General features: G+C 41.9%; 2 protein-coding genes across 2 annotated transcripts; both read right to left on the reverse strand.

The window, feature by feature from the left end:
* Positions 1-9,858: 9,858 nt before the first annotated feature.
* On the reverse strand, positions 9,859-85,158 carry PIGG (phosphatidylinositol glycan anchor biosynthesis class G (EMM blood group)). The gene is made up of 13 exons (XM_088537520.1): positions 84,999-85,158; positions 83,080-83,285; positions 81,119-81,328; positions 79,491-79,679; positions 77,882-78,023; positions 75,714-75,926; positions 68,116-68,333; positions 64,688-64,969; positions 56,024-56,481; positions 49,695-49,886; positions 44,247-44,556; positions 34,686-34,849; positions 9,859-10,088 (listed from the first exon to the last, which is right to left on the reverse strand). The coding sequence occupies exons 1-13, from the start codon at positions 85,156-85,158 to the stop codon at positions 9,863-9,865; spliced, it is 2,970 nt and encodes a 989-aa protein (XP_088393646.1). The 3' UTR covers positions 9,859-9,862.
* A 17,660-nt stretch (positions 85,159-102,818) lies between these two features.
* On the reverse strand, positions 102,819-121,539 carry LOC148591471 (cyclin-G-associated kinase-like; the record flags this gene model as incomplete). The annotated part of the gene is made up of 9 exons (XM_088537519.1): positions 102,819-103,879; positions 105,360-105,536; positions 107,348-107,496; positions 107,902-108,114; positions 111,304-111,423; positions 111,774-111,911; positions 117,968-118,132; positions 120,131-120,607; positions 121,381-121,539. Coding segments are annotated over 9 exons (1,700 nt in total), but the record flags the coding sequence as incomplete, so codon positions are not given.
* Between the last annotated feature and the right edge of the window lie 1,732 nt (positions 121,540-123,271).

The raw sequence follows: 123,271 nt of genomic DNA on the forward strand, positions 1-123,271 counted from the left end.
ACCTCGCAGGTATGGGGTATGCCATCTGTGCTCAACACTTCAACATAAATATTTGAAAAATAAAACCTTACAAGCCAGCACTCTTCTCCTGGAAAAAGAGCAGCACAGAGGCCAATTGCAGAAGTCAGGAGCTCGCTCTCTGTCATTTCAGTTATGAATCCTCATCCTTTGGCACCCCTGAAGTCTCTCCCAGCAACATCTTGAGAAGTCTGCACTTTCTCCCATCAGTGCCTCCCCCGTTGACTTCTTGCTTTGGCTCGCTGCTAGATTACGCACAGGAGGGCCTGCCATCCTGAAGGGCACTTGCCACAGTGCACATCTTCTGAAAGGTGCTATTAGCAGGACACATACCCACTGTTAAGTGTGTGCTGAGGTTCCTTCAGGTTTTTGCCCTTGGGCTGAACAGATCCTTGCTGATTCAAGATCATTAGGGAAAACTTTTTGGCTCTTCTTCACAAACTTGGCACAAGATGATGAAATGCTTGGTCCTGAAATCAGGAAGGCTGTCGATAGTTGCAATGAGACATTGAAATGCCATCAACGGGCACACGAGAGGAGTCATTACTGCTTACAAGAGATGATGCGGATATTCACAAGCCAGGATGCGAGTACTGAGCCCTATCTCAAATGGCATCAACCTAAAGGAAGAAACTCCCAGCCAGTTCCAAATACATCCGAGTGATCCTCCTGAAAGCAAGGCATCCTCCTTCATTCACAAACAATAGGAATAACTTTCCTTCAGATGTTACCTTTGGGGAGCATGAAACTCAGGGAATTGAGAGACATCAAATGTTCATGTACAAAGACATAGTTCTGTGTACTCTTAACTGCAGACATGCTCTGGATGGAATTTCTGTGGGTTTACAGCCTCCCTGTCCCTTCCTTGCTTTTCTGCCTCCACTGCAGCAAGACAAAAGGATGTGAACGCCTCTCTGCTGGTGGCGGGGGATCATGAGAAGATCCTGTGAAGTGGGATTATGAAGCTAAAGACAAATAAGCACAGGAAAACCCTTCTGCTTATCAAATCTCATAGCCCTAAGCTTGTAAACTAGGAGGCTGTTCATGAGGAGTCATGCAGAACAAATGTTCTTTAAAATGGAGAGGGATCATGCTCAGTTAAAAGGAGACAGCTTGAAGTGGCAACCCTTGTGGATGCTACTGCTCTTCAGACTGGTGTCCTTCATTTTGCCCAGGCTGCCTTTCCAAATCCCCTTCTTGTCTTGGTAGTTCCACCCAAGCTTTCGACCAGAGTGAAGCTAATCACAAGAAATTCTCTGCACATACCTTGAAAAGTCATTTCTGCTGTTTTCCTGCCACTTGCTAAAAAGCTGAAGAGTCATTAGTTCCCCTGATCCTGGATTTGCACATTTGCACCTTAGGCTTCATTGCATTTTTCTCTGTGCATTTGGGCTTCTTGATATCTTTATGCTCCAGCTGGCACCCTCCATCTGATCCCAAACACCTCTTTCCATTGCTCCTTGAAGAGCCCTCTTCTTATTTCCATCAGAAACTCGCTAGTTTCTGTGAAGTATTGCTCAGGGATGCGATGGCTTGTGCTTCTTCTGGATTGCTCTTGAATGCAGACCCTGGCCTTGTTCACGAGAGTAGCAGGGTGCTGAATTTATCCCCTGAGAGGACTTTCTCCGCACGCTTAAGCATTTGCAGGATTGGGATCTTTGGTTCTGAGGCCCTTGAGTCAGAGAATGCATCATTCTCCTTGCACGATCAACAGCACTTAAGGCAATTACACTCGGAAAATAATACTCAATATGCATATGCCCACATAAAAGCAGCATGACACTGACATTTCAAATGCAGAATTAAACTGATTTGGTCTTTATTTTCTAAGAGTACTTAAGACATTTCAAACAATACAGCATCAGGCAAGCAAAAGACTTCAAGGATGGGAGCTGGAAATTATCTGCAAGTCTCCTTGGCTGCATGAGCAAAGCTCTCCCGGTTTCACTGGGAATGGAGCAAGGCCATCAAAAACTATTATTAAAAAGCCCATTGCAGGCAAACAGTATCTTTAGGGTAGTTTTTTGGCTGGCACATATACATAAAGATTTATATATATATATATGTATATATAAAAGAAAGTAAGGAAATATGATTGGTGTAAGGAAAGGTATTCGGCAATCTTGGTTATTCATTCAACAACTGGTGAAGCACTACCAGCGAAGACACGCTTGCTCTGCACTCAGCTAAGGCATTTTTCAAACCATCACATGCAGAAATGCGAGCTAATTATAAGCCTTGCATCAAAGAGGAAAACTGCCCAATCTCTGTGCTTTTGTTTCAGCTAATCTACGTTCACTGCACTCTTCATGCAAATGAGCACACTCATTGCAAATGGCGCAAAATTACTTCGCTAATCATCTAGTATTTTATCATCAGAATTTCAGGCTTTAAATAGCTTGTTTGTGTGGTACCTGTTTGCTAGCCACACTCCTTTCCAATATATCATTGCATTGGCTCTGCCAAACTCAACCTTAGGAAAGGGAAGGATTGAGCACAAGGAAAACTGACTCTTCTTTAGTTGTGTATCTATTTGTGCCAATCTGCATTCCTTAAAGAACTGTGCAACCATGCATCCTTGTGTATCCACTCTCACTCAAAATCACTGCAGGCTGCCAAGCTAAAGGCTGGGGCAAACTGGAGGAATTTCTAGGATGATGCTTCAAAGGGCACTTGAGACAAGTTGTCCCAAGACTAGGAGAAAAATCAAAGCTTCATTTCTACATCCATGCTTTGCCCAAAGCGTGTCTGCATGAACTCAAAAGCAGCAGCTTTTAAGCTGATTGCAGGCTAGACAAGTCTGGCTTGCCTGGTTTCTAAGAGGGATGTGTCCTGAGATCCTTGTCGACACTTCTGAGACTTGCTTTGAGGAACTCATGTTATCCTTTAGACTTGTGCTTTTCTCCAGGCCTGGTTGAAAAAGGTCAGCAGTGTTAGCCAGATCACATTTCATAGAATGATAAAATCCAGTCATAGAATCATTATGGTTGGAAAAGACCTTCAAGATCATTGAGTCCAACCGTAAACCCTTAGACTTACTTTGTTTCTTTATGCCCGGCCACCCAAAACCACAGAAGCCCCAATAAAAACCCTTCTCTAAACACACTGAAAGCCAACTATCATGAGCTTACCAGCAAGTGACCCATCGCTCCCACTTAGAGAACACTGCCTTCCTTTCACATTCTTCCCTAGGGTTTCCATAAAATGAGTCCATTTGGGCTCACCTGGAGATGCTGCGTGTGGGGCAAGGGCAGAACGGGGCTTTCAGCAGTGTCCCCAGCCTTGCCCACCCAGCAGAAACCACCGCAGCACAGGCAAATTCCTCCTTGGTACCTTCATCTCTTATTATTTTCTTTCTTCCGCGTACTTCTACTCCGCTTTCCCTGATGTGCTCTTCTGCAAGTGTGGCAAGGAGACCGATGTCCCCAGAAGACCTCCCCAGCCTCCTCTCCACACACCAGGCTATGAGCCAGGCACTCCTGAAGACTCCATGGGGCACCTCAAAATCTGCTCCAAGAAGCAGCTACAACACAGAGAGCAAATGCAGTCACTTAAGTCTCTTTTTAATCATTTCTCAACCCTAAAAGCAGCTCCCATTGTGCACAAGCTTTGTCCCCAAGCCTCCCTTTACTCCCATGCCTTACATTTCTTGCCAATCAGCCACCTCTGAGAATCCAAAGCCCACATGTGGAAACGCTGGAGCTGAGGCAGGGCTTGAGCCAGCAAACCTGTTTGGTTTTGGCCCTTTCCAAGGCAATTTTTAGGGAGTAAGATGTTGATTTACAAGTCCCTAGGTATGTTCCAGCTCACTCTTAAGATAACAACAGCCGCATACAAAAAGGGTGGGCTTCAAACTATGGCCCAAACTTGAGCTGTGCTTGGAGCTAATACCATATCAAGATGGGCTCCCTGTGCCCTGTCGATGGGGACGACAGTAGTTTTAGTGTCCTGTGCGGGACAGATGGCTGCTGAAGAAACAAGGGTGCTTTCCAAGGCCACCCAAGTGGTTTAGCAAATGTTACGGGGCACAAGGACTTTTGGGACGAGCCTTTGCACCCTCAGGCACAACCCTGGCATTAACATTGGCTGGACCAGTTCTCAGTCTAAAACCAGAAAACCAGCTCCAGAAAACAAGTCATCTGTATGTGCTGTGCCCAACCCATTCGACACAGGCCCACAGAAATCAAGGAGAAAAGCCAAGGTGTTCATAGCAAGTTCAGGCTTGAAAGGCAAGCCGTGCATTTTGGGGAATCATCTGCTTCGTAACAGTAAAAGCAGTGGGGAAATAGGACCCTTCATAATCAGATCTGGGAATCCTGAAGCACCAGGGACACTGCGGGAAGCCTGGTAAAGGAAGATGGTCCACAACTTTCCTGCCCTCCAGCAACTATTACTTCTGGTTTCTGGTATATAAAAATATGGCTACATAAAACAAAGTCAAAAGAGAGCTCGGGAATATGAAATGCTGCTTTCCATCTATCAACTCTTTTTTTTTTTCTTTTTTTAAATAAAACAATGTGACACAGATAGTTTATTTCCTGTTGGCTACATTTTTCATTTTGTCATGAAACCAGTGGCAGAGATTTTTGACTTCAGGAAATGGCCCGTAAAACAGCCACTTAAAACGAATGGCAGAGTTCACATTAAACATTACAAAACCATGAAATCCTAGAAAAAAATTAGTCTGGGAGAGGCTGCTGGAGCTCACTGGCTCTTTGTCTGCCTGGACAAGGGCACTCCTCACATTATAATCCTTTGATTTATGAATAATTGGGATCAACACGGAGGTGTGGAGTTGGTCAGGTGAACAAAGCCACTTTGAGGAGTCCCAGTCCCCACCATTGACCCTGGAGGGAAGGAAAGCCACCGGGATGGGTTAACTGTTCCCTCCTGAAAGGCCCCGCAGACTAAGACGGAAGGTTCCTCCTTACGGGGTGCAGGGGAAAGAGCTTGTGGGGACTGTGCAAAACTTATTGCAGGAATTGCAGGATGCTTTTAACGGGAACAAGGGGACATGTGAGACTTCCTGTTGGAGGTCTAGGGGAAGGATTGAGGAAGAATCAAGGTGGATTGGGAAGGAACAAGCATGCTAAAATAGAGTGAAGAGGATTAAAGGGGGCAGCCGAGTGCAAACAAGTTGCTAAACATTATGCTTCCCTGATGGAGGCCTGCACTTGAACGTATTAAATCCTACTTCTTTCTAACTATGGTGAACAACAAAGAACTCCAAGGTGGACCAGCCGGTGACACAGGCACAAGGTCTCTGTGCCAGCAGCTGGAGCAGGTCTGGAAACACCGGTCCTCCTACGCGCCGGTGACGAAGCAGAGGAGAGCCCAGGTACCCAGCCCCGCTGTGCTCGCTCTGCCAGCCCAGGTCACGGGCTCCCGAGGTGTTTGGGCTGTGCAAGGACTCGTCTGCCTTGCTGCCCAGCGGGACCCTCTGCCCCAGTCGCAGCAGGGCTACGCATCACCCACGCAGAAGCTCCAGGAGGTGCCACCAGCCCTTCCCTCCATGCTGACGAGGCGGCTCCAAAGGGTGGCCCTACCTCCCGCTGCGATCCCCCTTTGGGATCAGCCCTGGGTTTGTAGTCCATGCCCTCTATGGCTTCACCTAGCTTGTTAAGAAAGATGTTGGGCAGCTGTGGGGCAAGCGTTGCCCCACGAGTCACACAACTGCTCACTGGGCAACCATGGCACATCACAGCACTGCGGGCAAAACTCGGAGCCCAGGGGTCCAGCCCGTTTTCTGCCAGCCCTCTGGCGTGTTGACCCATAGCTCACCCCATCAGCTCTAAGCAGACCGCATCGAAGGCCCTGATAAATCTGAGGAGTGCGACATGCACCGCGCTCTCCTCGCTCATCTTCTCCTGTGAGGAGTCAGGCACCAGGTGCTCTGAGCAATCCCTCCTGCAGACCCTTCCTGGGCTGGGAAAGGGTCTCCTGGAAGAGCCACTGAAGCTCTCACTGAGGCTGAGTTGACTTGCAAGTCTTTCTTTGCTCAGACTTCATCACACAGGATTTTTAGGGCTGTTGTGGGTTAGGTGAAAGGCGATGGGTAGCAGTGAGCTGCGCTAATCAGTGGTGATCCGGCAAATCTGCAGTAGTTTGAGGTGGCCACAACCAGCTGAACCTGGCTCTGTCACTGGGTATAAAAAACAACTCTGAGTCAAAACGGGATGGGGGCTTTTTATGTTCTTCTGGATACGATATGAACACCCTTAAATTTCAGAGAAGAAAGGGGACACTACCATGGAAATTAACTGAAATCAAAACAGTTTTGCCATGCATGTGTCACTGACTGTTAGGGCCCCTAGACTAAGAGGGTCTATAGCTACAGGTCCAGTATTCTACAAAATTCCCAACAGATACGCCAGTAAATAAATGAGGAGAGCTAAGGAATAAAAGATCTTGTGAACATCGCCAAGAAATCCTGCAGTAAGACGATACACCCCCGGAGCAAGCGCCAACCTTTCCGCCTGTGCGTGGTAGCCCCTCTCGTTGGAGGAGCCCCATCACGTCCATCCCGTACCAGAGCCAGGGAGGAGGCATCAGGAACTGCCTGAGGAACCATGCGGATCCCATGGCGTCCATTCCATACCAGAGCGAGGGAGGAGGCGTCAGGAACTGCCTCAGGAACCGCGCGGATCCCATGGCGTCCATCCCGTACCAGAGCCAGGGAGGAGGCATCAGGAACTGCCCGAGGAACCGCGCAGATCCCATGGTGTCCATCCCATGCCAGAGCGAGGGAGGAGGCATCAGGAACTGCTTGAGGAACCGCGCGGATCCCATGGCGTCCATCCCGTACCAGAGCGAGGGAGGAGGCGTCAGAAACTGCTTGAGGAACCGCGCGGATCCCATGGCGTCCATCCCGTACCAGAGCCAGGGAGGAGGCGTCAGGAACTGCCTGAGGAACCGCGCGGATCCCATCGCGTCCATCCCGTACCAGAGCCAGGGAGGAGGCATCAGGAACTGCCTGAGGAACCGCGCGGATCCCATCGCGTCCATCCCGTACCAGAGCGAGGGAGGAGGCGTCAGGAACTGCCCGAGGAACCGCGCGGATCCCATGGCATCCATTCCATACCAGAGCGAGGGAGGAGGCGTCAGGAACTGCCCGAGGAACCGCGCGGATCCCATGGTGTCCATCCCGTACCAGAGCCAGGGAGGAGGCATCAGGAACTGCCCGAGGAACCGCGCGGATCCCATGGTGTCCATCCCGTACCAGAGCGAGGGAGGAGGCGTCAGGAACTGCCCGAGGAACCGCGCAGATCCCATGGTGTCCATCCTGTACCAGAGCCAGGGAGGAGGCATCAGGAACTGCCCGAGGAACCGCGCGGATCCCATGGCGTCCATCCCGTACCAGAGCCAGGGAGGAGGCATCAGGAACTGCCTGAGGAACCGCGCGGATCCCATCGCGTCCATCCCGTACCAGAGCCAGGGAGGAGGCGTCAGGAACTGCCTGAGGAACCGCGCGGATCCCATGGCGTCCATCCCGTACCAGAGCCAGGGAGGAGGCGTCAGGAACTGCCCGAGGAACCACGCGGATCCCATGGTGTCCATCCCGTACCAGAGCGAGGGAGGAGGCGTCAGGAACTGCCCGAGGAACCACGCGGATCCCATCGCGTCCATCCCGTGCTAGGGATGGAGGCGTCAGGAACTGCCTGAGGAACCGCGCGGAGAGGACGGCCACAATGCCCACACTGTTGCCAGGCAACACATAGCTAGGAAAACAGGGATAACGGCAGAAAGGTCACACGTGCGCACCCACAAAGACAAAACACCCTAAATATTCAGCGTTTGGCAGTGGAAAAAAAAACCAATTTATTAGAAAAATACTTGATTTTCAAATACTTTTAACAGGTCACAGTGAACAACGTCCAAGATCCAGTAGTCTTTTCTCCAGCTGAACAGTCTTACATGATCAGAATACCGAAAATTCTGTGGTTACACAATTCCCCCCAAAAATCGTTATTAGTGATTAATATGGCCCATTATTAATGCGGCTGCTGTTGATTAAAAAAGAGGGCTGTTTTCTGAAACTAGCTGTGTCTGAAATATGAGATAAAAAGATCATCAGCAATCCTAATACATGTGTTATTAGCTATATAAGCTTTTTGTTTTCAGAATCACAGCAAGAAAATGCACTCCTCTTCCGATACACTTTTCACACATTTAGAATGAATCCTAATTGCTGTGAACTTGGATAAACATAAGAAAAAAAAACCTACTTATACTCAAAGCAGTCATTAACATGTATTTTCCTGAGAGTAGGACAGAAGAATGGCACTGTCATGAATTAGTTATGCCACATTTCCAAGAGGGACTGAGAGGAAGCTGATATAAACACACATTTGATTCTGCTGGTAAGAATCAAGAATTAAGTTGCTTCCCTGCTCAAGGCTCTTAACCTTCCACTCTAGCACGGAAAACATGATTGAATGCTTAGTGCAGCGGCCAAAAACCTGTTTTAACATTTATATTTAATAATAAAAAGAAACACAACATTTTAGTGTTGAACAGACTCCACAGAAGATTCATTACTCCGTTAGCCCATGACTTTTCTTATCCAGTGTCTGAGGTGCAGAAGTGCAGACAGAAATCCATCACAGTTCATGATCGCACTCATCTCAGAAAGGAATTCTGCCTTTAAATAAATACGCTGCCCACACTAAACAAATGGAAACATCTCTTACATGGGATGTTTGTACAGTAATTTGATAATAGGTTCAATAAACACACTATAAACAAAAAGAAAATGAAAGCTAAAGAATATAAGATCCTAAAAGCATCATCAACAATTCTGCCTGTTTTTACATTCCTATAGGCTAGGAAGAAAGAAAAGTATTTTATTACGTGAAAGATTCTGTTCAGTACCCATGAGGCATTGGTATGTGTTTTTATTAGTCTACATTTTAAAATTCAAATTTCCTTTACATAATTCCAGATATTTTAATTAAATTAAAAATATTGAGCAGGATAGACTTTTGGCAGTTTTGGATGATCACATTACCACCAGACTTGTTTTGTCCCATTCTTATTGCTTTTAACTAGTGTCTTCTCCCCACAAACATGTAAGTTGCTTTATTATATAGATGCATCGAACAAATAATTTCTAGCAGAACTAGCTGATTAAAACGGGCAGTTTCTTAGTTTCTTCTTAATGTTTCTATGCTACAAAAAAAATCAAGTTTAGAAACACATACAACTTATTCTACTAATTAAGCTTTACATAAGGATACTAAAAAAGCTATTCCCTTCTCTTTCTGAACTGTTTCGGAAGGATTTTTTTTAATGTATTTAGTGAACTTTTAATCTTCCACTTTGTAAGTAAAGAAAAATCGAAAGGGAAAAATGAATATGAAAAAGACAGCTTTCAAGAATGTCTGAATATGAGAAGCAGAGTGTTCACCCCTTTTCCTAGGACAGTATTTTTCTTTGACACTCAAGGCTGTTCCTCTCTACCCAAAGTAATCTTTATTCATCAAAAATAGTAATTATTTGCAATCTCTCTACGTAACTTTTTATAGATACAACTCTGTATTTGGTATGCTGTGAAATTCACTGTCATGTAATATTGTGACTCAGTCGTTCAGTGAATGCTGTATCGCCTGCTTGGAATAGAAGTTACTCATAAAAACCAGCTTATTCCGATTCAGCATGTTCAAGCGAAGTGAGCGTAACACAAGACAAGTCCCCCTACCCTACGGCCTATTGCCTACAACAAACAAGGTCACGCTTCGAGCTCTACGGGGCAGTTTACAACCATTACTTCCCTCTTCCCACCGCAGTGATGCACCGCACGCCGCGACGCAGACCGCGCGCAGCAGGTTCAGGTCCAGGTTCAGGTTCAGTCCTGCGCTCTGCGAGACCGGTTCTGATCCATGGCGGTGAAGAACCAGCAGACAGCGGCCGTGATGAACACGTGCACCCCCTCGTAGAGCAGTTTTGGGGAGAAGACGCTCCATATGAACAGGTGGTGGCGCAGGCTGGTGACCAGAATGATGTAGACGGCGACTGGGACCGAGCGTACCAGAGCGTAGCAGAAGCAGCCGTGACCCATTGCTGCCGAATTCCTGGTAACGAAGACAGAGGAGCTCATTCGCAGCCCAGCACAGTAAAGACATCATAATTTCTCCACTTTTTAGCATATTTCACAACACACAGAATTTTCACAGACCTCCACCTTAAGAAAAACCTCTTCTGGTGCAATGATGTAATTTTACAAAGCTTTCCCTTACCACATCCATATATCTTAAAATGTAAGATCATCACATATTTGCATAGCAATTGCCACTGCAATAGCAGCAGCGAGTAGTTCACCTCAAACTCCGAGGGCTGTGTGTTTCAGCATGTTTTGTTCCAATCATTAAAGCCTACATTAAGCCATTTCAAGAAGGTTCCATCTGTTTTTAGCCTTGCAGGGCCTCTCCGCTGCGACCGGATGGTCGCAGGCAGGGCAGATTTCCCTGCACCTTCACAAAGCTGTTTAGCCCGTTTAAAGGATGGTCAGGTGGGGTCTGCTCTCCTTATGAAGGCACAGAACTTGCCAAGGAACACTGCTGTCCAAAAGCAAAGGTACCGGTTAAAGCAACACAGGAATGGTGTTACTAATAAACTTTGCAAAGCGACCTTAACACAGTCCTCCCTGAGATCACCATACTAAGTTTACATGAGCAATCCATCACATTCCAGTCACAGAAACACACGACTAGCCTAGCTGGGGCTAAGTACTGCAGGAAGTATTGCTGGGTATTGCAAGAAATGCCTTCCCTGTCTGTAACCCACTTGGGTCCAAATCTTTCAGTTTTCAGGTATTCAAGTGGCAATGGAAATGAAAGGGGTCTCTGCACTGTGTTGTTTGCCCTCCTCGGAGGTGCCAATTGCTTCACAACGATGCCAGGTTGGCATGTGCACCTTCACCCCGCACCAAACCAGCAGCAACTTCAGTTACATCAAATTCCAACTCCTGCTTGGGCATACAAGAGACACGAGCAAAGCCAACTCACTGGAATGATACACACGTGTTTTCCTCTTCCATTCAAAGTATTTTCCATCATTAATACCCCAAAGAACCCCAAAGAAGGTATCAGCAGAAAGTGCAAGTGAGTTACGCTGAAATCCTGACCTGAGAGTCCGTGCTGTTCCTCCCCATTTTTAATCTTGATTTTGTTCCAAATAATACAAAATTTAAGATGACTGGCACCTCTATGAGATGTAAATTAGTCACTTATGACTAAGTAAGCTGCAGAATGTGACATTACACATAAACCACTACATTTATTATTCTTCAAATCCAAATAGTTATGACCAAGTCCTGTTTTCCAGTGGAGCCAAGAGCAAAATTTGCAAGGGCTTTAGCGGGAGGAAGAACAACAGAGTCATGGAGGGAGAGCTGAAGAACAAACAGCCGGTGCGAATGTCTGCAAAACAAACACGCTCATTCACAGAACACCATTTCCCTAGCTGCTCTGCCACGAAAAATGTGCCCCGAGAGGGAACTGGAGGTTCCTCCCCTCTCCTGCTTAACCATCGCAGCCCGCTGAGCTCGTGTAGCTTTATGTTCAATAAGTGATTTTCTTGACTTAAGCAAACTGCACTGCACTCAGTCTTAGCTGTATTCAAGCTGATATGCCTAAAAACAGTGTTTGTAGAAGGTATGAGATACAACTGAAAAAAAAAAACCCATAAAGGAAATGGCTGTTGAGTGAGCGATTTTTTAAGGCTTTTCCTAAAATACAATGCTGTTGAGCGATCAGCTAGATGAAGGCTATCAATCACTGGACATCTATCACAGTTACTAAGCACAGTGCAATTTTCAACAGAAACTTAAAGGAGAGTAATGAAAGAGTTTATGAAGTTATGCATTCAACTCTTTCAGGAGCTGCGCTTTCTTAATTTAATTTTAATTCCATGTCTCTTTCTTAAGTTCTTGTTTGCCTAAGAATACTTGTAGTACCTTATGGAGTGAAAACTCTTCTAACTCAAGATTAACAGTTTTAAGATGTTTCAAAAAGCTGTTTCCCTAATTATGCAGAAAATGGTTGGAAGATTATTTGGAGTGGAATCCATGTCTAATTACACATAATTAGGTAGGCATTTCATACCAGAACTACAGTATACTGAAAACTAATTTTATTATTACAGCTAAAATTCTGTAATTTTGCATCATGATTACTAGCAAACAGTCCTCAAGCCAGTAAGTGGTACAATTCCTGCTGTATTCTGATACAGTAACCATAATTAACTATTTTCTACTTGTACGATACTTCTGCTTCAAAAAGGTCCCAGCACTCACTTTGTCTCTCAAAAACTGCCACCCACCTGCAGAGGAAAACCTGGGCAGCTTCACGGTATTATGCAGCAGTGCAGTACAACAGAAGGCAAGAGAAGTACACTGTATCCAAACTAAACTGCTTTGGGGGTTTAATAGCATGATAATTCAGTGTATTTCAGAGACAGTGTAACAGTTCACTTCCCTCTTGTTGCAGAAACAGAGCTGGAATGGGTGAGCAAAAGCAATTAAAGCTACTCTGTTATCCTGGTGCTAAGGCAACATCCTAGTCCTAAATCCCATCCAAAACATCCTGCTGTAACTACCCCATCCTAAACAGTCCCTGCAGCAATGAAGTCCTGTTTCTATTTGAAGAAGAGCAGAATCAAAGGGATGCCACTGTACACAGTGCTTGAATGCTGTAACAAAGCCAGTGCCTTACGCAGGCCCCAGCTCCTGTAACGCAGGAGTGAAAGGAGAACCAGCCTCCAACGGTGAGATCGCCGAGTAAGTCAACCTCCGTGGGCTCTGAGGAACCAAAATGTGCTGAAGATGTCAAGATACACGCCAACGGTGCTTCACTTCCGTGCTGAAGATATCAAGATAAACGCCAACGGTGCTTCCCTTCCATGCTGAAGACTGCCAGATCCAGAAAGGTCAAGGGCTTCAGAGACTTCTGAGGCAAAGAAAACGCAGATCCATCTCACTGAACAGTCCCTGTTCAGAGGGAGGCCAGAGCACAGAGTCTAAAGCACAATCTAAAGTACGAAGCTTTGAAGGAAAAAACTCATTTCAACTGAGTATTTGGAAGAAAAGGATGGCCAAGGAACTGTACTATCAGTGCGTCTGCTGCTGCTTTGGATCCCCTAAATCTTAACTGCCAACGTTTTGTCATCAGTCTTCCACATCTCAATGCCTACCTCTAACATGCTAGCAAAAAGGGTTACACACCTACAATCCAAGGTCTATAAAATGAAGAGACTACATTCACAAAAAACATGAAAGCAAAATCACTCTTTTCTTGTGAAAGTCTACGTCCCATTTATACAGAATATTTGGCAGATGGTAGCATGAGTTTCTCATTCTAAAAACAAGCAAAAAAAAAAAAAATTCCAGAGACAGCCCTAGAGACATTTCCAAAAGGAATTTAAAGAATTCACCATTTGACATTGCTGTAACCCTTGATCCCCCAAATCAAATGGACATTTTAGAAAAAGGCATATATATGAGTGAGGAACAGCCCAGGGTCATCATTTTTGTGGAGCCTGAGGGAAGGGAAGGCAGAGGTGTTATCTGGAGGGTTTCACTGTGAACTCTGCTGAAAGCCTTCAATGAAAGTTAATCACTCTGACATTTCTGCTCTTCAGGCTGGTGCTGAATATCACTGTCCAGATTAGCATTAATATAGTAAAAAATGTTTACTCAAATATGCAAATGTAGTAACCCTAAGAAGAGATAAATTTCTTCCTACTCTTCTGTAATTTCAGTTTGCAAGATCTCCCTGTTTAGTGTTCTCTGAATAAATAGTTGCCATTTTGTTAATCAACTATGTATATATTAATAAAAGGTTGCAATCAGAAACAAACCCCTGCAGCACTCCAAATGTCTGCGACATTATAGAGTACTAGTAATCTACAAGAAATTCCTCAAATCTAATCCAAAATCAAATTAGTTTAGCAAGCAAGGATGGATTTGCTATGTCTTTCCCACATGTCTTACTCCATCCTACTATAATTCTTATAGTGCTATTTTAGACAGTAGCTTGCAATCTCGCACTGTGATGAAAAAAGACTTGATATTTTTAGCAGATCCAAAGGAGCCAAGAGTCCTTTGGAAATTTACATGATCAATCCTGGAAGAGACTATCAGTCATCACGGTCTTTTTCAATTATTCCTGCATTAATTCTACAGGGCCACAACTTTTAAGAGCACATCCTCACAAACAGGCCCTTGTCAAAAGGGCCACGGTCAGCAAGCTACAAGGGGATAGCCAGCCTAGTCTGCAACCATGTAAAATAAGGAACTTGGAGACCACTGCTAATTTTCATCTATGTTTCTTTTGTCAGTAAGAAAGTTGGAGAGGCTAAAATTATCCCAGAAAGGCCAATTTCTGAGTTAAAAAGTTACAGTGGATTGCATTATGTCCTGAAGAACAGCATGTTCTCATAAAGTCTTAGCTCTGAAAGGGTAATAAGCCCTGAAATGTCAATTCTTTTAATTTCAGCATCAAGGGGTGGAAAGATTTGGATCACCTGGATGGTTTTGTCTGTTTTTGCTGTGAGCATAATCAGTTGCTCTGGGAAGTTCCTGTCAAGGGAATGAAGAATCAGGCATCCAGAAAAGGTAGATGCTTCTCATTGACCTCCACCATTAATCACTGCTCAGAACAAAGCTCTGTGTGGAATAGCTAAGCCATGGGGCACATATCAGTTAGGTTTCAGATCTTGTTTTCCTTTCTTCATTCAAGTTTAGCCCTGGGAAGCAACCTGCTGTTCCGGAGGACTCCCAAGAGCCCGCCTGGTAAGATTTATGTCAGATGGCAACTATGCTGTCACCTCCAAGAGAGTCTGAGCAGGAGCTCTGAACGGCTACTGCATCATGTAAGGAGGGCAGGAACCAGCTGCACCTGTAGTCAAGGCTCAAAATTCATTTTAAAATCCTAGCAAATCTTAAAGTCTGCCCACTGGATCCAATTCTTCCCCTCTACATGCTGATTTACCCAAGCACTAGCCCTCTGCCAGTTAACTTTCAAAGATTTAAAGCTCTCTGCTTCTCAGATCCACTGAACCTGTCAACACTTTCCCTTACAGGAAAGACAAAGCACTGCACAACCTCAAAAATCTATGTCTATTTCAGGTTTGCAGGTTAAGAGATAGTTAAACTGCACTTCACGTTAGGATGTAAACTCTAGGTTCCCTCCCCGTCAAGGAGCTTGAACATGAGCTGAAGCTTCTTTAACTTCTTCTGTAACGAAGTGATCGGCAAACATGGAAACATCTTAGAATGCAGGTACAATAATAATCTTAGTAAGTCAACAAGAGGCAGCAAATCATCTAATAACAAGAGTCCAGAAAGGCTGTCTTGATTACAAGATCCTCACTCAAAAAGTGAGATTTCGGACATGTGCACTGAGATGCACTGAAGTGCATCCTTTTTGATGGGTACCTTTACCTCACAGAATCAGTTGGCTGCATTTAAGCCACAGGGGCTACGGATGAGTCCCAACCTTTGCTCAAAACCAGGATTTGCATTAAATCTTGAGTGCTTTTCTTGTTATGTTTTACCTCACATACAACCTTGGGAAATGGGAATACTGCTAAGTATGCAGTGACTGTATCTGTTACTTCTTATGCCTTCAGTATGCAAAATTTTATATATGAGTATATACAAAAGCTATCACTGTCACAAACCTTTCCATAAAGCTGCTTTCATCTTAACCTTTAGCAAACGTTATTCCCTGCAGCTCCAAGAAAGCCAACAAAGTTACACCAGGCTAGCTGGCCCAGACACCCAAAGCAATGGGTATAACCAAATCACTACAATTCCTAACAAGCAAAAGACAAATTATAATTATTTCACCCAGCATTAGGCACTTTTCTGCAAGTCTCCTTCCAAAATCCAGTTAATGTTTCTAAAGACTTTCCGCATAAGAAAGCCTGAAGCATTTTATATCAGCATCACACATGCAGGCAATAGGAAGGAAACTTTTAGCTTGATTTTCTATTAAGATGCAACTGCAGGCTTTCCCACCCCCTTTGAAAACAAAAAGCTCTTTTTCATCATCTTAGCTAAAGGAGTAAAAAAAAATTACATCCAAAGATTGTTCTGTACAGGCAGACTTTGAAGAGATGCAAATTGGTACACAGTTATCTAATTAAATCCAGTTTAGAATTCAGTTCAGAACATATGAGTCTAACAGGACTAAACAGTGTCACAAGGCACTTCTACAGCAAGGAGACACAATATTTAAGTAATGTTCATTCCCATGGACTGAGGGTGCAATCAGTTCCCCTTTGTGTTTTTCCATTACAATAACCACTTCTAGTCTTGTGACTTAGCTAAAGTAACAGCTCTCCTCAAATTACTCTTACCACCCAATACAAGGAGCATGACTGAAAAGAATTTGTGCATTTCAAGAAATAGTGTGAGAAAATAAGACTGAAAAATCCTGGATAACAGCAGAGGGACAGTGTCCCATCATACAGCCTTATCCACAGCTACCGGACTCAAGAAGTCAGCTACGTTGGGCAAAGCCCGGAGAAGGACAGAAATCTAAGGATGAAAAACAAAAACAAACAAACAAAAAAACCCTGCAAGGCAGAGCTCAAATAATTCTGTTCTAATGCAGGTCAGAACTTCTCATCCTTTTGAGGGCTTGCATGATTCCCGCTACCCAAAAGCTGCAGATCAAACCAGAAGAACAACTCACCTCGACCAGCTCTACCAGAGCAAAAAGCAGGGAAAGAGGAAAGCAGGGCTTGAGCTGTGCTAGGCAGACAGTGCCTGAGGCAGACCAGCCTCAGCTCCACAAGAATGAGGGGATTTTTTTAAGGTGTAGAGCACAGTCCGCGTGCAAGTTCTTGGATCTTGCCAGACTAACAGTAACAGCTGTGCACAAAGTCCAGTGTATATTCCACATGGCTTGTGTGAATAAAAATTCAAAACATATTATTTCTATTGTAGTTCTCCCATTTACCATCATTCAAAAGCAACTTCAGCCTTTTGAAATAGTCTCAAAATCCACTGTCAAATCACACTTGAAGAGATTACTTCTTCTGAAGGATATTACTTCAAAAAAACATAATCTGATCTCAAGTTCTGAAGCCTCAAAAGATTCTTGCGGAGTTTTGGTTGCTCGTACCCTATGTCCTGGACAAGCAAAATCACATCGGCTGCAAGACACTGGACCATAAGGAAACAGGGCCAGGTATATTCACCTGTCACATAAATGTTCCAATAGAATTTGGCATGAAAAGCAGGTAACAGCCCAAGTCCTTCTGCTTGCTCTATTGTTTCACCTAATAGCGTAAACAGATCACATTTTCTGGAAGAAAATCACTACACGGGGTAGACAATCAGAAGCCAATCAGAAGACACAGCAGTGTTTTCCATGAGGACGATTTCACATTCCACCATGCCTAGCAATAACCATCTGACGTGGAAATAGCTTTAAAATCTCCACCTGAACATGAGGATAGGCTGTGGTCTGAATTCTTGTCATGTTTTTCAGAACATCAGCAATTCCTTAACAATTCAGGGACACAGCAAGATAAGGCTATTAACAGCACACAGCTCAGTCTGACATCTAATAACATTTCTGTAAGAAAAAGGTATGTAAGCAAAAATCCATGTCTCTGTTTCTAGAGGTGTCCTTCTAAATGACCATGTTCCAACCTGAGCAGTAATAAACACCATTGAAAATCTACTTACAACTTGTAAGGCAGGAAAAGAAGTTGCTGCTATGCTTCAATTTGAAGATTTCTGTTTCAGAATTATGTTGAAGAAATATCAAAAGTACTGAAGCCAAAGAGGAAAAAATTTCCTGAGTAGATTGTGCATGTTGCGTGCAGCGCTTCAGAACACCACTTTCAATTTTCTTCACGTGTTTATCTTTGGTGCATTGTGCAGCGGATCCCTCTCCATGGACTCATTATTCCTTCTGGAGAAATGCGATGCACGTCTGGGACTAGACGGGGCTTATTTGGTGCAAGCGATAAATTTCTCTAGCAAGTTTATAGGACTGTTGGAATTACATCTAATTTACATGAAGTTAAATAATTAGGAGCACCTATATTCATCTTTAGCATAAAGCCTGTAGAGCCATTTTTGAAGGAGAGGAGAAGAGGAGGAGAGGAGGAATAAATAAAGAAAGCTAATGACCTAGAGAGAGAGGGAAGGAGTCAGGGCTAGAGAGAGACAACAAGTGGGCAGGGAGAAAAAGAGTGACTGGATGAAAGAGAGAGAGAGGGAAATGGCAGGGGAAAGAGAGAGATACCAGGCTAAAGAGAGAGGGAGAAAAGGACAGAGAAAGAGGAATAGGGAAGAGAGATCTGGCAGAGAAACAGCAAGAGAGAGGTGAGATAGCAAGGAAGCAGAAGAGTGTGGGCTGAAAAAAGGAAAGACATAAAGGAAATAGCAAGTGTACAAGGGAAGGAGTGAGCAAAAGTGAAGGAGAGAGATGGAGGTAGGTAAGGAGAGCACATGTGTGGGACAGGGAAAATGCACACACTAGAAAGAGTCTATTGAAGGGAAAGAGCAAGGAGAGAGAAGGAAAGAGACAGAGGGAGATAGAGTACAGCATGGAAAGAGTGAGCATGAGAGACTGAGTACACAAGAGGCAAAGAGAGTGAACACTGTGAGAGTGAACAGGAATGAGCATGCAAGTGAAGGACAGCACAAGAAGTAAAGAAACAGCTCACGTATGGTGGGACACAAGGAGGAGGAGAGCATGTAAGGAGGAGAAAGCAGGCATGCAGGAAAACGAAGGCACAAGGGCAAGAGAGATCAATGGGAGAAAGACTGCAAGGGAAAAATGAGTATGCAAGAGGGGAAGAGTGAGCATAACAGGGAGGTGGAGAAAGTGCAAGGGAAGAAAAGAGAACCCAAGCAAAAGAAAGAGTAAAAGTGGGGGAGAAGAATGAGGAGCAGGAAAGAGTGAGACTGATACTGGAACGGAGAATGAGGGGCAGAAAAGTGGGGGGAACAGAACAAGAGAGAGAGACAGAGGGAAAGAACAACAGGGAAATGGATCAAGAATGCAAAGGAAAGAGAAGACGAAGAGAAGATCTCCTTCCTCTAGAAGAGGAGGAGATGAGAGGACAGTGAGCAAAAGGGAAAGAGAAAAAGGAAAAAGGATGAGAGACAAAGAGTGAGAGTGAGAAACAGTGAGAGAGGAACAAAGGGAGCAAGGTGGACAGAAAGGGATACAAAGGGAGAGGCAAACAGAGGGAGAAGGAAGCTTGTTTTCTTTGAGCTAAGAGGTGAGTAAGAAAGCAAACAAGAGAAGGGGAGATAGAGAGCTAGTGACAGAGTAGGAGAGGCAGGAGGGAACGAGAGGCAAGGGGTGAACAAGAGAGACCGCGTGGAAGGAAGACAGCAAGAGGAAAAGCAATTGAGAGGGAGAAGAGCAAGAGCAGAAAGACAAGCAAAGAGGAAAAGAGCAAGTGAGAAGGAAAGAAGGGAAGGATGAGAGACAGCAAGCAATGGGAAAAGGGAGTGAGCAAAGGGGAAAGAAAGCTAGTATGGCGGAGAACAGCGTGAGAGGGGATGAAAGGCATAAGACAGAAGAAGAGCACAGGGCAAGTGAGAGGGAAAGAGAGGTAGATGGAAAGAGAATCACAGAATGACAGAAGGGTTGAGCTAGGAAGGGACCTCTGGAGACCCCGCCACCTACTACAGCAAGTCAGCTCTGCAGGCTGCCCAGGACCCTCTCCGGACGGCTGCTGAGTATCTCCAAGAATGGAGGCTCTACAGCCTCTCTGGACAACTTGTTCCACTGTTCCATCACCTTCACAGCAAAAAAGTTCTTATTTAGGTTCAGACAGACCTTCCTGTGTTTCAGTTTGTGTCCAGTGCCTCTTGTCCTGTCACCGGGTACCACTGAAAAGAGCCTGTCTCTGTCTTGTCTACACCATCCCTTCCAATACTGACACATACTGACTCCAAGGCTTCTCTTCTCCCAGCTGAGCAGTGCCAGCTCTCTCGTCCTCTCCTGATACGACAGATGTTCTGGTCCCTTAATTGCCACTGCAGCCCTTCACTGGACTGGCTCCAGTCTGTTCATGTCTCGCTTGTGCTGGGAAGCCCAGATGTAGCCTCACTAAGCTGAGCAGACTGGAAGAATCAACCTTCCTCAGGCTGATGGCAACGATATTTCTGGTGCAGACCATGATGCTGTTCGACTCCTTGGCTGTAAGGGTGCTTTGCTGGTTCATGGTCATCTTGTTGTCTGCCAGACCACCCAAGGCCTTTCCTGATGAGCTGTTTTCCAGCAGGTCAGTCCCCAGCCAGTGCTTGTGCCCAGGGTTACTCTTTCCTGGGTGCAGGACTTTGCATTTCCCTTCACCGAACTTCATGAGGTTCCTCTCTGGTCTCCTGATCCTTCTGAACGGCAACACAATCTTCTGGTGCATCAACACTCCTCCCAGCTCTGTCACCTGCAAACTTACAGTATATTGTATCGCATCACACAGGTCACTGATGAAGATGTTAAACAGGGCTGAACACAGTATCGACCCCTGTGTACCCTGCTAGTCACTGGCCTCCAAACGGATTCTGTGCCACTGACCACAACCTTCTGAGCTTTGTCGTTTAGTCAGGTTTCAGCGCACCTCGCTGCTCCTCTAACCCATGGTTCCTCAGCTTGCCTAGGAGGAGGTTAGGAAGCAGTGTTGAGAACCTTGAAGTTCAGGTAGACAACAATCTACTGCTCTCCCCTTATCCACCCAGCCTGTCATTCCATCGTAGAAGACTACCAGGTTGGTTAAGCATGACTTCCTCTTCATGAATGCAGGCTGACTCCTGATCACCGTGATAGGACTAGAAATGGTATCCGGGATTAGCTGCTCCAACACCTTCCCAGGGACTGAGGAGAGACTGGCCAGCCTGTGGTTCCCTGGGACCTCCTTCTTGCCCTATTAAACCACGAGGAAAAGAGAGCATTTGTGAAAGGGAGGCATACAGAAAGAGAGCAAGAAAGGTGGGAAAAGGCTATGAATAAAGAGAGCAAAAGGGTAAAGGAATGAATGAGAGGTAAAGAAAGGTAGAGGAAAAGAGAGAAAGTGAGATGGAGAGAGTGTGCACCAGATACAGCAAAGAGAGGGAACAAAACAAGGAGTGAATGTGCTGGTAGGAGAGGCACTGGGAAACAGAGCAAGTGAAAGGGAAAGAGCAAGAAAGTGGGAAGGAAAGCTAAGAAGGAAAAGAGATAGAGGCAAAGACAGGCAGAGGAGCAGACAGAGAAAAGGAAAGGAACATACAAGAAAAGGGATGGAGAGAGTAGAGAGAAATAGAGATAGAGAGCAAACAAGAAACAGGCAGAGGGAAGGAGAGACAGAGAGAAAGGGAGTGAGAAGAACAGACTAGAGAGAGAGAGCTGGGGGAGCAGGATTAGAAGCAGGAAAAAGACCAAAAGTGAGAGAGAAAAAAAGTGGGAAACAGAGACAGGCAGAAAGTAGATGAATAGGAAAAGAGAGCGAGAGGAAATGCAAATGAAACAGTGGAAAAAAGTGAGAAAAATAAAGTGAGCAAGATAGAGATGGAAAGAGTTATTGAGAGGAAGAGAGAGTGTATGGCAGGACAGTAGAACCACAGGAAAGAAAGCAAGCAGGAAGAAAAGCAAGAGGAAAATAAAGTGAAAACACAGAAAGCAAGAGGGAAGGAGATGTACAGGGAAAAAGAGTAAGATGGAAATATCAACAGAAGGAAATACAACAAGCAAAGGAAAGAGACGGGCAAAGCAAGGCAGAAGGAAGCATGTGAGAGGAAAAGCAAAGGAGTAAAGACGAGAAGCATGCAGGAGAGAAAGTGATAGGGGATGGGCACATGAGTATGCACAGGCTGGGGAGCATGCAGGAGAAATGGGAAAGTGCTCTAAAGACATGGGGAAAGTGCAAGAAGAGAGGAGAGCACATGCGCACTAGAGAGGAAAGGGCAATGTGCAAGACAGGGAAACTGCAGGACACGGAAAACTGCAAGACATGGAGACAGAGAGAGAGGAAAAGTGTGTACACAGGAGAGGGGAAGTGCATGATTGAGAGACAGGATGTTTTAGATAGTTAAAAAAGAAGGAAGGAGCAAGGTCAGAGTGGTGGGAAAGCATATCCTCACATGAGGAAAGGAATGGGACGTACTAGGCATCACAGATATGATGCGACACAGATAAAGACAGTGTTACAAAGAGGGAAAGTCAATACAAGCAAAAGAGGTACAGCAAGAGAGAGAGGGAATAAACCAGAGAGGAAGCTGAAGAGCATGTGAGGGAGGGCAGGTTTAACACAAAGAGAGGGAAAGTGTGACACAAGAGAAAGGGAAACGATCAGATGTAAGAGATGGAGAGGCAAAGAGTGTGCAGGGGAAACTGTGCAAGAGAAAGGGAAACTGTGCAAGACAGTGCGGGACATCATCTGAGACAGAGAGAGAGGGAGAGAAATAAATGGATGCCAGAGAGGGGAAAAGTGCAGGAAGAAAAGCCTGGGGCAGCGAGTACCAACAAGACAGGGAAGGAGCATGCAAGAGAAAAGGAAACTACTTAGGAGAGAGAGTGAGGAAGCTTGAAAAAGAAATGGAAACAGCACAAAAAAAGTGGGAGGGTGAGGGAAAACACAAATGAGAGAAATAGGAAAGCATGTGTGGGAGAGGGGAAAGCATGAGAGAAAAAGCAATAGCATGAGCAAGGGACATAGGGAAATCACTAGACAGGGCAAAGTTCCTGACAGGATAAAAGTCCATGTAAGAGTGTGAAATCTCACACCCAAGAAAGATAAAATTCTAGAATGCAGGAAGGAAGGAAAAAGCAAGAGAGCAAAAAGAAAAGAGGGAGAGAGAGGGAAAGCTCATGACAGAGTGCCTGAGAGTGTGAGAAAGCATACAGAAGAGCAAGGAGAAAAGGTTAGAGTGAAAGAGTGGGAGAGAGAGAGAGAAAACACCTGAGGAAATTGCAAGAGAGAGAAATGTGTGTGAGAGAGAGAGGGAGAGACTGCAGGAGAGGAAGAGGGAAAGCATGCAACAGCAAGACAGAAAGCATGAGAAAATACATGCTACAGGGGAAAGAGAAGGAGAGAAAGTGTATGAAAGAAAGCACACAAAAATAGGAAGCACATGAGAGAGGGAAAGAAGACGGGAGAGAGAAAAGCACACAAGGGAAGGCACGAGCCAGTAGGAGCAAAAGCACTCCAGAGAGAGCAAGGAGGGAAGGAAAGTGTGCATGAGAGAAAAGGCAGGCACAGAGAAGAGGAAAAGCAAAAAGAGAAGGGGAGCACACTCTCAAAAGAGGGAAAATACATGTGAGAGAAAGGTAAAGCCTGACAGAAAGCCCAAGAGAGGGAAAAAGCATGCAAAAGAGAGAGAAGTACCTATAAGAGCCAAAAAGCTCTTAAGAGCACATGCAAATGTGAGAGAAAGCATGACTGTAGGACAGCATGAACATGAGAGACAGAAAAAGTCTAAAACAGAGAGAGGAAAAGTGTGCAAGAAACAGAGAAAACTACAGTGCCAGAAAAAGACAGCAGGAGGAAAAGACTGAGAAGAGAGAGAAGAGTGAGAAGAGCGAGAAGCAGCACGAAAGGGAGAAACCACATGTATGTAGAGCAAAACTACATGAGAGAGGACCACAAAAGAGAGAGGGGAAAAGCAAGTAAAAGAGAAAAAGAGGAGAGAAAGAAATGGCTATGGGGGAGCAGAAAGTGTGCAAGAAAGCACATAAGAGACAACATCTACGAAAGTTCACACGAAAGACAAAAAGGGAAATTCAGGAGATCAAAAAGAGAGACTGAGCAAGACATAAAAGTGAAAGACAGCATGAAACAGCAAAGGAAACAGAATGGGAGGGAGAAGGAAAATGTGCAAGACAACAAAAATGCATGTGAGATCATTCAATACCAAGGGAAAACACATGCGAGAGAAAAGGGGGGCTCATAAAGACATTTAAGAAAGAGGCAAAGAACCAGCAAGCAGAAAGAGAGGGAGAATGAGCAAGAAGTGATAGGGAAAGACTGAGAGAACAAGAAAAAGCATGATAGTGGAGGAAGTGCATAACAGAGCAAGAGAGGCAGGAAAAGCTACCACCACCAAGCGGGAAACTGCAGAAGGCAGAGAAGGAAAACAAACATTACTGAAAAAGGAGAAGCATGCAGGAGATGCACACGAGGCATCACAGAAAGCACAAAGAAAGGCCAAGAGAGAAAGAACAGGAGGAGGAGGAGCTCACGAGATAGTGTGAAAGGAAGATGAAGGGCTCTGGAGGGAAGCACACGGGGAAGCATGAGCAAGCAGGAGGGAAAGCAGAGGAGAGAACATGAGGGCGTCGGAAGGCACGTGAGAGAGCACACACGGTGCAAGAACGACGGGGAGAGACGTGAAGACAGTGAGAGAGGAGAGGAGCAGATACAAAGGAACAGAAAGCTCACATGGGAGAGAAAGGGAGGGAAAGAAACGAGAAATAGAAGGAACATGTGATAGAGAGGGAGAGAACAAAACAGGAGGAAAACAGAGAAACAGAAAGTGACAGAGTGACAGAAAGGGAACAGGCAAGAGAGAACGCGCATGACAGAGGGAAAGCAGGAGGGAGAGAAGGAAAGCACGTGACAGACAAGAAAAGCAATCTAAAGACAGAAAGCATGTGTGAGATGGAAGAAAATGCTTGCAAAGCGAGGGAAAGTGCACCAATGGAGGAACCACAGAGGGAAAGCTCGAGGAGAGGGAAAGGGCGCATACGGGAGAGACGAGAGATGGATGCAAGGGAGAAAGCGCAAGCAAGAGGAAAAGCATAAAAGAGAGGAGAAAATGGTGAAAGAAAGAGCACCTGAAAGGGAAAGTGTGTGTGACAGATGGAAAACACAGGCAAGACAGAGAAAATGCCTGGGAATACACACACAGAGAAGGAAAGTGCCATGACAGAGAAAGAGAAAAGGGGAAAAAAATACCAGAAAGGGAAAGCATGCATGTGACAAAAGGGGCAGCATTTAATGAAGGGAAAGTGTGAGGAAAACACATGGCAGTGTGAAAACATGAGTGCAAGAAAGCAAGGGCCGGAGAGTTTCAAGAAAGGCAAAGAGCAGAAGAGCAAGAGGCAATGAGTAAGGCAATGCGCTGGAGAGTGTGCCAGAGTGAGATGGAAAAATCCACCCTGTGGTGGGAAATGCAAGACAGAGATAAGGAAAATATCTGAAAAAGATAGCAGAGGCATGCAGAAGGTGCAGGTGAGTGTAAGAGACAAAAAACATGCAAGAGAAGGCACAAGATAGAGAGCATGGAAGAGAGGATAGTTCAAGGGAAAGAAATGGAGGAGGAGAGGGAGAAGTGAAAACTGAGAACAGAAATGAGGCAAATGTAAACTGCAGGACAGGGAAAGCACGTGAGAGGGACAAAAAGCATGAGCGAGATGCAATGAGCGCACAGGAGAGGGGAAAAGTGAGAGAGAGAGGAAGAGAACACAGATGAGACGTCTTCCCAGCTTTGTCATCAGCAGCAGGAAACAGGAAAAAAAGGCTCATATGGAAAGAGAGAGAGAAAGGATCAAGAGGTGAGAGAAAAAGAGGGAGAAGAAGAGAGAAATGGGGAGAATAAGTCAGCAGGGGTGTGAAAGGGGAAGAGGGAGAAGGAAAGTTTGAGACAGCAGATGGAAAGGAGTGTTAAAGAAATGCAACAGGCACTGCAAGAGAGGCAGAAAGGGCAAGAGAAAAAGTGGAGGAAAGAACCAGGAAACTCGTAAAATTAGGAGAGATGGAAACACCAGTAAGCATGACTAGAAAAAATCAAGGAAGAGGGAAGAGGAAAACTGCATTACAGAAAGAGAAGCATCTGCAAGAGAATAAGTGCGCAAGAGAGAGAAAGAGAGAGGGAGGAAAAATACATGCATAACAGTGGAGTGGCTCCAGAGAGTCAAGAAAGAGAAAAGGAACAAGAGAGAGGAAAGAGAGTAAGAGAGAATGAGCTGGAACGCACGTGCAAGAGACGCAAAACACGTCAGCCCCACAGAAGGGGAGAACACATGGTGCAAAGAAGGAAAACACACGAGAAGTGTGCACAAGAAGCTGAGACTAAGCATATGAGAAAGTGTAGGAGAGGGGAAAAAAAAAGCCCAAGATGTAAGAAGGAGCATGCAAGAGGACAGGGAGAGGGAGGCAGAAACCATGAGCAAGGAGGAGGAAAGTAGGAAAGTCATGTTAAGGGAGAGATGGAAAGCATATGACAAAGACAAAAAGTACACAACAGGACACAAAAGACTGGGAGAGAGAGGCAGAGACAGAAAGAGCACAGATGGCACACAGAAAGTCCACACAGGGAAAATGGAAACATGAGAGAGGAAAAGTGTGTGACAGAGAGGGAAAGAACTGAAGGGAAAGGGAGAAAAATAAAGACAAACCAGTCAGCAGGAGAGTTATCAAAAGCCCCAGAGGAAAGAGAAAGTGTAAGACAGCAAGTGGGAAGGAGTGCAAGAGAAAGGGCAAGAGAGTGCATGAAAGATAGAGAGGGAAGCTGAAAGAGAGAATATCAGGAGAGAAGAAAAAGAGGAAGCAAATGAGAGAGAGCAAACTCATCGCAGCAAAGAAGTAAAGGTGCATGCAGGAGAGAAAGTGTAAGAAAGTAAGAGGAAAAGCAAATGAGAAACAGAAAAGGGTGAGAGAAAGAGCATGAGAAAAGGAAAGTGCATGCAAGAGAGGGAAAAAACATGCTAAGTGAGACAAAAAAATGCCTGGGAGAGAGAAACAGTGTGAAAAATGGGAAAGCGCATGGGAGAAAGGAAAAAGGCATGTTGGAGAGAAAACATGAAAAAGGGAAAATATCTGCAGGCAAAACAAGGGTGCAAGATAAAATATGTAAGAGAGGGAGAGAGGGAGAAAATTAACACTGAAAAGAAGGTCTTAAGAGATTCAACAAAGAGGGAGAGCATAACAGAGAAGCAAAGAAAGAATGAGCAAGTGAACAAAAGGGAAAGTGCTTGAGAGACAGGAAAAATCTCCATCTTGAGAGGAAAATACCCTAAAGAGAAGAAGAACATGCGTGAGACACATTATAAGGATGTTCAAGATGTGTGAGAGAGGAGAAATGTGCAAGAGAAGACATGAGCGAGCCCAGGACAGAAAGGAGGAGCATGGAAAAGGGCGACAGCTGAGGCAGAGGCAGGAACATCAGGCACAGACGAGGAGAACTGCAGGGGAGGCAGAGGGAAAGTGTGCAGGAGAGATGAAAAGTGCCCAAGGGAAGGAGTGCACAAAGCAGGGGAGGAGCAAGAGACAGGGAAAGGGCAAAGATGACAGGCAGAAAGCCCACATGCGAGAGAGAGAAAGGAAACATGAAAGAGAGCGTTTGATACAGTGAGATGGAAAGAACATGAGAGAAAAGGACAGAGAGAAACCAAGGGGAATAAATGCAGTTGGAAATGAGAAAAAGGGAAAGCGCAAGACAGCGAGTGGGAAGGAGCATTAGGGGTAAAGGGCACATGAAAGAAGGAGCATACAGAAAAGAGGGAGAAGGACCAAGAGATCAGAGAAGATGGAAAGAGCAAGGATGTCTGAGACAGCAGGAAGGCGCATGCAAGAGCCAGAGAGTTCAAAAGAGGGAGAGTGCTGGAGGGAAGCTGCACGACAGCAAAGAAGAGGAGAGAAAGCTCAAGAAACAGGGAAAGAGTGAGCAGGGAAGGGACAAGACACAAGAACGGGAAAAAGCATGCAATAGAGAGGCAAGGAGTGAGACATGGCAGGGACAGGTGAGAGAGGGGAAGCACAAGCGGCTAAGAGGAAAAGAGCACAACAGAGGGAAGTGTGCAAGACGGGACAAGTGTGTGAGATCAAGAGGGAAAAGCAAAGGAAAAGAGAATGGCAAACTGCACAAGACAGAAAGCATGTCAGAAAGGTAAAACCTGCAAAGCAACGTAGAGGTAAAGCATGCATGTGAGAGAGACAGAGAATGCATGTGGAAGGAAAAGACAGAGGGAGGAAGAGAAAGAAGTAGAGAGAGAGAATGCATGAGCAAGTCAGAGGGAAAGCACATGGGAGAAAGAAAGCACATGCTGAACTAGGAGAGACTACTGCTGAGAGACTACGAATGTGAAAGAGTGCAACAGAAAGGAGAAATACACGAGAGATACGGGAAATGCATGTACAGGGTGGACAGAGAAGCTGTGTGAAATGGCAAGAGAGAAATCATGAGAGAGAAGGAGGAGGAACACACAAGAGCGGGACAGTTCACACAAGAGGGAAGCTCTAAAACTGGTGAGCGGGAAGAACAGGAAAAAGAGAAACAACAGGAGGGAGAAGGCATGAGGAAGTAGGAAGGAAAGCATGCAAGAGAGACAGAAAATGCACACAAGAGAGAAGGATCAAGTGAGACAGGAAAAGAGCTCCCGCGACAGACAAAAAGAGCAAGGGAAACATGCGAAGGAGAAAGGGACAGCATGTGAGACATATGGAGAGTATGTGAGATAGAGGCACGTGAGACAAAGAGGGAAAGGATGGGAGAGGAAAGAGAGGGAAAATGGGTGGCAGGGAAGCACGACAGCAAAAGAATGATGGAAAGCATCAAAAGGAGAGAGACAGTGCAGGACACTGGAAAATAGCATGAGAGAGAAAAAGCTCAGCAAGAGAGAGGGAAAGGGCATGGGAGAAGGAGGGAAAACAGGAGAGATGAAAAGTGCAAGAAGGAAAATAGATGCAAGAAAGAGGGGGAAGGTTTGAGAGATCAAGAGAGAGAGACCAACAGAGAGGACATGAGATGGCATAAAAGGATAAGCACGAGGCAAAGAGCCTGAGACAGAAAAGGGCAAAAAACACAGAAAACATGCAACAGTGAGGGGAAACCAACATGACCAGGGGCAAAAGGGGACAGAGAGGAAAAGAAGAAGGGCTGGGCTGAAGAAGGATAGCACACAGAACAAACCACAGGAGAGGCAGGAAAGCAGAAGTGAAAAAGTTATAGAGGGAAACATGCAAGACCGGGAGCATAGGAAAGCATGGGAGGGCAGGAAAGTCAAACAGAAAGCAGGGAAAATGCGAGAGGAAAAGTGCATGAGAGAGAAAGTGCAAATGAGAGAAAGGGACGGCACATACAAAACGACGGGAAAGCATGCAAGAGGAAGAGGCAAAGTGTGCAAAAGCAGGAGAGAAAGCATACGCATGGAAGAGCAAGAGAAAGGAAGAGAAAGAGGGGAAGCACAGGAGAAAGCAAACAAAAGAGGAAAAGTACAAAAGATTTGGAGAAGGGGAAAGCACAAGAGAGGGAGAGAGAGGGAAATCCCACAAGTAGAATTGAGGGAGAGAGGAAAAGTACTTACATGACAGGAAGTGCAGGGGAAATAGAGGCTTCTACACAGGAGGGATACAAGCAAGGAGGAGGGAAAGATCACATGCAAGGGAGAGAGGTAAGCAGAGAGGGAAGAGGAGTACACAGAAAGAAGAGAGAGAAACAGAGAGGGAAGTGCATAAAAGAGAGGGAAATCCCAAATGTGGAAGAGAGGAACATGGAAAGAACAGGAGAAAGACACAGAAAATGTGAGAGATATAGGGGACAGTCTGCTAGGCTGAAGAAATGCAAGTCACAGGGAGGGAGGAAAGACAGAGGAAAAGCACAAACGAGAAAGAGAGAAAAAGCACCAGAGAGAGGGGAAGTGTGTGCAGGCAAAAGCAGATGCGAAGGAGCGGGACAGCACAAACAAGGGCAAGAGAGGAAAAGGGCGACTGGGGAGAGAAAGCAAGAGACAGAAAGGGCACTCGGGAGACAGAAAGCCTATTATGGAGCGGCAACGCATGCAAGAGATAACGCAGGACAGCACAGGATAGGGAAATGGAGCGGGACAGCACAAAAAAGGAGGAGGAGGGGCGGTGCATGAGAGAATCAGCACAGAAAATAGCACCGGCTGGGGGGATACAGAGGGGGAAAGAGCGTGTGATGCAGAGGGAAGGTGCGAGAGGTGGGATGTGTGAGACAAAGAAAAGGGCCTTCTTTATGGCACAAGCAGCTGCTGGTTAGCAGAAGAACTTATGGCTGTCTATATGTAAGGATAACTTTTGAAGCAAATAAGTAATAGATGGCTGTCTGAAACTGGGTTATCATTTCAGCGTGGAGTGCTCCAAGGACACCACTTCAGCAAACTAACCCAAAGCTGAGCACAGATATATGCTTTACCTTAGAAGAGGTCACTGCCAACCCATTACCAGCCCTATTAATCGTGTATTAACATTTTCCAATTCCTCAGGCCTGGAACACTCAGGCAGACGAGCGGAGGCTGCTCGCTGGGGCTGTTAGTGACCCAGCTTCTCTTGCTGAAGGCAGGATTAGGAGAAGTGTTATCACCAGCACAACAGTGACAAGCTCCGGTGCGCGTGCGCAGCTGGATCTCGAGGCGGGCAGTGCTCATGGTACAGATTCATTTCATTACAATAAAAAGCGTGGCTGGAAGTTCACTCACAGAGGATATAATTTAGCCTCTTCTTAAAAAGTCCTTCAGAGCCTCTCTCTGTTCTTCTAGAGTACAGATCTTGCCTAAATCAACAGTATTATTTGAATAAACACTGGTTTATTTATCAGCAGGCCCGAAATTTCTGCCTGAAGAAGTCCAGCCTAGCATCATAGCTGTTTGCTCTGTTTATTGATCCAATAAGCCTATGTGTATATTATGTTTAATAAACTACTTTATGTAAGCAACATTTGGCAAATCTACCTGCCCATAATGCCAAAAAAAGGCACTGTCTCAGGACAGAGAGGTTCCAGACAAGAGCAGAAGTCAAATACTGCAGCTTTTTTACAGTAATCTAGCACCGAGCAACTGCACCCTCAGTAGAATACGCAGCAGCTCAAAGCTCTGCAGATACAAGGAAAGCTGTGAGGCTGTTTGGCCACTAAGCCACGTGCTATTGAACATACTGCTATGGGTTAAAGGGACATCAAAAAAGCAAAAGGAAGAAAGCAGCAAAACTCTAATAACATAGGAATAGTGTCAGAAACCAAAAATATAACCCCAAAACTCTTTACATTCAGTTTAAGACCGCCCACAAAGCGAAGAACACCTACTAACTAGAAAACATGCCTTCCCTACTTACTTGAAGTGTTTCCTTTTTAAGCTATCAGTTTTATCAGTGGTAATCTTGTAGCAGTGGCACTACACAGCACCAACCAGACCATTTAAAGCTGCCTGGACTACTCGGGCAAAGCCTTTGGGCGGTAGCAAGCACAGCGGAGCCTGAGTTCCTGATTAGGGCTGTCACTTGAAAACAAACTTTATGATAGATACGCCAACTCTGCCAAAAAAGGCAAGCTTTAAGTTCCAGATCTCCTTCAGTGCTTACCTCTATCTCTGTAAAGCAAAGATAATCCATATTTATAAATTCTGTGCTCACAACTTCTCCCAACACTTTACAAAGACCTCAGGAGGTGTCAAAATGAATTTAATATTCTGCCAGCTTGTAGCAATAAAACCCCATCCCAATTTCGAATCACTCCAGACTATCACACATGGGAACAGGATGGTAGCTTCTTTCGTATGTTTTATTTTAACCAGAGCGCTAGTTTCCTGGTAAGCGCAACTGACAGAAGGTATTATCATTCCATAGAAAGCAGCAGTAGTGTGTTCTTAATTGTAAACAATCCTTTGTCAATTTTTTTTTTTATCAACTCATCAGGGGGTGAGGGGTAGAAAGAAAGGAATTAACAACTACTTATGTAAAATAATGATGGGTTCAGAAAGAAATGTTGAATTGCACCTTCAGCATTAACACCTGCAGGACTTAAACCAGGACTTAGACCAGGAGGACTGGACTGGCTGATGCCCCAGAGGCTGGAGATTTGGGCCTTTATCCTCAGGAGGACCAATGTATACTGCTTATGAAAGAGTTAGTAAGAAGCTTGTATGAACACTTTAAAGCATTCAGCTGCTGTTTTACAAGCTCAAGTTTCCCCACTTTTAAGGGATCACTTGATGCAGCTGACCTACGGCTCCGCAGTTTCTGCTTTGGGTCCAAGCAGTAAAAGCAAAGAAAGGATACAATCAGACACCCAGCAACAACCAACACAAGGGTAGGAGGAAAGGTGTGCAGGACAAAGCCCTGAGCACTAAAAAATTTCAATTTAAACAAGTCCTAGAGATTTGAAAGATTTTAGTCCAGCGTTGTTTAGAACAGAGGAAACCACCTTACCAGCTGACCCAAATAAATCTTAAAATGTCTGTGGACACAAGCTGCTCAATGGGATCTACTTACGTAAGTGATGTGGCTATTTCAGGTCACAGCTGCCCACTTGAGAGCAGTTTAAACCAGCACTGTACCTGGCAAAGCTACTAGCTGAGCTTTTAGTCTGCAATAACTCAACCAAGAAAACAACACAAGAAAAACCAACACTACTAAGGGACACATTTGAAAAAATACTAAACATATACAGATCCTTAAAGATGTTGCTACAAAAAGATTTCAATTATTTTGTTAGAATAGCTTACATAAAATTTTTGATTACTTTGTTGTAACAGCTTTAAAAATATGCTGTATGGTGCTGCTTTCTCTTAATTGTAAGTTCCTAAATGTATGCTAATCACAGCCTACCATCTGGGGTTTCAGTAAAACTAAAATCTTGGCCCTTTAAAGCATTAGGTAGCTTTTATTGACTCCCTTCCCCACACAGTGGTACTGCACCTACACCATTGTGCTTGCACTCCTCTATGCAAGAGCAAAAAGCTAAATGCAAAGGATCTGCAGAGCAATAACGAAAGATGGAGAGTGGGACAGTTTAAAGAAAACACAGGAACATGAATGTAACCCACAGAACCACCAAGCACTCTTAAAAAGACTGTGGTAGAGCTGAAAAGAGGAATAAAGGAATTCACTGTGAAAAACAGAAGGTTAATAAAAAGGGAGGGATAACCAGGGAATTGGGTCACACTTACTGGAAGACAAGAGGAAGGGGCTTTTCTGTGAAAATAGTCATTCTTTAAAAGAGAGTAGAAAGCAGAAAGGTTGAAGACTTTGGAAAACAACTGGCAGATGGAACAAAACAGTAACTAAAGCTAAAACGAAGAGATGAAAATGAGTTTAGTGTCAGGACATGAAGTAGCATGGATAATTCAAGAAAGGAGTTTCTGTGGTTATGTAAATCCAAACATCAGTAGTTTGTATATTCCACATGTACTCCACTTAAAGCCAAAGACACGAGAATGAACAGATCAAAGCATGGATTTCAGAGGTATTCTACACAAAGACCAATACTTAGACAGTGTCAGTCTAGGTAAGATCAAAGATGGTCTCAAAACAGGAGGTCACGTTCCCAGCCTACATGAGTGCTTTACAGTGCTGTGGCAGAGCACAGGGCTCCACTGAAACTGAGTGGAGGGAGCCTGGTGTCTCTACAGAGCAGTTGGGCAGACGTAGCAAATCCGTGAATAAGGAGCAGTCCCTACAGCCCGTTAATAAGGAGTGTTAGACGCAATGGATTTGCAGAAATTTATCCTGTTAGAACAGGTCCTTTCTGGTTTGAAAACTCCCATTACTCTATGCAGACAGGTCTTCTGTGGATCTCACCTCTCTGAGCCTTTGGTAAACACGTATGTTCCAACATAAATTCATCATTAGGCATAGCCAAAGACAAACAGGGAAGAGGAGAAAAGAAAAGCTAGATAAGAAAAAGCACGAGGCATGAGGCTTCATAGATAAACAGGAACCAAATGTGTCTACAAGGCATGATAATGCAAAAGCCAAAGAGTTATGATGAGCTAAACATGCCTGAATAATGCTTAAAATCCCACCTGCCACACCTCCTAAAAATGTTTTGCTTCTCATTAAAAAAAAAAAAATATTAGGGTAACTCTAAGTTCTGCAGTAATGAAGAAAACACTTGTAGCAGACTAATGAAAGCTCTGGGATGGTAAAAATCTAGTCACTGACAAATGTAATTTCACTGAAAATATATCAATGTTTTACATTTGGGGACTGATAGAGTAGACTACTGAATTTATAGCTCCTATCTCTCTTAGCACACTGCTTCTCTCAGCAATAGTGTCATGGATGATGAATTAAACTTGCAAGATGAAAGAGTATGTTTACACACACACTCCAGGTTTCATGAACATCTTTCCTACCGTTCTTCCTAAAATTCCAAATGCAGCAATTCATTTTATGTTCTTTAACACACCTTTGACACACGACACCCAAAGGCCCAAATATACAAATATTTTAGCTACAAATGCCTGCAATAAAAGCTAGCCTATACTGTAAGACAGATTTGTTCTTTTTAATAGAATGTTGTGTGCCTCTGTGCCACAAGTAATCACAACTGTTCACAAAGGACAGCACACCAGTGAAATTAGAATTCTATTCCATTACTAAGAAAAACCCATCTCAGGTCTTATATTTATTCTTTTCAGGTCTTATATTTAATAGGCATCACGAATAACATTTTCAGGCATCATCTTAATATTTTTCCTTGTTACAATACACCATAGTAACAGTACATTAGACTCAGAAGCCATTAAAAAAACAAAAGTAGCAAAACATACACATATATCCCAGAGCAAAACTTCTGCAGACAAAAAGAAACATAAATAGTGGGGCAGTATAAACTCATATCAAAAAAGAATTGACATTTTCTCCATGGAAAAATATCTTCCAAGGAGAAAAATCGGTGAAGAAAACTACATTACATGGATGGATGCCTGTACCTGAAGTATATAGAGGAGCCTTAGCTTAGTTCTACACATGATTACCTGCTAACTTCAGAACTTAGGTAGCACAGCAGATGGATGGCCCAAAGCAGAGGTCCTGCATATGTGGCAAATGCTGTCAGAAAGATGGCTGGTATCTCTACATAACTGTCCAGTCCCACAAACCCTGCTGAAACATCCACAGTAGCAATGCCATTCGAATTTCCCTGAAAAGAATAATAAAATAAACATTCAGATATCTCCAAGGCAACAGCGAGGATACATTACAATAAGATTAATTATTATGCTAGTAAAAGGCTTAATCTTTGAGCCCCTTTGTAGTACAGCCATATTCTTTGCAGTTGGGTTTCAATAAAGAAACTCATCAAGCAAGAGCTATTTTGGATCTGCAGACTAATGAAGGCATACACACCATGATCTCGTTTGTCCTTTTTTTTTGTCTTCAAACACACACACTTGTTGTTTAATAAATTACATCACAAAAAGACTTTAAGCAAGCAGCAGCACTTGCTGATTTCTGTTGTAATGATGAAAAAATAAACAAGCATTCTTCATTACATGTAATTCAAAACAAGACAATCAGCCTGGGGCCTAAAGCTACACCAGACACTAGGGAAATAAATACTTCTTGCCCTTAGAGAGAGCAGCACTCTAATTCAGACCTCGAGTGGAACATGTCCCTGTCCTCTTCCCCCAGGACACAAGTTACTCAATCAACACTTGCAAATCTAGAGAGAGAGGTTTCTGCTTTCCAAGTTTCTTGGAAAGTTACACAACAGACTGCACTGAAATCACGCAGAATGGCAGAAGGGTCCCTTCCTGAGGAGGGGACCACAGGAGACCATGCAGTCCAAGCTCCCTGCTCAAGCAAGGTCAGCATATGGCCTAGGACCCTGTTCAGGCATTTTCTGAATGTCTCCAAGGAAGGAGACTCCACAACCTCTCTGGGTAACCTAAGTTCTCCATCATTTTCACAGTAAAATGATGATGATTTCCTTAGATTCAGATGGACTTTCTTGTGCTTCAGTTAGTGCCTGTTGCTTATTCACAGAATCACAGAGTGGTTGGAAGGGACCTCTGGAGACCATCTAGTCCAACCCCCTGCTCCAGCAGGGACACCCAGAGCACATGGCACAGGGTGGCATCCAGGTGGGTTTGGAAGATCTCCAGAGAAGGAGACTCCACAGCCTCTCTGGGCAGCCTGTGCCAGGGCTCTGTCACCCTCACAGGAAAGAAGTTCTTCCTCACATGGAGGTGGAACTGCCTGTGTTTCAGCTTGTACCCATTACCCCTTGTCCTGTCACTGGCCACCACGGAGAAGAGTTTGGCTCCATCCTCCCTACATTCTCCCCTCAGGTATTTATACATATTGATCAGATCTCCTCTCAGTCTTCTCTTCTCCAAGCTAAACAGGCCCAGCTCACTTTTAGTCTTTCCTCATACAATCGACACTGCAGAGCCTTAGTCATCTTTGTTGCTCTACACTGGACCCTTTCTAGAAGTTCTCTGAGCATCACCAAAAATACTCTGACCCTGTCTTATTTGTAACCCCCTTTCAGATACTTATACACATAAGATCCCCCCTGAGCCTTCATAGTTCCTGCTGCCTCACCTGTCTCAGATGCTCCAATCCCATCCTCATCCTGTGGCCCCTTGCTCCAGGACATCTCTGTCTCTCTTTTCTTGGGAACCCCACACTGCAAGTGTGGCCTCAACAGTGGTGAGCAGAAATGAAGGTCCTCCCTCCACCTCCTTCTGGCATCACTCTGTTTAATACACCCAGGGTACCACTAACCTTCTCTACTGCAAGAGCACATTGCTGGCTCATAGGGAACCATTCACCAGAAACTGCCTGTGAAGCAACTCTAAAACCAAACAAAAGAAGCGATTACTGTTGGCAGAATGAGTTAGACCAAACTATCGCTGGTTACAGACCCCATGAATTCCAGTATGAAGATCGTGCCAGAATGTAATGCAAGCCTGTAACTGTAAGAGGGCAGTAGGGGATGCATTTTGTCAAAACATTATACAACAGTAAAATTTTGACCAATGACTATCACAGTTGTCCTTATTTTGGCCTTTGCCATACAGCACTGTAGTAAGTTATTATTACGCAACACCTAGCAATAACAGGAACAAAGGAGAGCTAAAGAGCAGGAGCCAGGCATAAGGAATATCCATGGCCCGGAACATTACACTGGAAAATAAAGCTGCAAGTCAGGCCTCCTCAGGAGGTCTAAGGGGAGTAGAGCGAGAACGTGCCGAGAGCTGGCAGCTCGGTGCAGCGCTCTTAGCGCAGGATGGGGTGCTGCTCCTCAACAAACCGATCCACGACAAGCGGAGAGGGGAGCCGCTCTCTTTATCCCACATTCCTGTACAGCAGCAGGTCTTTTCTCCAACGTATCTACCCACTTGCTCTCCCTTCCTTCTCCCTCACACAGCACGTGCAGAGCTGGCATGATTCCTGGTGCCTTGCCTTGCCCACCGCACGCAGAGCTCAAAGGGGCTCTCTGTCGCCCCATGTGCTCATTGAAGAGCCTGCTATAGTGGGGAGATACATATTTTCTTCATGTCAAATAACTTTCTCGAAGACTAATTTGCGTTGGATTTTTGTAGCTTAGAGCTGTTTACTCTGGAGAAGAGAAGACTGAGAGCGGATCTGATCAACATGTTCAAATACCTGAGGGGTGACTGTAGGGAGGATGAGGCCAGGCTCTTCTCTGTGGTGGCCAGTGACAGAACAAGGGATAGTGGGTACAAGCTGAAACACAGGCAGTTCCATCTCCATGTGGGGAAGAACTTCTCTCCTGTGAGGGTGACAGAGCCCTGGCACAGGCTGCCCAGAGAGGCTGTGGAGTCTCCTTCTCTGGAGATCTTCCAAACCCGCCTGGATGCCACCTTGTGCCACGTGCTCTGGGTGTCCCTGCTGGAGCAGGGGGTTGGGCTAGGTGATCTCTAGAGGTCCCTGCCAACCTCAACCGCTCTGTGGTTCTGTGTACCTCCTAATTACGTACTCTATACATACATAATTTTGACAACTCAGAGCATCAGCTTTTACTTTAAAGCATTGCTCAAACATTTCAAACAGTGCAATAGCTTATTTTGGTAATGGCTGAAAGCGACAGGAGACAATTCAGCATTGCATAAAGGCATTCAATGGTGATCCACCACGACCTGGACCAAGGAAGCACAAAAGCAAAAACATTCGCTAGCAAAATTACCAAAAACACTTGCTAAAATAACTGAAAATAATCCTTCCATAGACAGGACCAAAAACGACCCCGAACCCTCTTGATTTCTTTCCAATTACATCCCTCATATATGTGAGACATTAACTTAAGTATCCTCATGACATCTAGGGATTTGGAAAGAATAGAGATGCAACACAAGACTGAGAAGCTTCTGGCTTGTTTAAACACCAGTAAAAAAGCGAAATGCTGCTGCTCTCCCAGTGTGCCCTTCCCATAAGTCTATGCCTTTCTATAAACTGGAATGTATCAACAAACACAGAACGAGGAAATAGTTTTATCTACTTGAGCCAAATAATTCAAGGTGAAAAAGCAATGACAGTCAGGCATTGGAACAGGTTGCCTGGAGAGTTTGTGAAATACCCATCCTTGGAAGCTTTGATACCAAAGTGAATGAAGCCCTAAGGAACCCGACCTCATAACTGACCCTGCTCTGAGCAGTTCCCTTGCACCTAAATTATTCTATGATCCTTTAAAATCACAGCAAAACAGAGCTATAAATCATTTTAAAATGTCATCCAGTCCATTTCTCTATCTTAAATCAACTAGAGAGAAATTATTCTAAAAATACACAAGCCTAAGTTGTTCTCCTCTAACAAAAGAAAAATTCCCAAATGTATAAGAAACCGTTAAAAATCTTAAGAAAATCTGTGTTGTCTTTCCCCTTTACTTCAGGTGCACTGCTCTAAGGGTGGGATAACAAAGACACTAGACAGGTGAAGCTGCAGAAGACATGCAGAAACATGAAGGCTTTTATTGCTGTTCTTAATGTATTTGTTTTCATTCAAGGTAACTAAAATATCTTAAAAATGATTACCATCAGCATAAAATTTTAGGCCAGTGTAGTTAGGAAAGGCAATCGAGATATCATGACATTTATTTCTATGGTCACTGAATATCTGTATTTAGAGCAATATAAAGCAGAGATCCTAGCAAGCTCGCAAAACTAGACTAAAAAACAAGCTGCTATTTCCATGAATAACACAGGACCATGGTATCATAGGATAATTGAGGTTGGACAGAAGGTCTGAAGATGTCTATTCCAACTTCTCTTTCAAAGCCAGGTCAGCTGTAAAAGGTGACAGGAAGCTGCCCAGGACTTTACCCAGTCATGTTTTGCAAATCTCCGAGGATGGAGACTGTGCATCATGGTCCAGGCAACCACTGCCTTTCTGACCATAAACATCTTTGTAGCTACAACAGTTCTCCAGATCTGAAGCAGGCTTGCTAGGGAACGAGAGAGTCCTCTTTGACAGTTCTTGTAAGGAGGAGCTGAGGCCTTGCCCTGTGGATCAGGCGCATCGGCCTTGCCGCTCGGCTCTCTTGAGCTCCCAAACTATCCTGCTGACCACTATAAACTTCTCACGCTACACAACTGAACGCATAGCTGAGGACCGATGCACAAAACCACCTCTCCCGCATGGAGGTATCTCCTTTAGCCTCTTTATTATTCTTCGTTATTCTTTATTACTCAGATGTCTGGGCCTTGTTTTGCCGTTTGCAGCGAAACGGCTGTGCAGCAATGCAGCTTTGGATTTGTCCATTCCCCACTCCTTTCACGTGCTAAGCAGCCACTCCTGTGCTCGAGGTGCAGGCTGTGTGCATTCCCTACGGAAGAAATATTGCAGTGATGGAGGATTCTGCTTCCCGCCTTCCCACTGTGCAGAAGGGCAAGAGGCAAATGAAATGCAAGGCATGTAAGCAGTTGGTGGCATTAGCTACGCAGCGCAAGAACAGCCCCCCCACTCTAGTTTAACACGTATTTGCATGAATGGGTCAAGTCAGAAGCAGTCACGACTGAAAAACAAAGGCTCTAGCAACCAAAATACGTGACAAGCAAAGTTCTCCATCTGGAGCCTCATTCCGTCCTGCCATGAGCAAGGCTTCCAAGGAAGAAAAGGACCTGGAGATAGCTGACATCTCGCTGTCACAGTCAAGAGATGCGCAAAGAGGGTCAAGCACAAAACCTGCTCTAAATACAAACTGAGAAGAACTGCTGCACGTAAAGAGGTCACACCAGCTGGTTAGAAAGTCTGCAAACACAGCTGGTAACTAAGCTGCAGAGGCAAATGAGGGAAGGCAGGCAGCCACTCCAGAGAAAAAGAGAATATAACTACATTGCCTGTGGAATACTTTGAGCTCGGCTGCAGGTGAGTTGGAGAAAAACTGCGCTCTGCTATAAGACACATACTTAACTTATTTGCCTGAAGTAGAAGCATGGTATACTAGTTACAGCGGGTAGGTGACTGTTCATAGAAAAGAGGCGCCTTCACTTGGGCAGCTCTGCTTCTGCAGAGGCACACGGATAAACTGCAAGGTGCAAGAGCAAATGCAAACTGCAGACAGGCTCTTTTAGCCTGCATTTAACTTGATTTTTTTTACTATTGCTCAAGATGAAAATGCCAGCTGCCACACTCAGGACCTTGTTTTTTCATCATTTTCTTCAACTATCAATCTATATCAACCTTTTTTTTTTCCTGATATCAATTAATCTAATGAAAAATAATAACTCTTCCTAAGAACAGTGTTTACTCTAGATAGTTAGGAATGTCATCATCAAAACTGCATGAAGTCCTTAAGGACATGGCAAAATTTTTCAAAAGGACTCTGCCTCATTTGTTAAATATGTAATCCTGAATAAAGCTATTTTTACTCACTATCAAATTCTAAAGGTCATCACTTACACTCATGCTCAGTGAGACAGTTCCTGCTTTTGTCATAAAGCGTTGTCTTACCAAACAAAATTTAATAAAGACCCAGCAACACGGTCAAGAACTCTCATTTACCTCATAATCACAGCAGGGCACGTGCAAAAATAGTTCTCCAAATCTACGCTCTATTACCAGATGGAGAGGTTTTATATTTAGTTTATATTTTTCTTCTCCTGCCTCACATAGTTAGCACAGTGTAAAATTAGTATCCAATTTAAGAGTCTACGGTGACTGCAAATTTCAGTGTTATTAAATTTCTTACTTTCAGCCAGAAACCTGCTAATATTTTGCATGCTAGGCTGGACCTTTATGTTTGCTGAGGTATTAAAAACCTGGCACCACTCTGAATCATGACTGTTCAGTAGCACTAGTTCTTGCAATGAAGAGAACGGTTAAGGAGAAAGGTAGGAAAAAGTGTCAGGAAAGACATATAAACACAAGCCAGCAGTGCACATCAAGTACCGAAGAAAGGAATGTGGGCATTCATGAACAGCACACACTTCAGCGGAGGTAAACTAAGAACTAGCTGGTACTCTGGCAGGCTCATCAGAGGTTGCTATTGATGGTCTTGAACTCGATAGTCTTCTCCAAGAGAAAGAAGACAATGTTTTTACTCAGCATTTATTTTGGGGTGTTTTTTATGAGAATAAACGACACGTCATTCTCCACCTCAAGTACAACCCTTTTCTAAGTCAGTCAAAATCTGAGAGCTTGCTGTTGACGGCCACAACAACTAATGCTAAATCTGGGGTGCCTGCAATTTACTCAAGAAGACTTTCATTGGAAGGTGTAGGAGGGAGGTAAAAGTAAGCCAAATCTTTCATTTTCCCCCAAAGTTCAAGGAAGAAGATTAACTGATTTACTCACAATTAAATTCTATTTTTATACAATAAGCCACATCATGAAAAGTAGGGGCACTTCTAGACTCCCATCTGCATCATTCAGGTAAGAAAGAACTCGGAGGCAGCCACTCAAAATCATCTACGTCATCTCTCAAGGTCTCCTTTCTATGGTAAATTCCTAATGGTGGAGCAGGATGGATGAGTAAATGGGAGCCCAAACTGTTACAGAACATAATGTGTGCTTACAGCACATACAGGAGCTGTGGGAGGGCACAGAGCTCTACGTGCTGGGGGAAGTGAGAGCAGGAGGGGTTAGATCTTACTGTATCTAATCTTTTAGAGATTAGGCACAGGAAGGCAGAAAAAAATGGTGTTTGTCTGCTGTATGGCTCAAATGGATCCTGAAAGGGACAGTTCAGTGACTGCCAATTAAGTGTCATTAATAAATGACCACCATGTGATTAATTAATCAATAAAACACTTAAACCCTGATTTTGAACTACTTTGAACAGTTTTTATTTGTAACTAGTTTGCCCTCTTGACTTTGAAGTCAAAGAAAGGGAAAGAAGAAATTTAAATACAACGAAGGAAAAATAAAGAAGTGGTCTTTGCAAGTAGCCAAGTCTCTTAATTTTCCCTGGCAATGCAGACAAGGATACTACACACTGAGCAAATTTACACATAAAGAGCATTAAACAAAACATAACTGTTGGATATGGTTCTTCCATTCCTAGATATGCAGTCTTTGAAGGAAAGCCTATTCTTAAAACAAACTGGGATGTATTCACTAATTAAAGGGAGAGCTATAACTAGGTTTGGAGGCTTCTAAATTTTGTAAGTTACTTGCAGGCCCATTTTGCTTTTCTCAAGAAGTATTTTCCACATAATTGCTTTCATTTGCGAAGGTGCAAAAAAAGCTCTCTTAGCCTTATATGATCCAAAAATTTCCCTTCCACTGCTTAAAAAAACCTTTATCAGAAAATAAATGAACCAAGGTAGTACCTGAAGGGGTACTTTGGTCTAACTTTTCATCTCCATGCTAGAAATGGGATCTAATCTAAATGTAATTACAGTATTTTTAAAAGGATGAAAAATTATCCTCTGAGAAGTGATCAGTTAAGGAGAAATATATATATCTTTTAAAGGCCTTTTTTTCCACTATCAGATTTGCTTTATTTCTAAAGGATTTCTAGTATTAAAAAGGCCACAATCAAAGCTGTTTGTTCTAAAAATGCTCCCATTCTACCACAAATTATTCAGCATTTAATTCTCTCTTGGCCATCTTGGCTTTAGAAGAACACAACCAAAAAAAACTGCAAGGGGTTGTTTGCAAGATCTTTTGAAAGAGAAACATTTTAAAAGACTCTGTGCTAAAGAGAACAAAATTTTGACAAACTAAGCAATTGCTAAATTCAGAAGAATCACTTCTAAGATGGATTTTGCATACCTTTCAGGTGACACAAAAAAGGTGACTCCTTACTCAATTCCATTTTCTTCCACATTTCAGAGTTGATAATAAACCAATCCAGGGGAAAAAAAAAGGGGGGGGAAGGAAGGAAAAATAGACGGCAGAGAGATCTTTGGTCTGTTTCTGCAAAAGTCTTTGATAAGCAATGATTACCCTTCATTCTCTAAATCTTAGAGTTACAGAGGAAGCACAAAGAATAGTGAAGCAATCAGGATCTCAAACAACGATCAGAGAATTTCAGCCCATCTATGTATACAGAGGCTCCCTTTGTCAGAACTAATTTTTAAAACACCCTCAGGTTTGCTGAAATCTGTATCCTTTCAGATGATACTATTTCCAAAAGAAACAACAGGAGGAAATGCCAAAACTACCAATGAGGGTTTCAGGAAAAACCCCTGCAAACAAAATATCCAACAGCACCATGTGTACCCAAACACCATGGAAAAACACAAATTTTAAATATATTTCTTTATATTGCAGTAACAGCAGTACAAAACCAGTAAAAATACATAAATAAACAAACATGCTATTGGATTTAAATGGTATATAGACTACATTGCTATAGAACTTCAGCAGTTGTCTGCGAAGTGGCTGAATATGTTTCCCCATAGTTCTGGGAATTATTTCCCCTAAGTCTTCCCAAATCTCACGCACATCTCAGGTTGCAGTAGATATAAAATTGTTTAACCAGTTCCAGCTACACTCCCACCGCAGATTTGCTAGCTCAAAACGTACTTATTTTCTATTTCATTCTCCTTGCTGGCCTGAAGGCAAAGGGACTGTACACCTAGAATACAACGCCACAGTGCTCCCTCACAAGGTTTTCTCCTGTAACATCCTTTGGACAGGCACACTGGACTAGATGATCTCCAGAGGTGCCTGCCCAACTCAACTAGACTGTTATTCAGCAGACAGATGCAAAAGCTCTTGATCCAAAACCTACCTTGAATGCTTTCTATGGGCTGCATTTCATCTAAACATTTTGAAAACTCTCTTCCTGCTCCATCTCTGAGCCTTGTTGCAACTGCCCACAAACAGAAATACCACAAAAACCTTGGCCACCAGAAACTGTTTTGCTCTATTATCTGCTACGTATTACTTTTTATAATTCATGTTCACCTGTGAAACGCTGAATAGCATGTTAGCACCACTTCATTATTTTCTGTTTTTCACTTGTTTCAGCTTCCTAGAAGGTACAATACAGTAGGAGTAGTTCCAATATGTATATATATTTTTTAACACCATAGCCAATTGCCCCATCAATCGTAACGAAATTAATCACACAGATATTCCTTCCCTCTCCCCAAACCAGGCAGGGACAGCAATCAGCTTACCTGAAAATAGAAGAAAGCCTGGCCAAACCAGTAGTGCATGATAGTGGTCTGCGCTGCGTCGAATTTCAGAGGTCTCCAGATATATTTCGTCATCATAGTCTGAATCAGCAAACAGAACACCAAGACAGGCAAGTTGTGAGGTCTGAACAGGAGGGCTGCCAACAGAACCAGTCCACTGTAAACTTCCCACAGCCCTGTGCTTTTCACACTACAGTCTGCAGAAATAACCTGTGACTTCAGCAGATCTTTAGTGCCAGTGAAGACTATGCCAAGAACAAAGACATAAACAAAACGAGCTTCAGTAATGCCCCTAAAAAGGAGAAAAAAAAAAAAAAAGGAAGCAAGAAAACAGAAAGATGAGTTAGTTATTAGTATTGTGTTTCACAGGTCAAAAAAGTCCTCTTCATTCCGTATTGAGGTACAATACAGAGACAATTCTGCCAAACAGGTCAAATTCTAAGGCTACTCAGAAAGCTTTTTGAGATACAAAAAGAAGAAGAGCCTTATTTCAGTCTGAAAATCCTGCATACTGCAAACATCTCACCTAACACAACTGCACAGGTTTACTATAAACCAGGATTGAGCCACTTTTACCCTCTGTAATCTTAACTCTCTGTATTTTAAGCAATTATTGCAATTGGCATCTACTGCTCCTAAAAATTGATAGGCTTCTCCATTTCCAGTAGAAGTGAGCTTACTGAGCAGTCACAGTATCTTATTAAAAAAACGACAAATAAAAGTATGAGGAGTCTCGAAAACTGAAAGCTGCCCTTCTAGAAGAGCAAGTGCCCAGACACCGAAAAATGGTTTTCATTAAGGGTTCATTGATATCCTTGTATTTACTGGGCAAAAAAGGCACAAAACACTTCAGTATGAGCTAAATTATAATAATCCAATGAACTCATCAAATGAGCATAATGAAAATTCAATTGTTTAAATGTATTTTTATCTTGGAAAAGAGAGTTTCCCATACATCTTATCCACAAATCAAAATACATTATTCCTAATGACTATTAGTCATCTTGCACACACGTGCTGAATGAACACAGTTTCCTAGAAAGGTACTACAGTTACCTCAGAAATAAGAATTCTTGAGTCACTTGGACTCCATATATGGAGGATTAGACTACAAAACCAAAAAGAGTATAGATGGGATTATACCTGGGAAAGCTGTCCACAGAAAACATCGCCATTTACAATTTCTCAAAATATTTTTTATTTATACATTTATGTAATTTTTGAGTCTCTGGAAGGTAACTTTGCATCTTAAGCAATTGCTAACAAATGACCTCAAATTCAATCTTTCTTTTTCGTACCTCAGGAAAAGAAGAGCAAAGCAAAGAGGGAAATAAGGAATAACAGTATTCACAGGCTGAATTTCGTATCTTGCACCTGCAGAACCAAGAAAAAAGGCAAAACCACCGCATGATAATGGTATCGCCTTCTTAAATACGAATATGATGCTCCATTCCATGGTTTCAAAGCAAGTTGTGGGTGTAGTTGTTTAGATAAGCCAGTGTGGCAATAAAATAAGCAGAAGCATTACTCATATAGTGGCGCACTTCATTTCAAAAGCCTATTTCCTACTCTGTATCTATTTCATGTAAGAGATAGAATACATCCTACCATTGGTTTCCTCTCAGGTACAAAGCAATTACTCAGATGGTATTAATAACTGTTTAAGGCTCATATTTAAGTCTGTTATTTTGTCAAAAGATATTCAACTGGTAGCTTTTTCACCTTTTCCAAGTAATTTTCCAGTAGCTTCTTTGCAAGAGAACTTAAAAATTAAAATTCAGCCTTTGCAGGGATCTTCTCTCCCACATATAAACCATAAATGCATGGCCACCCCCAGTAAACCAGTTTAATGGTAATATTGCTGTTTGTTGAAATGCAGTTTAACATAAACAAATAAAGAGGGGAAAGGTATTTATTGATGTTTTTGCAAAGCATCTCCCAAAGTGTGGCTTAATATATGGATTCACATGCAGGTATTATGCCCTGGAAGAATACGTGCGTAGAAATATAAGACTCAGACCCATTTTTCCATCACTTGCACAATAACCAGGTTCAAGATCTAATACTTTACGGAAAAGGGTTTATGGTTTTGCTCCCTTAGGAAACAAAACTCTAAAGGGGGTTTAAAGGGCCCCTGTACTTCCTTGACAACGAAAAGCTTCATCCATGAAAATGCCCCTCTTTGTATGGAAAAATAAAAACAAGAGAGAGGAAAGAAACATTCTCCATGAAGCCCTTATCTGAGACGCAGAAAACACCACGCAGGATTCTGCTTGCCTAGGCTCAGGCACCCACAAGTATTTCCATCTAACAATATAATTGCTAAGCAAACTTGGCATTCAACTTTAATGCAACACAACCTCCCAGGACTGCCTACCAGGTAGAACACTTTCAGCAAGAAAAATTATACAATATTTATCACACATTCACAGAAACTGAAAAATAAAAGAAAGCTAATTAGGTCATTTTTTTCCCTCCTGCATGGCTAGTGCAGATATTAAGAGTCCTATTTGAGCATCTCTGCTAATTCTGATGCAACTGTTAACAAAGCATTCAAATATATTCATTTACCTTACAAGAAATGCTTTAGGGAACAGTTTTGGGTATCTGTCATTACTAAACAGCTTATATGAAACCTGAGCTTACCCAGTTGATGGAAATTCAAACTAATTTCTTAGCAAACAAACCACCATTATTTTGTTTGTGCTGTCATGGTATATTCTCATGTTTTCAATGCACAAACTATCATTTTAAATAAGAACTCTAAGGAGAGTTGAAGGCCAAATTACTTCCTTGCAATTTTTAATTTAGAGGTTATCTTAGCAGAAGCCATAGAAGAAAGAACATGCTTTAAAAGCCTCTTCTGCTTTACCCACTTCTCAGCAGTTGTCACATTTGGAGAAAACATTTATCTTCAGTAAAAGGGAAAGAGGTAATTTCAGAGCAGGGATTCTCCATCTTACAGAAGAAAAACACCAGCTCTCTACAGCTGCTTCCTACGCAGGAGCTATCTTGCACAGAACCACTCCAACCTTGCAGTTGGCTCTGGCGCCAACCCAATTACAAATACACTCGTTACACACTCAGTACAGGTACCTCTAGACACATTTAAAAGAAAGTCCAAGCTTTGGTCATTTCGGTGACGCTTTTATCATTTATCACATCAGTCACCCAAGCAAAATGAATGAGGATCACTAAGCTGACAGATCAGGTCATGACGTGCCAAAAGGAGGAGTAAGAACCTGCTTTGCTAACCCTGTCCATGTTCCCAGAACGGTTTACATGGAGGATTTGAAGGGTATAACTCACTGGCAAGGAATCTAGAGCATTAATACAAATCCTCAGTTTTTTGGAAAGGGAACAATATATACCAATTAGGACTTTGAACACAAATATGTTAAATTATGCCACTGTTGCATAGAGAGTATGACAAAATTTGACCATTTTTTCGATTAAGACTGTGTGACTGGTTCCCCTGGCATGGTACAAAGAATATAGGACCCTCTGATGGGAGCCCTGCTCCATATATCACGAAACTTTTCAGTGGATTTGTCTTCATTGCAAAGATCATTCTGGACAAATAATTCAACAAGCACTGACCAAGGCAGGCGTCTCACAGAAAGTTTTTCACTATGTGTTTTACTATACCAAAGTTCATAGAAGCTTAGCAGGCAGTCAAGGGAATGAAATAAAATAAACATTCCAGTGCATGTGTATCCTACAGCGTATTCATAGACAAATGTCTGGAACCTTGTAGAAAGGTTACACTAACTTCCACAAGCACTAAAACACTTCAATTTTTTAAAAAATCTGTTTGTTTCTACCAGTCATTTAATTTCAAGCTGTGATTTAAGTACAAGACTCAGCCACCACTGTACTTGGCAATAAAACTTTGGTTTAGGACCCTTGAGAATAACTTTTAAAAAATTATAAAATCATACACATACAAAGGTCTGCCACAACTATTTAAGCAAATAACCATATTCACTTTTACTTTAAACTGAAATAATATGAAAACCCAGCATCTCCCTTGTTTGAATTACAATCAACATGCCAGCTATAGTATAAACAGTATGAGTAAGTTCTCAGTGAAGGCTTTGCTCTTTCTATGTATCTAAGTATTCCATTTATTTCTTTAACTGCTTTTTATTTTCAGTTTAGTTCAGGTATTTAATATTCTGAACCACTCAGAAGTATTTTTTTTCTTATTGCGAGAACAACATTCTTCCCCAAAGATTTCAGTCAAACACAAAACAAGTGGTCACACTCAGAAATCAGACATGTTTCCAAAAACACTTTCAAACACTGAGCCAAATCCTGGTGATTATGTAAAGATCACTGGAGACTTTCACACCTAGCAGAATCAACAAACTATGTTAATTTAATACTAAATAAAGAACTAGACTTCTCTTCAATATTTGAAGAGATGGACTGTGCACATACATATCTGGGTATACATAAACATATAAAAAATACTTTACTAGCAAATCTGACCTCCGATGAGTCCTAAGATGTTCTCCTGCAAGGTTTTCTCCCTCTCTACACCTTTGTGAATCTTTGTCCCCTCATTAAAAAGTCTCAGAAGAAACTACTGTCACCCATACCAAATTTAAAATTAGTTTGGTTTCATACCAAATTCAAAATGAGTTCCGGAGATCCAGAAGACAACTCTTTACAATCTCTCTTCCATGATCCCTTTCTCCTCATTAAATTTCCCAGTAGATTCTAAAAGCTTTCCACAGCTATCACACTTGGAAAAAGCAAGGCTACAGAGTCAACCACTATCTAATACTGAAAGGTATCAAAGCTTCTATGAAAAGCTATTTAGATATATTTCAGAATTAGCCATTAATAACATCTATTAGCTCCCTATAGCGACTACTTTTGTAAGATATTTACCATCCTTACAAAAATCCTTGGTCTGTATCATGTATCTGAGCCTAGAACTCAGGAAGGATTTTATGACATCTGGAAAAGACATACATTACAGAATAGTCAACTGCATAAGTAGAACACAGAAAAACAACCCCCTCCAATTATTGTCTAAACATTTTTCAAAACTAGGAAACAGCTAAATGAGCTTGGCATGTTTTCTGCTAAATTCAGCAAGTCAATCTAAAACAAGAGGAGGTGGTGTATTTGAGTCTTCTTTGTAGCAAAAAGCACAGAAAGACTATTAAATTTTCCCAGATTAGTCAGCACTTGCCTGGTTTCTAATCTGACATAGAAGCAAGATGCTTCATGGGGCTCCACATTGCATATACCACAAAAACTGATTACAGGCCATCTTTAAAATAAAGATAGCCAAGATAAAGTTCTTTTGCTCATAGGAATCTGATTCCAACATAGACAATACTCATTCTCCAACAAGATATCCAAAATGTTAACACCTTTCTAAAAATAGACTTAAATATCTGTTGATTAACTTACTTTGAAATATCTTTGCTGTCATGTTGCCATGGAAATATTATATTTCCAATGGCTGCCCGGTAACTGTAGACTCCCAAGAGCCCAAGTGCCATAGCGATTTTTGAAACCAGAGAGCATTTCCTTTGAACCAGAATGAAGATCATAACCAGGGAGACTGCAGCCAAAAAGGAGAGTTCAGATTTGTGTTCTGAGCTGAGGAGAAAACAAACAAACAAACAAACAAAAAATTCAAACTACTATAATTACTGCAAATGCACTCAACAGACCTTTAACAGCAGCACTGTATTTCTGAATTAATCACTGCATTGACATCTGTTACCAACTTTCCAAGAGTTACAGTAAAATATTTTAGTATTCTTAGCAAAGAGGTTTTATTAATGAGGTTTTCTATTCAAGCATGCATGTTTAGAAGTGTAATTATCATGTCTCACCATATGCTAGCTGTTCTGTTTGATTTAATTATATAAAAACTGAACTGCATATTGCATAATGGAAAAGGTTCTTATGCTTTTAAACTAACTTTTTAATATATATTTAGAAACTTACTGCATTCTGCTTCTGCTACAGCACTTCATTTTCTAGCACTTGGCAGAAAAGATTTTATTACTATGATACTAGCATAATTACCTCCTTTTAAATAACTACACATTCATTCATTTTGTTTAATTCTAGACATACAAAATACGACCTAGTCAAAATAACCAGAAATACACCTAGATAGTTTGAAACACACACACACAAACAAATTTGCATGATGCTGCTCTCTTTGACAGACACATTGCCCTGTACCAGACCAATGCACACAGAGGAGAAGAGCAAAGAACTTGCATTGTGACCAGGAAGAAGGGAGATGCAGCTGTCTGTTTTTTCCCCAGCACCCAAATGGGCAAAGAAGGAGCATTCCTGGATCAATTACATTTCACTGAGAATACTGACAACTGGCATTTACTCAAATCTACCAGTTTGTGGTGATATCAATTACTGGTGCAAAAGGTAAGAGGATTAGGTAAAGATCTGTGTGTAGCCACTACCACAGCTAGCTAGGCAATTTCAGAAAATCCATGAGTTGATAACCTCCACCTACCTGTTGCAACTATTCCCAAAAGACTCAGAACCACTAATTTTATTACCTTTACCTAAGACCTTTAGGCCAGGAGGGCCATTTTCATTTCTCTTCCATATTTCAGAATGCCATGATGAAACATCTTTAACTTCAGCAAACCAACAGTGAGTGTGACCTGCGTCTCAATTAACTAGCTTTACCTTTCACTTAATCAAAACTAGCACTGAACACGGTTCTATTTACCTATCCCTCCCATATGCTTTATTTAGCATTTAACATTAGCTATGTCAACCGACATCCTTGCAAAGCCACAGAGGAAAGCATGTAAGGCAAAGAAAATGCCCTACTCGTCCTCCCAGCAGGAACCAGCGAGCTCTTCACATCATGTAGCAACGCTCCCAGGGGATGCACTGCCTGCTGAAGGGGAGCAGCAAAAAATGAAAGAAAAATAAAAACTAGAATACGAAAAGAGATAAAACTGTGCAGTCTAACCTCACTGTGGGTTTTTTTTCTCTATAGGAAAGAGAGTAGAAGTAGTGAGTTGACTGGTGCAGGAACCCGTGAGCTTCATCTATATGTTCTTACTCTAACAACTGTTTGTCTATACTTCTATACTTTTGGCACCACAGAAAAAATGGAAGACATTTCTTTCCACTTCTTTGACCTCATCCCATCACCGCAAATACAAGCAGAATGAAAGGAATTATAAGCGTAGCTGTAATTTCACATTTTAGGCGAATAAAGCCTGTTCACACATTCAGTTTCTGTCTGCTCTTCCACTCCTGAATTCCTATACAACAGAATACACAGAATTCCCATAGTATGCTACTTTTTTCGGAGGTGGATGCAAAATTTATTTTTTAAGTACAGTATTGAAAGAAAATGTCATCGTCTCACACAGCTGTTCCTCATCAGTTCTCTTCTGATATTTCCTCTTTTGCACTGAACCACATAGAGGCTCTGATACATTCCCAGTGTCATCTCTGCTCTGGATTAAATGCCTAACGAAGGTAATTGAATCCCAGCTATGTAAGAAACAAAATCCTATTTTCAGGCAAATTTAGTGAGTGCATTTTCCCTTCTGTTTCATTTAATATCTACTTTTTTGTTCCACTTTTCCCCGACCTAAATTTTAATTTTCTTTCTATGAAGGAATTGTTACAGCAGGTTTCACAGAGTCCCTCTGCAGATGAGGAAGACTGTTTCCCTAATTTCAGTACCGTTCTATTCATTCCCAATAGCTGAATTCAACACGCTGTGGGTAAATTGATTTTCTGCAGTTTGTTTCTGGCATTATTCCGTGCACCAACCATCACAACAGCTCCTTTGTCTCAAACAAATGAACCCTTTTCAGGTAGAACACCTTAAACCCTGTCCAGACAAGCAAAATATTAGTCTGAACATGACCATATCTAAAAGGTCAATACAAGAGAAAAAAAAAAAAAAGGGAGGGATTACTGTTCAGCAGTTTGTCCTCAACACAAAACAGAAGTATGGTTAAGAAAATCCTAAGCAGCAATAACTCAAATAACAGGCTATACAGGATCTCAGTAAGGTTCTAATTTCTTTTTGATATAAATTGTTCTATTAGAACATAGTTATGCAAATATCATACATACTAAAAATAGAAATACAATCAACCTTAAAGAAGAGCAGGGCATTTTGAGAAAGCAAGTGATTTATACAAGTGAGTGATTTATATATAACTTTTTGGATTATGCTACAAGGAAAACAAAACACTTTGGTCATGATGGAAAAAACAGGGCAACAGCCACCCCTGTGACCCTGCTGCCTGTAGCGGAGTATTGGACGTCAGTGTCAGGGAGCTACAGGAGTGACGTGTGGGACAGGAGGCCATGAGCAGCTCTGAACCTGGCTCAGGCAGGTCCAGACAACGCTAAAACAGGTGGACAAAAAAGACTTCAATCAGCCAGAGATGCATATGCATCTCTGCTTAAGCATATTTAAGAAAGGGCAGTGAGCATGAATGGTGGGAGACATAGGAGGATGCACGAACAGGAGACATGACATGACAGAGGAGACGTGAGACACATGCAAAGAGCCTCACAAGGAGACACAAAAAGGAGATATTAAAGGGACAGAGAAGGGAACAGCTGCAGGCGTGTTCGTGGAAGGAGGCAAAGTCCCCAAAGGGATTGTGAAGGCCACAAGCTGGGGCAGAAACACTGCCCAAGGGATTGTGGCTCACTGACAAGCCAGGCAGATCCCCAAAGGGGCTGCATCTCATAGAGGGTTTGCACTGGAGCAGAGGACCTGCAGAAAGCAAGGAGCAGTGGAAGGAAAGAGCCATAAGCAGAGTGGCAGAAAGAAACCACCGACAACAACCTCCTGCACTGCCTCCCTGAAGGTACTGGAAGGGACTGACTGCAATGTTTGATGACAACCAGGTAAGCAGAGAAGTAGAAGAAAACATCTTGGCCTGAAATTGGGCCTGAAGACAGGAGAGGAAAGATGTTTCCCTAAGTGCTTGTTTAGTTGTATCTTCTTTGTTTTCCAAAACCCAAATCAGCAATTAAAAGTTTATGTAGATTAACAATAATTAAATGGAGTGAAATTTTCTCTATCAAGACTGTTTTGCCTGCAATGATTGGAGAAGCCTCATAGATGTTAAAACCTCCAAAATACAGGAAATGCCAGCATGTTCAACAAGTATGAAATAGAGATAATCTACAAAACAGAGGATGTGCAAAGATATAGTTGCTTGGTTTGCCAACAACATCAATGGAACAGCCCCAATTACTGATCAGTTTACCCTCTTTCTGCACTCTAGAGGGTTCTGAATTTTCAGAAAGCCCCAAAATGTAGAAGTTTGAAATTCAGTACTTCTTCCTTAACCAGATTTGAACAGCACATGAGCAACGCTGTCACCAGCAGCAAGGATAAGTGTTGATGTCTGCAGCACTTCAGAGGATGCAGATATTTCCCAATTTTGTTTCTACATGAATTTCAACAGCAGCAGTGCCAATTTGCACATTCTTCCACTCCTGCATTCCTGTACTATGCCAGCCCATGCACTCTACCTGCTTATTTGCCTGTGAAGCTCAAGGGTTAAGGGGGTGAACTCATCCAGCTGAAACATAACAGTTTCCCACTCCATCTCGGGTTACTTTTCTGGCTACATCAGTACAATGATTTAGTTCACCACATTGCCAAAGTTAACAGCTGTACTGCTAAAATGCAGAGCCAAAGACAAGAGGTGCATGAAAGGAGTTATACTGCTTTGCACAGCAAAGAGCTGTTGTAAATATCATTACCCCTACACAGACAGGCAAAATCTGAGAATGTAACTGTAGGAACTCTTCTATTTGCTTCTAGGCCCAAGAAAATACACCCAACATGAGGGAATAATTAGAAAGGGAAAGGTCAGTGTTCACCTGTAAGATTAAGTTTTTGTTTGATATCTGCCTATTGGTACTTCAGCTTTACTGAAGCCAACAGCTTTAAAAGCAGAGTTTATAAAGGGGGAATACTAGCTGACCAATATGAAAGCTTTCTGTGATGAGAAGATTGTTTCAGTGCATGAGGGGAGAGCAGTAAGTGCTGTTTATCTTGGCTTTAACAAGGTTTGTGATAGTCTTGCATAACAAAGAGGAATGGGGCAACTTTTTTTTTACTTGAGTGGCAGGATTTTACTTGGGGTGGGATTTACTTAACTGGATTTAGATTTACACAAGTGGGTCGATTGAAAACTCTAGCTAAGCAGGAATGCTGAGCTTACAGAATTTCCATGCTTTTGTGAGGAAGACCTAAAAGCACTTGCAGTAGCCACAGACTGTATGTCATCTGTGCCGCACACACACAATTTTTCAAAGGTTGGTAACATTTCCATGTGTTAGCAAATGCTCACAGGGAGACAACAGCAGCAAATGTACTTTCCTTACAACTTTTCAGCTGCCAGAACATTGAGTTTTTGTTCCATGGTACTGCAGCGTTAGAATACTTCAAGAAAAAGGGTTGCAAAAACATATCCAATGAAGGCAAAACAACATTCTCAAAACTGCAGAGCTGTTTCTTTAAAGGTGTCCCAAATTCTCCAGTTGAAGACAACACCCGGCACAAAAAGTCATTGGGCAAAGAAGTACTTGGAAGTTACCTGGTATTAGTCTAAAAAAAACCTCCCAGTTGCACTAAATCACACCTAATTCTGTTTCTAAAACAGAACTGTACATGCACTGACTTAGCTTATAATAAAGGAGTTCTTTTCACACAGATTTAGCTGAAGGAATATGACATTCTTTCCCGAACCCCTCACCTCATCTCAAGAGGTATAAAGCATGACAAAAGCTTTGGTGTACGCCAACTACTAAAATGCCACAAATTTTCTCACATCTCACACCTTTCAGACTCATGCCTGTCACAGCAATTAGTACGTTAACTGTGAGGCTGCTAATAAATAACTAGTCTCATATTTGTTCATTTCCTTATGTGACTACTAAAGAATAACGGATGACATTTCATCCAAATGTTGCAAGATACATGGAAAAAAATTCTTCATCTTACATAGCAAAGCTTCCCCACCTGCAAAACCTGACTAGTTACAAGTTGTTGGTTCTCTGTCCATCAGCTGAAATCAAGGAACACAGTCTCCAGCTGAAATACCAAGTATTTTTTAATCACTTGCTGTATCTTCATGATACTAAAATGTAGTAGAAAGTCTTTTTCCAAAGAAAGGCCTTTCTCAATAGGACCTCCAGCTATAAGAAATTACATGTCCTTTCTCAAAATAATAATAGTTGATCATACCACACTTGAAAAATTCCTTCACTTTTCCATCCACACATTAATGCCTGTGATAGACATGTAAGTATTCTAAGTGCAGCATCTTCTCCTGCAACCTCATAAAGTTTGGAATTAGGAAGAGAACTCTCTGCTTTAAATTAAGGGTTTAATGCTATTAAATGATTTACATGATTTTTAATTTCCCCGACCAGCAACTGTTAATTTACATATGGAAAAATATTTACTTTTTGACTCTGATAAACCTATCATGATTAATTAAAATGAATTAGGTAAGTCACAGTGTGGGTCTAAGATGACAATCTATTGACAGAACCCAAGGAATTACTCCCACATAATCGAGCTCTCAAAAATCCCTTATACTGCTTCACTGCTTACTCCCTTGGCAGGTTTATAGCACACTCTAGGCTGTGCAAGGACTGTGCAGAAACATAGACTTCACAAAACAAAACAAAAGCTATTTTTTTAATAAGAAAGTAACTATGAAAGCAATAAATCAGATACCCACCTTGTCAACCAGTGTCCAAAGTCTGGCCGATGAGCCCACTGAACTCCTGTCTGATTCAGGGACCGAAGTAACCGACAACAAATAAGGATGATCCATGGACTTGCTAAGCTTATCCACTTATCAGATCCTTTTAAGAATTCAGCAGAAGCAGTGACCTTTCCCAACTTTGCATCATCTGCTGCAGGTATATCAATATTCTTGCACTCATAGGTTTCCTTGGCATTGTCAAAATTTTGTTTCAGAGTGATGCTATGCTGAGAGCCACCTTCCTTCAGAATAAAATGATTTCTACAAAGTTCTTGACACAGTGCCAAGCAAAGGGTATTGATAAGAAAATACCAGGTTTGATGTTCCTCTTCTATAAAGCTGCTTGCACCCAAACTCAAGACATGACCAATTGTTCCTGCCAGAATCAGTACGTCAACTTCTGACCAGCTGGAATTGGACACAACCGGATTCTGCAAACAAAAAGGTATATTGGTATTGAAAGCGTGTAAGATGCATCACTTAGATAAGAATTCAAAGTAGCAACTCACTCTAAGAAAAACAAACAGTGAGACAAGTTATTTTTATCTTGAGAGTAGTTTCCTCCGTTTTCTTAAAAAACAAGGTTCATTTTGATGCAAACTGTTTAGTTAGCATCACAATGTAATTATACTCTTTAAAATGCATTGCGTTTAAGCTAAGAAACTTCTCTATGAACAATCACAGCTCTACAGAGTCTGTTTCTCTACCACTTTGGGACAAAAGGTTTGAAACAAGCTCTTTCCTTGTTGCACATCAACAGGAGTGAAAAATATAAGTCTTTCAGAGATCAAAATTTGAGATACAAATAATAGTCAATTTTATAACAGTTTAAATATCTTCTCAGCTCAGTACAGTAAGAGAGCCTTCATAACTTAAATTAACAGACAGTCTGATGACACCCCCTTATCGTTGCTTAGACCTACATGTATATGTCATCATAAAATCTGCCATAAATCTTATCCATTATTTACTTCACATGCTACAACCATCCAAAACCACAACAGTCTTTGTCTGACGTCTGCCTTAGGTCCATTTCTTCCTCACAGCAATTACTTGGAACAAATCATTGCATTCAAATGTGAAAGCATCTGGCTCAGTAAGGTTATCAGGTCAGGGCCGCTTGAGTTCAAATATAGTAATATATCAGAGTTAGAATTACTTAGAGTGAGTAGAGGGGAAAGAGATAAATGAAACACACGGAGACACAAACCTGATAAGCAAGCGCCAAGGGAGATAATAAGGAAGATCAAAACTCTTCAGCTACTAATTGATGGGCCATTAAGAAACCACAGGCATAGCTCTGAAGACTTTGTAACTGATAAGAAGGGGGAAAACCACCAAAGTGAGTATTACGGATATTGTAGGACTATGCAAAACCTTCTAAGGAATGTGAATGCTTATGGGAAAAGTCAAAGGTGTGGGAAAAGGGATGGTGAGGATCATGGAGGGAGAAACAGAAGGCAGAAGGTTAAAAATGGCCAGTCATGTGAGACCATATGTGGGTCTGTAAACTTGTCCGACTAAGCCGTGTGCCCCATCACCTCTTATCAAACCCCCTCTGCAAGTGCCACAAGGTCTAAAAAGCAATAACTGGGAATGGGATCAAGCTACAGGCCTACAGGCATGGCTGCCAGCAACAAGAGACTGAGTAAAAACAGGTACCACCAGCTGGAGAGGGACCACAGAGGCTCACAAGGCTCCACTTCCCTGGGTCACACGAGCCATGAGCTGGGCTGAAACTCCAGCAACTCCATCACGCTAACCTGAAAGATCTTGGCTAAGTGATTGCCAGCACATAAGCACCATCTGCTCACACAGACAACAGAATCCGAGATCCTCAAAGGAGAGGGAACTGTCTTCAATACAATTCATTTCTGTTCTTTAGAACAAATAACAAAAAAATCTGTGTAAGGGTTGTTTTCTCATATCTAGTGGTTGTCAGCACCAATACAGAAACAAGTTCATTTGGCAGAACAGCAGGTTCATAAACTGGGTGAAGTGCTGTATTTGCAACAGAGAAAATAAAACAACTTCAGTGTTAAACAACCCAATGTCTAAAATCCAGATTTCAAGCCTACTTGTATGACACTTACAATTTTAGTGAAAAGAAAAAAATAAACTTAATCCTATATTACCATCAAGAGGCTTATTCCAACAGCATTTATTGCTAAACTGCATTTCATATCACAGCTAATCACTTGAGCAAAAAACTGTGCCCTACAAATTATAATCCCATGAGCCTTAGTGATCTAAGAAATACTAAGAAGCATTCATCATTTTTTCTCAATTTACTAACACTTCCCTCCTCATTAAAAATGCCATCATTATAGTTTATTTTCACACAGCCTATCATTAGATTATTTAATTATAGTGTTTAGGTCTGATTTTCAGACATGGGAGTACAGGTCCTACTCTCGATACTCACAGCTCTGTTTTTTCTAGTTGCTCAACACCTCCATCCCCCCAGGATCATGCAGGCACCCCAGACCTGAGATAACCTGTATGACTGGGACCCACACCACAGCACACAGGCTCAACACAGACCCTTGCACTGTGTTTTCGAAATGCCAGGCTTTCAGCTGAAACCTGTAATTTACCAACCAATGTAAGCTTTAGTGTTTGATGCACCTGCATCATCTATTAAGCAATACAGAGGTTGATCTCCTTGCCCTGGGTCTGAATGTCTCTTGCCAGGTTGGGGACAGGAGTGCCAGTACATGAACAGCAGAAAACATGCAACCTTGCCTATGAAACTGACATTTTATTTATTGGAAATTGAACTTCCTGTACTGTACCCTCCAGGTCCAAACCTGGTTATGTGTTTTCTGTAGGGATGATAGAAAAGCTATTTCTCACAATAACTAATCATTCATAATTAATACTGGAGGAGTTTTACACGATTACTTTTCAGATGAAAATTATACTCCATTTTTCTTGCCTATAATCCCCCCAGAACTAAACTACTAACATTGTTTTTACCAACTTCGACACTTGAGCTTCCTGCATCATCTTGATTTACAACAATTTTCGTAAAACAGAATAGCAGAGACCTCTTTCGCTCCTGTTTGAGGTCATTTTTGAAAGCTACCCAGGCAAGGTATCACCTTTCTTTTCAGAGTCAAAAAAGACAGAATATTGTTACATAAAATTGTACAGATGTGTTTTTCCATTACATTTAATCAACAATACCATATAGAGAAGAAAAAAAAGGTGATGACAAACAGAAAAGGGGATTTTTTAAAGTAGCACCAAAAAAAACCTACAATTAGTGCATAGTAAAACTTCTGACAAGTTTTATTTGACAAAATTTAATCTTTTAATTATTATTTTCAAAAAACTAGTAGTTCTGATTTTTTTCTATCAGAAATAAAAAATAAGGTTGCAACTAGTAGTAAATACTGTACAAAGAAAACTATCAAACAATTAGTGTGAAGCGATGCACAAAAGTTAACATTTCTGAAGATCTGCCGGAATTCATAAAGGACTGCAGGACTATTTAAAGCCTTCAAGTGTCATCAAAGGAAGGGACGGGTGCTGTTGGAAACATAGTAATCAGAACCTATAAATAACAGCCAGGAAGCAGATGCTAACGCTGCCTGCAGCATCATGGTCTTCAGAAAATTCATGAACGTGGTAATCAGCTTCTATATTCAGGCACAGTGAAAAAGCAGCCATACAAATGAGAAACACTTCAGAGTAAACTCTTCAAAGATGTGAACGGAAACAATTAAAAAATAAATAAATAAAATATCTCTGAAGCCATTAGCAGGAGAGTTTATCTTAAAAGCATTTTAAAATACCTGCACTTTATATATAGCATAAGCTTGGAAGAGGCTTTTAGGTTTTTTTAAACGACAAGACCCTGACTGAGGATCTACCCCCGACATCAGAACAGTGGGACTTCAGAGCTGCTTTAAAGATAGAGGATCTCACACTATAGAGAAGCACATGTCGTGGTCACTTGGATCTGGGACATTTTAGGATAACACTCAAAAATCACACAGGAGACCCTTCAAGATCAAAATGTAACATTCATTTTCTCCCCAAAAGCCAAGGGATAGCATAGGAAAAGAGGAAGGAAGATAGGACATGAGAGTGTGTGAACTATACTGCTACTGGTAAAAAAATCTCTCATCCACGTTGTAGGCATCTCCAAACTATTCTGAAATAAATACAGTTATTTCAGATAAGTATAAACAGTTATCTGAAAACAATCACCACTGCCATATACTTCTGCAGCAGCCTTGGGGCTGGCAAAAGTATAAATCAAGTTCAGGTTGCTGCTTTCACATAGTAAGGAACTAAACCTGAAGCATATTTCAGGCTTTCTCTGGAACAAGGACAGCAAAGCCTACGGATGAGACATACATCTAGCAACCCAGTCATCTGCAGAATACGAAGAAGCCTCGATGACGAAAATGGATTCTTGCAGGTTGGGAAATGAATGCATGTGTCCCTCATCCAGAATTATTATTGCCTACACTTCTCGAGACATACTTCAGCTTCCCACGTTTTCAGACATGCATCAGGTGGGAATACGAACACAGGCAGCCCAGGAATACAGCATCTGGTACTTCCTATTTATAACTGCCTGAGCCTCAGGAAGAAAAAAAAAATCTTGAAGACATTGCTGAAAACCTCCTCATTCATGGATTACCAGCTAAAAGCAGCTGAGATCATCTGTTAGCACGTCCTGAGCTGCCAGCTAGGTAAAACTCCAGAAAAAGATCAGGATGTACCAATTCCAGAGACTCGCCCAACTCTCCAGGCCAAATGGAGAACACTTGGTAACCGTTCCACTACAGAAAAAGGACAGATATTTTCAAATGTGACATGAAAATAACTATCTTCACTTTCAAGAAACACCAACTGATACATTTTGTACATGATAGAACTGTTGCCAACAACATAAAATTCGATTTGTGAGTGAAGGGTTTTTTTTTCATCTTCTTAACCTCCAGAAAGGTCTCAATAACTAGGACAAATAAACTGTTGCTAAAACTTTTTCTTCAGGCCACAGAGCACAGGCTTTATAGCCCCAGAATCAATGAGTGAGAAAGCCGCTGTGCTGCAGTCATAAGCACAAGGCAGGGTGCTGGAGGAAAGGGTATGAAATGGGATACAATAACCCGGGCATCATTTGTATCATTTCTAATCATCCAGCCTGTCTATTTTCATACAACTTGTTCGCAAAGGCAGATGCATGCAGAATGCAGGGGTGAAGGAGAAAGACAGCTGAAATAGGAGCAGTAAATAAAGGCTTTCTCACACATTCCCCAGGCAGCACAAACCAGGTGCAATCATGAGCAATGGCCAATTAGCCATTGAAGTTTAGCCATGGAAGTCCAATTTCTGCTGTGATGGTCTCAGAATGATTAATTGCAGATGTGGAAAAGCACAGATACCAGCGGTGCCTTTGTTTTTAGTGTAATCCCTGAGGGAATTACCCACCTCCCCTGGGATGAAGCAATGAATTCCCCTCACAAGAAAAGGCTTTCTACTGAACTCAGGTTTTGAAATCAAGAGAGATTTTGCAATGGCTGCTGCGAGCACTGACAGGGCAGCTGCATTAGCAATATATAGGCACCTGCAGGAAGTTATTCACACCAGCAGCTGTCTCTCTCCAGCAAGGATGAAAATGTGCCAAAAACAGGTGGGAATGAAACCCTACGGGTCAGGTCAAATTAGAAAAAGCAGAGCTTGTACCTGTCAAACAATACTTGGAAACTTCCTATTTTAAACTGAGTAATAGCCAATAGCATCTGCCTGGATTCCAGTCTGTGTGCTAGTAGGAAAAGACTCTGTCTGGGCCATAAAGTGTCAAAGAAGTCAAAACCTACACTATGGAATGCAGAACAACACAATACCATTTCCACTGAGGTGATACCACTGACCACCAGACCTGCAAATTCTGGCATCAGCAAATTTAAGACTTTGTGGTCCATTCTGAACTGAAAACTGAGTGAACTACCAGGCCACGATGCAACCAGTGCCCACAAGCGTCAAACGTGAATGTGCTTTCCGTTTGGACCTGGATAGGCCGTAACAATCCAAAAACCCCCAGGGAGCTGCCTGTGTATCTGGAACACAGGGTGCACGTTTTTCCTATCTTAGATCACAAACGGAGAGAAATTGCTCAGAAAGAGAAGCTAAAAGAAATGCAAAGGAGTTTAAGGCACTGCAGGGTAAGGCACTGATGGAAGAGCCAGTTACTGCTGGGGGAGGGAGAACACGCAGAGGCCTGAATCTTTGCTCCAAATTCCCTGATGTACAAACACAGCCTCAAGAAGACTGGGTCAAACATGCCTCAAAGAAGCACTCAAGGAGCTCTCTAAAACTCACTGGGTAAAGGAAGGCACCAAAAGGTAATGGGGTGAAAGATTTACACGGAGTTCACGTACTCTTTTTTTGGTCACCTTTTTGGCACTTACTAGTCCCAGTGTATAGGGCACAAAGCTGAAGACCTCGCTGTTCTTTAACAAGACTAAAGGCTAAAGACTAAAGAGCCAAATAATACCTACCATAACCACAGAAGCTGTAGCTGTGCAGCCTCTACGGAGCTCTACAGAAAATCTGAACAGAGACTTCTTGGCACAAGCAGGCTCAGTTACTTCGAGACTACGGTATGAGAAACCAAAGCTCTAATCTATTGCCATTCTCCTCAACTTCATCTAAGTGGGAGCTCTGTGAGTTTAATGCAAGCCATTTTTAGGTTTCCTAACATTAAATTTAGAAAAAAAAAATCTAAGTTCTAAATTTTTTTTGAAACTTAGAAAAAAAAGAGAAATGAGCTTATCTTCCACAGTTGTGTTTAATATTGCACACCAAGTAAATGCTAAGTTTCTACAGAATATATGGGGTAATTAATTACTATTTTAGAACCATTATTATATCTGTAAAATACACAAAGCTATATAAAACCTAATAGAATAGTTCAGAAATGACAAAAGTGAACTGAGACCGCTGAAAGACCAACATGCCCTTAAGGATTTGCAATAGAAACAAATTGTAAAACTGGACATCTCATTCAAACAATCTCTTTACGTGGCTTATTTTTACTTACTTCTCTCAATTGCCTTGAAAAATTTCACCAATATGATCAGATTTGGTAGCAAAATTTTAACTAACAGGAAACAAAAGGTCTTTTTATGCCCAAAGCAAACTTGGAAAAAGATGGTTTGATTAGCATTTTTACCAAAGACAAAACTTCTTTTCTTAGCATTACAAAGCAGAAGGGATAGTTGCCTTGTTTCTCTAGTTTAGTCTGTACAAACAACTAATAGACACACCTAGCCCTTAGGTTGCTAACGAAGGTAAGAATGAAAGATCATGTTTTATCTACAATTCCCTTTTCCAAACAATTTTAACAGTAAAGTGAATTATACCAAAGAAAATCAGGAGAAAAATGGCGGGGGAGGGGAGCTAAAGCTCTCTCTACAATTGAATGGCAGCATTTCAAAGAAGGAATGATGCAAATTCAGGAATGACAGGAACAAAATGAGAAACTACAACACTATAGCTTCAATAATAACACATGCCATCTTACTTAAAAGGATTTACATTATGCAGTTAAGCTCTGGAATGATAAAATATAGTTATATAGAATCCAGATATTAAGCTCCACTCAGGAGTGGTGAGTTTTTTTCAATTAAATTAGAGCTTTTATTAAATGGTCTGCAATTTTGCTTATTGGCTTGAAGAAATATGTCATCATACCATTAATACAATATACTTGCCTTATATTGTTACATACTAAGGAAAAGTGTATTAAAGCCTCAAATCCTATTCACACTAACCCAGACTGACTAAGGACAGCACTGCCTACCGGGTGCAATAACAGCATTAAGTTCCTGAATTTCAGAGACCTTTGAAAGATATGAGTAAGCAGCATCAGAAAGAACAGCAAGAAGCTGGTTTTATGATGAGAATGACGGTTCTTGGCATATTAAGTTTGAACCTGAAAGAAGAATATGACATTATGAATTTTACTTTGCTTAGCATTTCCTGGATTCGGCTCAATAAAACAGTGCAACTCATAAAGTACTTTAAGAAGGAAAACACTCAAACAGCCAAAAAGATTTCTGAACATTCCGAAGACTCTGACAAACTCAGTTTCTTAACCATTTTTCTCCAGTAAGAAGAAACGTTTTTTTTTGTTGCTGTTGTTGTCTGTTCTCTCTTTTATAGTTGAAAACGGTTTTAGAAACACCTTGAGAATTTCTACCAAGGAGCACTGGCAAAGTCTTCTCCTACTCACAGCATTAACGGCTTTGGCATTGACATTACCAGTGCATGCTGTTGTAAAATACCACACATGTTGTACTGGTCGTAACTGTGAAACAACACTGCATAGAAACATAAAATTGGTATACTGTATAATTGTTTCTCACCCAGTGAAGTCAACTGCAACATAAATTATACAAAATAGGCAATTTCTTAATAGTAATGTAAAAAGGAGCACTCCTAAGGTCTTCATTATAGCAAGCACTATTATGCCACAGTGAGTATATCACATTTCAATTACACTTGTTAAAATATCCAAATTACACCACAAAGTCTTTCAATACACAGAGCCAAAACTCTTATAAAACTATTATGGAAAGTTTGCCATGAACTGCACTTCATGAATGCTCTCACCTTCACTGGAGGTCTGGAATTCCCCAGGGCTTTTCCCACAGCAGACAAAATTCCACATAGGAGTGCGGAAATCAGCACCATGACCCCAGCTGCCGTGAACCAGGACATACTGCAGAAATAGCATAAACTTTCTGCTGAGGTGCACACAATGACGTGAACAGCACAGAGCACCAGGCACATCAAGTAAAACAGCAGGGAGAAGAGCGGGGGTGAGAGGGGCACTTCAAATTCTGCCCGGCTGCTCAGAGCTTTGGGAGTGACGAGCAAAAGCAGAAAGAGAACCTGGAAAAAAAACAGAGAAATTAAAGGCTTGGGGTCGGCTAAACCATACAAGAATTCACACATCCATACAAAAAGAGGAATACTGTTACCATCCATATCATGCTGCTAGTATGCATATATCACAAAAGAAGTAAAATACTGTGAAGAACTATATTGAAATTTGGACCTCACTGAGGTATTATCAAATAAAAGGAGAAAAAAGGATTGTATTTTTATTTATCAGTTCAAGGGCTCAGACACACAGGTTGCCAGGGTTTAATGACTCACTGTAACCCATCACATGCACGGCCTTCATTCTCTGCAATGGCAGGAACGCTGACACGCAAATTCACAACAGATCCCAAGCTAACAAATTTTTATCATTTTTATCAAGAGGCTACTAACTGTTATTATCAAGTTACACACGTGTTCTAACAATGATTGTTTCTCCCCCAAGTTATGGATACACAGAGCTCTCACTGAACTAAATGGTCTCGCAGGCTTGGAAAAGTTCTCATGCTAACACACGTGCACATGTCATTTTTGGAGCTTATGAATTCTTCGTATTATTCCCTGTCCTCCTCCTCCTCCTCTCAAATTGCTTTATTGGTTTCATTTTTTCAGAGCTAATGCTTTGCTCCAACCTACACAAAGATCAGGCAGAATTCCAAGTTTCCTCACAGGTAACTGCAGCAGTGGAGATGCATACTAATGTGAATAATTTCTGCACAAATCTTTACAAACAAGGACTTCATTCTAGTAGCAATCCTTCTTCTCCATAAGGTACTTCGCACAATTCACATGGTTATGAAAATAACCAGGCTCCAGGGTACCAAACCAGGTTAAGTTTCACTTTTTCTTTTTTAATACAGCATTTGCAAATAAAAATTGCACTCACGACAGGAAAACACTCAAATTGTATTATCTATAAAATCTAAATTCGGCCCCTTCGGGCGAAAACTCTATGGATACACACTGCCATTATTTATCCATTAATTCCTCAGAGGTATTCTAATTATTTAACATACTGGACAAATTGCATTTAGAGAAGTGTTTGGTTTGAAGCCACCTGTGAGATCCCCCTCCCTTGCTTATCCAATGACACTTAAAGAAATGTAGTATCGAGACAAAAAGAAGATTTTGGAAAGGAAGGTAGTGCGAGTGCCGCATGAAGGAAAATAAACATGTATTTCCACCCCTTCTGTACAGACTCATCAAGAGATGCTGAGCGATGCCCTGTGTGACCAGCACCCCCAGGCTCAGAGCAGTTCAGGGGGCAGGTTCTCCATGAGGCTCAGGAACATAGGACGTGGTTCCTCAGTCCTTGCTGCTGCACAGAGCAATGTTCATCTTAACACAAGGGTGCCTTTGTTCTCGATTAGTAGCCACAGCTATCAGACGGACCAGGTGTAAATGCTTCTTCCTGAGTTTATCAAAGCAATGTGAACCTCTCCCTGAGATGGCCCAGGCCAGCAGGAGGGAAGTGTGTATGCAACTGAGCCCAACATCGAGTGTGAAACCTGAACAAGTAACAGCAGAACTTCAAAGAGAGCAACAGGCCTGAGTTTGCTTTAACCCCCATATTGCTTCCCAGGAAAGTGGGAAGCCCAGCTCCATGGTGGTGACATATTACACAGACTGGAAATGACAGTCACACTGGTATTGCAAATAAACTGTGTAAGTGTATATTTGTACTGTGGTTTCAGTATATTGCTGGGTCACTCTGCTAAAACAAGAATCCCATGTAACACTGTGCATGTGAAATATCTAAAAAAAGATGGTCAGAGAATACTGGACTCCACATCCTGTTATCCAAACTTACTTATCCTGTCATCCAAACTTTTCATGGACAATCAGCACTGACAGTTCTCTTTTTATGAAGGGCATCAACTGAAATACCTGACATCAGTTTTGCAGGAACAGTAAACCCTACGAAGTACGCTTCCAAAAAATAAAATAAAATAGCCCTCCAAACATTTGAGTGCTTCGTTTCCCTAAACTAGGGAACAGGACAGGAACATAAGCACTACAGCTCAACCCTCGACACTGTCCCTCTTCACTTGCAGGCTGTAGAAAGGGAACAGAACCTAGTGAATCACCTCTCGGAGGCACTCTGGAACTAATTTCTATGAAGGGCTCAGCACAATGACAAACCTCACTGAAAGCCATTTCAAAGGTGCTCTGCTGACGAGGCACAGGGCCCTGCAACGACAGGCCAGGCTCAAGCACTGAATAGCTGCTCATCTGCCACCACCCGTCGCAGGCACTGGAACAGAAGCTGAGTTACAACTGCTAAACAGTCCTGTGAAACACCTCATGTAAGGGAGAATTCAAGGAGGCTTGCAACACTCAACTTTTTCTTAAATCCTAGATTAAGAACTAGTTTAAATTCTAATTCTTCTGAACTTGTTCTAAAAATTAATATCCACGTCCTCTAAAAGCTTCTGTGCACAGCAAATCTCATGGTTCATGAGATGGCATGGCAGCAGATTTTCAAAGCAATGCCACATGGGGTTATTTTCCACACTTGAGAATTGTCAAAAATAAGAACTGCAAAGAACTCCTTAAAATTCCAGAGATGGGATTTTTTTTTCTTTTACAGACTAGAACAATCAATATTGCCTATCATCAGTTTCTAAACAAAAAATGAAGTAGAAACCAAGCACCTTACAGTAAATAGTTGTTTCCAGGCTTTAGGCCTACCATTATGAAGAAGAATTCTCCAAATTTTAAAACTGGCTACAAATACTTCTGCTTCTTCTGACCAGCTCTGCTGAACAAAAACTTAGATAATCAGGAACAGGTAGGAACTTAATTTAATTTGCCTTTTTTTTAAAAAAAAACCTTTTTAATGCAGGTAAGCTTGCTCAAAAAATACAAGGCTTATGATATGGGACTAATTTAAATTGCAGACTATCTGCATACAGACTATAAATAGTTCCACCAAAACTTAAGTAACTTATATCAAAAGCTACCCAATTACTTTACAAGCTAAGTTTTACATTAAAAGGAACATTATCCTCTTTCAAGCAGAAAGTCAGCCAATCCTAAAAGAGTTAATACCCAGCAATCCTGCAGACTTGTAAGACTAAACACTAAGTATTCAAAAATGAGAAAGCATCATGTTTGTGTTCATATTTTTTTTCCACAGAAATATATTTTCATACCTCCAGAACAATCACAGTTCCCACCATCATCGAATACATGTCATATTGTGCCACTTGCTTGCTTAGTGAAGAACTCAGAGTCTTCAGGGCCTTCAGGTACTGCTTCAGGACCTTTTTGCCAAGATTTAAGAGTACTTCTGAATTATTCCCATCTAAGTACAGTTTGATCCAGTTACCATGGGACTTTTCTGCTATCTTGAAGTGCTCATATCCAGGATCTAGTAAGGGGGAAAACAAATGAAAAACAAGAAGGTAAGAGGATCCACGAACAGGAGAACAGAGACTTGATTATACCTCCATGTTTGCTTGTATAACATAAAAAAAAATTGTTTGCTATGGAGGTTAAAACACTTCAATACCCAGAAAGGTAAAATATCTTCGTGTAATAAAACCATAATGAGTCAAGCGCTCAGAATGAAAGCAACTGACCAGATAGAAAAAATGAAAGCCTCTAGAAAATAATAACCATATTAGAATATGTTTGATTTTTATAGAAGATTTCCAGGATTAACATATTTAAATTCTTTAAATCCTCACAAAACTTAAGTTTTCCACTGGAGACTCTCATTATCCAGCCATCACATGCAAGCCAAGTGGGAAATTATGAAACAGTTGATCTCTGGAGAAAACATTAAAGGATATAAGCTTGACATATCAAGAACCCTAATTACTTATGCTGCAAAGCTAATGAGAATTGGCTGGCAACATGGAGTGAAATGCACAAGATGCCACATACACAGGCACTAATGGTTAACAATTAAAATGCAATTTGGCTTCAAGCATTTGGACTATGCAGCCAGTGACGGAGAAACTCAGCAAGTGTACTATTGCATGGAAACTGCCCACAGGTTAACTGGGGTGAAATCAGAAAGGAGAGAGAGGAGACAAAATTAAGTTGTTATTGACCTACAGAAGGAAGCCTCTGGTAGAATGCGATTTCACTGTGGCCTGGCCACATCTAAAAGAATTTTAACCTGAAGAAAAAATGAAAAACACTCAGGAAAGGACAAGCTCCAAGTCAATCACATATCTGTTGCCCATTTTTCGGAATTTTGTGTGAAATTATAGATTTGATTAAGTTTCCTGGCAATGTAAGTGTGTAAAGGGAACTGCTGTTGAGCACTGACACCAAGAGACAACCACTGGATTCTACTAATGCCCCTAAATCTGTAATAGCTTCTCTGTGGCCAGTTTCATAATGAAACAGTGACTATACCCACTCCTTCATTTTCATGAATCTGAAAGGATTGCTTGGGCCTTCTGTAAGTCAGAGGGTTTGCTTTTCAGTGAGTAAATATTTACTGTCTTATCTCATGTAAATATGCTTTCTCCTAGACACACAACACAGGCTTTTAGTAAAAATCATGGTCCAGAAAATAACAACCTCTCGCAACTGATTTAATTTGTGCCTCAACTCTTTATGAGGAAAATAGATAATCATCTTTCTTCTGTCTTGTGCCAAGAGTCTTCTGGACTGTTTTGCAATGTATTGTTCACTAAAGACACAATGCAGGTATTTTTAACTTTATTGCAAGTTCTTCAAGTGAATGAATTATTCCCATTCACAACAGTGGCATAGTTATGAAATAAATGTTTTTCTCTATTGCAAATTTGATTGTAAGTTATAACTTGAGCAAATTCCTTCCTCATCATCTGCTCCAGTTTACACCTGTCACTCAGTCTTCCTTTTCATTTCCTTAAGAATTTTTAATTCATACTTACCTGCCCACATCCACTGCCCACTAAAACTATCTTATTCATGGAGTGAAAGTTGACTGTGGTGATCAAACACACTTTTTTTTTCTTTGAGGTACAAAGCCGGAACAATTTAAAGATCTCTCAGAATGAGGGAAATGGGCTACCCTATTTCATTTGGGAACTCCACCATTATCTGTCTGATGATATATTTGAAAGCAGGCAGTGCAAAACAAGGAGGGTCACAGGCTCCGAGCTGCTGCGGAGGCTGTTTGGGGCATGTTTATGCAGTATCGTGACATGGCATAATCGCAAAAGGAGTTAGACTCAAGGCAAAATACAAAGTGACCTTGCCCAGCAATCGGGTGGTTTCCCAGGGACACAGAATGGTTTATTTGCAAAGCATTATTTTAGCATTTTCTGATTGAGTCTCCATCTCCTGCTGTAACAATACAAATGGCTGGGCTTCCAAGCTCACTTCGTTCCAGTCACAACCAGCAGTCATTTTAAAACTGGTTAAGTATGAGGAAAAAATGGACTATGTGAAAGAGGCTTCTCCAGCTTCAGCGTATTCAGCTGTCAGATATAAACAAATGACTTTAACACATGCATCTAATGAAGATTATTTCCAAAGTGAAAAGTGGACATTCACTTTAATGAAAACATTCAACTTGCTCTCACATGTGACTTTTCATTCCACTTTTAATTTATCCTTTAAAGAAGCAGTCTTAGCTCAGCGTTTAGATGGATGTTAAGATCATAACTAGCTTCCTAGAGCTGCCTTCCTCACGCTGAGGTTATTCACAACCCCCAGCTGTGTTCTAAGCACTTTTCCCTTCAGCTTCTTCATTTTTCACAGCTCTTTTTATTCGTCACTTCCAGACATTTTTAGTTGCATGTGTTGTTCGCTAATGAAAGAAAACCTAACATCTCAAATAAGTACCTTCAGTCTTTTTTTCTTGAAATAACCAAGGCGAGTTTCAGGTTTCCTTAATTTAACCTTTTAATTTGCCTTATATTTTAACGTACCTGAAACACATTTAACTTTGAAGATTCCTTAGCCCCTCAACAAGCCAAAATGCGAGCCACAAGAAATGCTGTAAGAATGTCTCAAAACATTTTTCAGGTGAAAAGCATCCTCTTAACTAAAATGTTCCTGAGCTGCCTCAGCTCTGTGATTCCCTAAGTATGTATATTTAATATACAACTGAAGACCACAATATTTGTGTGCACTGTTCCAGTTTGTTCTTAATACTAGATTGGCTGAACTCAAGCAACTCCAAAGTTTTGTTATCAAAGACCATGTAAGGCCATTCCGTCTTCCCATTTGATGTGATTCATTTCAATTGACATCTGACTTCCAACTTCTTGCATTAAAATTATAAGAACATTGCACCAAAAATTAAAGTATAAATTGTGCTATAACTTACAATGGGTGAATCTTTTCTCCCCATGACTCAATCATCATACTCAAGGTATTAATAGCTGGTGCTCTATGCAATCTAATTACAACACTCTTCTCGGGAATTCCGTGTTTTCCCCTTCAGAAGAGCACACTCCTTTTGATCTGAAGAGTTTAAAAAGAAAAGCAGCAACTTAGGCAATCCCTGTAAGTATCTGTCACTTCAGACTTTATGTTCCAGCAATACGCATTTTTTCTAGCATTCAGCTGAGGTTTTATCATCTGTCAGAATTGTTGTTAGAATAACATTAGAAAGCTTCAGCTCATGTTCAGCAAATGTGAGTGGTTTATCTCATTATTTTCTGCTGCTTCTTCTCCTCAAAAAAAAAAAAAAAAAAGTAACACCTTGCATGTAGAATTCCTGTAACTGGCATGGCCCAAGGATTTTCAGCTCAGATCTGAGGAGGATCCAGAGATCAACAAATAAGAGCCAAAGGCCCCTCATTCAACATACAGAGATTATAGACAAATATTGACATACCACTTATTTAACACTCTCAAAGTTTTCTCAAAAAGCATAGAAAATTCTGTTTGAGCACCTATCTCTCAGACTTATAATTATCAAGAAAATGAAGTGTTTCTTGGAAAAAAATAAGATGTAATTCTGGAGTCCTAACAGTATATTTCATTGGCCGAAATACTGTTGACCTACCTTTAGATTTTCAGATATTCATAAATTGAAAAAACTACTAAACAAAATTTCTTTTTAGATACTCTATCTCAAAAAGAGTTTGGACAAAAATGTTTCCAGTTATAAAGCTGGAGTATGAAAAAATCATCATTTGCAGAACCAGCAAATGGATACAGTTGGAAAAAAATTTTGGAGCTTGTCTAGTCCAATGCTTGTAGTCAGGCAGAGTCAAGCAGGGCAGGTTGCTCAGGGCTGTATCCAACTGGGTTTAGCGTATCTCCAAGCACAGAGACTCCACAGCCTCTTGAAGGCAAGCTGTTCCTGTGCTCAGTCACTCTTACAAGAAAAAAAAAAAAAAGGGGGGGGTGGATTTTCTTGAAAGACTTAGATGCAACATCCTGCGCTTCGCTTTGTAGTGTCTGGGATTATCCCTCCCTAGGGCAGCACACTGCACTTCCCTTTGCTGAACTTCATGAAGCTGCTGTTTACCCATTTCTTTGGTCTGTTGACATCCCTCTGAACAGCATGGAAACCAGCTGCATATCAGACAGCCCTCCCAGCTCTGCACTGTGCACATACTTGCTGAAGGTGCATCCTGCCTAGTCATCCAGGTCACTAATGAAGATGTTAAACAGCAGTGGTTGCAGTACATCACTAGCAACTGCCCTCCAGCTGAACTTCGTGAGGCTGGTCACAATCCTGGGAGCCAAACAATTCAAGCAGTTTTCAGGCTACCTTACTTTCCATTTCTCTACCTTGACTTTATCAGCTATGAGGATGTTATGCGATACCAGTGGTATTACCAATGCTTTTCTGACAAGACAAACAATACCTGCTGCTCTCCACTCATCCACTAAGCCAGTCATCTCACCATAGGAGGCTGTAAGGGTGGTCAGGCATGTTTAATGACCCTCTCATCCTTCATATCCTTGGAAATGGCTTGCAAGTTGGTTTGTTCCATCACTTTTCCAGAGATTGAAGTGCAGCTGACCATCCTGTAGATCCTCCTTCTTCCCTTCCTGAAGACTGGAGTGACATTTGCCTCCTTCCAGTCCTCGGTAACATCCCCTGACCAGTATGACTGTTGAACTATTACCAAGTGCAGCCTTGCAATGACATTGCCTGGCTCCCTTGGCACTTGTGGCTATATCCCATCAGGCTGCCCACGACTGTGCATATTCAGTTTGTTTAGATGTTCCCTCATCCGATCCTCCCCCACTGACAGTAAGTCTTCTCTGCTTTGGACGGCATCCCTGCATGTTTGTATAGCATCCATAGTCCTTATGGGTCCTGTCCTACCTGTCCCTGCTTCCGCTTCTTGTTTATCTTCTTTCAGTTCCTCCATACTTCTTGTATGCCTCTTTTTTAGTATCTGAGTTTATTTAGGAGTTCCTTGCTCCAGGAGCTCCTGGATATACAGGCCTCCCAAAACCTTTGATTCCCAACACCACGGATTTACTGGATGTGGGAAATGAGCTGTTTCAGATGATTTTAGGAAAAAAAAAGAGTTAGCTCTCCTGGAACCCCCTTCTATCCACGACTGTATCCAAAGAGATTTTCCCAAGCTGAACAGAACAAAGTCTGCTCTTCTGAAGTCTAGAATTGTGATCCTGCTTTTTGCTTTGTTTCTTTTTCTCATGATCCTAAACTCCACCATCTCACGGTCGCTGCAGCCAAGGCTACCCCAAGCCTTCACATGCCCAATCAGTTCTTCTTTGTTGGTTAAGAATCAGGTCCCACAGAACTGCCCTGGTGTGTGGCCCCTCCAGCAGATATCAGGGTGATTAAAGCCCTCCATGAGGACCAGGGGTCCCATGAACAAGAAGCTTCCTACAGCTGCCTGGAGAAGGTCTCATTCAACACCTCCTCCTGATCTGTCAGTCTGTAGCAGGCAACCTACAGGGACACCCATGTTGCTCTGCTGCTAAACCTGAACCTTGAATTCTCAGCTGGCTCACCATCTCCCAGCTCCATGCACTCCCATACATACGAAGGGCAGCTTTCCCTCCTTGCTTCCCCTGTTTGTCCTTTCTCAAAATGGATCTGATTATTGAGTCCAATGACTTGCAAGATACACCTTTTGCCTAGGGGAATCATGAAAGATACGCACACGTGTGCCTGTGTTTGTAAATGTGATGGATGGGAGGGTATTTATCCTCACTTGGAAGTGAGTAAAGGGCAGTTCATCTATGTCTTTAGACTACATGTGGCTGTAGTCACTGACATAGCGGCCTTACCTTTAGTATTTCTACAGCTTGAAGTGTCTACAGCAATGAGAATTAGCACTAAACAAACAGCAAGACATCTCGTTTTCTGTGCTAACCTTATGATCATCATGAAAGTTTCTTACAGTACCTATTAAGGTACAATTTTACAGACGTAGAACCCTCAAAAAACATTAGGGATTAATAGAGCAACGTGGAGAATTTAGCTGAAGACTCTCCAGGAAAACTACAATGACTTGGATCTGGTTCCATCTTTTCGTGACTCTATATTACTGAAAGAAGTTAATCATGGATGCTTTACCTTACAAGCCTTCTCTGGAAGTGCAGGATCACTAACAGCAGTTCACAGTATCAAGCAACATAAAATTTATTAGTGATTCCACCCTGAGCAATTTTGATTTCACCTATCAGATGGAAGCCAGAAGTTGAAATTAAACTGTTCCTGCTCAAAAATCAGCTAAAAGCTCATGATATAAAACTAAAGCTTGGTGAAGCTTCAGTCCCTTTGACCAGCACTTGTAGAAGTACTGTCAGATGGTGCTCAGTACTACATCCATATACATAACACATCAACAAGAAACACTACCTATTTATTTCAAGTGAAGAAATCTATGTAGGAAAAAAACAGAATAGACGGAGTACAGGCCCTACTATTAACATCTCCCTGCTGTAAGCTGCATGTTTTTGCTAAGACTCACAGACAGGGTTTAATTATGATTAGCAGCCATGATGTTGAAAGATAATTAATTCTTGACCTACACTGATCATCTTGCTAAAGTTAATATTATTATTCACTTTAATTATTCATGACTGTAACACAACTCTGTATTCCCTTCCAGTTATGCAACTTCTAACCTGATGAATCACTTAAGTGACAAGCACTTCAAGCTTCACAACTATTTCCTCTTTTTTTTTTCTCTTTTTTTTAAAACATATAATTATCACATTAGTTTGGGTATTTATGCTATAGTCTGTATCACACATCTCAAACAAACGCTAATTTTGAAGAGGGAAGACCAATTTCACTCATGTCTTTTATTCTTTCACTTAAACACATGCAAACACACAGGTAAACACTTATGTGTACACTTCTGTGTAAAGCTTCCCAGCTCTCTAGGTTCTCTGAGTAAATTCATACATACCAATGAAATAAAGACAGGCTTATCCTAAATAATTTTGCAGTATTATCTAAACTTTTTACATTAGAAAATCTATTTCATTGTGCTAGGTTTCAAACAGCTTTCAGAATCAGTGTCCCATGAACAGCAGATGTGAGGGGACTGAGCCTAACCATACTGGCAGTTCTTTAACTGTGTTACAGTTTCATTATTGCTTCTATTCTTTTGCCTGTTAGCAGCAAAACAGGCCATTAGAAATGTTCTTTCAGATGCAATGTGCCAGAGTAGATAAAAGTAAACAGTAAAATAAGTGTCATATCCCTGAGCATCAATTTCAACTGAGTTTCAACTAATCTGCAGTTTCGTGCTACACTCTTGAACCTAAAAGACCAAACTGTATTAAAAACAATCTCGTGTTAGTAGGTAAATATATTGTAGTGCAGTTTTTTTTGTTTTAGTCGATTTACCTTTTTCGTATGCAGGTGTATTCTCTTGCAGCAGTCTGCTAAGTTGGAATCCATTTAAGTGCAAGAAGCGCAGTTGTTCTCTCATAGTCTTGCCTCCCACAACCGGCAATATAAGGTTCCCAACACTGTTCTTTGAAATAGGTAGACCAAGACCTACTGCCAGTGTGCTAGCTAAGTCTGTCTGCTGCACAACTTCGGGTTGGCTGAAAGGACCTAGAATCAAGGGGAAAAAAATTACCAGCTACAGGACCATTCTAGAATTCAATTGTCAGCAAATACCACTCTTCAATGATAGCAATTACTGTAAGCACATTGTGAATGCCATACAAATAGGAAAAGAGATGGTCCATGAGACCACCACAGCATCAAGCTGCAGCCTGCATCATAAAAGACAAACAGAACTACATATCAGGTAAAAGACCCAGACGTAATTTCTGCAGTTCCATTTGGTGAAATCAGTTATTTAAGCCCGTTCTGTGCAGGACCTCATTAGTTTACTGCAGTAAGCAGAACAGTCCCTAGTCCCACAGACACCGACACGCAAGGATGTTTTTGCTTATCTAAGTAACAGTTCATTTAAGATTGCTATGCTAAGAAAAGTTCCTTCTGTACCTTACTAGATACACTGCGGTGTTTTTTTCAATTATCCTTTTACTTAGCTCTCTTCATAAATCTAAGCATTTAGTGTTTTGGCTCAAGAACATGATAAAAATTCCGTACACAGTATCTACTACTCTCAAGGCTTCCTTTAAGAGCATTAGAAGTTCTCTCATTTCACATCCAGTTGCGATTATTTTCAAACCTTTGAATGCCATCTATAATCCCTAAATCCTTTTTGCATGAGTACCTCTGCATCAGCACCTTTCAGTTTACACCATTAAAAGGTAAGCTTTGAACTTGACTTTAACTTTTACTTGGGAAAAAAAAAAGGCCAAACTCCCAAATACCAAAAAAGCCAAGTTACCATTTAGCCAAATCTGAGTGAAACATCTCTGTATAAGGCAACACAAGTAATATTCTGATGGCATACTAAATGCAGATGTCTATCTGATCACTACTTTTAAGCTACCAAACTGACCATAGTACAGTTTTTTTGAAGTAGGATTATAGGGAATAAAACTAGAATTGAGGTTACTGAAGCAACGAGAAACAAGCTACTGAGTATTTTCATGGACACCGTTATAAATCACAAACTTGATCCTAAATAAAGCAAAAACGCACATCTAGGTTAAAAGCAACACAGAGTATCAACCACAGTGAGAAGATAATTACAGAATGCACTTAAGAATACTTAAGTAGCCTGGCAGTTAACAAGTAGCAGTAAGACATTTATAAAGTAAAAACTTACCTGGGAGCTTTTACCTTTGTTCTTTTTTTGACTTTGTAATCAGCTCTTAACTTTGATTTATATGTGTGTATCTGAAAATAGCTTAATGATTCCCAAAGCAATGCTTTGTGTTTCAGCTGCCTACCAGCTTCACAGGTAACAGACAGATAAACAGACTTTGGCTGTGCTGCAGAAGCCATCAAGAAAAACAAACTAAGGTTCTGCAGGCATACTTTAAAAGCAAAGAAATCAGACAGAAATAGGCAAAATGCGCACTGAAAGGCAGAGGGAAGTGTTATTTTGAAGAAAATATTTATTCCTGTTAAAATAAGGAGGGCAAGAAGGTCTGTGAGACTAAGCACTGTTGCAAACAATTAGTGTTCTCTCCCATTAACTTAAGTCATCTCCGGCAAGTAGAAAGTGTCAGAAACAGATAAACTCAATCTAGTGATGCAAAATGAACTGCTTGGGCAATACAGCAAATACATTCACCCTCAATATTCTGTCCTTAGATACTTAGCAATCAATAATCATGTTTTCCCTGCTGCAATCTCTTACCATTTCACGAAGGTAATTCCTCCCATTTGCCTGTACTCCTGTATTCACAGCAAGAGAAACTGGCCTTTATTCCTCTCTCCTGGCTCTCCTAGAGGTAAGCATGGAGGGCAAGGAAAGACTCTGGCTACTCAAAACAAAACTTACAACTCACTACAAACAGGATTTTTGTTTTAATCCAGGTATGCTAGAAAGAGGCACCCCTTAAGAATTTTCAAACAACTCTAGAGCTAATATGAATTGGATATAGCACTATATTTCAAGTAGGGTGTTTTTTGATTCTTACCACTTCTCTTTCCAAAAGCAGAGCTGACAAATAGCAGTGGTGTGTGCACTTCTTCTTCTGAAGAACCACCATGACTGCCTGTTTCAGACATTCCATGATCCCCACAAACAACTAGTAAATTGGGCAGAGAAGCCTCTCCTTCCTGCAATTCAGAAAAAAATAAAAATAAAACTTCCAACACTGTAACAAATAAAATGCACATCCAAAGTTCTTCAATATTTGTATCCTATTCATATATGAATACCTTGAAATAATTTCCATATTTTAATTGGCATATAACATCTAGGGTAGATAAAGAGACATCCTCAGTGAAGTGTTATACAAAAATATTATTTTTTAAAAAATAAGATATACTTCCCTATAGCAAGCATGATAAAAAAAAAGATCTACACGACCAGAAGAAACTGATCAAAAGAATAAACACAGGTCCTCACGCTGCGATAAGAAAATCAGGAGTACAGAAGTAATAGCATTGGCTGAAAATTTTTTCTCATGCAGTTTCTTCAGTTTATTTGAATTTTCAGACATGAATTTAAAGACATTCCTATCCATAAACCATATTATAAGGAAGGGGATTTAACTAGAATCAAGTGAAACAAATAAAGCAAATAAAAAAAAATTACATGCTTCCATATTAGACCATGAGCTTTAAATTCAAACAGGCTAAAGAAATTATTTTTTTTCAAAAAAAGTTTATATTCAAATATCTTCTCTAGTTTCTCAAGTGACTTTAGGGTAGAAATTTAACATATCTGATGTCAAATGATGTCCAATTTTCTGAAGAAAGAGAAACAGAGGTCTAAGTGAGGTCTGTTCTTGCAGTGCCAGCTGCTTACCAATACCTGCTGCATCCAGAACTGCTTTTATCATTTCTATATTCTCAAAACAACATAAATTCTTGCATATAACTTGCAGAAAACTTAACATATTGATAAACTGTGCCAAAAGCACTGTAATAATATAGATTAAATTTTAACTTTCACAAGCAGGATTTTATCCTCTCTTTTGGTATGAAACCATCTGTCTATCTAAAAATAATTCTAAAATTTTATGAGCTGCTATTTTGAACTCCAGTCATTCAAGGAATAATCTTTAGGCCACTTGGAGTTAGGACTTGGTAATTCAGCAATCAGGTTATTTTGTGAACTGACATCCCAAGTCACCAACTCAAAAAAAAAGGAAAAAAGAAAAAAAAAAGATTTGACAATTGAGATGCTCCATTTAACATAAGAAAAATGCTTTTTACAACAATCATTTCAATCTTCTCCGTACCTGTGAACTAGATAGACCTTAATAACTCTCTAAATGAAAATCACTAGTTATACATGCCTCCCATTCCTCCAGCTGAATTTCACTAATAGAAACCACCATTTTAATTTGTGAATGAGAGCAGAATTTTGACACCAGTTCTCCTTCTCCTCCCACACAACAAGGGGGCTTATTTCCCACAATTGTTCAGAAGAGATTCTGGAAAAGGAAGGGAAGGGGAAGAACAGAATATTCACTGACATAGGAGTAAACTATCACTCTCGAGCAAAGGGTTTCAATGAATATAAATTCAATTTTAATCGACAAATATCAGATTTTATCCAAGAACATGATATGTTACCTTTGAAAGAAGAGAAATATGAATCTTTTTGAGGATATTATCCATTTCATGAAGCTTCGGTCCCACTAATGAGCTGTTTGGTCCAGTCACATGACCAATATGGTCTAGTCCTAGATAATGTAATATTAGGATATCCCAGTCTTCTCTCTTCAACACTCTGTCCAAGTGCCTGGTAACATTATCATCAACCTCACAAATGAAAGGGAAACAATTGAAAGCTAACAAAAATATAAATATAGAAAGGAAAGAATAAATTGTACTACCCAAAAGGTTCCAAAATATTGGTGAGGACTCCAGTCACTCACAAATTTGAAAGAAAGAAAAATTCAATCTGATCAGTTCAGTGCCAAGCAGAGTTAGAAATTCTGTCTCTCAAAACACATTCTTTATCCCATTTCACTCCCTTCTGGCTATGAAGTGTCAGATTACATGCAAGCAAGAAAAAAATCGTTTGTTGATTCTTCCACAGATACTTTTAAGAAAGTTGTTTCAAAATACATTCAGTCACTTTCGTATTCTGCACTACTGATTTTTGACTTCAAATGATGTTAGTGAAGTGAACAGCCTCTGCCTGGAGTTTGGAAGCATAGAAAGAAAAAACATTTCCACCTCTTTCATCTTAAATCTTTGCTAACGTGTAAACACAGATTTTATTTATTGTGGGAAAAAACACTGATCACCTATCAAAAAAGAACAAAGATTAGTTCAATGCTACTTAAGGCCTATTTGGTCTGTTCTGTTTAGGTTGATAACACATTTTTAGTTGCACACACATTTCTCCCTGGATATTAAAATTATTTAAAGAATTTCAAATGCAATACTAACTTGTTGACTCTGGTTATAACTGTTTAAACTATTATCAAAGCTTTCTAATTAATAAACTTTCAAAAAGAAAAAGAGTGCATAAAAAGCTTGAGAGTTATGGAACCATTGACCAAAGATCATGTTCACATTTTTCCAAACCATGCTGAATTCTCACAACCCCTTATTAGAGTAACCAAGCAAAAATGACTTCCACTCCCCATATAAGCCTAATTTACTTCTTTAAACGTGGTAATAACATATTTATGTAAGTAGCAGCAGGTTAATGGCTTGAGGTTTTATAAGCTATTAAGGTCCATAATGCAAATTGAAATTGCTGAAACAATCTACTCTTTCAGTATTCCCAAGGGGAAAAAAAAAAAAAAGAGTTTTAACAGTTTTCTTCATCTACATTCTGTGCTCCCTCTTTGCTAATATATTGAAACAATATTCATTTGGAACTACAAAAGGTATGCAACAGCTGTATGCCTGTAAGACAGATTGTATAGTATTTGGCCTTTTAAAAATGGTCAGTACTAATACAAATGTGACAGACTGGAAACACAGATTAAACAAAGCGATGGTCTAATCTGCAACCAGAACAAGTTTTGTGAGTAGATCATGCGATGGTTTATGAAAAGTCAGGGAGTTCTTTACTATGTGCATCACTTATATACTTCCCACAGCTCTTATGCCAACTGATACACACCCAAAACTCAAATTTCTATTGAATTGTCAAATTCATATTTAAAAGAAAAGGATATTTTTATTCATTTAATTTCTCTTAGGAGTCATTTTTCAACTTGCGATTATAAAAAGCCTCTCACCTCTGTAAAATCTGACACGAAGAAAGATGTTGTTCCATCATACTCCACAAAATGCTTCGGAAACAATTTAACCCAAGTATCATCACCATAGAAAATCATTCTTTTTCCAGCTGTTTTTGCCTGCCATATCAAATTGTCATCCAAAAGAGCTGGAGAATTGAGGTTCACGATAACATCAATAAAACCAGGTATGCTACCAGTCATCAAAGCCTAGGTAAAACAAGAAAAGACAAGACCTAGGTAACATAAACCAGAAGAAGGGTGCTTAGAAGAAAATGATAGAATAAGATGAAGTAATGAAGAGTGTAAAAAGATTACATTTTCAATGAGGAATCACAACAGACTTAAAGAACGTATGAACTCAGGCCATATCATTCTATTGCCTTCTGATTTCTGGCATCAGACAGCATGAGTCGTTTTAAAAAGGTTAAAAATAACACTTTCCTAACTAGTAGTTAGTAAAAACCCTTTATATCTCAGTTGAAATTTACCTGTAGGGTTAAGGAAATCACCAAGCGAATGCCTGAACCACCCAAGTAAACTGTTTTAACACTATGCCAACAGTGTAGGACATTACAAAACAGTAAGCAAGACTCCCAGGAAAAACACAGTCCAGCTAGCAGGAGTTACAAGGTTTTTTTCCCAACCTCCAGAGCACTGTCTCTCAACTTACTTAATGCACAAAATGTCCAGCAGTGACATCTCATTGAGTGAATCACTCACCTCCAGCATGAAGAAGCCCAAATGACCAAGCATGCCAATGACACAGCCATGGTTTATCTTTTAGTTAGCTGGAACTTGGCATAACTCTCTTTTTACACTCTGCAAAAGCATCCCTATGAGGTTTTATATGTATGCCACACCAGATTTCCTAGCAAAAGGTACAGGAGCCATGAGAAACACTAGCAAAAATGCTCAAAAATGCTCTTGTATAGACGAAACTAGCATATTTTTGATTACCGAGAGGCTATTACTATTTCCACTGAATGAAAAGACTATGTCATAGAATCATAGAATCATAGAATCATAGAATGCTTAGGGTTGGAAGGGACCTCTAGAGATCATCTAGTCCAACCCCCCTGCATACGCAGGGACACCTAAAGCACGTGGCACAGGACTGCATCCAAGCGGGTTTTGAAGATCTCCAGAGAAGGAGACTCCACAACCTCTCTGGGCAGCCTGTTCCAGTGCTCTGTCACCCTCACTGTTAAGAAATTTTTCCTTAAGTTCCTATGGAATTTTTGATGTTTCAGTTTCCGGCCATTTCCTCTAGTCCTATCAGTGGCCACCACTGAAAAGATACCATGACCGTCCTCTGCACTCCCTCCCTTGAGGTACTTATATACACTGATTAGATCCCCTCTCAGCCTTCTCTTCTCCAGGCTGAACAGGCCCAGCTCCCTCAGCCTCTCCTCATAGGGCAGATGTTCCAGGCCCCTGATCATCCTTGTGGCCCTGCGCTGGACTCTCTCCAGCAGCTCCACATCCCTCTTGTACTGTGGAGCCCAGAACTGGACACAGTACTCCAGATGCGGCCTCACCAGGGCTGAGTAGAGGGGCAGGATCACCTCCCTCGACCTGCTGGAGACGCTCTTCTTAATGCACCCATTTGTATGTTGATCATTTGCACTACAGCTTTAACTGCCCTTATGATGTTTCTCACAGACCTTCCTAGCATGGAGCTACCAAACGAAGGGACAAAACACCTACAACCAAGTGTTTTTTAAGTGGAAGCTACCAGCTTCCTTTGATGCCTGAACTTTTATACAAACAGCACATGTAGATCATGGAAAAATAACATTAAACTGCATGCTCTCCTGAGTAAATTTATCCACAAATCAGCAGTAACACGGAAAACCTGCTCCTTATGCCACTCTGAACACAAGCAAGACCCAGGTCTTTCCAATTTTCTCAAAGTTAAAGGTGTATGAAATAACCCCAAAGTGAAACAAATGGCTTACCTTAATTCGAGGCATAGTCACAGTGGGTGGCTTTGCTTCAGCAATGAAACTGTGGGATGTCCCTTTCTCAACAACCTGTGTAGTATAGGGCATGAACTGTTTACCTTTAGGTCCAAACACAAAGTCATCTCTCAAAGCATCTATCAGCACAAGGACAACTTTTTTGAAAAGTGGTGGTGGAATTTTTGTCCAGTTAGAAACCATTCCTAAGGAACAACAAGAAAAACACATAAAGCTGTCAACAGATTTTAATATTTGCTACATACAAGTTAAAGAACAACTTCATCACAGAAATGAGTGCTAAATTCAAAAGGGGAGAAGCTGCAAACAATGGTAAGCATTTGAAGTAATCAGAAGAAAGGGAATTTTCAGGCCGTCTAGCACAGGAGTGACACAAATAATAATTCCTACAGAGCATGTAGGAAGAAAAATCAAGCATGCACAATAAAAAGCAAATGCACTATGTAAAATTGTGAGAGAAAACCCACATTCTTTAACCTGAATGTTTAAAAATATTAGAAGGGATAATAAACTAAACAAAGAAAACACTGTACTACATATATGCAAACAGATATCCTTAATGTGGGTGTAGGGCTGTCACAGCAACCATTCAGTGGCACTGAGGTGGTCCGCGGTGACATTCTGCCCTTGCAGCAGCAATTTTTGGTCCTATACCTCAATCAGGAAAAAGGCAGAGGGACACAAATGAGAGTGGACTGGATTCTACCCACAGATCCCTACTCAGAAAACACTGTTGTCAACTTCTCAGTATATATTATATGCTATGTGTTATATGTTGATTATATAAATCTAGCATTCAGAAGCACGCTTTTTATTCCAATGCTAGATTGCTTCTGAATAAGCAATTACACTGACTCCCTCCTACAGCATGATTCATAGGTAAGTCAAGGTATTAGGGAGCAGGGCACAAGACTACAAGCCTTCAAAGGCATACACTGTGCACGTGTTGTAACACTATATGCAGACTTGCACCATATGCTTATTTATGTCCGGTATGGTTATTTATAAAACAGTTACTTGAAATGAAGCTTTACTGGTGCAAGAAATAAACAGAAACATTGGTTCTACCAGAAACCAATGGTGTGCAGTGACATGCTACAAGTAAGCACGTTACTTACTAGTAAGTCACTAGTAAGCAGGCAACTCCACAACTTTTATTACGTGCCCCAGGAGCAAGGTGTGAATGACTGAAACAAAATTACATTTTAAACAGCTCAAGAATGCACCTAAAGCCTCCTGTGTCCTCGTTTCACAAGCAACTCCCACCTCCAGGGCACATTTACCAGATCAAGAGATCATTCCATAAGCAAATTCTAACCCAAGAGCCTGTTGTTGTAACCAGGGCCAAATCTTCTGTACTGTCACTCCATCTTTCTCTGAGTATTTCCAGAAATCTCCACAGCGCAGCCCACCTAGTATCCCCTGCAGTTTTAGTGCTCCCCAGTCTAAAAACAAACTGCCCTTCGGCAGCTTCCGCTGGGAAGCTTCCAGATTTGCCTCCTTTCAGCGATCTGCCCCAAACGATGTCAGGACGTTACGCTCCGAACCACACAACCCTCCTTCCTTACCGCTTTTTCTTGGCATCTTAAGCCATCCCGCCCCAAATTTCATAGTTTTAGACACAGTCGCAGGCTGCTCGTAAGCAGGTGACACGAAAACGGGCGTTTTACACCCAAAACTGCTGTTGCGCCATCCAACAATACTCCCCGACCGCGAGCGGGCGGCGCCGGTTGCCGTGGAGACGCGCGTGGGGGCGTGGCCCGCGGCGCCGGTTGCCGCGGTGACGGGGGCGTGGACAAACCTGCCGGGCGGGGCCGGTTGCCGTGGAGAAGGGGTAAGGGGGCGGGGCCCGCGGGGCCGGTTGCCGTGGTGACGGGGGGGCGGGTTGCTGTGGTTACCTGAGCCGGGCGGCGCCGGTTCGGCGGGAGGCTCCCGGCGGGCCTCGCTGCGGGGCAGGGACCTGACGGGCAGCGGGAAGAAGCCCCGTAGGAACAAGGCCACCCCCAGGGCCTCCACGAGGAGGCACGAGGAGGCGAAGACCCCCGAGCGCAGCCGCATCCCGCCCCCTCCCCCGCCCCGCCGCGCCCCGGCGGCGGCGGCCGCTCCGCCAGGCCCCGCACCAACAGCTCTCCGGGGCGGAGTGCGGCGACGCCCCGCCCCTCCCCCGCCCCCGGCCAATCAGCGAGCGGCGTGCCGCTCAACAGGGCCCTGCTATTGGCTATCGGGCCAACCAACCCTCGGCGGCGTGCCCAACCGGAAGGAAAGTGCCGCGCTCGAGCCAATAGCAAGTCAGCAAGGGAGGGGACTACGGCTCCCGGCAGGCCTCGCCGCTCGCTACGGGGCGGCGCAGCGGACATTCCGCGCCTGCGCGCGGCCTTCGCGGGAGCGCACGGCCTGACAGGCGCTTGGAGCGACACATAAATATATAAATAAAATTATATGTATATATTTAATATTCTATATATAATATATATACCAACTTATTTATATATATTATATTTATTTATATAATATAATTATAGATATATGATATATATAGAAAAATATTTTTTCCCAGACCTAGTTGCCATGAAAACACTAAGTGAACGTTGGTTCCATCACCAGCATCACCTTTTCCCCCTCAGTGCCCGCTTTGTGCTGTACAGCTCATGCCGCTCTAAACGCCCGAGGTTTTTTTTCTTCTGCTGCAGCAACTAAATAACAGCAGCAAAAGTGAAATAAAATAAAAGATGCCCAAACCTCTGGTTTCAAACCCTCATCGGTTCCATGTTCTTCTTTTCCCTGGTCCAAGTTAAGGTTTTTTTGAATGATTCCTGCGTAGTTAATTTTGCTCTCTGGTCTCTATATCCGCTCTTGAGTTAGTAACTTGCAGGGATCTGCTCTTCACTGTCTTGCTTTTTGCAATCCCTCTGAAGCCTGGTCCTAATTTAACAGGATTAGGTGTAGGGAGTGTGAAACCTGCCGATTCCTTCCGAAATTGACAAGGGCAGAAATGTTACTTTCTCATGAAGGTGATTTCTGTAAATAGAATGATTCTTGTTAAACTTACTACTAGCACACTGAATATGGCACTTGGCAATACATAAGAGGAGTAGGAAGGTGGATAGCCACAAAAACAATGGCTGGCATAAGCAAGAGCTGTTTTTTTATATATATATACGGGGTGTATTTGGCATAAATTCTAAGGTAAACAATTAAAAAAATATACTCTTCAATGTGATCTGTGACTCTGAAAGCATTACTCTGTAACTAGATATCCAGAAGGACACTTGGTAATTTTTTTTTCTCCTATCAGCTCTCCATCCCTCAGCGCCTTGCAGTTTCAATGTATTTTGGGTCTCTGCTGGTTTAACCCGTGGCAAAACATCAGATAAAAAGTCAGCTAGGACTGTTCCCTGAAGTGTGAATCTCTATCCTCATGCTGGCGCATGGCAAAATCTCCAGAGGTGGATGAGGCAGGAGGCTGTATGGAAGAACCGTTATTGTAAACTCTGTTACCCAAGTCGCAGTAGCCGTCAAGCTTGAGACGAAATGGAGATTTCTGCATGTACAAGACAAGAGAGTTAAATAGCAAAGGAATATATATATATATGTATATATACACAGTAGTGTTATTGACGTCTAATAAAAGATGGTATGTCTTTCTACAGGTGCACACACTTCTGGGTACTTTGGAGCCCACCCTGGCAGAGCTCAAGGGATTCAGAATTGAGGGACCCAGAGGGTCACAGGTGAAAATAGAGCAGATTTCCAAGGAAAAATTCTAAAGCCGCTTCAGCAAATGGACTGATTTGGCATGTCTGAGTGCCCGAAATGCCATATACTGAAACATCAGGTCCACTGACTACTAGGTAATGTAGGAGGAATATATTGTATATAAGGGTAGTATTACCCCAAGAGGAGGGGTAATACCAGGCACTTTAGGGCAGGCAGTGAGAGAAGGAGCCAGCTGCATCACACAGCTGCCAAGTCTTCATTTTACGCAACAAAATTGACCGAAATCTCTCCTCCATCTAATTTTACCTTCATATCTTGCATCCTTCGATCCCACAGTCTCCCCTGTTCTCCTCTGCTCCCTAATAAAAAATAAAATCTCTCCCTCTCTCCCCTGCTCCTCCTGATAACTTCATCCATCTCTAGGTAGGCAGAGGAGTAGGTGTCCCAGCAGCTGCTTAGTGTGGGGGAGCTTTTCTCAGTCACACAGTCCTTGTCCCCCTGAGCTGGGTTATTGCAGCGCAGGGATCCTCTGTGCCTCGGTCCCTGTGAAAAAAAAAAATGGTGATAAAGATAATTGCTCAAGTTGTTAGAAATAAAATTGCGTTCATCCATGAAGCATGAATTAACCAAAATAACACTCCCAAACAAGGAATCCTAGCCAAGCCTTTTTCTGTTTCCTCTAATGTTCTCCTCTTGTTAGGGCACAGCTTGTCACTTAGGAATGAATTAGCTCTGAAATTCACCTGCAGGCACCAGATGTGCAGTAACTGCCTTTGATTTACTCTCTAAGCCCAGATATTTCTTAGCTGCTAAACACCACAATGTTCTTTACATTAAACCCACAAATCTGTAATGTTTCCTGCTTCAGAAGCCAGCTTCTCTCCTGTGACACCGCTTACCGGGAGCGCTTGTTTGCAGGAGGGAGATCTGCTCTCCGCTGCTTTGCGCTGCGAATGAACGCGGTGCCTCGCGCCAGCATTCACATCCCTGCTCATTGAAACACTCAAATGCTATTCAACTCTTTATATTGAAGCAGGAAGGAAAAAAAAAAGGCTATCAGACATTTAGAGCGCATTTTCTAACCAAAGTATGTGCTCTGTTAATTAAATTGTTGTAAATCAGGCAGGTCAGTACCAAGGGGGAAGATGAGGCTACACTAGGGCTCTTACAGACCCATGTCCATGGTTGCAGGGAGGTCAAGAAAAGAGTTTGTGAACTGGAAAAAACAGTAACTTACCTGTGCTCTGGCTCCCAAAGGTAATCAATGAGGCAGAGCCTTGTCGAAGGCATCCGTAAATGCTCAGAGGAAATATTGAGCTCTTTTACGCTTTCAGATCAGATCTCTTCCAGCAATATCTAGAATGTCTTGCCTCAGTTGCAAGCACCACTGATCAGCATCGTGGGCACACTGGTGATTGTAGAGAGGCTACATATTTACAGGATGGGGCTAGGGGCTAGAAATCACATGTCTAGAGAAAGCAGACCCAGTATCCAGTGCAAGATGCTAAGCTATGCTGCTTTAGTAAGCACTCTGAGTTTTCTAGTCTAAGTTTTCTTTCATTTCCAGAACAGCTTCTGGCACATCCATCAAGTGAAATAAAACTTAAGCAAGATCTCCAGCTGATTTTAGCATACTCATGGTGCATATTTTCTCAAAGTGCAGGTAGGGAATTGGACCTGGACAACGGCTGCGCTGAAATTGGCTGAGCTTCTGTAAGATTTTCAAAGGTCACAATTATCCTTAAGTGTCAGAAACGAAACAAGGGCTATTTTATGTCCTTTCCTTAATGAGCTTTTTGAAAGCTTTCAGTGAGCATAAGAATTACTCTAACAATCAAGAACTGTCACAGAAGATGAGATTTCTATAAAGTCCTTAATCAAATTGATATTCCATCCTTTGGATACCTCTACTAATAGAAGGGGCATGTGAGTATTCTCATTCGGTGAAACAGAACTCTCCCAATTACCAGCTGCTGTTTAAACAGCTACAGACTGGGCTGTGAGATTAATTACCGGCATATCTAGGACATTAAAACCGCACAGTGTTACAGCTACACCTGGGGGTTGCAGAATAAAGACTTTTTTTTTCCCCTATTTTATTCTTTTTTTTTCACTAGCAACACTGATATAACTCAGACCCTCAGAGGTGTCAGATTCACGCTCAGTACAGCTACTGTAAGGCTCATCTCAACCAAGAACTGGCTATCACAAGTTACATGTCTTTTTTTTAGCAAATTGCACAGCAAAGGGGGTAAGGAGGAGCCATTGAGTAACAGGAACTGTCCTCAACGATTGTGTTGTGTCTTCCATAGAACCGCCATACTCCATCTTGTTGCTATTTGGGCTTCGTAGGCTCTCCCAAAAGGATAATCTGCAATTGCCTGAAAGCTGCTAATTCCCACCCTCAGTGTGTTGGTGCTCCCTTGTTCCCGCACCAGCTCTGAGCCTCATCCAGCTCAGCTCTGCTCTGTCCTGGCTGCTCCTCGGCCCCTCTGCGCCTTCCTAGAGGACACAAACACCCCCCTGGGCCCCATCTTGCTGGGCAGCACCCACCAGGGCCAGGATTCCTCACACGAGCCCTCCTTTTGGCAGCACGAGTGACCAGCACGCAGGATTTGGGGCGTCACTAGGGTATTTATGCCCCAGAGAGCCTCCTTGTTCTCTGCTTGAAACAGGTCTGTCGGCCTTCTTCACAACCGCACCCCACCAAAGGCCTGAGCCTGCCCTCACACATCCTGCATTGGCTCTGCTGTGATTCCAAGTGATGAGATACAGCAAATTCCAACTCCATGTGAGGAAGAGCTTGTTCCCTGTGAGGGTGACAGAGCTCTGGAACAGGCTGCCCAGAGAGGCTGTGGAGTCTCCTTCTCTGGAGATCTTCCAAACCTGCCTGGATGCCACCCTGTGCCACGTGCTCTGGGTGTCCCTGCTGGAGCAGGGGGTTGGACTAGATGATCTCTAGAGGTCCCTGCCAACCTCAACCACTCTGTGATTCTGAGATACACCAAGATTTCCTGCTGCTAGAGCTTATTCTTGCAGCTCCCAGTTACTAAATCTCAGGCAAAACCTTTGTTGCCTTCATCTCCTGAAATAATCCAGCATGACTTCTTGTGCCAGGATCACTAGGGAATATATAAACGAGTGAGGTACCAAAGGACACCACGATCAGTCCTGAACCTGCTCCCCTGAGGACTGGACCGCTCTGCTTCTCTCCCCAGACATTTCCGTCCATCCTGTTACCCTACATCTATCTATTCCCTTATCCTCTTCCTGGATACAAAATGCAGCAATGAAAATGCTGTTGGCTTTTTGTCAAATCCTAGTGCTAGCAACTTTGCAGAGCAGTTAGTTACAATTAACGGGTTAGAGCTCTCTCATTAGCTTTTGCAAGTCTACTTGGAGAAAAAGCTAGTGAAGTACTCTATTATTATTAATTAATTAATTAATTTTGAATAGTTGGACTATGAACTAACAATGGGAATAGTAGAAAATAAGTAGGGAAAGGTGAAGAAATACAAATACCCTTCATAGGAGAAGTGTGGAAATTTAGAGACTCAGAGATCTGAACAACTTTTTAGGATATGCCAGCTATCCAGGTAGAGCAGGCTCCTGCTTTCAGCGTCTTGCTGCTGGCAATGCTTGTAGGATACTCAAGGTGAGGGAGAAAAAACTATGTCATGGGATAGTTTGAGGAGTGTGGAGCATTCTGAAATACAGACATTCAAAAGAAAAAAAAAAAGAAAAAAAAAAGAAAAGAAAAGAAACCATTTGTGTGGGTGAGACTCAATTAAAAAAAAAACCCATTGAGAGATAATTAAACCCAGTCACCAAGCCTGGTCCTAGGAAGCAGCCCTTCTCTCTATATGGAAGAATACATAGCACTTCTTCAAAAACTGTACGCTGCTAATAGACTTAAAAGGACAGAAGCAAATAAAAAAATCCCACGTAAAACCACGTGATTGTGCCATCTGGGGATGTAAGAACAGGACGAGGAAAAGGCAGGGCACTTAATGGACTGAACTCTGTCCTTTGGGAGGTTTCCCTAGATTTGCTGATTCACAGAGAAAAGGTGTCCCCGAGAGGAGCACCAGCAGGTCGGTAAATGCTGGAGCTCAACATCAGCAGCAGCTCCGTGGCGGTATTTCAGTGCAAGGGATTTCTCATTGGGAACTGGGAGGGAGCAGGAGACAACATGGAGCAGGAGTGAGGGCCGGGAGCAAAGCACCGAGGCAGAGACCCTTCCAAAGCTTCGTGTTTATGTAATGCTGCTGAGCGCTGTTTTAGTGCTACCTAGTTTATTTTGCAAAGCCTCTAGAGCACAGTGTTCCTGCCTTTATCCCAAGTATTTTAAAATTCATCCCAGTGCTTTCACTTAAGGACTGCAGTGAAATGGCCACAGCGGGCAGGAATTTGGACTTGCTGGGAAAAACAAACAAACAAACAAAAAGAGTGTGCGTTGGGAGCTGGATCATGCTGGAAGTCCTGCACTGATCCTAGATCTGCAGGTTCCAGCTCTGCAGTGCAGTGTGCTGTAAAACACACCTCAGAGAGGCTGCTCCTACCCCAATGGGGCATATCCGTATCCAAAAAGTGACAATTTTTCTGCATCTCTTCTAGAGGACCTATGTTTGAAACATAATGAGCTTTATATGCAGCTAAGGCTTTCAGCCTAAGCTAGATAAAATAAGAAAAGAGGAATTGGAGGAAGTGGTCTGTGATATAAAGCTGTAGGAATACAGGATTTTTTTTCTTTTTTTTTTTGGCTGGTTTTTATTTTACTCCCTGTTGACTGAAACCGACCTCCAGTTGGAAAGCTGGACTGGTTCACAAAAAAGCAAAATAACAAAAGTAACAAAACTAGACTACCTCTAAAGCTTGCACAATGCCTGGTTACTCATTCACTGTGTTTTAACATCTCCAAGATTGCAAATTTTTCAGTACAAGTATTGCCTTATATTTTATTTATAGATTTTGTATCACATATTCATATCACATATTATTTATTCAGTGTAATATTTACACTGTGCTCAGTTCAATTCACCTGCTGCACTACACAGCGCCTGTTTTCAGTACATTACTGTTAATTTAATTTTCCTTGAAATGCTTGGCTTCTCCAGAGCAAAATCCTGAAGCTCAGTTCTCACCCAGAGATCAGATGCCAAGAAATTGCCTTAAGCAGCAGCACATGCTCTGCGGCCCCATGAACCACCCGGCATTTAAATACGCTGGATGTGGAATGGTAGGTGCAGACACTTCTTGCCTCCCACGCGTGCAAGAGCCCCAAAACGTGTCCGGCCTCAGCCCCAGAGGGACGTTCCTGCTTCCAGAGCACCCCGGGAGGCCGGTTTAGGGAGGGAGATCTCGTGTTTCAGCACGAGTCCCTCTCAGGAGGGTCCCCGCACACCAGCCGGGGAATCAGCGCCGTGTGGAAGCTCGCTCTCAGGCAGATCTCCCTTTATTTCTCTGTTTCAAAGTGGCTTTGATTAGCGTTCAAGGGCTCCCTGCCTTTCAAAGGCAAAAACAAGACCAAAGGGAGCCCCTGGGACCGTCAAGGGGGGAACGACCTTGAGGGCCCGGCACGACACTCGGCGCCACCACACGCGGGTCGTCCCCGCGTCCCGGCCGCGCGCGCCGGGCGCTGCTGCCCATCCGCGGGGCCAGTTTCCAAATGAACCTCTGGGCCGAGGGAGGCAGATTCTGAGGCAGATTCTGAGGCAGATCCGTTGCATTTTTGTGTGGCCCCGCTGGAGCAGGAGAAGTGCCAGGATCGTTTGGCGGGTGCATCGGGGTGGGATCATGCTCCATCCTCCTGCATCAGCATCCCAAATATTGGGGACTACCATGGCTCCTGTTTTTTTTTTCTTTTTTTTCCTGCAACTAACCCCCCCTTAGAAACACACTCAAGAGAGAGGTGGAGACAAAGCGCCTCCCTCCCATCAAGAGGAGAGGGATTTTGGAAGCCAGCAGGTATCAAGCAGAAGAGGAGCAGCTACGACATGCAGGGATGGGCCTAGCTCGCTAGAGCTTCTTGGCATTAATTCACATACCAGGACCCAGGGCAGAGCTAAAATTCCTCATTTCTTCTCCTCCCACCTCAGCTCCGCATCCAGGAGGATGAGGACTACGGGAGCACGTGCTGACTGGCAAGGGAGCACCTGGGATGGATGGATCAGGCATCCCCTTGTCCAGACCTGTGCGGACCCCATGGCCTCAGTGTCTCCCTGTTGTCTAGGCAGAGTGGGAGCGTCATAGTCTTTAATCTCCTTTTTTTTTTTTTTTTTTTTCTGGGAATGCGTCCACAAAAATCCCCTAGTGGCTGCAGCGGAGCGGGGAGCCCTTCACCACTCTTCAAAGACCTGGGTGTAGGTTAAGCCCGTCAAGCGCTGCCGTGATAAAAAGCTCTTCTTCTCAAGTGAAATTTCAAACCCAGGCTCTGAGGAAAGGATTAGGATGAAAAGTATCTGCTATTAAATACCCAGCTTATCAGGAAAGTTGATATGCCAAAAGAAGCAAAAGAGGCATTAGCAAGGAGTGGGGAGAGCGGATGGCCGAGAGCAAACCTGGAGTCAAAGGCAGCTGATGGGAGAGGAGACTGATTACAAAGACTTCCTTAGATCAAAATGCAAAGTGAAGTGTTAGCAGTGTAAGCACCTCTAAGTCAGCCTTCAAATGTTCCTATTTTCATACTCCGTTAGCCTCAAAAGAGCGGTAAGAGCTGCCTGAAGTCCCCTTAATGAAATCATTGCTTGAGGAAAATTTCCTTTTGCATCTTTGTTACAGTCTCTTCCACAACATTTCCCTCTGAATAGGTGATCATTCCACTCAGAGAGTGGGAGGAAACATCTGGGCCCATCTGCCTCAATTAAAGCGCCTTGTTCCACCAGCATAACCCATCATTTTCCGTTCATCTTGTTGTATTTTCGCTTTTGTCTGAAATTAGGACACACTTGGAAACGCTAATTATTTCATGAACAGACTTAACGCATCCCCTTTTCCTTCTGCTTGTTTGTTTGTTATGCAGAACAAGGGAGCCCCTTTCGCTTGCGGTTCTTTTGTCCTCAATGCCAGCCCGGCGCCACCGCTTATCTCCCTCCTGGAGCATCCCCAACGTGCTCCGCGTCTCCCTGCTCTTCGGCCGACCAGCCTCTCCTGGGAAGCAGGTGATGCCAGCCCAGCATCGGGTCCTGCTGTTGGAACGGGTGCGTCACCCCTGGCCGCTATTCCAAAGGATGCACCTGGAGCATCCTGGATGCACCGGGCTTGCGACGGGATGCATCCCCAGGGACCCGTCGGGGTGTTGGAAAGTAAGAAAGGCGCTAAATGTGGTGTTTTGTAGGGTGTTTTGTATCTGCCCGAGCCCAGGGTTTCCACCTGCAGGAAATGCAGGTGCAGCCGCCCGCCAGCCAAAGGCCCCCATGGAGACCAAGGAGAGGATGGAGAGCCCTGCCTGGCATGGAGCTGCATGGAAAACAGCCAGCAAGAGCAGCTGCGGAAGTCTAAGGGAAGAACAACAACAGCAAGAAGCACCAGATTGAGCGAAATCAAGCTGAAGCTTTGTAAAACTACATGCTACTTAAATGGCATTTGTGACTAAAAATCTGAACTCTGCTGTTGTGCTTAGTGCCAGAGGAATCCTCAAATGCTGTACCCTGGAAAAAATGAAAAATCACCGATATTGCAAGCAGCTGCAAATGGCCAGACAGGTGGACAAGCAGGGAATGCCCCCAAAACAGCGTGCCTGAAAGCCAGGCCCTGCCCGCCCGCGTTCCTGCTCGTGCTCATCGGCACCAGACCAACGCGCTCCGGGGTGGCCAGCCAGACCTCTAACACGAGAGCAAAACTGTCCCAAACCAGTGAACATCCCCAAGAGTGGGGAGCACAGCAAAACTCCCCATGCCAAAGATGCCAAATCCGAGGGATTTGGGTTTTTTTTTTTTTTCTTTTTTGAGAAATTGCTTGAGTCATTAGAAGTATTGATCTCCCATTGCGACGTCTAAGGGTTATAGGCTACATGAAGGACTTCAAACATGTCGACTCCTGGATATTCATTACAGGGGAAGATGGGTGCTCACCAGCCACAACATAACCACAAAATACCTGGGGAATTTCTGAAATTTTGGGTGCTAACAGGGTTTGCACTTGCTTTTTGTCACCGAGATACTGTGACCCTGTGGCCCACTTTGGTGCTGCCACGTGCTCGTAACAGCCTCAACGTTTATCACAGGCCCATGGGCTTGTCAGGCCCTTCTGTCCTTGAACCCGTCCTTGTTTGGCTGCGGCTCTATCTGCAGAATTATTCAGGACACGTCAGCTGCACCTGCAACTTAGGGTGTAGCCTAGGATGATCAGGTACCTGTTGTGTAATTTGTCCTCGCTGCAACAGCAAAATTACCTGATGAGCAGATAGCAGCGGCTTGTCCGTGGCCTTGCGCTGCTTTTTTTGTTGCATTATTGCCTAACTTCTGCCAGGTTTTGCTCACCTTGTACAGGTGTGCGTTTCTCCCTTGGATGGCTTATGCCCTGGGCTCGCCCCATTCTTCTTCTTTGCTCCAAGCTCCTGAATGAGCTTCTGCAAAAATTCATCTTGAGCTTAAAGCTGCTTCTGAGAGAAGCCTATGGAAAAAAATACTTGTTCTCACTCGTGTTAAATTTTAGTAACTTCCTTTGACAAGGCATGGTGAGGAGTCCGGGGCCAGGACGTGGTCAAGGGCAGCATGTGGGCATGGCCTTCGGCCACAATCCTCTGGGGATCATTAAAACTGATGCAGGGACAGTTTTCAGCGCACGTGCAGTTCAGCTTCATGTGCCTGGATAAGGTTTGGCTTTGTCTTCTGCTGTTTTGCCACGTCCTTCTCCGCCTGCTCCTGCACAGCTAATAAATACACGTGCTGGAAGAGGGCTTTTGGGGAATAGATTTGCATTTTGGTCTATTTTTGCTGTGTGTAGGAGAGAGTCAGTATTAGGTGCCTGTATGGATCAGAGCAGTGGCCATCAGGAGGAATCTCGTGACGCCGATCGCCTGGCGCCACGATCACAGAACCGCGTCCGCTGCACGGCTACCAAACCCGTAGCTAAAGCTCATCTATCTTATTTACTGTACATAACAACACGCTTGATCTGTCACTTTCCAATGCTCCCAGAGGGCCTGGCTCAAGGCTTTTAAGGCCTATTAGTGGCATCAGTGATTTGGGGGCTGCTGTGACTTTGGCTGAATTCTGCAGAGCTTCTGGAGAGGGTCCAGCGCAGAGCGACCAAGATGGTGAAGGGACTGGAGCATCTACCGTATGAGGAAAGACTAAGTGAGCTGGGCCTGGTTAGCCTGGAGAAGGGAAGATTGATCAATATGCTCAAGTACCTGAGGGGTGATTGTAGCGAGAATGGGGCCAGACTCTTCCCTGTGGTGGCCAGTGACAGGACGAGGGGTAACTGGTACAAGTTGAAACCCAGGCAGTTCCACCTCCATGTGAGGAAGAACTTCTTTCCTGTGAGGGTGACAGAGCCCTGGAACAGGCTGCCCAGAGAGGCTGTGGAGTCTCCTTCTCTGGAGATCTTCAAACCCACCTGGATGCCACCCTGTGCCACGTGCTCTGGGTGTCCCTGCTGGAGCAGGGGGTTGGACTAGATGATCTCCAGAGATCCCTCCAACCTCAGCCCCTCTGTGGTTCTTTCCTGCACAGGGGTGAAACCTCCCGCCATGCTGCTGGCGCACGGGGCTGTTTGGGCAGGAAACGCGGCCCGGGGCAGAGCCTCTCCCAGCACAGGGGTGAGTGTTCAGCGCTTCGTGGCTCCGCCGCTCCCGCGATTCCAAAGGAATCGGCTCTGCCAATGCCCGTCTGCCAGCAGATGGCAATGGAAAGCCGGGAATGGGATTGCTCCTGCAATTAATCCTTCCTGCAGGCAGGAGCATCCAGCGGAGGGAGCAGCCCTACAGGGAAGCAGGTGCCTGGGGGGACAGGGCAGTAGATGGGATTTTCCACCATCCAGTGTAATGGATGTCAGGTTCCAGGGAGGAGCTGTAGAAAAGCCTGGAGAAAGGAGGTGGAGAGTCTTGCGTTGCAAGGAAGATAGTTGTGAAAAACAAAATCAATGTTGTTGATGAAGCAAAACGGGGGCCTTTTCTGTTAGCCTGCGTATATTCCTGGTTTTATGGCAAAGGAAGGCAGGCAAGTGCAGCCACACAGCCTTTGTGATGCGATGTATCAAAAATTGGTTTGACCAGACAGAAATCATGCAAAATGTCCCGTGCTTGGAGAGCGCGTCCTAATCCAGCCCATCTAAACACATGTGGGAGCCCAGCTCCTGCAGCGGACACATCCCAGCAATAAACCCAGCCCCTTGTTCGCCTCTAGCACAGACCCCAGCGAGGATCAGTGCAAACAGTGGGGAAGGAGGAGCCATGGGACCGATGACAGCTACTCCTGACTGCAGGCTGCTGCCCATTTCTTTAGGTGTCAGCTCTGCGTTGCTGATCATCAGTGAAGTCTCCTAACTCCATTGCTCTTTTGGTCAAGGCCAGTTGCAGGGTGGAGCGCTGGAAAGGGAACGGTGATGACGGGAAAGGCCCGGGGTCAAGTGCTCCATCAACGGCTGTCAACATTACCTGATATTTTTTAAGTTTATACTGAAATTGACAGGATGCAGCTAACAGGGATTAGACAAGTTGCCGAGAGTCTGTCAGGAGCTGACCTGATGGAGGCAACCACTAAATTAGGGAAAAGGGAGCACGCTGCATGCATGGCATTTCTGCATTGGCAGGCATCATGTACAGTTAGTCTGATGCTCTTTGCTTCTTGAAGTGTTTCTGTGGTACCTGCTATTCAAGTTAGTCCACAACAGAATATTCCTCTTTCCAAAGTCACCAAGGATTGCTCAAAATTCAGAGGCAGGTATTTCGGTTGATTTCATACACAAGGAATAAAAACTGGTAACAGCTGCAATCCTGAATTTTTTAAGGGGCTCATGATTAAAATCAGCTTTAGGATCAAGCTGAGCAATCTGTCACAGCACCAAGAAACTGCTGCCAAATACAGAGCAGAGAGATTTACAGTCAAGTTTTCTCTATGCCCAAGACTTTCCCTTAGGAGCAGAGGCCATCCAGGAAGATGGGCAGTAATCTCGGAGATTACAGGATGTGCAAAAATCCCTCTTGTTCGTAGCCAGCCTGTGCTGCAAGCAAGTTATCCTGCCAAAGAAGTTTGCGTTGCGTTCTCCATTTCACCTCCTTCGGAGCGTTTTGCTGAGCGCTGCCGTACTGCGTGTAGAAAGGGTCCCGTGTTCCTCCCGTGTTGGGCAGCAGGCAGGACCGACGCAGGACACGCTGCATCCCCTGCCCAAACCAGAAGGGACGGATGCTGCAGACCCGAGAGCTGCCACAGGCTGCGTCACATAGCACTGCAGGACGGCAACGTTTCTGCTGCCTTCTTATCCTTGCCTTTCATTTGATTTTTTATTGAATTTTATATTGTTTTTGTCAATATATATTTGAGATATTATATATAGAATTTTATTTGATTTTATGTTGAGTTTTAGGCCCCGCTATGTCATTACAACCCACCCAGCCCAGCTGGAGCTGCAGGTAAGTCTGGGTGAGTCTGCCACGGGGAGGCCCAGGAACCCAAGCTCCTCTTTCCCCACAGCTTGGGGTTCCCCCACACCAGGGCGAGAGCCGCAGTGAAGCAGGTCGTGATCCATGAGCACTGCCGCACTCACGACACGCACCAGGCACGGCTGGAAAGCGGGGTGTCTCCTTCACCAACGTCCTCCTTGGATCTTGCCCGGGCACTTCCCGTTTCCCACCGTTTTCCTTGGGGAGCTGGGGCCCACCCTGTGCTGCCACGTCTCTGTGTGTTCCCACCACAACACACTACGCTCCGCGTGTCCTCACGGGCCGTGTTCCCAATCCCAAGGCTCTGGCTGCTTCCATCCCTGCCGGGGAGGCTCAGGGTAATACAGGGGCCTCCTGGCACCGGGAGCACAGCCACTGCCTGCATCCCACTCTTCCTTCTCCAACATTCCCTCAAATCCTGCAGACCCGTCAGGCTGTTGGCCTCGGTGACAGCTATTTCTCTAAGGGCCCATACATTGTTTTGGTATAAAAAAAAGTAAGAATAAAATAAAAAGCAGTGAAAAGGCTTTGAGGTATCTTCAGCTCATCTTTTTCCCTTGCTAAAAAACAAACAGGCAAAATCATTTGGTTTGGTTTAATTGATCACTGGTTAAGTCATAATACATTTCAAAGCAAAATCTTTTCCAGGACATTGTGCCAAACATTAAAACTATTCATTTTTCTTTTTTAAACAAGGATTAATTTGACTATATTACCTTTATATACATATAAGTATAGATTGATTTCACTAGTAGCAAAATTACCCGGTACATTGCATTTCCTGATGAAAGATGGCAAAAATAGGACTTGAATATCTATTCTGTCCTTCCACCCACCCCAAACCAGAAAAGTCACGGGTATAGAAAGTACAATCACAACTACAGGTAGTTACAGTAAGGATCTCAGAGCAAGCTAAGTCTTCATCATGGAGATGACAATTGCTTCTAGGAGTCTAAATAGCAAATATACAGTACATTCCACTAAAGAGGGTTTCAGGAGCTCTCACAATGCCTCTTAATCCTCTGTTAGTAATAAAAGCTTTCATGACAAAAAAAAAAAATTGCATCCTTCATGAAATGAGTGAGTTTTTATTTTTGGAGCATGCGGTTTAAGGTTGGGTGCAGCCTAGGCCGCTGTCCACAGGGAGCTCACCCGAACAGAGAGCAAGCAGAAACTGTAGGATTGACCAAGATGAGAACGACAGCTCAAACGAGGCAGCGTCAGGTGCTGGGGAATGGGGGAATTACACATTCCTTCCTGCAGGTCCATCACCTGCAAGCTCTCGAGAGGGGGGAAGAAAATATCAACTGATCAGTAAAGCACATGCAACTGTACAGGACTGTTTTGAACATATTTACAAAGCACTGATCACACTGCAATTGTCAGACGATTCAGAGCAGCGCAAAAGAGCAAAATCCCCATATTTATGCAACATCCCCTGAAGTATTTCCTGTGAGCAGCAAGGGGTGCCGTGGCCAGAGACCACGCGAGCGTCCGCGCGCTGCTGCCGACGAGGAGCTGCCTTTGGGCTCGGGACCTGGAATGTGTTTTCAGCCCAGCAGCCCCAAACGGCAGCCGAGACCTTGGTTAGGGTCGAACTCAAGTTACGTTGGTGCAAAATATTAATACTCTGCATGCAGCTTTGAGGCAAAAAATCTGCAAGGAATTCACTGTATGCCCAGCAGGACAACTTTGCAGGAACTTTCTAGCATCAGCAAGAAAATGGAGATAAAACGTGCATTTCATGAGCACTCATTCACCACTGCAACACCAAAGACTTTGTCACTGTTGCCTTGGAGTGTTCTGTTATCAGCATTGCTGCAGATTTGGCTTTTCATGTTTCCTGGAAGAAGCTACCGCTGTTTAGCCAACTACTTCACCCAAATGACAGGGCAGGGGGACTCTTCCCCCATCCCGTGCCTCTACCCACTAGCAATATTAACAGCCTGATTTAATGCGAATGTAGGTACTTAGCTGCTAATAATTTCTTCCTCTTACTCTTGCATCATATTTGGCAGCAGTAGGAAATACCAGTCTGACAAGCCCAGAGCTAAAGAAACCAACCAATTTTCCCCTACACAGCCAAAAACACTCCATTTCTCCTCATCTGGCAGTCTTCCTTCTGAAGGAGAGAAGAGTTTCTCTTCTTCACAGACCTCCATTTCCACAGCTACATTGTCCAGCTCCCCCGATCCTGCAACTCCAGCAACTTCAGAAGGAAGTGGTGGAAATCTCGCTCTGCAAGGCCTCCTCCGTACCGAGGCCTTCAGAAAAGCCAAGCTCCTGGCACTGCCCCTGGCCCGTGACGAGACAGCAGCACTTCTAAACGGGCTGCAGAAGGAGGCAACAGAGGGTTTTGCAGCAGAAGAGGTTTCTGCCTACCCACCTCGACCCAGCTTTGAGGAGAGCAGGGCTCACTCCTACGCTAAGTCCGCAAAGGGGGAATGAGGGGATGGAGCTCCCACGTGCGGGGCAGAGCCCAGGCGTTCCTCTCTCCTCTCCATGCATATTGCGTTGTCTGCACTTTGTTTTTGCAGGAGTGGCTCAGACTACCCCATTTTAAGAACCTGATCCCGTGAGGCCACAGGAAAGAACAGTGAAACTCCTGCTCCCTTAGCAGACAAAAGAAACCCCAGACACGGTCCAGAAGGCACAGTGTGGTGCAAGAAACAAGCAGCAGCGTTGCCTCACTTCCACCTTTACCACTTCCAATGGTTATTTCGAGATGAACTCAAAGAGATCTTGTTGGGCTTCTGCCTTCCAGAGAACTCCTGACGGCAGCACTGTAAGACTCAAGGAAATCTTACACTAAGTTCCCCTTAGCTTGCCTCTTCCACATTCCAGTGAAAAAACATAATGCAGAAACCTTAAATGAATCCACTTCTACCCTGCTCCTCATGCTGCTTTGTATTCTGAAGAAAACACTTCCATTTACTGTGCTCACACTCCTTAAAACATGGAAGTCCATCCAAAGGGCTGTACTGACCCCCCTCTTGGTACATTCTTGAATGCAACAACGCAGCTAAACACCAGTTAAACACAAAGCAAACTGACGCACTGCCAAGATGTGGGAGTATCCTGGATTCCCAGAGTCTCTTCCCAAACTCCACTAAGTAGAAAGCAGAAAAGGAGGAAGGTAGAGGAGGTCAGGCCGAACTCCATGTTTCTCCATGCTTTTAAAAAGGGAAGACAGTTTCAAGATATCTTCAGTTCCAAATAAAACACTCTTCCTGCTCACCACTAAAGATCACACCTAAGGATCCTCTCTGCTGCCCAAGAAAACATTGAAAACAAAAGGGCACAAAACCCTACAGAACTGTTGTCATCACCCAAAATACTACAAAGCATACAAAGCAGTTTTCCTCCATTTTTTTTTAATCATGCACATATTCAAGAAAAGAACAATTAGAAAGAACTAGAAAGTGAATCCCTTCATATTAAGGTCCCTGAATGTGCTGCAGTGAACAGCTGCCAGTTTCTACAGGTCTATGCATCTGGTTTTAAGCCTATCATAATATATCACCTACTTTAGACCTGTAGAAAGCCAGGCAAGTCTCCAACATCTATTCTACCAGCAGAAACCTTTAGGTTCTATGGAGGCAGACCCTGCCTGACAAAAAATATCTTCCAGTAAAGAAAGCTCTGTTCCTTTACTCTAAATTAGACACAAAGTGACCTATTTTTGTGAAGGAGAAACCTGAGATTTAAGACTGCTGTAGAGCAGCAACTGAAACAGTTGCACTCTGAATAACCACCTTTCTCCTGATCCCAGACTCCATATTTAAAAGAAATCACAGTAACTGAATATATGTGTATATATACATATATACATACACATATACATGCACCCTATTGCAGACAAATGTTAATAGATAACTATTTGATCTGAGCAACTATAAAGTACATCCCGAATTTGCAAATTTCTATCCCATCAGCTCTCAGGCTGGTTTGGCAGTGGAGAACCTCGCGCAGCACAACATCGTTTATGGCATGACAAATCTCATTTTTTCTTGGTCAGAAATTGCCCCTGACAATGTTATACAGCTTCCCTCTCGGTTAAGCATGAAAAATGGATAGAATGACAGGACATCTGAAGTGTCTTTATCCACTTTGGTGGCTGAACTTTTGTTACAAGAGATAGCTACCGAAACTTTAACACAGCAGTGCTGATTTTCAGCATTTCCACACTTGCTATGAGGTTTGAAGCTTGTTATCAAGTGGTCTTTTGCATGCACCTACTCCAGCACTGCTGGAAAAATTGCCATTTCAAGAAGGATGGGAGAAAATGGCAAGTTTTGTTCTCAAGTTGCCTCTTTACTTGTTTTGCACCAGCCAGTGCATGGAAGGTGTAGGAGCAGAAATGTGACATTACCAATGCACCTTGCTTTTTCCCACATATACTGATGTCATGCATATCTCAAAATACAGAAGTTCAGACATGCAGAAAAAAAGTGTCAAAGCACTCAAAATGCTCTCCAGATGACAACTCTTGAAGTAACATTTACTCATAACAGGGAGTAAAATGTTTTGTGCTCACTCTTCAAGTTTCACAATGACATTGTTTCTATAATAAAGTTCAATAGAAGGCACAATCCACTGAAATCATAGGAGATACAATTTAAAGAACCTGGAAAATAAGCACACAGTATTGCCTTCCAAAGGTTATAAAAAATAAAACAGGAACATGCAGATCTTAAAGCCAAGATTTTTTTTTCTATGTTCATGATATGTTAAAAAAGAAAAACAGCAACTCTGTCCAACTTTCTCATAGTTGGGATCTTAGACTAAACAGCTAATTATTTCATTGTAAGGAGTATAGGTATTGTCAGAAAACATTTTAATTTACAGAATGATTATCATACTGATTACATAACATACAGCTGAAAATGTACACCTTCAGATCTGAGATAAACCAAGCAAATGCACTGCTGATAACTAAAGCACTTTGAATAAGGCGACAGGCAAACAACAAAACCAAATCACATGAAACTAATAAGAACAAAACATTGAGGGAGGGAGTGGTTAGAGATCAATGGATTTGGAATGATTTACAATTGATACTAGTATACCAGATACCAGGAAACATCATTAAAATTCCATTTTACCTTAAAGTTGAAAGGAAATCTCTTACTTCCAGACTAATTTCTTGAAGTACTGAGCAGCTTAATGCCTCTATGTAATGCTTTATAGTGCATCTTACAAAACACATCACATTTTAAATGTATGACTTCAAACTAACTGTTCTGAAATCATGGAAAAGTATTTCCTAAACTGTAGGCGCATTAAGGTCACAACAGTGCTCAGCCCCATGGCTCAGCTTCATGTTATTGGAAACGATTCCATAAAGGTGAAGTTTTAGAAAAGGGCCTTTGAACCCTGGTTTTCAAACTCTGACCATGCATCACTCAATTCCATGAAGATCATTTTGGCATACTGCTCATAAGGCTGTCCTGTGGCCTAGAAACAAAACAGAATAAAAAGTATAAAAATAGTAGGAACTACAATGGAAAGGGTTCATCCCCTTTTACTCACTATTGTAACGAATATAAGACTGAGTATAATTCTGGGAACACAGCTCACTACCCTGTTACTACAGAGCTGAAGCCTCAGTTTGCTTCATTAACTGAAGCTTTTAGTGTAATCCTTAAATGACTGAAACTGTACTTAAACTATTTAGTATGAAGAGAACAGCTGAGAAAATTAGGTTTTCAAGTAATCATTCAAAAAACAAATATAGTCACCATAGGAATTGCTTCCTGACAGTCCTTGTATTAGCACATAAGCAGTAAGATTTAAGCATTATCCTCAAGAACACTCTTTTTGGATGATGTTTCCTGGAGAAACATCTGTTGCTGGTTATGAATGATGCTCATTTTCAACAACGCCAAGCCCTGACTCCCTGCCCACTTCACAGCAGCCAAACCAGCCTCTGTGTTGAGGGAACATCCAGTCCCACAGGCACCATAAGCCATTGTAAGATGTGCTTTAATACACAGGGGAAGCCTTAAGTCCCCCTCCTGCTTGACTTTTGCAAGGCGTAGCACACTAGGGTCACACTTGTAAGCTGCCGTAATTGTCAGAAAAGAAACCACGAAAAGTAATTTAAAAGACAACTGCAACACTGAGTATGGGGCTCCCAGAAGGAACTCAGATCAGCAAAAAAGTGGAAAAAGAGCACACAGCCAGGGAAAGGAAAGAATAGAAGCATAAAAAGGGATGCAACAAGATTCAACTAGCCTGTCAGACCTGCCAAGACATGTGACAGGTGCGAAAATTAAAACCAAGTATATTTGATATACTATTTGTATGTTAAAAATTGCCTAGAACAATGATTCAGAACAAGAAATTTCCAATATGCTGGGAAATTAACAGCAGTAGAAAAACACAAGTATTTCATAGCCAACTGTATTAATAGTCAACTGTATTAATAATATAATTATAAATATTTATGCATTAATAAGCCAATTGTATTAATATATTTTTCATTTGCTGAGTGATTTCCAAAGGCTCAAAGGCTTAACTGTTTTCCCCTCCCACAGCAAGTTCTGCCGTGGTAGCCTATGGGTCTTCATATACTGGTATTTAACCTTAAAAGACCTGAAGACTCAGCTAGTGGGAACAGAGTCCACTAATCAGCATTAAAGCTGCCAATCAAGTGAAACAAACCCAACTGATAATGCTCAGTATGACCTTCAGGAGATTTTACCTGATAAAAGCCTTCTGCTAAATTCTGTGTTGCCTCAGTAGGACAAGAAAAAATAATTCTGCACTACCTGGATGCAGTCAGCCACTGAATTCAGAATATCCAAGCAAAGTGCAAAGCATGTAAGGCTACTGATCAATAAACAAGGCTGCATGTTTTGTCAGTGACTGGTATGACATAGTAGAAGCTTGTTTCTTCTTTCTTCAGGGAAAAGGCAGCCAGAAAAACACTCACCTTGTCTGGGTGAACTACAAGTACTGCTTTCCGGTAGTACTTCTTTACTTGTTCAGGAGTTACCAGATCTGCCATACTAACTGGTTTCCACTTGTTCTCCCCTTCCCAAAGCACAGTGTGAAGAGTGGATATTAATGCTCTAATGTTTCTCTCCTTTCCCTCAATCCATTCAAGAATCTGGGAAAAAAAGGAACATATAAAAACCTGAATACAACACATGTAAGCATCCTCATTCTACCTAGACATAATCCTCACTCTTTACCCCACACAAGGTTACAAGGTTAAGATCTGCTCCGATTGCCTTACCATGCCCTCCATCCAGGTTGTTCAGTCAGGCATCCATGGGCATCAGCTACCCTAAAATCCTACTTGGCATCTACCACTACAGATTCTCATTTTTTATTAGTTTGGTTACAGAAATTCAGTCATCACAAGAGAGATTAATTACTGAGATAGTTACTAATTACAAAGCCTTGCATTATTAATGACACGAAAAGTGAAGAGTAATTAAAAACATCTGTTACAATTACACTATTTCCCTCTGAGAGCATAACATTAATTTCTTTGTCTTTACTATGATTCTTACCTGATTTTTTATTAAAAAATTCAAATCACATTAATCGTTAATGCTTACTTCAGTAGTCTGCAGGAATGCACAACTGACGTGTTTTCAGATTTCTCCTCGAAAATATAATTAAAATATCTGTCCATTTCACAGACTTTATGCAGCGATTTTCAAACCACCATGACAGAGCACACTACACCTTCATTTAATACTGCATTGTATGAGATTCTCTGCCTTCTACCAGGAAAGTATCATAATAAAATGTTTATTTCTATTTGCAGTGATTTATCTTAAAGGCAGCCCTGCAAGCTCTGCGTACACTCTCAGAAAAGATGGTTTGTAATAACAATTTCAACTATTCCTCTCAAATCTTTTAATTAATTTTTCTAAAGCACAATAAGACTGTGAAAATATATTCATGTTTCATGTTATCAGTAAGTGAAATACCATAAAAATCTTAACAGCTGATTAGGTAATATCCCACAGACTATAAAAAATAAATATAAATTTAATAATGCACTCTGAGATGGCATCTTTTAGTAATTCATTACTATAGCAGTAGTACTAGCTTATTAGTAAACGCTCACACTGAAAATAGCTCATATTATTTGTCTCCAAAAATTACTTCTCTATTATCAGCCAAACCTGCTAAGGGAATGTTTGGAAACACTGAAAATACAGAATGATTCTGTCTTTAAAAAAACAGACCGGCAGTTTAGGTTCTCCAAGTTTAGCTGAAAGAAATGGGAAATCCCTCTCCCTCTTAATTCTCAGGATTAATATTCTCATAATCAACAAATCTGTCTATATTTATGTAATACACTTTTATTAATAAATGGCTAGCCTTAAGGAACAGAACAAAGAAGTTTTAAAATTCAAAACTACGGTTTAGTGTCCAAATTTCTCCCCTGAGTTTCACTTGTGTTGCATTAGTGTTTTTCACTCCATGGAGACCCATTTTCCCCATGTCTTTCTGCTCATTACAGAAATTCTTTTAATCTTTACCTTTTTTATTATTATTAAACCACTTAAAATCCTCAGCTTCTTTCTTACCATTTTTGCAAGATCCAAACAAGACTATACTACTTTCTAAACTTTTTAGTTTCTAAAAGCATATACCTGCAACTCAACTCCTTCCTTCTCTGCTGCTTTGTTATCCTCACATCTATAAGAAAGCTTTATCATTTCAGAACACTTTTGCGTTTACGCACTTGTAGTAATAGCCCTGCTACTTCTTTATCTAATTACTGTAACTTATGCTAATTAATTTACACAATCACGTGGCTAATTAATTTACATAATCGAGGTCATTTAATTACAAATAAAACTATTCTGCTTTATCTGTTTCTTCTGTCATTCATTCTATCTTGCTCTGTTACCAACAGTTCTAACCCCTTTGAATCAAAACCACCATTAAACAAACCTTCAGTTTCAAAGGATCCATATCTTTTGACATTTCCTGTTTTCGCATCTCAGCAATAGTCTTTGGGCCCTTCTTATCAGATTTAGCTGAAAATCCTTGTTTAGACAAGAGGTCCTCAAAGTCATTTTCTGAAACCTTTGGCTTTTGACCTATAAAAGGAAAAAAAACATTACATGAAAATTCCTTCATACATCTTTGGGTAAGTACATGGCTTGTAGATACAGGTGTGCTTACATTTCTTACTACCACAATGAATAGTTTGGAGCAGCCTGATAAACTTCACAAGATTAACAAAAAAAGACAGGAATGGAAGGTGTTAATGGAAAAGCTTTCAGCCCAGCAGAATAGACTCTCATGCACATGACAACCAATGGCTTGTATGTCCTTTTTCAGATTTGAAGGAGAGGGTGCACACATCTACTTACTGGAGGTTTTGGAAATAGAATTATAAACAAATACAAAGAAGATGATGAAGTTGCAACAGTTTCTTCAGCCAACTGCACATTTTACTGATTTCACACAGGCCATTATAGCAATACCTTCAGAAAACTTACCAAACCCTGGTGTTCTGACTCCTCTTTCTTCTCTTCCCCCAATGACACTGAAGTTTCCTGTATAATTGGGTTTAGCCGGTGTGCTGGGTTTAGGCTGTGACTGCCATGAAGCACTTGGTGGTTTCGTGTTTTTCTGCCACTGATTTCCAGGCTTCTGAGATGGAGCAGGCTTCTGGCCAAACCCACTGGCTGGGAATCCCCCACTGGAGGGACCTAGCAACAAACAATAAACACTCATTCAGTGGTTGTCCATCCTGGTATCTGCCACCTATTTGGTGCAGTAAGAGGGTTTCTGACCTTCACATCTAACCAACACAGAGTTTACAATGATACTAATTTTGAAAAGAGAGACCAATAAAAAAGTGTATGTAGAACAACAAAATAGTAACAACTTTATTCACAGGTAACTTGGACTACTGGAGTTAAAGCAGTTTTGGAAGAAACATTCACTTGCCTGATTGGCCAGGCAGATGCACTCATCAAGGGAGAAAAAAATAAAATTAAAAAACAAACAAACAAACAAAAAACCCAGCAATGACAGTATTCCTCCTGCAATTCATTACATTTCTATGTCTGTCAATGCGTAATAGAGAATCAAAATAATTAGCATGAAAGAATAACTACATGATCAACAAGATGTAACACATTTTGAAAGTAGTTTGGAAATTATCTCAGTCTTTTCTTCAACAGCTTCTTGTATAGCTGTAAGAAAGACAACAAAATTGTTCTGTAGGAGCATTATCAAGTCGTGTTGCATACAAGAGGACCAACACTGAAGCCTGTAACGACTCTGGTGTGCTCTAACCTGTGCATATCAACATAATATTGCCTTGATTTGTAAGATCTCTCTTTTGATTAAAGCCGCATAGGCAGAAGCCCTCAGTGACTTCAGCTGCTGTTTCCTACCTTGGCAGGGACAAACATGCCCTTTTCTCCACTCCATCATCCTCAAGGTAAGCAATGGAGCAGAATAAAGATTCACTAGTTTTAATTCACTAGTCAGTTCTCGATCACAAGGACTAGCTTGAGATTTATTATTCGAAATCAAAGCCCGATTAGGCTGTCCTTCACTGACTTCCTTTGAAGAGACTTCTAGAAAGTCAGTTTCCTTGGCAAGTTAAAGCATAACATTTCCTGGCATAAATCCACGACAGAAAAAAAAGCAGCACACTGCCTGAACTTAGATATGTCTAGAGTTTTCGGACAGGAAAAATTATGTCACATTTATGATTGTCAAGAATGCGGTTAGACCTCTTCCCATCAGAAAAATTACTTAATTTTCTTACCTAGCTCCTCACGATTGGAATTTAACTTCTGCCTAAAACACTCCTGCTCCATTCTTGTTTCTACCAATGTCTTTTTCCTCAGATATTCATCATGGAGCCTTAGATAAAAAAAATACCCCTGCCAGCTTTGTCAGGCCAGACACAGCAACTCAGCTTCTTTCAAAATTGGTTCCCCACTCCTGGGCACCTCCACATGTTTGTAGCTCCTGCCTACATTTGCACTGGTTTATATAGCAGATGTCTCTCCAGTACCTTATACAATATAACACTATGCTTCTAAATACTTCAGCTCATATAATCTAGGATTGCATTACCTTTTTCATGGAAACATCTACTTGAAGAGTCATTCTAAACCAGCTCAGTATACCATTTCTAACTTGTGTTAAAAAGTTAGCTAAAAAGTAGCTAAAATTTCCAGCTACTAGTCTAAGTACACATTCTTGCACACTTAAAAATATTCTGTTACTCCTGCAAATCATTCTGCACTTAACTCCTTCACCCTCAAGACTATCAAGCTCTTTCTCTACGACAAGCCAACATTTCACTGTCTCAGCAGCAGCTTTCAGCAGCATGTTCTTAACTGCCTCATGCCAGACTACTACCAGAAATTAAACAAGAGGACCAACTTACTCATCTGATGGTTTATAAAATGCTTACTGCAGACCAGTCTTATCAGAATTACTGCAGTACTTCATCTTTTGCAACTAATGATTCACAGGCAATATGGAGAAGCCACACATTGCATTTTACCCTTGTATTTACCATTTACTCTTGTATTTACCATAAATACCATTGTATTTAAGATTTCACTGAGAATATATTTTATCAAATCGATGCATAATATTAACTATCAAGGCAGGATAAACTTCTTAATCTAAACATAAATGTGTTGCAATCTTCAAGTGACAGCCAGGCCAATCATTCATGGAAAAGTTTAATTTATAGTCATCAAGAATGTATTCAAACAGGTACAGTTGTCAAAAAGTTAACTTCCAAAGCACTGGTTACCTCTGGCAACACCTTATGCTTAAGCACATCACAGTGGACCTCTTCCTTCTTGAACTGCATTTGTGAGGCTTTTTTTCCCACTGTCTTTTGCATATAAGTTATCATATCATACCTTATCATATTAGGATCAGCAGCGTTTGGAAGAGGGGTGAGGTAGCTTCCCCAACTCTTAATATTTATTTTACAGCCTGCATTGAGTCTTTAAGGCTGCCTCCTCCTTATCTTACTACTTGGACATGTAAGGGCCTCAGAAGTAGCCATAACCTACCAAATTACTACTCTCAAAAAAATTAAGGATTACCATTGTCAAATAGTAAAGTGTTGGCTACAGCACAACTCGCTTTCAGTTCTAAGGGCTGAATTTAAGGACAAAACACTTTTCTGCAACTTGGCAGTTACAGGGTGTTCCAAGTTGCTGCTCAGGATCTTGGCATCCAGGCTCAGTGAAATAGCCACAAATCAGTCATTTGTTAAAATGCAAGTCAGCCCCTTCTGCTGTCTTTTGCCATTTGAGAATGCCCCAGGGCTAACTGAGTTTGAGTGAAGATAATATCCTGAAGGTGGAAAACGTTTGTAATACTGATGGAATTGATGCAGAAGCATAAGGTAAGCGCAAATCAGGCCCAAACACGACAGATTGAGTAACAGGCTATAAGGGACTACTGAACTAAATCAAAGTATTGAGTCTAAAGGAAAACAGAGTGCCATTTTAGACCTAAACAAGAACTTAATTTAACTTTCCATTTTATACCCTTTACAGCATAGTATCAATGATAGAAAAGAAACCTCATGCTAAGTTACCGAATAGAAGAAACCTAGCTTATCTTTTCAGGTAGATTCTGAAGCATTAAGTGCTTATCCTGTTTCTGAAACACAGCTAGGGTTACATTTTAAAATGTAATCCTGGATTTTTCATACCATCCCTGTAAAGATTCAGTCTTTTCTTGTTACATTCTCAGCAGCTATTGTCTATTCTCAGCAGCTGCCTGAAGCTGGTTGCTACCAATTAAAAGGGAAAAAAAAATAAAAGCTATTAGTTACCTTTAATGGAACAAGAAGCAAATTAGAAAATATCAGTTTTAAGTATCAGTCTCTTAAAAGATCCTACCTGGAAGACCAGATCCAAGGTTGGCAAGATCAGCAAAAGGGTCAAAGTTCTGAGATTTAGCTTGGCTGAAGGATGGACCCGAAGACACACTGGACTGGCTCCCTGTGGTAAAAGCCTGACCTGTATAATAAGAAGATACATAGTGTATTTGGCACACTTGAGAATTGAGAACCACTAATTAAAATCCTGTTTCCATAATCACCACCTCCACTGCATTTTACTACATAGAATCTTTTACTATGACAACAATAGTCTGTAACCTACAGTAACAGTTATTTGATTTATTCAGCCTTGAACTTATTCTGGGAATAAAAAGCAAAACATGCCTTCAAGCACCTTACTAAAGGGGCTGCAAGCATGGGGTGCCTAATCAACAAAAGGAAAGGCATTCAGCAGTTTCAAGTGAACTGGTAAACTGACCAGTCTGTAGTCCTTACTCACTTCAAAAGGATATATTTGACTCACAATACCTTCAAACAGAGACTTCCTCATCTGTGGTGATGCCACCTTGCTGGTTGTGGAAGAATCTGCCCAAGAATCCCATCCACCTAAGAGATCAGGTTGGCTTGAAGATGACGAAATTTTAGGTGGCTCTGCTGTCAAATTCCCTAGAGAAAAAAAAATCCACAATTACTCTTCAGGGAAAGCATCACAATAACTAACATTTTGCCAAGAAAACTTGCAGAATTGTAACCACATCACCAGTGGGCAGACTACTCGGCTTAAATTCCTGTGTTGTTTGCTTATTGTTTAAGAAAGCAATACCTTTACCACCAGAATCCCTTCAATTGTGTTTTGAAGCTTCCCCAACCACTTCACAGTAAAGGTGTCTTCATCCACAGGCAGTGCTACGAATGCAACAGCTTAGAGCTCTTGGGCAAGAGGACCATCTAAGGGATAACTGCTTCGGAGCACGGCAGTGGTGCCAACAACACAGCAGGTAACCAGAAAGCAGCAGTGCTGCAGAAATGGTGCCTCCTGGCACTGAGCAGCCCATGTACTATGCAGTTGGAGACAGGCAACTTCATTGCGTGGACTCCTTAGAGGAAAAACGGGGCTGTTGGCAAAATAAGCTTCTCTTTTAGGTCCAATACCTTTATGAAAATGTGCAATTTAAGAACCAGTGACAGCCATGAGTTCTCTTCTGGGAAAGGATTACCATGAGAATCATCATTTCCACAGACAAAAGCCACTTTTCTATGTGCAAAGCAAAATCACCATGCCAATTTATAAAGGACAGTCAAATAATGTTCAGAAGACTCTAAGGGTGGTAAATACTGATTTCTAACATGTCCTAACCAACGTACAGGTTTACATTTGCCATGTTGATCTCAGAAGTTCTTCTTTCACAGTGCATACATCACGAGAGAGGAACTATGTTCGAAACAAGAGCTGCTAGGTAAAGAATAACCCTTCGAAGCTGCACACCAGCTCTGAGCAGTCTCTCTAACCACAGCTTGCAGCAGTGCACAGTATGGCAGCACAGCTTCTGAAAGCAGCAGTTCTTCCACTACTGCAGCAACAACCCGTGCTGCAGGGAGAGACGATGTTTCAGGAAAGCTGGCAGGTTTTGCGGACTGTAAGGTATTTCAGAGAACCAGGAAAGTTAACCCAAAAGCAGTCATCCTCATCTAAACAGTGACACCTTGATGCTTTATCCTGGCTTCTCACTTTGGCAAGCTTCTCAGTTTTACATGCTGAAAACTGATACCAAATGACAACCTATTATCTGAATATTTGAGGAAATAATTTGAAGCAAATTAAATATCACTTAGAACACCTCAATCCACTGTCTAATTAACGCTTTTAAGAAACCACATAATCCTTACAGTTACAGGGAGAACATCCAGAATATTCTGCCACAAACATGCTGAAAGCATATATTACAGCATTCTCATACTTCCCTGCTGCACGTAAAGGAAAGGAATAGAACAAAAATAGCTGCCAAAGACTATGGAAGGTATAGGGCCAAATTTGCAGCTTTTTCTGCACATGTAAGTCACATCCTCCTGCCTCCAAACCCAAGGGAGAAGCAGCACTTGTCTCACATCAGTCAAAACCCCAGCTAGGGCAAAGTCCAAGTCTCCAGCAATTTCTAACAGTTCAGAGATGTGCAGTACCATCTGCCATTCCCAAATGTTAAACAGACTTGAAAATAATCTGTACTAACTTCCAAACTAGAAATAATTCTAGCTTAAGGTCCCTGCCATGACAAGTGTCTTACACAAACATTAAGGATATTCTTGAGTGAATACTACTGCTTAGTAAAACCAAGGACAAATATACAAGAAAAGTTAAGGTTACCTACACAGAGATAATGTGCAAGATACTGAACCGAAAAGAATAGAGCATATACATATGTATTTCTAGAAATAAATCAATCTTTTTAGTTGTGCAGCTTTGCCATTACAAGAGATTGAAATTAGATACTGTTATGGACATGCAATTGACTTTCAGAAATGTTCTGAAGGGCTAGGACATGTCCACATGCTGACCCTTATTTCTGTAACCTGGCACACTGGAGTTCACACAGACACCGTACGACAGAGGAGCAGAAGACCTGTCTTAAGAAAGGCTAAAACATAGCTAAACACCCGAAGGCTGGAGAAATTCAGAACATGAGCAAGTCTCTCCCCAACTGCTCCTTAAATTTTTCTACAAAAGGCATCTTTATAGTCCTTTGCCACGCACGAGTGAAAACAGCCAGGGCCTAGTTGTTTTGTAACTGCTGAGACTAAAGCTAAGAAGTAAAAGAGTAAGTTGTGGTAATCAGATCACACTTTCTAGCTTCCCAAAATAAAAGGACTGCGTTTTACTATATCCCACACAACTTCAGTTTATTTTCTTTATTTAACCTGCCACCTACACAGTAAATCCCTTAATCAAAGGCCAACAGGATTTCCTGTGAATGATGCAAGGCTTGTTAAAGCTTGACTAGGGCCTGCCTGAGAACAGTCATTTAAATTGCCTCTGCTCTGAAGAAAATTACATGAGTCACGCAAGCTTCCCATGACTTTCCATGGCTTCTGCTGTCTTTACACCAGATCACTTTAATTTGGCTACAGGAAATATATTCCCAGACAGACTTTCATTAAATTAATCTGCTACTTACACATTCAAACTAAGCAATTTTGTTTTCAAGCATGCTTGATAAACAGATATCTCCAATAACGGAAAAAATAGAACCTCCATCTACTGGAAATAAAATTTGCTCTTGCTCTTGGATAGGTTATAAATTCTTAAGTGATCCTTAATTAACATCCTTGATTAACAGTCATAGCACATCTGAGTCTCCAAGTGACTAAAGCTTTTTTGTGAAAGATTAAAATACCTTGCAAATACACTTCTGGTGAAGCTCAACTGCTATATATCTTTTATCACAGGACAAAGGGTTGACGGACCAGATTAAGAACTACATTTCCTATGCTAAAATTACATTTTAAAGCTCTTGCAATGATTTATTTCCCATTTTAAGCTACACTGAGAAATGCAAGCCTAAAATTCCATTTCACTTATTTACTGTACCAGCTTTTCTCCTGGTATTTATAGAGGTTGAATAATTATTTACTGTCCAGGAAAGCTTATCTATTTCTTTAACATTTAATTCTGGACACTCATTGCTATATCTCATTGCTGCAGCTTATCTGAAATGAATCCTGACATTACTACTAATTTATTTTTAATGAGTTTAAAATTGCTTCTCAGTTTAATGACCTAAAGCTTGCATTTTTGCTCTGCTCTCTCAATAAGATTCTTCCAGATGTGTCATTTAAGTGCTCTTGTTTGCACTTTCCTCTCCACTCCTGTGCTGACGTTCAGAGAAGCCTCAGCAGGCCGGAGACATGGGGCAGAGGGAAGTCTCATGAGGTCCAAAGGGAAATGTGAAATCCTCTGTCTGGGGAAGAGTAATCCTATGCACCAGCACAGGCTGTGGGCAGATCACAAGAGGCCACATCTGAAATGCTGTTGGCAGTGTTGGTTCCCCAGCACAGCAGAGATGTGCAGCTACCCGAGTGAGGCCAGTGCCTGGAGCATCTGTCATCTGGGTACATCAATTTGTATTAATACCTGATGGGAAGAGGATGACAAACATACTCTTCTTAGTGGTGTCTAGTCACAGGACGAAAGATAATGAGCACAGACTGAAATACAGGAAAATGTTTAAACCAAAAGACATGTTTTCTCTAAGGGTATTCAAACACAACAGCAGGTTGACCAGAAAGGGTGTAGATTATGTAAGGTTTAGAGATATCTGTGTCAGACTGGACACAGCCCTGATCAACCAGCTCTAGCTGACCCTGGTTTGCAGGACAAGTCAGGCTAGATAATCTCCAGGGGTCTTTTCCAACTGCAGTCATTTTGTGATTTCCACGATAATAATGTAGAACAGCCAGAAAAAAAACAGTGTAAGTGGATAGGGGTAGGACTATGACAATTGGTTCATATGGGAGAACTATTGCAGAGATCTGAAGTGTTGCAAATACAACTTATAAAATTATAATTATCACTTCACTGGTCAAAGCTAAGGATGACAGCAGACCTATGCAGCATATGGCTGCTCTTCTGAAGCAATACCAAACTCACAGGTCTTCCAACACTGCACGTTATGAGGAGTCAAAACTCAATAGTCAGTCAGTAGAACAACTGCAAGGTAAGAACTAATTCACAGTGACTAATTTACATAACTAATTCACAGAGTACACAGATGACTAACCTTCCAAGGCAAGAAGAAAGCCAGACAAATACTGCATCTTGTTTGCACTGATTATCTGATTTCTGTGAGTTAACTCAGTATACACATCCTGTGTGAATGTCAATTGGACCAGTCCTTCCAAGGCAAGGGAAACTCAAAACTGTTTGCATAAAACAAGCTCTGTAGAAAGTGCTTTGGATTCAGAGGTGAGGAATACATCACCACTTACATAGTTCAAATTTATAAACTCATTAAGCATACAACATAAGTAGCACTTGAGTCTTAAACTATCCAGTCCAGGTCTTAACAGTACACACATAATTCAGTTTCTTATCAGAGCACTTTCAAGAAAGTGAAAGGAAAATAAATCCTGAGAAACAGAAAAGATAAGCAGGTATCAATGTATTTCGTGCTACACAATCTCATGTCCAGAGTACAAAAAGTGTTTGGCTACAAAGGTTATTTTAATGCATCACTATGGAGGAGGAAACTAAATCTGTCACTTGAGTTTTCATGTCCTTAGCTGAATGGTCAGAGTTGAAAGGGTAAAAAACATGGTTTCAAGAGCACTACTAAAAATCTTTGAGGAACCTGTACCAGTTGGCATGACTAAACAAGTTGTAACACTTCTATTGTATCATAACTATAAGCAGAAAGAAAAGCCATAAGAGCCTGATTATCTATTTCATAGATTTCACATTAAAATGAAATAAAAGTTGTCCTGAACTTCAGTACTAAAAAGTGCAGGGAAAGAGGTCTTGTTTCATCTCAGTTTCTGAAGACAAGTGAATGAATGAAAGAAAGGCAGGTAAAATAAAAGACATTTGAGAGAACCTGCTCTCTTCACACGCGTTCCGATCCTCAGAGAAAAAGCCCCTCGGCTGCTATCTTTCTCTCTCTCTCTCCAACCTTTTTATATTCCCATCTTCTTGTTCAAAAACGATGAAGAAGTTACTCACAAACTCTGTTTCTGCCAAATTTTAATTAAAAGTGACAATATAAGAAAAGTAACACCATGTACACACTGTTATTTTTTGAACAACACCGGATGAAAAAGGAACGGCCCTGCTCTCCTCTCCCCACCAGTTTCATAAGGGCATGTTTCTATTTAAAGAATAAGCTTGCATAAAAGCTCTGTTTTGTAACATTTTAGAAATAACAAGCTAAGGACAGTAATAAAGAAAAACACAACATTACCAAGCTGAGGCATAACGCTAGTTCTAAAAATGTGGAGCTTGTGTTTTCTTTAAGAAACCTGTCTACAAATATTTCAGCTACAGCTACTCTGGTTTGCATTTTAGCTAAGAGATGAAGTTATGAACAGTCTGCAGTGTTGATTATATCAAGAGACATGAATTTAGGGTTTTTTGTTTGTTTTTACATTAAATAGATTCTAAAATAAAAGCATGAAGAAAAGGCTTCACTAAGAACACATCAGAAAAAAAACAGATGACACAAATAAGATTAGAGTATTATATAATGTATGCTGTAAGTATATTATGAGAATGCATTCAGGTCAAGAACATTCAGCTAGCCTTATCTTGCCTTTAAAGACACTGCTGTGCTCTGACTTGCTTGAACTGCTTTGCTCCTTTTCCAAGGCTTCAGAAATTCTTGAAGATATGAACAGAATCACAACAGCATTCACAACTATGCAGACAGTATGTTTCTAAATGTTTGCACATCCTCAGTTCTAAGAGCTCAGAGAAAAATTAAACTCTCAACCAGAGGTTAGCAATGCTAGAGTTATTCTAGCATGAGAACTATTAGAATAACATTCAATAGCAAAAACTTTGCTGCTTGGCTCTGTGTTCCCACAGCAAAGAGCTAATTAGAACAGCAGTCAAGAAGTGGATCTACTCGGACACACTAATCCACATTGACTAAGTGGACAAATGCAAAGAAAATGGAAAGACAAATGCACTCAGCAGCTGAAACTGTTGAGAAACAGAACATCATAAGCACACTTACCCAAGTTTAAGAAGTCTGAGCTGGAAGAAGGTGGAAGTGGCATGGAAGTAAACGTATTTGATGTAGATGTTGAATTTGGATTAAGGAAATCTCCAAAGAGGTCTGGACCAGACAGGGTTGGATTCTCAGGACTTGATGACATTGTGAATGGATCAAAAGGATCAACTAAGAGAAGCAAAAAAAAATATGATAAGTTTTAGCATTAATGAAACTGCAGGAAAAAAAAAATCCGTGTGGTCACAGACAAAAAGCACAGTTTCTGTTGGTAAGTGAACCAGACTTCTGAGAGTTTTCTTATGGCAAAAAGTCTGCACTGTACCTGTCCCCCAACACTGCCACTTTAATGCTCTCAAAGCAATTTCAGTTATACACAACTCTCTTCAAACATAAATCCTTATCAAGGTTACATCCAACTGCATCATTAGTTTCCTTCATGTAAGGTACTATAAGCTTGAGTGATGAGTTACATATAAACAAAAAAGTTGCAGTTGTTGTTTCTACAGCTGTCTACAGTGCCCAAACTGCCAAGGAATTCAAACAAAAGACACTACACTACTGAAGTCAAATAAAACATTCATACTACCATTCTGACTCATAGGCATTGGTGAACCTGGGGCTGCAAACGCGTCAACTCAAGAAGGAAAGCCAGCAGAGGCAGGGCTTGGAGCAGGTCTTTACTGACCACAGTGGAGAAAACTAACTGGAGGGGTATTTATAGTCAGCATGGGCTAACATGTGACAGTCAGCTGGAAGCAAGGCTCCAGATCCTCCCCTTCCTGCTGCCCTCCAGGTTCAAATCCTCAAAAGCCCAGGGACTCTTGCCAGGTTCAGACAAAAGCTAAAGAGGAAGCATAATCCTGCTGTGGTGCTCTGGTGCCTACTGCATCATGCGGCGACGGTCACATTGCACAGCCATCAGCAGCACTTCCAATACACCCTGGATTCTCATTTACACGAGTTCTAACGTCGGAGCAGTGCATGTGTACAGAAGGTCAGGTGCAAGGGCGATGCTAAAACTGAAATGCTGCAGGTACCAGGCATTCTTACAGGCCTCCTGAGCCAGTTCAGAGGAAGACACACATGTAACTACTGCTCAAGATTTTGGGGCAGTTTACACGGAAAATTAAAGAAAGTTAAGGAGATAGAGGATCTCTTCTACAGACTTCCACCCAGGTAAAAAAAAATAAGATTAATTTCCACAGTGACTGTAGTGGCAAAGAATTCAACAGAATTAATTCAGAAGATAGAAATACTAGAAATCACATAAATACTCCAAATAACCATGCTGCTATACTTGGATTAAAGCTCTTGATTCAAGTGCATTATCTCCATACCAAAAAACTACTATGTCCTGATTATTTGACTAATACTCTTCAAAATCTTTTTGTAGTATTACAGGCAGAACTGCTATGCCCCAAGTTTAATGCATTTCTCAGAAGAACAGAACATCTGAATTAGAACACCTTACTTAAAAGGCCAGTAAAGGTAGCAGAATAACATTCTCTTTCAAGAAAAAATCTGACAGCACCATCAGTAAGAGCAGTAAGGAAATAGCCTTCCACAGCAGTATTATCCCACTGGTCTAAATAGTAATCTACAGGATTTCCAGTTACCTAGAAGACTTATCTGATTAACACATCCAAAAATCCCACACAGCCATTTGATCTACACACCACATCTAATACTATTTAATTCTATGTAAAACACAAGAATACAGTAAGTCTTTACAATTTTATATTTTAGCAAGAGAAGTTTCTACACCTGGATCTAAAAAGATCAAGCATAGATAGCACTTGCACAGAAAACCTACTGATTTTAAGTGCAGTGAATTTTCTTGAAACTCAACACCTGACTTTTGCTTGTCTATGCAGCCAGAGTATATTCACAATAGATAACAAAACACATAAAAAAGCTTTGTCATTATCAAACCTATTCCTCAAAAAATATGAGAATTGCCTCTTTATGAGCCTGAAGCTCATGAACAGTTCAACACATAGCAATTGGTCTGTTTCATGCAGTAAACAAGCTGTTCTATTCATGGACTTGCTATGGATAAACATGTCTTCACGTCTATATGACATGACATTATGCTCGTTTTGAGTACAATGCAAAATCTTTTTAAAAGTTAGCCAGACTAAGAGTTCTGATGTTGAATTTACATACCAGAAGACACGGCTGCTGCTGATGACATAGTCTGTGCAGTAACTGGATGCTGAGACTGACTGCTGAAGAAGAAATCTGTTCCTTCTCCAAGGAGATCTCCAGTGGACTCTTCAGAAATCTGTGATGTGCTACCCACAAAAAGGTTGTTTAACAAGTCTGCATTGCTTGGTGAGGAGTTTGTTTCTGGGACAGGTTGTTTCTGTTCTGGTGATACATCAGAGTCTAGTCCCAGTAAATCTACATTCTCTTCAGAAACAGGTTTTTGTAACTGGGTAGATGGTTTTTCAAAATTGGCTTCAAAAAGCAACTCTCCCTCTGGAGTAGTAGAGTCTTTTTCATCAGTGACTGCCTTTTCTTCTCCTGAAAACGTAGGGAATTCCTCATCAGAAGGATCGCTCTCCTCCCTGTCATCAGTTAGATGAACATGATCGTTTCTGGACGAGTTGTCCTCTACTCCGCTTTCTGAACTTTTCCCATCTTGAATGAAAAGATAACAGTTTTAGATTACCAGGATTCTCCTGCCAACTAAGAGAAGATAAGCTTGATGTGGTGAGATCATGAGATATCAAGCTTTGACTGTCAAAGCTTATCACACAAGAGGTAAGGAGGAAAACTAACCCTTGCCTATTACATCTGCATAAAGCAGGGAAACGAGCAGCTCAATTCAGCTCATCCACTCTACCAGTTAAGATTAGCCAAGTAAACAGAGGAATTCTCCAGGTAAAAGCTTCTCAAGCATATGCATGAAAAACTGACACATATTTTAATAATATACTGATTTAATCATCAAACCGAAAAATAAGCCACTATGGAAGGGAAACTATTATGAATACTTTCAAAATGAGACTAATTTGGACATGCTCCTCAATATGTTATTCCATGTATGGCTTAAAAACCTTCATTTACTGCTGCTCTGATACCAACTGCAACATATGCAGTTACTGCAAATTCTCCATTATAGGTGAGTCCATTTTTTCTTCAGTCCATATATACTATTCTGGACGCTTTGAGACTTGCTGTCTAGCTTGCTGTCTCCATTTCACCACCAGCCCTAGATGGAACTCCTGGAATGCGAGGTTTCCTTGCAGACCTTTACAGTTGGCATTCTTGCAAAAACAGGAAGGATCTGCTGAGCATGTACAGGTTTGTACAATACAGTTAAAGGAAGAATTGCAGAATCCCTTGGAAGGCATATAGTACAGCATAAAAAAAATAAAACAAAAAAGCTGTATTTCATTGAAGATACCTACCTTTCCAGTCCAGGGAATGGAAAAAGTTATTTGCATCAGTACTGCTGCTGTGTGGAGATTCTGTCTCGGTGGGTATGCTTTCTGAAGACTGCTCCAGTTGGGATGCTTCTGCTTCATACTGTGCAGTTGAACCTGGCTGTCTAGGCAGTTCTGGTTTCCCTAGATGAGATGAGATTTTAATCAGGATCCTTACAGAGGTACTTGTAATAAACTCAAGCCTGGTCAACCCTGATTGTACAATACCTGGTGTCTGACTTGCATACTCAAACTACGATAGCAAAATATGTCTCAAAGCAAAGGCAGAATACTTTAGGTTTAAATTTAGGATTAAATATTTCAACATAAAAGCCTACCTCTAGCTGCAACGTGAAGAAAGCACACTGAAAACAAAACCCTCTGGTGTTCTACCTACATTTTTAAGAGACTTTAACCAATTATTTTAGTTACATCTAATCATTAACAATCCATTTGTATCATGCTTTCTAAATCAGGCAAGACCTGTGAACAAAGTCTGTGGTAATTTAAGCGAAGGAACAGAACATGAGAAAAGCGTGAAAGCAGCTACAGAAAGTACATTGAGCACATGGCCAGAAAACATAAGAGCTGTTAAACATTTCAAAAGAGTTGAGTAATACACCATGTGTGCACTTAACCACCCTCCTTATCTCTTTTTTGACATGCAGATATTAAGTGACTCTTGTATTAAGTTGTATTGAGTTTTTACCTGATGCTATATCATCTCCCAGAAAGGAAGATTTCATCATTGCAAGATAAAGACTCCCTGAATTTCTGAGGGCTCATTAATTTGGAAAGAACAGGATGCATGCCTGTGAGAAAGGTCTTGGTCTAAGTTTAATCATCAGACTGGTAAACCTCATTGTATACTGCCTACTTGTAACTTACAGAAACACTTTTAAAAATACTTTTCAAGAGTAAAAAAGAGTATGTCTAATGAAATAATGTGAGATTATCTAATAAATAATGTAGGAGTTCTTTTAAGAGAGTTTTATAAAATACGTTCATAGGCTGGGGAAGCAAGTGCTATTGTCTCCTCTCAACTTTTGTCAAGATATGTTTTGAATGGAATATGAAGCTCTTGCATTTCTAAATTGTCAAGAGAGTGACTTATTTAAATGAAAGATGAAGAAAGTTAATATTAAAGATCCTTATTTTCAATGAAACACCTTGACTTTAGTGAGCTGTGTTCATAACTATTTTTGAATATAAGCTAAAAAGAGCATGTCTCAAGCCACAGTGCAAGCATAGGAGAACATATCCTGCTAAAAAGATAAGACAGCAGCAGCTATCTATCCAGTACCAAGAGAAATGGAACCAAAACACATGGAACTAAAAAAATAAGAGTAAGATCTCATGTATGGTGCCAGGAAGCAGCCGCCACAGTATCATGCATTTTAAATCAGCATCACAGAGTCTTAATGAAAATGTAAAAAAAAAAAAAACGAAATATTGAGCAAAAATATTGGAAATTAATTGGAATTAATAGACCATCCACAGATGAAAAATGGAACATCTCATAGTAAGAAATTCCCCTAGGCTATACAAGGTACAGATGAGAAATTAACAGCAAAATTAATTAGCTATACATAAGAAAAATCTTAATAAAAACCATTTTCAGTTAAGACTATTTTGAAAATGCTGTGCTTCAAGTGAAGTGATAATGCCTATTTAGCTGGAGAATTCTCTCAAGACATCTCTCTACAAATCCTGGTTTTCAGTTTCATTTGTTACAATCCCCCCAAAAAAGAATTTCATGAGCTTCAAAAGAGGCAAATGTAACAGCTGAGATAAAACAACAATCTAATAATCCATTACTGAGCAATAACTTATATTCCTTTATACAATGAAAGTTTTTGAAGTGATATTTACAAAA

The sequence above is a fragment of the Tinamus guttatus genome, unplaced genomic scaffold (assembly GCF_059628265.1).
Source record: "Tinamus guttatus ecotype Peru unplaced genomic scaffold, ASM5962826v1 Tinamus_guttatus_pri_ptg000803l, whole genome shotgun sequence".
In the NCBI taxonomy this organism is placed as follows: domain Eukaryota; kingdom Metazoa; phylum Chordata; class Aves; order Tinamiformes; family Tinamidae; genus Tinamus; species Tinamus guttatus.

What these genes read in the sequence shown, in the direction of transcription:
- PIGG (XM_088537520.1), bottom strand. Translation starts at nt 85,158, where the DNA reads ATGCGGCTGCGCTCGGGGGTCTTCGCCTCCTCGTGCCTCCTCGTGGAG. An exon ending in ATATTTCTCTTCTTTCAAAG is followed by an intron (nt 78,024 to 79,490) that starts GTAACATATCAT and finishes TCTGAATTGCAG; the next exon opens with GAAGGAGAGGCTTCTCTGCC. An exon ending in GAACTGTGATTGTTCTGGAG is followed by an intron (nt 64,970 to 68,115) that starts GTATGAAAATAT and finishes TTTTTTTTCCAG; the next exon opens with GTTCTCTTTCTGCTTTTGCT.